Below are 144179 nucleotides of genomic sequence, written 5' to 3'. Positions count from 1 at the left end.
GCAGGCACAACATTCTCAGCCTGTACAGCTGGAGGTGATGGGGTCACAGGCAGAGGAAATTGGGATCAACTGGATTCTCTTAGAATTGCCTGAGTGGATGACTCTGGGGTCTCCTCCCTGTGGGTGCCCGAGGGCCCCTGCCTGATTCCCTGAGGAGAAGAAGCACCTGCTGGGAGGTGAAGGTATCCTGCACCCCTTGACTTTTGCCTTGCCACTGATGGATTCCATCAATGCATATAGAGATGGAGTGCAGGTCAGAGCACAAGTCCAGCTGGATCTGCTGGATTAAGGTCTGCAGGCTGGTTGCCACCCTTCCTGTGGAGACCTTGAGATGCTTGCATGTTGGAGGCACAACATCAGAAACAATGCAGACGGACTCCTTCATCTTTTGTTCTGCTCTGTTGAGTGCCTATCACAACTCTACCTGATTTTCTCCCACTTGTCGTTGCATCTCCAGCATGTTTGAAATGATCGTTTCCAGAGGTGCATCATTTGACTTAGACTCAGAAGGTGCCTGATCTCCAGCAGTCCTCTGAGTGCCAAAGGCCTGGGCTGACACTGCCTCTGATTGCTATGGAGGCATGTCAGTGAGATGTTCCCTAGACTGTGACCCTGAGCCTACTCTATAGCCAGGACCCACTGAGGTATGTGTCTCTGAGCTGGTGGAGGGTGCAGTTGAATGCATTCACAGGTCTTCTTCCAATGGATCCTCAGCTTCCTTGTCTGAGATGGCCTGGGGGCTGGGGCTTATGTTGGGTCTCGAGGTCTTTCCGGATCTGCTAGTGCCTGGAAGAGACAGCAGTTAGATTTAGTTCAGGAACAGACTGAATACAACATTGTATGCCACTCAATGAAAATGTCAAGATATGATCAACTCATAGAGGACCCATCAGCACTGGCTTGCTGGGAGAGACAAATCTCGCCTTCCCTACAGAAGTGCTCCCTGTCCTCCACTGCCATCTCAGCGGCAGGTCCAGACAGACCTCGATATCAGACCTCCCTCCTCCAGTCTGGGATCTCTCTTCTTGTTGTGCGCAAGCTTGGCCTGGATGAAGACAAATGGATGGAATATGATGAGAAGAGATGGAGGAGAGGTTGGGAAGCATGTCTGCCCACTGTGTATGCTAAGCCTTCCCAGAAAGGGGTGAGAATGGAATTTGTGCAGCATGATAGATGAGACACTTGAGATGTTTAAGTGCCTGTGAGGAAATCAGTGAATATCTCCCCCGTTAACATTGTGTGAGATCACTGAACGGTGTAACCTTTTGAGTGCATGATGCCATGATAAGATTGTGAGATTGGAGTGAGGAGAAGGTTGACTTAGCCAGGCAGAGGAGATGAGATCATTCCCTATCTTCCGACTTGTGGTGCCGTTTCTAGGGCAGTTACCTGCTGCACTGACCAGCCTCGCAATGGACTTCCAGGCAGGTGAGGTGAGGTTGGTGGGCTTCCTCGAGCCACAACGTTTCGTAAATAATACCCTGGTGTTGCTGCACACCATTGATGAACACCACCAGGGAAACATTGTTAAACTTTGGAGCAACTCCCTTCTTTGCCGCAGCCATTTTGAGATGTCTCCTTATCAAAGCTGGGCTGGAGTGAGGCGACGTTTAAATATGGAACGCGGACCTTCAAGCCTATTAGGTGACAGCTGTGTGTGGGGGTGGGGGGGGGGGGGGGGGGGGCCGGGGGTGGGGTGCAAATGAGTTCCCATGTAGTTGGTAGAGAAACTCACCTATGCCATAATTAATGAACTTTTGAATGCGATATCGAGTGCGATCCCACAATGCTACCTGGTGGGAATGCGCCATGAAACCCGCCTGCCACACCCTTAGGCTGGGATTTTCCAGCCCCACCTTGGCGGGATCCACTGCGAGTGATGCAGCAGGCCAGCCAAACGTCCATTGACTTTTGGTGGGACCGGATGATCCCGATGGCAGGTGGGGTCGGAAAACCCTGTCCTTAGTCTCAAAAATGGAAAATTCTGCCTGATGAATTTTTCCAGAATTTTCTGTTTTTATTTTATCATGTCGACTCTGCCTAATTGTGTAATGATTTTCTAAAGGTCCTGCTACTACTTCCTTAATAATGAATCTTCCTTAAAGTAATTTCCCAATGACAAATGTTAGGCTAACTGGCCTATAGATCCCTGCTTTCTGTTTCCCTCCTTTCTTGAATAGAGGTGTTACAATTGCAGTTTTCCAACCTGCTGGGCTCTTTCTAGAATCTAGGGAATTTTAGAAGATAACAACCAATGCATCCTCTATCTCTGCAGTCACTTCTTTTAAGACTTTAGGATGCAGGCCATCAGGTCCGGGGACCCTCTAGTCTCTCTAATAAACCGTTTGGATGACTTTCTGCCTTAAAGATTTTCTTTTATTAAGAATGGTTACTAATCATGCAAAAATCATTTTGACATTTTTTTTCTGTTCATCCAATTAAAAAATGTCATAAAAACAAAAAACTGTGGGTACTGGAAATCCAAAACAAAAACAGAATTACCTGGAAAAACTTAGCAGGTCTGGCAGCATCGGTGGAGAAGAAAAGAGTTGATGTTTCGAGTCCTCATGACCCTTCAACAGAATTAGGTGAATCCAAGGAAGGGGTGAAATATAAGCTGGTTTAAGGTGTGTGTGGTGGGGTGGGGGGGTGGGGGGGTGGAGAGAAGTGGAGGTGGATGGTGTGGTTGTAGGGACAAGCAAACAATGCAGCAAGCCAAGGACAGACATGTGGACAAGAGAGCAGGGTGGAGTGTTAAAATGGCAAGCGACAGGGAGGTTTGGGTGTCCACAAGAATGACCCAAACCTCCCAGTCGCTTGCCATTTTAACACTCCACCCTGCTCTCTTGACCACATATCTGTTCTTGGCTTGCTACATTGTTCCAGTGAAGCCCAACGCAAACTGGAGGAACAGCACCTCATCTTCTGACTAGGCACTTTACAGCCTTCCGGACTGAATATTGAATTCAACAACTTTAGGTCTTGAACTGCATCCTCCATCCCCACCCCCCTTCTGTTTCTTCCCCCTTCCTTTTGTTTTTTCCAATAAATTATATAGATTTATCTTTTCCCACCTATTTCCATTATTTTAAAATATTTTTAAATCTTTTATGCTCCCCCCCCCCCACTAGAGCTATACCTTGAGTGCCCTACCATCCATTCTTAATTAGCACATTCATTTAGATAATATCACCAACTTCAACACCTATGTCTTCTTTTGTTCTTTTGTCTGTGACATCTTTTGATGATCTGCTTCTATCACTGCTTGCTTGTCCCTACAACCGCACCACCCACTTCCACTTCTCTCCCCCAACCCAACCGCCACCCCCCCCCAACACACACACACTCACACACACACACACAACTTAAACCAGCTTATATTTCACCCCTTCCTTGGATTCACCTAGTTCTGTTGAAGGGTCATGAGGACTTGAAACGTCAACTCTTTTCTTCTCCGCCGATGCTGTCAGACCTGCTGAGTTTTTCCAGTTAATTCTGTTTTTGTTTTGTAAGAAATGTCATGTCTGGGTAACATAGGTCTTGTGACCTGAAGCATTCCTAAATTCTAAGTAAAAGAAACTTTTATGCCTTAGCCTTAATTTCAAACAAATGTGATCTTTAGCAATCCAACATTATCAGAAGATGGCCAATTGATGTGTTGTTCTGTGTCTTCTAGCCATTAGAGGAGCTTTTCAATCTCTCAAAGCCAAGAAGTAAAAGGACAGTATCTGATCCCTTGTGGCAACCTGTCAGTGTGCTAAATTAAAATCACGTTGCTATTATCTGGAGTGAACTTGGATTTTTAGGATATATTCCAACTTTCTTGATGACCATCCTTTTGTTTGGCATCTAAAGTTACAAATATTATTGCACTATTTTTAAAAGTGATATCTTTATTCTGTAAATGATATGAAAGTACTATTTGATGATGTGGTTCAATAAAATGTTTGAACTCTATTGGTTAAGTATCTACAAAGAATATAAAAATATTTACAGTCAAATTATTTTAGTCCACCTGACTTTCTAGTATTTAAGCAATTATGTTTTATTATTTTCAGTTAATTATAGACAATCTAAAACAAGGCAGATTCAAGAATTCCTTTCTTGCTCGACTTTTGGTTGGTATGTTTACATTTAGGCTATCCTATCTGGAGTTGTTTCCTGCTGCTTTGGGATTTATTTGCCAAATGAATCAACTGACAAGAAGCATTCCTGAGGAGACTATTTACCTTCAGTTTTCCTGTTTGATGTTAAGTTGCATTTCCGATTCAGGCAACTGGTCAAACTACCAGATGATACTAAATATGACCTACCCATAATTTTCTCAGTTTTTAGCACTGCTTATTCAGCTATCATGTCCATTCTACCTATTTCATAACCCCATTAAGTGGTCAGTTAGGTCCTTCTCCAAAACTCTGATGATCATGAATGTGAAGGATTCCTGTAATGGACAGCATCAATATCCATGCTATCCATGTCTCTCCGAGCCCAGCTCAGCCAAATTTATTGCTTCCTTGAGTTTTATGTTTGTATAGTATAATCCACTCTTAATTCTCCACATATGACATTTTTATTAATGTGGTGTCTTGCCAACAAGCTCTTGATGATGAAATTTACACAAAAGCAAGTTCTTAATATCATGCATTGCAGCATATTTCCCTTTTCATGAACAGTCTTGTGATCCTGACTCTTAATCATAAAGGATTGACAATTTAAGGGAGCCAGGCAGTTTATAGCATTTAATTCTGTACAAGTCACTGGTGTAAGTCTCTTTAATGTAAGCATTGATGAGAACATTTTGGTGTTATTGTGCTGCAACTAATTTTGCGAACTGTATTGAACTAGTTACTCTAGTCCTGTGTATCATCTGTACAGAGTCTATCAGGAATACTATCTGGCTCTTCTATTCTATTGCTCCATTCATGCTGCTAATTGCTGTAGATTAACGTGCCATTGTAACTGTTTGAGGTTCGACATGTTGATCTCCTGAATCCTACTGATACCATTCATTGGAAACCAATTGTGCTGCCAACCACACTAAAGTACATAAATTGCAGTTATATTTTTGCAAGGAATTATGTAAAAATTAAATGATGAACATTCAGTTACAGAAATTGTCGCAGCTACTCTTTTAGAGTAGTTTTTCCTAAATATGTTAGCTGCTCTTGGAACTATTTTGCTGCATTCTTTTGAGCAATCTGATAATATTCATCATCCATACATTTAACACATGACCATCCTCAATAAGAATGGAATGCTTTTCTTGAAGTGTATGTTAACAAGAGACAGTCTCTAAAGCTGTTTGAAGATGGAATGGAGGAGCTCGAAGTTCTTTAGAGTTAAAGCCTAGAATCTTCTGTACAATTTTCAGAAGACAGTCCAGCAAGGCCTGGAGTTCAACATGGGCTGAACTCTTAGGCTGAGAGAGATGAAAACATTGATAGATGCAACACTTACTATTACAATTGCATACTGTTAACGAAAAGGCGCACGGAAATTAAGCGGAGATTGAGAAACATGTTATTTACTTCTCAGTTAGGCAAGGTGTCACAGTGCAAGGATGCACGGGGACTTACATGCATTTATTCGAATATTTTCATGCAGCTCATATAAGTATGGTTTATCTTTCTGCTGCATTTATTTTTCATGACCCATCTCTAAAACCCTTTATCATTTAAAAACATTATTCATCTAAACTGTTCTTGTAGCTGCTCGACTAGCATGCAGTTAATGATAAAATAGCAGCTAATGCATAGGTACAGAAAAATACTTCAATGCAAATAATTAACTAGAGTAACTTACATAATTTAATGAAAAGTCAGGGCCTCATTTAAGTCAACATGTACTGAGCATTCTCTATATTAGGTCACTTATGGCTGATACAACGCTACTACCTAAAGCTTACACATCTGCTTTCAAATTGACAATGTCAGTGATATGAAATCTTTCACATTTCAATTTATCTTAAACAAATATTTTTAAAGGGCCCGATCTTTGTTTTCGCACTCTCTGGTTTCTGCTATCAAACTGACACATAATGAATGTCATTGCAGTGATGGTATTGTCATGATACTCAACTAAACACAGTAACCTGCTTTTATTTAATGATTTTAACATCGGAAACATCCCCAAGTTGCTTTGCAGAGTTGTAAAGGAAACACTGAGCCGAGGAAGGAGAGGCATAGGAGGAGAGATCAAAAGCTTAATCAAAGAGGTAAATTTTAAGATTTTAAAGGGCAAGAGGGAGTACAAAATGCAAAGATTTAGGGAGACAATTCAAGAGAATGGCACATATGTATGTCGAAGGGAGGGAAGGGAGGTGACATGGTGGACTGTGTCATGCACGTATGAAGACAGCATGCTAAGTAGAAAATGATAATGGAGTTTTTCCAGATATAACGCCTGACATTTTTCAATACAAAGCATGGGATTTTTACAAGGTTGTGTCATCGTATGGTGTGAACAGGTGTGAATAAAGGCTTTTTCACACGTTTGCTGCTTTAATGTGTTTTCATTTGGCATTTGAATCTGTTGTTTTTGTCATAGCCCACATTTCTAGGCATATTGGGTTACAGAGAGACACATTCATGTGGGTATGGGGCCTCCTTGATTATCACAAATCTCTGCTTGTGGGTGGATCTCCTGAGATTCAATTTATCTGGATTTTACTGTTTGGAGGGATTGAAATACAAGAATGAGAATTTTAAATTCAAGGTCTTAGAAAAATGTAAGTCAATGTATATCAGTGAGGGTAGGAGTTATGGATGAGCAGAATTGGAATGGAATAGAACATGGACCGCAGTGATTTGGGTAAGTTGGATTTTCAAGATTGGGGGAACACTGCAATAGTCATGTCCGGAGGTGACTAAGGCATGTATAAGGGATTGAGTAATAGATAGAATGAGGCACGGTTTCAGGTGGCTAATGTTGCACTGTTAAAGGAGACGTCCTTTATAAACAGAAAATGTTAAAAATACCCAAGCACTTCTGACACGGTCATCAATGACCTTTCATCAATTCTGGTGTTAATGAACTAAAGCTTTAAATCTGTTTCTCTCTCCACAGGTGCTGCCCAACCTGCAGAGTATTTCCAGCATTTTCTGTTTTTATTTCAGATATCCAGGCCAGAATTTTCTGGCCCCATTGGCGTCGGGTGTCAAGGCAGGCGGCGGGGTGGGGGGTGGTGAGGTTGGAAGGTCAGGGGCGATGTTGGAAAGGGATAGCAGGGAGTATGGGGGAGGAGGGAGTAAGGGTGTAGGAGGAAGTAAGGGGGGAATGTTCACATGAACGTGCGAGGGAGGGATATGTGACTGCTTCCTGTGGAGCAAACTGAGGGTGGGCGTGGTAGGAAGGAATAGTGAGTATGACAGGGGGCAGAATGAGCCAGGAGGGTGGGAGGATGAGGGTGTGCTGGTAGCTGTAGAAGGCGTGATGAGGGTGGTTGGTGGGGACTTGGAGGCAGACATGGATTCTTGGGTTGGGAAAGAGGAGGTTGGGGAGGTCACTGTCGACGTGGGTGAGAATCTCAGGAAGATAGGGAACATGCACATGGACATCTGGGAAAGAAAAGGGTTCAGGTTGGTAGGTGATGGTGGGGAAATGGAAGGTGATGCCAAGGGGGTCAGCAGTGATGGGGGAAAGGACATGGGCGACTCGGGGAGGGGAAAAGATGGGGAACTGATGAGAAACTTAATGACTACCATGGCTGTCGAAATCAAAAGTGAGCGGAGCCTCATATTGGATGGGCACAGGTGCTGCATGGGAGTGTGATCAGTGGGTGGGCGGAGATGCAGCTCAGCTCAGATGGACAACTGAAAGCCAACCCCAGCAGGCAGCATTGAAAATGCTCAGGACAAGGAAATGAGTGTGATTGATGAAGACTCCCCATGCGTGGGAGAGCGCTTGTACGAAGCTCTGAAAAGCCCTGCCACACACCCACTTCCCCCTCCAGAATCACTCGTGGTCCAGCTGCATGCAGCTGAACTGCTTGTGGGGGGTGGATGCGGGGGAGCATTCCCAAAGTCTGTAACTGAAACTGAAGGACAACATTATACATTATTCAGTGAAAGCAAATATATTTTCAGATTATAAAGTGATAAAATGCGTTCACCCTGCAACCACTTGTGATCAGAATTTCTTAACTTTTCTAGGCCTGCCATTTCTTTTAGGTGCTGCCCTGACATCCACAGCAGGAGCAGAGACATCTTGTGCAATGGTTGGCCCTGTTGCCTTTGATGACTTCAGTGTGGGTCCTCTGGAGAGCTGAGGCCTTGTGGGCCCAGCTTGCTTTGGCTTTCCTCCTGTGGGCCAGCTGCTCCCTCTGTGGTGACAGGGAATGAGGTTGACGGGGTCACAGGCAAAGTGAGCTCGTAGGGAGAGGACAGCCTCTGAGATTCCTGAGTGAATGACCCAGGGTTGTCCAGCTGCTGCTCCTCCTCCCCTCAGGTGCCCGAGGGTCCCAGCCTGGCTCCTTGAAGGGAAGGAGCACCTGGAGGGATGTTGAAGGGCCCCATTTCCCTCTCATATTACCAATGCAAGAACTCACACATGGCTACCACAATGGAGTGCAAGTCTGCGTACATCTCCGTGATTTGCTGGAACAGGGTCTCCAAGACATCTGTCATCCTTCCCATGGAGGCCTCTATATGCGCACATGTGGGTACCACTTCATTAGAAAGCAGGCGGGCGCACTCCCCAGACTTGCGTGCCACTCTGTTGAGGGCTTTCAACAGCTCTGCGTGATGTCCCCCCACCTTCTGCTGACTCTCGAGGATGAGTTGGAAGGCTGAATCCAAAGGCTCATCACCTGACTCAGACCTCACAGATGTCTCTTCCCCAGCAGTCCTCTGAGCGCCAGGGAGCTTGGCTGAACCTGCCTCCTCCTGGTGTGGACATGTGTCTGTGCATTGACCACAAGATTGTGAACTGAGCCTGTTCTAGATCTGGGTCCCACTGAGGTGTATGTCTCTGTGCTGGTGCAAGGTGTTGGTAAGCACTGTGACGGGTCTTCCAGGCTGCTTATTTCTAGCTCTTCAATGGAGGAGGAATCCTCTTGCCTGGAGGTGAGGACCTGGATGGAGCTGAGAGACAGGCTGGCTGAGGGCACCAGTCACTTGGCAGAACTCCCTGTGAACCAAAGCTGAGATAATTAGTACTTGGCAGCAGACTGAAAAGCAGGAGCAAGTGCATTCACATTTGTGTCGATAAGGATGATGTGGTGCAGGATCCTCACGTGGATTTTCGCTGCTGACCTCTCTGATGTCACAGGCAGGTTCAACGTCCTCACCAGTCAGCATGATGGCACACTCCTCAAAGTGAGTGAGGGTCCTTGAGCCAGCTTCTCCTCCTTGAAAACAGACGGAAAGAGTGTGAGCAGGACACATGGCACTGTGTGGAATGTTTGTTTGGAGAGTGGAGCCACAGATGGGATGAGAATGTGAGATCCAGAGGATATGAGCCTGATGGAGATGTGAGGGTGTGTGTGTGAGAGTTAGTGGTGTTGTCCCTTGAGGTGTGAGATCCCTGTGGATGTGTGATGGATTTGGGATTGTGTGAGTTGGGAGTGATGCGTTGGTTGACTTACCCTGGCAGAACAGATGAGAGCATTCATCCTCTTCCTGCACCGGATGGATGACCTCCTCTGTGCTCCATTGGTACTGACCGCTGCTGCCACCACCTCCCAGGCTGGACTGGTGACTCTGTGGACCTCCTATGGCCAGTGTGGGGTAGAAGAGATCCCAAGGGCCTTCCATTGCGTCCAGCAGGCGCCCCAGGGAGGCAGCACTAAATTTGTTGGCTGCTGTCTTTTTTGTTTTCAGGGCCATCTGTCACCTGGGGCGGTCCTGTTCTGAAGACATGAAGTAGGCATACGCTCTGGTGCACTTTAAATATGGCATCCGGGGTGAGGAAGCGCTGAGGTCACGGCGTGGCGGGCAAATCTGAACCCACCTGCCAGCAATCTGGCGTGTTTCCCATGAAGGCATTATTAATGAGGCGGGATTCTTCGGGAATGGGATGACATGGCGCGAAAATCCGCCATGGCGGCCGTCGGGTAAAATATCCTTTCTCCCGTCTGCTATCGCACTCTGTGCAAACCTGGGACGATTCTGCCCATTGTGCTTTGGTTTCGTAGGCTTTCATCATACGGGATGGTCAACAATATTGGCAAACAACAACATGAAACAACAATGGGAAACATAGAAAATGGTTTTCAATGCAGTGCAGGGATAATATATTCTGCTAAAAGGAAAGAACAAACAAAACACTAGTTTTTTAAAAATTTATTCATTCACAGGATGTGGGCGTCCCTGGCCAGGTCAGCATTTATTGCCCATGGATATTTGAGAAGGTGGTGGTGCGCCGCTTTCTTGAAATGCTGCAGTCCATGTGGTGCAGGTACACCCACAGTGCTGTAGGGAGTGAGTTCCAGGATTTTGACCCAACAGCAGTGAAGGCATGGTGTAAATTTCCAATTTAGGATAGTGGGTGGCCTGGAGGGGAACTTCCAGTTGGTGGTGTTCCCATTCATCTGCTGCCCTTTGTCCTTCTAGGTTTGGAAGATGCTGCCTAAGGAATCTTGGTGAGTTGCTGCAGTGCACCTTGTAAATGGTACACGTTGCTGCTACTGTGCATAGGTGGTGGAGGGAGTGAATGTTGAAGGATGGTGGACGGGGTGCCAATCAGGTGGGCTGCTTTGTCCTGGATGGTGTCAAGCTTCTTGAGTGTTGTTGGAGCTGCAGTCATCCAGGCAAGTGGGCAGTATTCCATCACATTCCTGACTTGTGCCATGTGGATGGTGGACAGGCAGGAGGTGAAGTACTTGACTCAGAATTCCCGGCCTCTGACCTGCTTTAGTAGCCACGGTATTTATACTGCTAGTCCAATTCAGTTTCTGGTCAATGGTAGCCTCCAGGATGTTGATAGTGGGGGATTCAGCAATGGTAATGCCATTGAATGTCAAGGGAAGATGGCTAGATTCTCTCTGTTGGAGGTGGTGATTGCCTGGCACTTGTGTGCCATGAATGTTGCCATTTGTCAGCCTAAGCCTGGGTATTGTTCAGGTTTTGCTGCATTTGGACATGGAATGTTTTGGTAACTGAGAAGTCTTGAATGGTGCTGAACATTGTGCAATCACCAGCACACATCGCACTTCTGACCTTATGATGGAGGGAGAGTCAATGATGAAGCAGCTGAAGATGACTGGGCCTATGCACTACCCTGCGGAACTCCTGCAGTGATGTCCTGGAACTGGGATGATTGACCTCCAATAACCACAACCATCTTCCTTTGTGCTAGGGATGACGCCAAGCAGTGGACATCTTTCCCCCTGATTTTCATTAATCTTCAGTTTTGCAAGAGCTCCTTGATGCCACACTCGGTCAAATGTTGCCTTAATTTCAAGTGCAATCACTCTCATCTCACCTCTTGAGTTAAACTCTTTTGTCTATGTTTGGACCACAGCTGTAATGAGGTCAGGAACTCTATGGCCCAAGTGGAACCCAAACTGAGCATTAGTGACCAGGTTATTTCTGAGTAAGTGCTGCCTGATAGCACTGTCAATGCCACACTTTCACTATTTTGCTGTTGATCAAGAGTAGATTGGTGGGTGGTAATTGGCTATGTTGGATTTGTCCTGCTTTTTGAGGACATGACATACCTGGGCACTTTTACATATTGTCAGGTAAATGCCAGTGTTGTAGCTGTACTGGAACAGCTTGGCTATGGCCATGGCTAGTTCTGGAGCACAAGTCTTCAGTACTATTGCTGGAATGTTGTTATGGCCCATGGCCTCTGCAGTATCCAGTGCCTTCAGCTGTTTCTTCATATCACGCGAAGTGAATCAACTTGGCTTGAAGACTGGCATATGTGAAGCTGGACATCTTATGAGGAGGCTAAGATGCATCTGGCAGTTCTGGCTGAAGATGGTTGCAAATGCTTCAGCCTTGTATTTTCACTGATGTGCTAGGGTCCCCCATCATTCAGAATGGGGATATTTGTGGAGCCTGCTCCTCCAGTGAGATGTTTAATTGTCCACCCCTATTCACGACTGAATGTGGCAGGACTGCAGGGCTTCAATCTGATCCATTTGTTGTGGAATTCCACATATGAATAAAGACATAAGAGAGCAAGTGAGGGTTAGGACAAAAGCATGCGTTAGGTACCTAGACAGCAGAGGAGTGCATGATAAGAAAGAATGTGAAGAGATTAGGAGAAAAGTAAAAAGAACAATTAAGAAGGCAAAGATGAAATATGAAATTAAATTATTAAGGAACATTATACAAAAGAGTAAAATATTTCACAGGTACATTAATAAAAATAAGGCTGGGATGGGAATAGGACCATTAAGAGATATACAGAATAAACAACAGGTAATGGTAGAGAAATAGCAGAAATGCCAAATAGTTATTTTGCTTCAATATTTACCCAGAAGATAGATCATAATGAGATAATGAGTCGAGCAATGAGATGTGTTTTTAAAGTAAAAAAGGATGTATTGAATAAACTAATCAAACTCAAAAAGGATAAAACCCCTGATCCAGATGGATTCATTAACGTATTTTTAAATAATTTGAGGGAGAACTAGCAAAGGTATTACTAAACACATTTGATAATTTGTTAGAACATGCACAGGGAATTATAAATCAGTTGGCTTTAAGTGTAGGAAAAATAATGGAATCCTTACTAAGGCAGAGAATAGAAGAACAGCTATGGAAAAAAAAAATACTATGATAGTGAATAATCAGCATGGATAGAAAAAAAGGACTTGCTTGACCAGCCATATTGAATTTTTTGAGGAGGTAACAGAGAGAGTAGGTAATGGTAACATAGTACATGTAATTTATCTGAGTTTTCCAAAGACTTTTGACAATGTGCCCCACGATAGCTTAATAAATAATGTCAGAGAATGAAGAGTCAGGGGACAAGTGGCAGAATGAATTTCCAGCTGGGTTCAAGACAGAAAGTAGAGAGTGGGGGTAAAGGATATTCATTCAGTATGGCAGAAGGAAAGCAGCATTCCACAAGCTGGATCAATGCTGGTACCACTGCTGTCCACAATCTACATTAATGATTTGGACATTGGAATAAAAAATAGAATTTCTAACTTGTGGATGATGCCAAATTGGGAAGTCAAAAATGAGGAGGGTTGCAACAAGTTACAGGAGAACATGAATAAACTTGCAAAATGAACAGAAAATTTACAAGTTCAGCTCAAATAAATGCGAGGTAATACATTTTGTTGTCGCAAAGGCTCAAGAATTCCAAAAAGTTCAATGCAATACTGGCTTTCACTGCCATGCTACAATAAATGGACCCAAAGGATCAAACTACCTATACCTCAGTGCTGAGTTCAAATACATGCTAAACCTCTACTAACTGAGTGGTCTTCTAACTCTGGTCTGTGTTTCTTTTGACTATCACTCTGCTGCCTTTCAGAATGTTTTGTCATTTCACCCACTACATACATCAAGCCTGCAAGTTTATAGTTCCTGGGTCATTCTTCTGTCTCTATTTCTAAATTAGCAGTATAGTCTCCACTTTTCCACTCAATGCCACAGAGAGTGGTTGAAGTGAACAGTATAGATGCATTTAAGGGAAAGCTCAACACTATATGAAGGAGAAGGGAATAGAGGGTTACAATGATAGATTTAGATGTGGAAAGATGGGAGGAGGCTTGAATGGCGCAGAAATGTCAGCACAAATTGGTTGGGTTGAATCGCCTGTATCTGTGCTGTAGATTCAATATAATGTTCCGTGGATGTCAGTTTTCTTTTTGGGATAGTAAAGCATTTACTGCTGCCACACAAAAGGAAAATAATTTTCTTTTGAGAGTTGTACGGCTGTCAACATATTCAGTCCTGTGGCAAAAGTATTGTGTCTGTCATTGGTGGGATTGGAGGGGTGGAGGTTGGAAACAAGCTAGTACTGCTGATCACTATTATTGTTGGCCAACCTATCCTTTCCCCTGAGTCATAGTAGTAGTTCTGTACAGTCAGTAGCATGTGATAGTGTTGAATGCAGATGATAGTAGCTAAATTTTCAGTAGGATGGTAATTTAATTATTACTGTTGCTGCCGGACCATTTTCTTTATGATCAGCAATTGGTAAGGAACAAAGCTCAATTTATTTCATACATTTAATATTGATAACACTATTATAGTAATGTGTCTAATTTAATTCAAGCTTCATTTTAAAATCTAACAGCAACATTTTCTAGAATTGCATTGTGACAGATACTGGCCAAATGAAAGCTCCCTGAATGTAGCTACAATGCACAACTGTTTGAACTTGTGTTTAAATGTAAAAGCCATACTCCAGGCTACAAATTACTGATGATAGCCAGATAAGAGGTTTTCTATGAAATATCAATGTATGTTTTGGGGGTTAAAGTCATTGTAAGCTCAAAAGTTTTTAATTACAGATTGAAGTCAGTTTTTCTGAACATTGCAGCCTAGGTCGGTTCCTTTGCAGACCTCTTTCCACATCAAAACTGAAACCTACTTTTTGCTCCTTATAATGTTTTTTACGAAGATAACCATATAATTTGCAGGCAAGTTGTTTTACTTTAGCATTGCATCACTAACATGAGAGCCTAAAAATTAATGCCAATGACGTTATTGTACAAATACTTCATGCATTCATAGCCTCTTGTCTCTGTTTTAATGGAGGTGTTAGCCTTGGCTTAGTGGTAGCGCACTCACCTTTAGTCTGAGTCTTGAACATATAGGGTAGAATTTTTTGCTCAGCGTGTGGGCACGTGCTCGACAGACTCGGGCTTGAAATAGCGTGCGATATTTCAGTCAGCGGGCGCGTGTGAGACTTGACAGCACACCTGCTGACAATTAAGAGGCCTACGAAGGCCATTAAAGTAGCAATTGACGGCGGCTTTTCACTGCCTGTGCAATGTTCCGGTTGGCGGGCGGGTGAATCGGCCAGGCAACCTTTGCTTTTTTGAGGAACCTCATTCAAGAGTGGGATTAAGGGCGGGATTCTGAAGCTCTCTGCCTTCAGGGAGCTTTCCTTCCGTGCTCCCCATGCCCTCCTGACTTCAGAGCTCACCCTCCTCCTGCCTCCTTCCCGGCAGCACTGAGCCTTTCAGAGCACCTCTCGGGCTGGCTGCCCGTTAATTGGCCAGCCACCGTGAAATCGTGGCCAGGGGCTGAATGGGATCGGCGGTCCGTTCCCTGTTTGCTCCTGGGCCTGTTGATCGCGGCTGCCCGCCAACCCGAAAGTTCTACCCATAATCTAAGCTGACACTTTAGTGTAGTGTTGAAGCAGTGTTGCGCTGTTGGAACTGCTGTCTTTTAAATGAGAGTTTATAAATAGACACCATCTGCCCCTCAGATTGATGTAAAAGATCCTATGATATTATGCCAAAAAAAGCTGGGGAACTATCCTAGGTTCTAGTCAATATTTATCCCTCAATCAATCCTACTAGATAATAGATTATCTGGTCATTTATCTCATTGTTGTTTGCGGGACCTTGCTTTACACAAATTGGATACTACCTTTACCTACATTGCAACAGTGATTACATTTACACAAAAAGTACTTAATTAACGATGAAGTACTTCGGTGTATCGTGAAGACATAAAATATACCATAAAAATACAGGTTCCTTTTTTTCTTTCCATTAATCCTTTTGAAATGAGTTAATACCTCATTTAAAAGAACAGAGAGAAATTTGATACAAATGTGCTAAGCTTTCATTCAATGATATTCAAATCATTTCCAAGCCTAGATACCAGTTTTACACCAGTGGTGTTACATGCCAGTAATTTTATTGATATAATTCATGCTGTGCAGCCAATATACATTATTTAAAAGTAAATTGTATATAGCAGCTATATTAATTAATAGGCATAGACAAATTAATAAGATGTGGATCTCCTTTATTCCCTAAATCACCCTGGATTGCATACACACCTGACCATCCACGATCCTGTTGGCGATATGGTGACTGCCTCCCAGAATTATAGCCAACCCCATTCTTAGAAAGTGAACTTCACTTCTTTCAACTATGTTTTTCTTGACCTCTGCTTATGATAGACATTTTAAAGAATGGCCGGAATTTTATGGCCCCTCCCACTGCCCGGATCTTCCGGTGCTGCCAAAGTCAATGAATGGCCCATTGCATTTTATGGCCCCACCAATTCCACCCAATTCTTCTATTTCTCACTAAATTTAAATTACATAATTCACATGATGCATATTGTCACTCTAGTGATTTGATTTTGTGGAGTAAATTCACATATGCTAGACGTAAATCAATCATTAATGTGGTTTCTAGAAATTTTATTTGATTCTTTATATATCCACATTCGCTGAAATTGTGACTTCTTTCCAACAACAGTCCCGAGAACCTATATTCCAATATTATGGTCACATCGGGCAGAATTCTTCCATCCCATCTGCAATAGGTTTTGTGGCGTGCAGGAGTGGAGAATCCAGCGGGAGGCAAAAAATTGGGAACCCGCTGTAGTAAAACTTAGCTTAGCAATAACCTGCTCACTGATGCCCAGTTTGGTTGCAAGAGGGTCACGCAGCTCCTGACCTCATTACAGCCTTGGTTCAAACATGGACAAAAGAGCTGAACTCCCAAGGTGAGGTGAGAGTGACTGCCCTTGAAATCAAGGCAGCATTTGACCAAGTGTGGCACCAAGGAGCCCTAGCAAAACTGCAGTCAATGGGAATCAGGGGGAAAACACTCTCCTGGTTGGAGTCACATCTAACACAAAGGAAGATGGTTGTGGTTGTTGGAATTCAGTCATCTCAGCTCCAGGACATCACTGCATGAGTTCCGCAGCGTAGCGTCCTAGGCCCAACCATCTTCAGCTGCTTCACCAATGGCCTACCTTCCATCATAAGGTCAGAAGTTCACTGATGTTCACTGATGATTGAACAATGTTCAGCACCATCTGCTACTCCTGAGATACTGAAGCAGTCCATGTCCAAATGCAGCAAGACCTGGACAGTACCCAGGCTTGGGCTGACAAGTGGCAAGCAACATTTGCACCACATAAGTGCCAGGCAATGACCATCTCTAACAAGAGAGAACCCAGCCATGTTCAATGGCATTACCATCACTGAATCCCCCACTATCAACATCCTGGGGGTTACCATTGACCAGAAACTGAACTGGACTAGCCATTTAAATACAGTGGCTACAAGAGCAGGTCAGAGGCTAGGATTTGTGCGAGAAGTAACTCACCTCCTGACTCCTCAAAACCTGTCCACCATCAACAAGGCACAAGTCAGGAATGTGATGGAATGCTCCCCATTTGCCTGGATGAGTGCAGCTCCTACAACACTGAAGAAACTGGACACCATCCAGGACAAAGCAGTCTGCTTGATTGGCACCAAATCCACAAACATTCACTCCCTCCACCACTGATGCACAATAGCAGCAGTATGTACCATCTACTAGATGCACTGCAGGAATTCACCAAGGCTCCTTTGACAGCACCTTCCAAACCCACAACCACTACCACCTAGAAGGACAAGGGCAGCAGATAAATGGGAACACCACCACCTGGAAGTTCCCCTCCAAGTCACTCACCATCCTGACTTGGAAATATATCACCGTTCCTTCACTGTCACTGGGCTAAAATCCTGGAACCCCCTTCCTAACAGCACTGTGGATGTACCTGCACCACGTGGACTGCAGCAGTTCAAGAAGGCAGCTCACCACCACCTTCTCAAGGGCAACTAGGGATGGGCAATTAATGCTGGCCCAGCCAGCGAAGCCCACATCCCGTGAATGAATCATAAAAAGCAAGGAGGGAAATGGGGTGGGAAGGCTGTGGAATGGCCGTTAGGGGGAAGGGCAAACAGGGAGACTTTCTGAGGTCACCCTCTAAACTCTTTTTGCCACCAGAGTGAGCAGGAGTCTGCTTAGAAAGAAAGGAAGAAGACCTCCTTGAAATGAAAGCCAGTTAAAGCCAATGGCTTCATTAGAGCTGGTAAAGGGCTACTCAGAACTCAGTGGCTTCATATCACAGTCACTGCATCTCAAGTGTAAGACATAGGAATGTAGAATTTGGAAATGCAGGCATTAGTGACAGAGACAGAGCTGTATTATATATGGCATTCCATCAATGAAGGCCTGTCACGTGTTCACCAGATGTGACGCTCCTGAAGGGACCATAAACAACTGATTAGTCATTAATATGCCACATCAGAGATTGGAGCACAGAGCTAGGTTGGGTCACTCCTCTCACTTAAACTTTAGCATCCCATGCAGGGCTCAAGATGTTACATATCTGCGATACTACTTTGGTCACCTCGATGTGTGTGCTAATGTCTCAGGGACAAGGCAGCATCAACCACCAAGCAAGTAGGGCAGGAAAAACTATGGACCCTTACAGTTTCCATGCGTTTCATCCTCTGAGCTTGGCTTTCTTACCCCTTGAATCATTAATGTCTTCAATGTTTCCTTTCAGAGAGAAGGCAATGGCAGATATGGATCCAGCGGTCAATGCTGCCTTTGTCAGGGTCCTAATGCAATAGAGGAGGTGAAGGAGGGAGAGGCAACTCTGTGTGCAGTTTCAGCAGAGGGATATGGCAAAACAGAGCCACAGCATGAACAGGAGGAGAGACCCAGACAATGGGACGACTCACCAGACCTAGGTCTTATCGTCCAAGAGTCTTCTATTTGCAAATGAGTGAGAGGCAAAGCCATGCAGGTCTGCACTTGTCCCGAGCTCTGGTACATCACATATATCATAATCTTCGTGAAGACCTGACACCATGTGGAGTTGGAGGGTATCCCCTGCCAGTGGCTTTGAAGGTGACTGCTGCTCTCAATTTCTTGGCTTCTGGTTCTTTCCGAGGATCAACAGGGAACCTGTGCGGCATCTATCAGTCCACAACACATCGATACATAAAGGAGGTCACAGACGCCTTTTACAGGAAGGTCCATCATTATGTCAGGTTTGTTCTGGGAGAAGATAGCCAGGCTGCGAGAGTCACTGGCTTCACCGCCATCTCAGGTTCCTCAAGAGTGCAGGGTGCTATAGGCTACACCCATGTGGCTATATGAGCTCCATGGTAGCAGGCCCTAATGTTTATAACCTGCAAGGGCTATCATTCCATCACCATACAACTGGTGTGTGATCCACAAAACACATACTGTGCCTTTCAGCACTGTACCCTGGGAGTTGCCATGACTCCTACATCCTGAACCACTCCCCGGTGCCTGAGATTTTCGAGGGACCATTATATCTGCAGTAATGGCTGCTTGGGGCTAAGGGGTACCCACTGAAGCGCTGGCTGGTGACACTGATGCATCACCCTCAGAGTTGTTCTGAGGAAAGGTACAACATTGCTCACAGCTCCACAGGCTCCCTTAGAGAGCAGATCATAGAGCTCCTGAAGATGCATTTCAGGTGCTTGGACCGCTCAGGTGACTCACTACACGACACTCCTGACAAGGCTTCCTGCATCATCACAGTGTGTTGTACCCTTCACAATCTGGCTGTGGAAAGAGGTGACCTCCAGCCAGAGGAAGACATGGAGGAGGATGAGAGCTCATTGGAGGATGAAGATCTGGAGGCCTAGGAACCTCAGGAGGCTGCAGAGGGTCAGCACAGAGGGAGGAAGACGTGGGAGATGTGCCCGAGATACGTTAATTGCTGACAGGTTCCGTGAAGAGTAAAGTTAAGTGAGGGAATATGGCCACATCTCTCCTAGCCCTCAATGCCATCTTCTTTCAACTCAGGGGTTGTCCACTCACTTGCAGCGAGAACGAGGCCCCCATTCACACTTGTGTGTTCTGACCTCATGAATTGTCAGGCCATGATTTTTGCTTAGGTCCATGGTACCCTGTGAGTGAGCTCACTCTAGGAACTGAGAGTCCACTTAGCGACAAGATCGATGCGAGAGAAGACTTGAAGCCTTCGCCGCCACCTAATGATGCAAACACTGCTGCGCCTGAGATGTGGACATGCCTAGGGATCTCCTCCTCCTGTGCATGTCTTTTCTTATGCCACTACCACTGAGCAGACACAAATGCTGCTAGATTATCAATGCTGATGAGCTGCCCTCAATAGTGTTCTTTGAGGAAGAAGGGTGAGAAACACTCACATCACACATTTCCAATAAAGATTTAAACACATCTCCCTGACATTACAAAAGGAGTGCAATTGTAGTTCAACTGAAGTTGACATCACAGGAATATGAATCTCACGGAGGGACACTATTACTGAGTGGGAGGATAGCTAAACCTCGAAATTAGAGGACTCCAAAGTGCAAGATCACAACGCCTTTAGTTGACAGGAACATTCACATAACCATCAAATGTTTTAACAGAAGTGCAATTTAGTTGCATGTCTAGCACACCTGTGACCCAGAAGTGACATCAGTTTTTCTTAACTTTCCTAACTCCAGCACCACGCCTGGGTGCAGCCCTGACATCCGCAGCAGAGGTGGAGGCTGCTACATCCTGATGTCTGTGATGACCTTGGCGAATGTCCTCTGGTGGCCTGAGGCCTGATTAGGGTCACCTGCTAAGGGGCAAAATTGACCTTGGTGGCTTGAAAAGCTGGAGTGGATGGGGTCATAGGCAAAGGGGGCTGTGAGCGGTTGCACACCCTTGGAGTGTCCTGAGAGGAGGCACCTAGGGTGTCCGGCTGACACTCATCTTCCCTGTGGATGCCCGAGGAGATGGTGCACCTGGAGGGAGGTCAAGGTGCCTCGTAGCCATGTTGCCTACATCCTGATGATGTCCATTGGTGTGTGACTACGGAGTGCAGGGCCAAGTGCAAATCCGGCAAGACCTGCTGGACCAAGGTCTCCATGGTGGTTCCCAGCCTTCCCATGGTGACCTTGAGGTGCTTGAATGTTGGAACCATGAGATTGGACATTACGCAGATGGATTCTCCCATTGTTCACTCTAGTCTGCAGAGTGACTGTCGAATCTCTGCCTGATGTTCCACTGCCTGTCGTTGCATCTCCAGCATAGATTTGGCGGCCGCATCCAGAGGCTTATCACCTGACATGGGCCTAGTGGGTGGCTGGCCTCCAGCAGCCCTCTGAGTGCCGGAAACCTGGGCTGACCCTGCCTCCAATTGCTACTGGGACGTGTCAGTGAGGTGTTCCCCAGAAAGTGAGCCCAAATCTAATCGACATCTGTGCCCCAGCGACTTTTGTGTCCCTGAGCTGGTGGAGGGTGTGTGTTAGCACCATAACAATCTTCTGGAGCTTTGTCCCTGGATGAGGTCGGGGGTCTCACACTGGTGGTGCTGCACTGGCTTGAGGGCCTCGATGAGCTTGTGCCTAGAAAATAAAAAAGAAAGTTTCAGTTAATGAGCATGAGCTTGATAAGACTGTATGTGACTCATTGTGATCATCAGGATTTGATGAGGTGTTGGAGCTGTGATCCATACTAGATTGCTGGGAGAAGCTGATCTCCCCTTCCCCACAGGACGATCCCTATCCTCCCCAGCCAGCTCGGCTGAAGCCTCCTCAAATTCACTGAGGGTGAGGATGTCTGCTGTCCCTCTCCAGGTCTGCAATCTCTCGTGCCTGTTTTGTGCCAGCTTTGCCTGTATGAAGAAGAAAGAAAGGGATGTGTTGAGAAGGGATGGAGCAGAGGGTGGGCGAGATGCATGTCTCCTGTGTGTGGTGAGCCCTCCCCAGAAGGGCAGTGAATGGAGTGTGAGCAACATAATAGTTGGGATGGTGGCAATGTGAACGGTGAGAGAGCGAGTGTTGACATGTGTCCCCTGCTAATGATTACATGAAACCCCTGAAGAGCTGCTGACCTGCTCCGCTACAGTGTCCCAGGCCTGAGAGGTGAGGCTGCTCTGCTCCCTGTAGCCATCCCTGGGGTAGAGCACGTGCCGTTGTCCCTGCACTCCCCTGACCAAGGCCTGGATTTCCTGGTGGGTGAAGTGGGGGTGCAGACTTCGTCCTGAGGCTCTCGGCCCTTCCCTTACGGGTTGCAGACATCTCAGGTGGGCTGGAGCAATTGAGATTGTGTGTTGGACTGGTGTTTAAATATGGCGCCCGGACCTTCGAACCTGCCAGCTGACAGCAGGCGGGTGAATCAGCTCCCAACCCGCCGGATGATTCAGAGCGAAACGCGCCTCTGCATAATTAATGAGGCTCCAAGCGCAGGATCGGGTGTGAGTTGCCACCATTACGGATGGTGGGCTGGGCGCTCCTGAAACTGCCTGCCATCGCACTTAGTTTCATTTTGGGAGAATTCCACCTGTCAGCTATTTCATTATTGTAAACATTGCGTAGCTCTGTTCATTCATAAATTTGATGAAAAACACACGAAAGAGACACATGCTGCCAAATGGCTAAAATATTTAATTGCTTGAAATAATCAAAAACAGGTCAGCTGTCTATTCAATCAAATTTCAGAAATAAGAAAAGGTTATATGTGTTATTAAGTTGTACATCAATTAGGGCTATGGAAAAATTTTGAAAGAAAGAAATTTTAAAATTTTCAACACTGAATACTTTTATTATGAAAATGAACAATAGCAACTTGTATTTATATAGCACCTTTAATGTAATAAAACATCTCAAGGCACTTCCCTGGGAGGTTAAAAAGTGAAATTTAACACCAAGCCACATAAGGAGATATATTATGGAAAAACACCAAAACCTTTGGTCAAAAAAATAGGGTTCAAGGAATGTCTTAATGGAGAAAACGGAGTTAGAGAGGTGGGGAGATTTAGCGAGGAATTCCAGAGATTATTTTCCAGGAATCTAAAAGCGCCCCCACCAATGGTGGAGCAATTAAATTCAGGAATGCTCAGAGTGCCAGAATGAGAGGAGTGCAGGTATCTTGGAGAGCTACGGGCTGGAGGTGATTCTCAAGATAGCAAGGGGAAAGGCCATTGAGAGATTTGAAATCAATGATGAGAATATTAAGATTGAGATGTTGCTGAACTGGGAAGCCAATATAAGCCAGTGAGTGATGGGCAAATGGGACTTGGTGTGAATAAGGACAGGGGCAGCAGATTTTTTGGATGTCTTCAAGTTTAGAGAGAGTAGAATGTGAGTGGTTGGCCATCTAAAGTATCATAGGCAATGTTGAGAGTTTCAGTAGCAGATGAACTGAGGCAGGGACAGAGTTAAGTGATGTCAATCACCTCTGTCCAGGGCTCCAGCGATGATCTTTATCCTTGGGCCTCCTGTAGTTCCAGCCCTGGTCACCGGTCCTGATAGCGCTGCCTATACTGTAGAGCCGCTGGCTTCTTATTGGCTGCCTAATTGGGATTTAATCCCCATAGGGCTCCCAGAAATGACTATGGAGTGGTTGCCACCAGCTCTCCAGCTGGTATACGGGCCCACCACTGTATCCGTTAAATACAGCCTGATAATTGTTAATGACTGCCAATCAAACCTTCTTTTCCAGAAAGTAAGCAATTAAAAGCTTGGAGGCATATTCTTGCAGAAAGTGACTTGTTTTCGGAGATATTAAAAATCTCAGATTTAAAATTTGAAAAAATTCTTAATTTTCATTGCTCTCTTTTTTTCTCTTTCTTAATCCAAACTTTCTACCTCTTTGCTTGTCTTTCTGTACCAGATTAGACATTGAATTCACCCAGTCTAAATAACCTTCCTTCTCAGTCCTGTCTCAGTTTATTTTTCAGTCCTTAAATCTCATTGGTTAAGGGGACACCCTGTCCTGTCATTCACCAAAGTCCCAGGTATCATATTGTCTCATTATGCCGATATAAGCTCACACTTGAACAACTTTGTTGGCAAAACCTTTTTAAGCTGTAATGTGCAGGAACAAAGATAGCAAACAGGGTATGGCGTGAGATGCCTCTCTCCAGCAAATCCTGGGACACTGTTTATACTTAGGTGTAAGATTTAGCCATTACTCATGACCAGAAAAAGTCAATTTGGGCTTCAGATTTCACTTTCCATGTAATTATCACTTTTCAAGCACTTTCAACGCTTTGGTTGATTCACCTGAAATGAGAGTTAGGATCAAATTTGTAATTTTTCTTCCAATATGACCACTGAGTTCTTAATTTGCTGTGTTGGTCTTCCATCCTTACTGTTTTATTTTACTAAAGGTGCATTCTTTTTCAGCTGTTATATCTGATAGATGTACAACTCTATTTTATCCTAAATGCAAGAAAATGGTTAGAAAGAAAGGTGTTGGAAGACTGTTGGTGAGCAGGTGAATAATTCCTAAATCTTATTCTCATCTACAATTTGTTAAGGATTTAGAATTGTAGTAGCTCTGTAAAACAGAACACTCCATCTGGTGATTTGGCTAAGAGTGAAGTAACAGACTGCCAACAGTGACAGGCAAACTCCAGTGACAAGTAGTTTTGGAGCCTAAAACTGTGACCATCTGGTTGGAAGGAAATGCTTTGCCATCTGGTCCATTCAGTGCAGCAAAATTGGTGGACACAAAATAGAGATGAACATTAGCTACATGCTGGTATGTTTTGACTTCAGATAAAATCGTTTGTAGATACGTAAGATACTAGCAGTGGCTCAGTGATGGAATTCTTGTCTTTGAGTCAGAAGTTTTGGGATCAAGTCCCACTTAGAAGCTTGAGAACAAAATCTAAGGATAACGGAATGCATTTAGTTTTTCCGATGGGGGTCCCACCCAACTATTGGAGAACCAATGGGACACCTGTGTCTCTTTGGTGGAGGAGGCGCAACAGGATTAAGTGCATGACAGGCACTTAAGTGGTCAAAGTCAGACTTCCCTGGAATTTAGGACCTTGGTAACGGAAATCCCACCCACCAAGAGCTGCTGTCCACTCTCTAGTAAAGACAATGCCACTGGGAGCTGTAGCTGCTGCCAGTACTTGAGTGAGACCATGACCAGAGATCATTTCAAAATGCCTTTGAAAGTGGCAACCCCTTGGAGGCTGCTGGCAAACCCAATAGGTTTGCTGGACTGCCTTTAAAAGGCAAGGGGATCCCATGCCAGTTTGGGGGAATCCCTGAGCAACCACTAAACTGAGCAACCTATGGGCTGAGGGATAATGACCTTTAAGTGGTTCATTAATGAGCCTAATTAGCAGGCATGTTCCCCTTGTTAGCCTATTCCTGCCACTGGTTCCAAACTTGGCCTAAATAGTCAAGTGGTTATGGTACTGGGTTTGTAACCCCAAGATCAAGAGTTCAAATCTCACAATGGCAGACTATGAAACAATGTAACTTCATCTGAAATGACAGATGGAAACATGTTTGTACTTGAAAGAGTTATTCCTGCCACTGACTCCAAGCTTAAAAGACCTGGTTTGGAGGGTGTTGCATGCAGCAGTCCCATATAATAAGAGGATGCATAGGTTCACGGATTCTCAGGACACGTGCCCTTTTTGCGGTCTTGTGGAGTCCGTGGACCATGTATATATAGGGTGTTGTAGGCTGCACTCCCTTTTCAGTTATTTGAAAAACCTTTTATTGATGTCTTGCTTGCACTTCAGCCCCACTCTCCTGATCTATGGGCACCCGGTGCAGAAGGGGGTCAGAAAGGAGGAGGACCTCCTCGTGAACCTGCTCCTGGGCCTGGCCAAGTTGGCCATTAACAGGTCCAGGCAGCGGGCGATCGATGGGGGAGTCCCGCCCGATTGTTTGTCCCTCTTCTGCGGCTACGTTCGCTGCCGGATGTCCCTGGAGAGGGAGCACGTGGTGTCTGCTGACACGCTCGAGGCCTTCCATGCTCGGTGGGCACTGCGGGGACTGGGGTGTTTTGTTGACCCCTTTAATCACATTTTGATTTAAAGTTTGTAAGGTTCCTTTAAATTTTTGTCCTTGGTTTTACAGCTGACCTGAATTAGGGGCTGTGCCTGATTTATCCCAATTTTGTTGATTTGGTTTAATTGTTTTCATTTAAAAGATTATCAAGAGTTCAAATCTCACAATGGCAAACTGTGAAATAATGTAACTTCATCTGAATAGGAACAGATGGAAACGTGTTTGTACTCGAAAGAGTTACATGCTGCTCCATAACAAAGGGAATGTATTCCTGCCACTGACTTAATGGGCGGGATGAGTTTTCCCACCGGTGGGAATGGGATGCTCAGTTTCTCCCACAGTTATACAGGCCTGTATAACCTAGCTCAATCTGACAGCCTACATTAGATCCAGCCAAACATTCTATTGCAGTGCTGCTCTGCTAAAGGTGCTATCTTTCAGATGAAATGTTAAACTAAACTCCTGTTTGCCTTTTCGGGTTGATGTGAAAGATCCCATGGTACTATTTTAGAAGAAAAGCACATGAGTTCACCCAATGTAATACTTATCCTTCAACCAACATGACTTATAAGCAAAACCCAATTTATCTGGTCATTATCAGATCGCTATTTATATAACCTTGCTGAATGCAAATTGGCCACCACGTTTCCTACATTGCTACACTTCAAAAGTACTTTGTTAACTGAGAAGCACTTTGGCATGTCCCAAGGTTGTGAAAGGTACTATATCAATGTAAAATCTTTCTTCACAATATAATCCTGCTCTGCTCTGTGTATAGTTTTGATATACCAAGCTATATTTAATGAAATCCACAGTCTAATTACATGGTTTTCCCTCCCATTGGTGGGTAAGCCGAAGAGCAGGAATATCACATGTCAAAGTGACTCGATTGCTAAAGGGCTGCAGATTCCTCCCATCTCCCATTTTTGCTGTGCAAAATGGGAAATTTGCTCATATGGGTTTGCAGGGGGAGAAAGTAATGCATTTGTTGGCACTGCTTTGCTGCATTACTCATTAACTGATTTGCTGAGATCTCTATGAAAACTTGTAATGTACCTGAGGAATAAAAGATCAGGGGTCTTTTAACCTTATTTGCCATTGGCAGTGCCATCTAGATGGTGGAGGTTATCTGTAATGTCAGCTTCAAGCAAATGTCACAGCTCCATTACTGATTTCTTGATGAAGCATAACCTGTAATGGTCATTCCTGATTAGGGTAGTCCTTGGGGCTATAGACATGCCTGCGTTGTTTTAGATGGACATGAGCAGCTTCAGGTGCAAGCAACGCTCCCGAACATCCTTTCTCAATTTTCTTCTCCTCCACACAGATGAAAAAGAGTAGATCCCTTTTATATCTTCACATGCAAAATTTTGCTTGTAGCAATGGTGAGTCTGGCAAAAATCTGTGGCAAAAACCTCTGAAAATGAACAAAATGCCAAAGGCTAAATATCCAACAATTCAGCTATCACAAACTCAAATTGCAAGTCTATTTTCATTTGGTCCAAATATGCTGCTTTCCCTTTGAAAAGATACTCAGCCCAAACTGTTCCTAATCATGAACACCCATTTTGTACAGATGATCTGAATACACAATGTATTCTCTTGAGAAAATTGGAGGCAGCTGCACAAATTTCAGAGCAATGAAACTTTCATCTGTATGCTTTCCTTTGAACAAAGATCCCCAAGTGAACAACAATGTTGTTACCTACCTTTTTTTATTCATTCACAGGATGTGGACATTGCTGGCTAGGCCAGTATTTATTGCCTACCCCTAATTGGCCTTGAGAAGGTGGTGGTGAACTGCCTTCTTGAATCAATGCACTCTATGTGGTGTAGGTACACCCACAGTGCTGTTAGGGAGGGAGGTCCAGGATTTTGACCCAGCGACAGTGAAGGAAGGGCGATATATTTCCAAGTCAGGATGGTGTGTGGCTTGAAGGGGAACTTCCAGGTGGTGGTGCTCCCATGTGCTTGTTGCATTTGTCCTTCTTGATGGTAGTGGTCTTGGGTTTGGAAGTGCTACTGAAGGAGATTTGGTGAGTTCCGCCAGTGCATCTTGTCGATGTTACACACTGCTGCTACTGTGGGTTAGTGGTGGAGGGAGTGAATGTTTGTGGATGTGGTGCCAATCAAGAGGGCTACTTCATCCTGGATGGTGTCAAACTTCTCTAGTGTTGCTGGAGATACACTCATCCAGGCAAGTGGGGAGTATTCCATCACACTCCTGACTTGTGTCTTATAGATGGTGAACAGGCTTTGGGGAGTCAGGAGGTGAGTTACTTGCTACAGGATTCCTAGCCTGGCCTGCTCTTATAGCCATAATGTTTGTATGGCTGGTCCAGTTCAGTTCCTGGTCAATGGTAACCTCCAGAGTGTTGATAGTGGGGGTTTCAGAGATAGTAATGCTATTGAATGTCAAGGGGCGATGGTTAGATTCTCTGGAGATGGGCATTGTGTGGCACAAACCTTTCATGTCACTGAAAGGTTTTGTATTGGTAATGAATTTAATCTTGAAGGACAGTTAGCTGTTTTTTCAACTGTTTATTTTTCTGTTCAGCCCTTGTCTTTTCACTCTGCACTTTAGTGCATTGCTTTGTTACTACTGATGGTTTCAATGCAGCTTTTTCTGAAGAAGTATTCAACTTCTTTTTTAACTCCTCATGCTTTCCCAGGGCACATATTGGTTCCTCAAAGAGTCTTTCAAGGCCGCAACTTCTTTGAATGCCTGCTATTGTACCTGGTTGTACATCAGCTTCAATTTCCCAACTCCCACTTTGTTTTTCCAACAATGGAATCAGAGTTCTTATGTCTTCCTTTGTGACGCCTCAGAGATATGTTTGTTTGGATCTGGATCAGTTTGGTTTATTGAAGACTTTAGTTTATTGTGTCTTTTCAAATCTATATACTTAGATTGAATTCTGTGTTTCAAATCTTCCAATTCAGCTATGATGTGAATGTTTTCACGTTATTTCATTTTCCTTTTGCAGGGTTTATGTGTTTTGGACTTCATCAGATAGCTTTCCTTCATTCACAGTCAGCTGCTTGCTCCGCACTGCCACTTACTGCTGCAGTTTGGGCAATGTATCAAGGTTTCTCAAAATATATAATTTTGGGCTTTTGGAAAGTTCTTTGCCTCTCTGACAACCTCATGTAGATTGTTCAGGTAATGTTTTTTCAATATTCATAGCTTTACTCGGGGTTTTCTATCATTTTTAAGGTCTGTGCATTCCAAAACTTGAAGATTAAAGATATTCATCAAAAGCTTTTAATATTTCATCAAAACTGGTTGAGGATTCATCAATGCCTCACATTAGGATTTCTTCATCCTTACGTTCACCAAACAAGTATAAAAATGTATTAACTTGTACTTTTCCTGATTTCTGACTTAATCCTGATGTACTCCTGGAATCTTAAAATGATCTTCTCCATGACACTCAATTTTGGGTTTGCTTTAGCTTAAATTGGTGTTGTAGTATTAGTTTCCTGCCTGTGGTGGCTTTACATAAAGGTGAGTACCTCTTCAAATTTTTTCCTTCCAAGGCAGCACTGCAATATCTGTTATTTTTCTCTTCCTGTGCTGGCCAGGTTTCAGTGGGCTCCCATTATGCTAACAGGCCAGCTTTTTAAATTTATTTTCTCTGCAGGAAACCTTTCAAATAAGAAGCTTGGGCAATCTAGTCGATTTGTAAATCAGAGAAAATATACCAGAAGGCGATTTTTAAGCTGTGCCTTCAGTTTTAAAATTTCTTTTTCTCGTTCAGTCACGCTTGGCCACCTTGTACTGGCTGTGGACCCATTGCCGCAACTTTCTGAATTTCACTTGGAGACAAAGGGAATTTCCTACATTTGCCAGTTTTGGTGGGCTCTGTCGCAATGGTGATTATGCTCAGGTTGACAAAAAAGGTTCTCAACAATGTGTCCCTGGAACGGATGCCTGCAGAGTTCACTAGCTCAGCATTTATGTTCAAAGTCATGAATTCATCAAATTCTGGCTTTTTCTTGCATTTAGCTGGGTTTAAAAAGTTGTGATTTGCCCAGTGTATTCAATTAATCATTTATCAATTTTTTCAGACCAAGCTCGGCTCCAACTCAGGGATCGGATTTTTAGCGACAACTTTTATCAAACTGCACTTCTGACTGAAACTTTTAAAGCTTTGCCAGGAGTTGCTGTAGCCTGGAATTTAAAAAGATTTAGGGTGGAATTTTCCGTGCCATTTGACCTTGGGCATGTTTGATGGCGTCAGTGGACAATATGGCAAGAAGGCCAAAAATCAGTTTCACAATGTCATCAAACCAGTTTGCAATCATCCACTTAGCCCATCAATGGCAGGCCGCATTTCCTGCTGTCAGACATCAGAAACTTCATTGTAATACTTCTACATATCCTTTTAAGCCTAGCTCGCCAGAATCATTGCCCCATGCTGGATCATCCTGGCACATCAGCAGATTGCACATAGTTTCACAGCTATACATAAGCGACATGCACCTGGCGGGCTGTGCTTCACTTGGGACTTCGAGGTTTGTTTGCCCATCTTGCTTCAGGCAGCACTCATGATTATCAGCGCCAGGCTTCGCAGGCAGCACCACATCAATTTTAGGGGGGTTTACATGCAGGTCTCTACCTACCTGACCAGTCAAAAGATGGCGGTGGGCGGGGGCAGGGGTGGCTTTTCACCAGTTGCAGGGCAAAGGCTTGCTTGGGGAAGGGGGAGAAGTGACCTCAGGCAAGGGAAGAGGCTTCAGGGCGAGGGCTGTACTGGTGAAGGGGGGGTATCCCAGGGTATGTGTGGGGGCACAAGTTGATCTGTGCAAGTGGCCTCAATATGGTGAGCACTAAGGAGGCTGTCTCCATAGGAGATGAGGCCAGATAGACATGTGAGGGTGTGTGTGAGAGAGTGAATGGTGATATTCCATGAGCTGGCAGTGAGTGAGATGCTAGTGAATGCGTGTAAGTTTAGAACGATGAGATGGTTCCTTACCCTGGCTGCACAGATGAGATCATTCATCCTTTTTCTGCATTGGATGGCCAACCTTTTCTGTGCAGCATTGACACTGATCACCAATGTCATCGCCTATCAAGCTGGAGTGGTGAGATGTCTGGACCTCTTGCAGTCAGGGCAGGGGTAGAGGACCTCAAGGCAGGCCTCCACAGTGTCCAAAAGGCATCCCAGGGATGCATCACTGAATTATGTGGGGGGCTACAGTCTTCTTGCCATTCAGGGCCATGTCTTCTGTGCAGCAGTTTTGGGCTGGAAGTACTGAGAGGTGTGCAAATATGACATTCGGCGTGAGGAAGCAGTGATGTGATGGCATCGCAGGCAAATGAGAGCCTGCCCGCCATCGAAATGGCATGTTTTCCCAGAACACATGATTAATGAGGCGGGATTAGGGATGATACGATGTGAAAAGCCGCCATTGCGGCCAGCAGGTAAAACTATTTCCCTCCTGCTATTATGCTTAATGCAAATCAGGGATGATTTCACCCTTAGGTCACCCTTGCTAGGTCTGCTGACTCAGCTCTGTGATTTGAAACTGGACTTCCAAAGGAGGTGTAATGAAGCCTTCTACTGCAGTAACAAATTTAAAATCTCTGCCTTCAGCTTTCAAGCCTTTCTTTGGAGGTTTTCCTCTGCATCTGTGCTTCTGGAGCTTCTTTTTAGGTCAAACTTTGCTGAATTTTTTCTCAGTCTTCCAATATTTTTGTTTTTCTCTGCATCTTCTGCAAGTTCTTTGGTTTTTCCACAAGCTGCCCCCATGTTACAGGGTGTTGGTTTGGTAGTTTTGTAGTCATACGTAGTTTAACTGTAAGTCTTTGTTGCTCTTAGAACTATTTACAAGTATACAGTAAAGGGCAAAAGCTAGGAGCTGTCTCCATGCTTGCTGATACACAAGGCTCTGTCTACCAAGCGACTGACCCTGGGTGTGGCTCATGTGCTCTCTTACATCACTGTATAGGCATTACTATACCCAGTCCCACATTAACCCTATTTGTGCTAGATCCTTATACTTTTCAAATCATGCCATATTGCATAAAGGCATAAACCAATCACCCTTGTGATTTCCTTAATGCCAGTCTTCTGTTTAATTTTGCCTGTCCTGGTGCACCTACGTATTGCTACCCCAGTGGCTGCAACATAGCTGGTGAAAGACTGATGATTATCAGTGAAGGAGACTGCAGATGGCCTTGGAGGATGACACTGAACAGCTCTGGGTCCAAAAGGCCTGGTTTTGGACTGCACTACCTTGGCATGGTGGCAGTAAGCTGGGCTGGCTGGTTGACAGGCAACACCCAGGACACTGGCAGAGTAGCATGTAAGTGTCTCATGACATGCAAAGCCTCTACACTCACCTCGAAATTATGCAACGTGTCAGCACCTGATCTATTCACTGCACATTTTGAGTCAAGTGACGGCGTTTCTTCATCATCAGTGATTTGTTACTCTTCCACTTGATGCTCCTTTACCACTGCCTGACTAGGTGACAGCTCTTGTTTAAAAAGATAAAAAATACTGGAAATACTCAGCTGGTTAGGCAGCATTTTTGAAGAGACTAAATGAGTTATGGTAACAATTCAGGGTGATGAGCTTTTTCCAGCATCTGCAGCAGTTTGATGGCAGTTATTGGGTATTGGTAATGAGAGGGGTACCAGAAGAAACGTATATATTCTGCAGTGCGGCTTTTCCTGAATCACCAATTCCAAATGGGTATTTAACAACTGGAGCAGTGCTTGGGTTCTTCAGCTATATATTTTGAACCTTGATGTGCCTTGCATGTAGCCTTGTTAGTATGTAGGCTTGATGTCGGCCTCTGGCATGATAATACAGCATCAAAAGCAGGACTATTGTCCCCACAGAAATTACTCTTTCAGTCAAGAAGGCGTAAAATTATTAATGTTATCATCACAACCTTGTTTACCTGCTTGTTTTGTTTTGTGCAGAATCCATTGAGCCTATAGAGCCTTATGAGATTTTACAACTTGGTGACAAACAGATCTGAGCTTTTCCAATTTAGGGTTTTTGAAAATATCTCCTGTTAGCTGTATATTATGTAATCAATATCAACCTATTGAATTGGACAGATCACTGGATTGTCAGTTTTGTCCTCCTATATCCAAGGCTTTAACTTCAAAGGGCAGTAGAACAATACACTCAGCCAACAAGCAAGCATAATATTTATATCCTATGGATGTCTATTTCCTACTCATCCCCCAATCCCTTTGTTCTGCCATTAATGGCCATGCCTTCAGTCGTTCAAGTTCCAAGCTCTGGAATTTCTTCCCTAAACCCCTCCATCTTTCTACCTCTCTGTCCTCCCTTAAGATCCTCCTTAAAAACATACCTATTTTAGCTAGCTTCTAGTCACCTCTTCTGATATCTTTTTCTTTTTCTTCAGTGTCACTTTTCATTGGATTAAAATCCTGTGCCGTGCCTTGTGAACATTTCCTACATTAAAGGTATCATGTTGTTGTTGTTTTTGTTGTTGAAAGAAGTGTGAGAGATGCGTATTGATTTATTTGGTGCCTTGTTTGACAAAATGTTTGGATTCTACACCTCACAGAGGGAACCTGGTTTCCAGGTGAAATAGCTAAGGTTTGTTGAGAGCTGAGTTTGGATGAAGTGGTGACACCAAGTGGACTGACATTATGCAGAAATCAGTGTCAACTCAGGGAGATGCCCAATTATGCAACACCCAACAACCTTATTGTAAGTAGAACATGTTCAAAGGTGAGATATGAACATAGCACTGTGGATGATCAGGGAATCAAGGGATATGGGGAATGTGAATAGGGGTGGGGCAGTGGATTTGAAGCCCGAGATCAACCATGATCTTTTCGATTGCTGGAGCAGATTTGATGGGCTCCTATTTCTTACGTTCTTGTGTCCTTGTGACACTTAACGGCTATACTGACAGAGTGCTGTGTTAAAGATGCCTCTTGTAAATGAAACATTAAACCAAGGCTCCATCTGCCGTCTCAGGTGAATTTTCAAGATCCTTAGGTGCTATTTTGAAGAAGAGTAGAGGAGTTTCCCTGATGGCTTTACACCTCAACCAACATCACTAAATAAAACAGACTATTTGGTTATTATTACCTTGCTATTTGTGGGACTTTTCTGTGTTCAAATTAGTTACTGCATTTTCTACATTATAACAGTGACTACACTTCACAAGCACTTAATTGCCTGTAAGGCTGGGACATCATGTGATAATAAAATGTGCAAGTTATTTCTTTCTTACATCCTGAAGGTGCCTCCTGATGGCGGGTTGGTTATCCCGCTGACTAGTGGTGTGAACGGCATTAGCTTTCATTAACATCTCATGAATGCTCATTAGAACAGCTGCTTGCTGAAATCTTGTCAAGCCTTCCAAACTTGCGTCACACCAATGGGAAATTACGTTAGCTCAAACCCATTTGCAAAGGGGGTGGCATGTACAATTCAGACCTCAGTACGCTCATAACTTCGAGATGAGTTCTATTAACATTTGCACTCTGTTGTGTGTCTATTGCTACTGCTTTCCTGTTACTTTTTATCAAGTTCATCCATACTTTCTGGACCAAAGCATGATCTGATGAAATGTTTATAGCTTTGCAAGGTATAGAAGGTCATGATATATACTGCAATCTAAACACAATATTCAGGTTTCTGTATGATTGCAAGTCTTGGTGTATTCCTGGATGTAACGCTCATAAGATCATATTTCAGATTGTTGGACATGGTCCCAAAAATTTACGGAACCATTTTGGGTCGTTAATGAATGACAGCTGCCCAATATTTTTATAAACTTCCCTTGCAATGTCCTGCCTTTTCTGCATGATGTGTTGTGCTCCTAGCTCAGTTTATGCACAGTAATGTTGGAGGGGGCTCCCTTTTTAATTAATTAATAAACTTCAATTTAAACAAATTTAATTTAATTTAAACGAAGTGCCTGAGCACATGGCAGGTCTTGCGCCTAGCCTGCCTCCGCACCTGGCAGCCTCTGCACTCGTTCCATGGTCGCCCACCCCGAATCCTATTTCAGCCCACCCCCCCCCACCCCTCCCAATCAAAAATCCGACTTGAGGGTGACCACGTTTAAAGGTTAGGATCACCGAGTCGGGAAATCTCCCAACTCTGCAAACCCAGCCTGGGACAAAAATCTGGGACCAATGTACCACAACCGGTCTTTATAGTTTAACTCTTTAAGTCTGAGCGTCATTCTGATGAAACTGCACGGCACTCCTTCAGTGGGAAACATATCTTTCCTAAGGTTGTGTCTAAAACTGAAAACTGTGCAAAAGGGCATAATTAACCAGTACTGGGTCCATCTTTGTTTTTGGTCTGTATAAATGATACTGACTTGCATTTAGGGAGCACAGTCTCAACTTACTGATGACTCATAAACATGCTAGTCCCTCTTCATCCAGATATTAGGAGGCCTAACCGTTAATTCTTAAAGGGACCTTGTGATGCCAATACAGTAGCTCGGGAGAAAAAAATAAATATGCAAATAGCTGTACCTTGCTGAAGACTCATGAAAGTTTAAAAGCGCGTTGGAAATAAGACTAAAACAAAAATTACTGCAAAAAGCCCCAATGAAAATGTATAGGCCCTTTAAATACTCTTCTGCATGTCGAGCTGCTGGAAGCCTTGCTCCCCATTAGGTTTTACCAGTGTGCTGGATATTTGGTGTCCAGCATGTCTGGGACTGAAAATGGTGCAGCCCTTTCTTGTCCCATTTTGCATATGTTAAAGCTTTCTCCTGTTTGTTCAGCCCAGAATCAAGCAGGGCCTTAACCAGGCAGGAATCTGCTGAACTAATTTTCACTTCTCCTTTGTGCTTCAATTGTCGCCCCACTGCTGGGGTGACAGCAAGATGAATAACATCTCCAGGACTATTTAAAGAGGAGCAAGGAAGTTTGAGGGAAATTAATCAAGATTTAAAAAAAAACAATTCTATTAGAGTAAATAGGGAGACATTATTTTCTCTTGTTAAGCAGTTGATGTTGAAGGAATCATCAATTTAAAAAAAAAGTGTGAGGAGCGAGGATAGGAGAAATTTCTTTACTCAGTTTTTGGAGCATGGAATGCTTTGCCACAGGGAATTGTTGAAGCAGATAATGTTGCTTCTTTTAAGGGAAAAAATAGATAAATAGTTTAAATAAAGAAAAGGGGAGAGCAGGGTAGTAGGGTTAGGTATGTATTGTTCTACTGAAGAATCAGATCAGACATGGCAGACTGAATGGCTTCATTCTGCTGTTCTATGGTTTTGATTCAGTTCAATTCATTTTCAATGCATTGCCAGCATTATAAATGATTTGTCATTATTCATCCAGTTAGGTAGCTCTGAATTAAATTGGATCATTATTCTGCAGTAAACTGTCACCAATAGACAGAGTTGTGTGATGTCTATTTATGGCTGCCAACATTAACATTTTGATGACTCCTTTTTATGGGGACACAGCAATAACATTGAGACCAGGCAGTTTCCAACAATTAATGTACGAGGTAATTGTCAAGATTTATCTTCCAAAGTCAATTGCTCAGTTGGCCTAAAAGGGTCATATGAGCCTCCTCCTGTCCTAAACTTTCATTGGCTTCAATAATTCTATGAACAACCAATATATTTATACGGCACCTTTAACATAATGAAATGTCCCAAGACCCTTCACAGGAGCATTATAAAACAAAGTATCACACCAAACCACATAGGGAGACATTAGGTCAAGTGATATCAAAGAAGTGTCTCAAAGGAGGAAAGCGAGGTAGAGAGGTGTAAAGGTATAGGGAGGGAATTCCAGGGCTTGGGGCCTATGCTAATAAAAGCAAGGCCACCAATGCTGGAGAAGTTATGATTGGGAATGCAGAAGAGACCAGAAAAGAAGCACAGGTATCTTGGAGGGTTGTGGGGTTGGAGGAGATGACAGAGATGACAGATGACAGATGACAGAGAAAGGGAAGGATTTGAAAACAAGGATGGGAATTTTAAAATCAAGATATTGTTTGACCAGGAGCCAATGTAGATCAGTGGGCACAAGGGTGATGGGGAAATGGGATTTTGGGTGACCTCAAGTTTACAGAGGATAGAATATGGGAGACCAGCCAGGCGTGCATTGGAATAGTAAAGGAAATTAAGGCATGAATGAAAGTTTCAGTGGCAGATGAGCTGAGACAGGGGCAAGGTTGAGCGATGTTATGGTGGTCTTAGTGATGGTGCAAATATGAGCGAGGCTGAAGGTGATCTTTGGATCAAAAGTGACACAAAGGTTGTGAACAGATTGACTTTACCTCAGTCTATTACCAAGGAGAGGGATGGAGTTGAAAGTTAGGGAACGGAGTTTGGAGGAGACCGAAAACAATGGCTTCAGTCTTGTCAATATTTAATTGGAGTTAATTCTTGCTCATCCAGTACTGGGCGTCAGATAACCAGTCTAATAATTTAGCAATAGTGGAGGAGTCGAGAGAGGTAGTGGTGAGGTAGAGCTGAGTGTCATTAATGAATATGTCAAAGCTAACAGTGTGCAATCAGATGATGTTGCCAAGGGGCACATGTAAATAAGAAATAGAAGGGGGCAAGGATAGGTCCTTGGCAGCCACCAGAGATAATGATGCAGAAGCAGGAAGATATCATAGTTTATAAGGGATTGAAATCAATTTTATTCAAGGATGAATGTTTCAGCATATCTTTAACAGGTTTGTTGCCATATCAATGCGTATTTAAAAACATCACTAAGCGAGAGGGAGGAGAAGCTCTTTTACATGCACGGCTATTAGATCATGGAATGCATTAACACAGGGAATGGCTGAGGCAGAGACTTGCTTATTTTAAGGGGAAATTGAATAAATACTTGAACCTGAATTGACAATGCAATTGATTAATTTTCAGTTGCATATTGTGAAATAGTTATGCTTGTGCTATGAGAATGTACATAAGACACAATGGGATCAAGTCAAATTTGCCACTGTTGAGCTTGCTACCTTGATCTTTGTGGATTAAGGGTTAAGTGAGTGAAAAATAGTGATTCACATGTAAAGCAAACACTTAAACAGAAATGTAGGATATATGCAATAAAATGATCGAAAAACCTATAACTATAACGTTCCAATGGTGCCAGGCTTGGGCTGACAAGTGGCAAGTAACATTCATGCCACAGAAGTGCCAGACAATGACACCTCCACAAGAGAGAATCTAACTATTCACCTCTTGACATTCAATGGCATTACCATTGCTGAATCCCCCCACTATTAATATCCATTGACCAGAAACTGAACTGGACGAGCCATATAAATACTGTGGCTACAAAAATAGGCTAGAGCTGTGAGTAACTCACCTCCTGACTCCCCAAATCCTGCCCACCATCTACAAGGCACAAATCAGGAATGTGATGGAATACTCTCCACTTGCCTGGATGAGCACAGCTCCAACAACACTCAAGAGGATTGACACCATCCAGGACAAAGCAGCCTGCTTGAATGGCACTCATTCCACAAATACTCATCCCCTCCACCACCGATGAACAATGGCAGCAGTGTGTACCATCTACAAGATGCACTGCAGAAACTCACCAAGGCTCCTTAGGCAGCACTTTCCAAACCCATGACCACTACCATTTAGAAGGACAAGGGCAGCAGATACATGGGAAGACCACCACCTGGAAGTTCTCCTCCAAGCCACTCACTTTCCTGGCTTGGAAATATTTCGATGTTCCTTCACTGTCTCTGGGTCAAGATCCTGGAACTCCCTTCCTAACAACACTGTGGGTGTACTTACACCACATGGACTGCAGTGGTTCAAGAAGGCAGTTCATCACCACCTTCTCAAGGCCAATTAGGGATGAGTAATAAATGATGGCATCCTGTAAATTAATTTAAAAAAATCTGTGATTTTCATGACACACAGGAAGAATCTCATTAAGAAAATATTGAAACTTCTTCTGATTTCATGGGGTCATCATCGTGGTCAGGGGAGTGAGAAACCTTGAAACAGTGTGAAGATACACCTCTGTGATGCTTATCAAATATTTGGAATGTTTGGAGCTCTTCTAACAGTCAGAAAATATATTTTCAAATAATTCATAGGGATTCTGTCCATGAGGGGTATCATCGCCTTTGACAACTCACATAGTTGATCATGCAGGGAGTAACTCATCTCTGATTGCCACAGCTTTTGAACACATGTACAGTGGGGTATAACAAAGATGCACCTTTCCTTTGTTCCTGACTGTATGTAGGCCAATACATCTGAAGTTATATCTTATCCCCTGGGCACCTGATCAGTGCTCCATGTGTGAACAGGAACTAGAATATTGTGAGTATTATTCAGGGAGCATGTAACCTTTAGTCTCCTGGTTGAGTTAAGAGCAGAAGGCCTGGATGAAAGAGACCAGTAGTTTTTCTCTGGGCTAAAGTAAAAAAGTAGAGATTGAGGGTCAAGGCTGGGGACTGTGTGAAAGCTTCATCCAGATAACTGGATGTGTAAACCTTTGATCTTATAGTTTAAAGTAAGACAGGGAGCTGGATGAAAGAGGCCAGTTGTCCTGTAATTTAAAAGGTAAAACATGAACTGGATTAGAAGGATTCACTTTCTGTGTGATATTTATAAAATGGACGCAATGGAACTGAAAGAGGTTGTTTATGAGTTTTCTTTTCATTGATAGGTCCTACTTGATGTTATTTGCCTGTTCATCAGCTATCCATGTGCTATTCATGTCTTTGTGATTTTGAAACATGGTTCAACAAAATTAGTTCCACAAGTCTGAATGCTCAGAACAGTTCAAGGGTTACACCATAGAAAGATCCAGTTATGAGGTGTTATGCAAAAGTCTTAATGCCTGAGGGAGAAGGCAAAATGTGTAAAGACCATACAAACACCTCAGGTGATTTGTTTCAATGTTTGATTGGCAGCTGTTTTGAATTTGAAAGATAATGGTTAGGAGAGACTTCAAATTTCTGCTAAAATTCACGTGCGTAATCACAAATGTAAAACTTACATGTAATCTGCGCAATCGGTCAGTCAAATGGAATACAATTGTTTCTATATTTTTTTCCATTAAAAGGTATTCCTGATGTATTTGTGAGTAGTAGCCTGATGCAGTTTTATAAATACCACTGAAAATGTGTTTATCGCCAAAAGACAACTTTTATTAAGGCATATTCCGCCTTTGGGTAATCTGATTTAAAGTCACAGTAAATGACTAAAAATACAATACTGAACCATTTAGTCGTTTCATAGGTGTATATTAGTCATTTTCATATTTTTTTCTATCCAAATACTTTTAAAATATGACCACTAGTGTCTGTGTGCCAAAAAAAAGTACAATTTGACGAATCTTCCCAAATCACAACAACCTCATAATTTTGACCTGGGGCTGTGGCCACTTTTCTGGGTGGAGCTTGATTTGGGCACATTGAATCTTGACCCAATGCAAAAGACATGGACAACATGAGAGTAAATGGTTTTGGGCATAACTCACTAAGGTTTGAAATTCCCCAATCTACATTGTGCCTTTAATGTAATAAAACTTCCCAAGGTACTTCACAGGAGTGTTATAAAACAAATGATGGAACCAAGTCACTGAAGGAGATGTTCATGAGGATGACCAAAACTTTGTCAAAAAGAGTTATGGAGGGAATTCCAGAGCTGAGGGCCTAGGAAGTTAAAGGTCCAATCACCAATGCTGGAGTGATTAATGTCGGAAATGGTCAAAAGGCCAGAATTAGAGTAGCACACATACCTTGGAGGGTTGAGGTCTGGAAGAGGTCAAAGAGATAGAGAGAGGCAAGGCCATGGAAAAATTTGAAAACAAGATGAAAATTTTGCAATCAAGGTGTTGCTTAACTGAGAGGTGTTGAGGGTCATTATGCGCGTTGATGATGGGCGAATTGGTCTTCATCTGGGTAAGGACATGGGCAACATGTTTGAGCTCAAAGCCCGCCCTCCATCCAATTAGGAGCTGACATGGGGCCAAGTCACAGGCTGTGACTGCCCCTTCCCCACACAATCGGTGGGAGGTTGGAACTGGAAAAGGTTCTAACATTGGATTCCCAACTTTAGAGGCGAAATCCTGCCATCAACATGGCAGGAGTTGGAGGAGGCATGTTGATGAATGTGTTTGCTACACTTCTGTCCACCAATTTTCCTACTCAATAGGGGTTGGGGTGGGATTGCATTGTGGCGCACTTCGGTCACTAATCTCACTTTACAGAAAGGATGGAGCACATTTTTCTTCATCAGTCTTTTTTAGTGGTTGGCTGAGCAGTTTTCTATGAGTGCAATAGTTTCAACCATCTCTTTTGCAAAAGACCAGGTAGCATGAACAATTGGAGGCCCATGGAGTTTCAAAGCTATCTGTTGCAAGTAGGAATATGACATTTATGAGATGGAGGCGAATGCTGTTTGGATGGCTTGTTCACAAAAGTTGATAGCACAGGGATGTGGGAGTGGATTTCTGAAATCAATGTCAAGAGAATGAGCAATTCTGGTTTTTAAGTAGGTTTTCTATCCAGGGTTTGCTTGAATAACTTATTGTCTAGAGAAGGTGCATGGACTTAATCTCATACTGATTTTGGAGGCTGAAAACATTTCCAATATGATTTATTATGGGGTGGTGAGTAGAGTATGGGCTGGGAGAAATGTTTGTGTTTGTTGGCCAGCTTGTAATGCCACTCAGCATTGGCACGTTGGTTTTCAAGTTCTGTTTTCAGAGAATCAGAACTTCTTTGAAGGAGATATTTGAATCTAAAGTTTAAGCTTTCTTAATTATTTATCCTCAATTGTAATGTTTTTTAATCATCCTGTGAGTTGTATTCAAAACTAGAAACCTTTTTGTGAAGAATACTTATAGTGAATGGTGTCAGCTTTAATGTCAACAAATAAATGATAACTGAGAAATTACAAGATAAATGCATGCTATTTCAGATTGGATAATAGGCTGAGTCATAGGCCTTCAGAACTACAAATCTAAACACATAGATATGGTAAAGCCACATTATAGCAGTGTATGAATCTGGCAGAGCCAGACAATACACAAACATTGGCTGTAAGATTCCCACGGCTTGCTTCTGCTCTTCACCAGGGCCTGAACTTTTCCCTCATCGGGCACGTGTGATTGCCGGGCCCAGGAGCGGTCAGGAAACGGGCCCCTGCCCTTGATTGGTCCCCGACCACGATTTCATGCTGGCTGACCAATTAAGGCCTGCCCAGCGTGAAACACGTCTTCTGAATGGTTGGGAAGGGCTGGCTGGGGGCGGGGATGTGTCGGGCACCATGTCCAATGGCGACCTGGTGGGTGCTTTAATATTGGCAGAGGCAGCTCCCTGAAGGTAGAGAGTGGACTAATCAATGCTCCTCTGTTCTTTCAGGAGCTCACCAGTGTCGGATTGGGAGGGCACCCCAAAGATGCATTGGGGAATCCCCTTCGGATGCCCACAGGTAAGATTTACAAGGCAATTGCCCAGAAATGCAAACTTCCTCTGGGCAATTACCCTGCACTTGGAACCATCTGAAGATGTGATTTAAATCGTAAACTTTGGATAGTTCTGACTGGGTTACACCAACAGTTACCCAGAAAAAGTTAGAAGAATTAAAACCTCTTCTAACTCTGGGTAACTATTGCACAGATCCAGACCCAGACCAACCCTCCCAGGGGACACCCCTCACATCCCCCGAACCCCCATGAAACTCCCCCAACCCCCAACTACCCCACCCATGGTACTTCCCCACCCCCCCACAACCCCTCAGGGGTCTCCACTACCACCCCCATGGCAATGCCCCTCAGCAGGCATAAAACACTCCCCCCAACTCTGCCGCAGGCCTGAGCTGACCTGACCCGGGTACTGACACCCCCACCCCTCCCGAGGCTCAACACCCTCTCCGAGGCCTGACACACCCCTGGCAACCAGCCCCCCCACCCCCCCCCCCCCCCCCCCCCCCAATCACCGGCACCCCCCAGCCTTGGCACCCTCCCCCCTGAGGCCCGAGAACCCCCCACTGAGGCTTGACACTCTACCCACAAAATCCTACACCCTACCCGACCTCTGATCTCCTGACTTCCAACCCCACTGACCTCCGACCTCCCGGAACTCTGGTTCCCCACAGGCTGACATTCAATCCCCCAAATCTTATTAATTACCATGGACACTTACCTTCTCCATGGCCTGTCATGGACCTTTAATTTTCAATGGACCTTTAAACTTACCTGGTTCACAGCAATTATTGTTGTGAAAAGGGGGCATGGTCTCCTTCCCTTCTACTCTCCTGGACTTCGACGTTGGGCCTTGAGGATGCACCACACTGCTTGGATCTCGCCCAGCTTGAGTCAGAAGGTTGGGCACGATAGGATAACAAAAATTTGACATAAGTAATTGGACATAGAGTGGCAATCCAATGCTGATTGCCTCTCTGAGGAAGTTCAGGACCATAATATATGTAACCAATCCCTTCAAGGATCAAATATCTTACTGGAATAAAGATTCTGGAAGCATAATTTAATCCTAAACAAGGGAGCCTGGAATGAGGCCAGTGGAGGGGGGTAGACGATGCATCGCACGGGAGTCACTGTGGCAGATCTCCAATGTCGGGAATCAAAGGTCTAAATTATCCCTGCGGTGGGGAGGAAGCGGCCATAGTACTGATGCCATGGAGTGGGAGGGCAATTTTACTGCTTTGGCATATCGTTATGACTTATTGGCATGAAACCTTTTGGGAACAAATGATACCTTTGAAATTAAGCGTGAGGCGCACAGGGAACATGGGCCTTCAGTTTCCTGGTGGTTTAAAGCTGATGGTGAGAATGTGAAGCAGTCTATGAGGGGAAGACGAGTCACTTGGAGCAGCCGGCCACAAATCAGAAATTTTCTTCGAAGAGGAAGCAGTTCATTGAGTGGAAGGACAGGTAATTGTCGGGAGATCAAGGGTCACAGTGGGGAGGTGAAGGGCTAGTTCACAGAGGTCAAGGGTCACTGCGGGATGGTGAAGGGCCATCTTAGAGAGGGACAATGGTGGATTTAACAGGCTGTAGGAGCTTGGTGACTGTGGACAAAGCGCTTCAAACATAGGGGTCAGGCATTTTCTGAAGCCCAGAGTCTCAGTGGAGGACATACCCTTGCCAGGGTCTTGTCATTTGTGGAGCTTTTGCCGACCTCATGTACTTGTCCAATCATTCGGGGGGAGGTGGTGGGCGTCTCGCCTGCTGGCTAGAGAGCCGACGAGACACCAGTTCAAGGACCCCGTGGATGAAACCCAAACAAAGACCAATCAATGGCCGGCAGCTCTTATGCTGACCAGCGTCACTGGGGAGGCGGTGGCAGCTGCCAGAACGACAGCGACCAGAAACTCAGATTGAGGAGCAACCCAGAGGTAAGTCATGGTGGGAGGGATGGGAGTTGGAAAGAAGGGCTTTGGGGTGGCTCTCAGCTATCCACCCCTTCCTAATACTCGGTCCCTTGATCAGGCACTAAGTGCTTTGGAATGACAGACCCACACCACCCCCTCTACTCGCCTGGGGGATCATTAGCAGCCTGCACAGGTTTGCTTGTCATACTCCCTGTGTTGCGAGAGGCTTGCCCACTGCTGGGGTAATACTAGCGGCAGCAGGATGAGGCCTTTAAGTGGTCATTAATTGTCTACCTAAAGGGCCTCAATTAGCCAAGAGAGAGGAAGCCCGACCATGGGTCTTCCCATATGAACTTAATTTTATTGGAGATGGGAAGGTGGTGGGGTGGTCCCATGCCTCCTTCCTGCCTAATTAAATGCCCTCCCTTACGTATGTTGTTGTGGTTGTCTGAAAAGGAGGTTCAAAAGAATAGGGCAGAATTGTCCCAGATTTGCACTAAGTACGGTAGCAAGCGGGAAAATTGATGTTTTACCCGCTGGCCGCAGTGGCGAATTTTCACAAAATATCGTCCCCTACCTGACCCGTACCACCTCATTAATAATGTATTCAGGGGGAACACACCAGATCGCTGGCAGAGCGGCCTCTGATTCACCCACCCGTGTCACCTCAGGCCTTCAGTAATCCGGGCACCATATTTAAAGGCTGTTGCTGCACCAAGGTAAAGTTCCTAAAAGCATCAGAAGCTGCTAGAAAGTCATGGCTGCCAAAGGGAGAAAACATGCTGCCCCCAAATTTACCGACGCCTCCCTTGAGTGCGAATTGGATGCAGCAGAGGCTCACTGTGAAATCCTCTACCTCTACTCTGGATGAAGACCACCAGCGCAGAGGCGCACACCTTGGTGGGGCCTAGTTCTAGAGTAGCCTTGGGGTCACAATCTGGTGAGCATATCACACTGTCTGATCCACAGCAGGTGGAGCCAGGGACTTCCCAGGTTTCCAGCATTTGGAGGACTTCTGGAGGGCAGAAATCTGCTGAGCCTGAGTCAGATGAGGAGCCTCTGGAATTGGTCATACCTCAGTTGCTGGAGCTGCAAAGGCAAGCTCGGGAACATCAGGAAGGGATGTCCGCTACACTCCTCAGATTGCAAGGTACAATGAAGGAGTCTGTCCGCCTTCGGTATGAGGTGATAGCCCCGGCATACCAATGCACTGAGGTTAACACTGGTAGGATGGCGGCCACCAGGACATTGGTCCTGGACTGCTGCAGGAGATGCACTCCATCGCTGAGGCATTTGCAGCCATCCATCAGTGCCAATGCGAGAGGGGTAGGCAGGACATCTGGAGCTCACTCCAGCTGCCCCTTCCTCTCAAGGAATTAGCCAGGGGCCCTTGAGTACTCATAGGGAGGTGGATCAGCAGGTGTATACCCTCAGGACCAGCCATCCAGGTGATTCCGGGAGTGTCTGGCCCATTCAAATCCGATCTTGCTGTGATCCCAGCAGCTCCAGATCCACAAACCAAGGGGGATGCCACTGCCACACAGCAGGATCCCGAAAGCAGGCCAAGGCCCCCCAGGTCTTGGCCCTCCAGAGGATGCCCGCAAATGTCATCACAGACAACAGGGCGTAGCAGTCAGCAGGCCACCTGCACCTCTGCTGTGGATGTCGGGGAGCACAAAGATGTAGTGGCAGGGTTAGAAAGGTTAAGAACATGTAGCTGCATGGCCTGGGCACAGGTGTTAATCACTTGAACATAATAGCACTGCAGACTTGTGCTCCAGAACTTGCTGTGTCCCTAGCCAAGCTGTTCCAGTACAGCTACGACACTGGCATCTACCCGGCTATGTGGAAAATTGCCCAGGTATGTCTTGTACACAAAAAGCATGACAAATCCAGCCCTGCCCCATCAGTCTACTCTCGATCATCAGTAAAGTAATGGCAGGGGTCATCAACAGTGCTATCAAGTGGCACTTTCTTAGTGATAACCTGCTCACTGGCGCCCAATTTTGGTTCTGCTAGGACTACTCAGCTCCTGATCTCATTGCAGCCTTGATTCAATCATAGACAAAAGAGCTGAACTTCTGAGGTGAGGGGAAATGACTGCCCTTGACATCAAGCCCGCATTTGACTGAGTGTGATATCAAGGAGCCCTGGCAAAACTGGTGTCAATGGGAAGCAGGGGAAAACTCTCCACTGGTTGGAGTCATACTGAGCACAAAGGAAGATAGTTGTGGTTGTTGAAGGTCAGTCATCTCCAGGACATCACTGCAGGAGTTCCTCAGAGTAGTGTCCTCAGCCCAACCATCTTCAGCTGCTTCATCAATGACCTTCCTTCCATCATAAGGTCAAAAATGGGGATTTCACAATGCTCAGCACCTTTCATGACTCCTCAGATACTGAAGTAGTCCTTGTGCAATTGCAGCAGGACTTGGACAATATCCAGGCTTGGGCTGACAAGTGGCAAGTAACATTTGTGCCACACAAGTGTCAATGACCATCTCCAACAAGAGAGAATCTAATCATCACTCCTTGACATTCAATGACTTTACTTTCACTGAATCCCCCACTATCAACATTCTGGGGGTTACCATTACCAACTAAAAGCTGAACTGGACTAGCCATATAAAGCAGATCAGAGGCTAGGAATCCTGTGGCAAGTAACACATTTCCCGACTCCCCAAAGCCTATACACCATTGACAAGGCACAAATCAGGAGTTTGATGGAATACTGTCACTTGCCTGGATGAGTGCAGCTCCCACAACACTCAAGAAGCTTGACACCATCCAGGAAAAAACAGCCCACTTGATTGGCACCACATCCACAAACATTCATTCCCTCCATCACCAATGCATAGTAGCAACAATGTATACCATCTACAAGATGCACTGCAGGAATTCACCAAGGCTCCTTTGACAGCACCTTCCAAACCCACGACCACTACCATCTAGAAGGACAAGGGCAGCAGTTAGATGGGAACACCACCACCTGGAAGTTCCCCTCCAAGCCACTTACCATTCTGACTTGGAAATATATTACTATTCCTTCACTGTTGCTGGGTCAAAATCCTGGAACTCCCTTTGTGACAGCACTGTGGGTATACCTACACCACATGGACTGCAGCAGTTCAAGAAGGCAGCTCACCACCACCTTCTCAAGGACAACTAGAGATGGGCAATAAATGCTGGCCCAGCCAGCGAAGCCCACATCCTATGAATGAATTTTTAAAAAGTTCACTATTGTAAATAAATTCCACAGAATATCTCCTTGCCTATGGCTCCTTGTTATGATGAGCAGTGTTCGTGTCATTCAGATATGAAACCTTGGTTCCTGCACAAGATAAAGGCAGGTGTCTCAGTCCAGAGCCTCTTCCTTGTGCCGTGTGTAACCTTCAGACCAAAGTGATGGTCCAGCTTCACACTCACTGAACTCATTAGTGATGCCTGCACCTTGACAGTGCTTGTCATTGTTGCCAGAATGTTGTGGGCAGGTGTCACCGAGTTCTGTCATTCTCTCCTTGCGCTCTTAGCATCTTTGAGGTGGGGCTGACCCCCATCTCTTCAGCATCTGTAACCGGTGACACTATGCTCCTGAAAGGTCAGGGTGCTGAGAGCTGACAAGGAATCAGGTACATTTAAAGCTTCACAATTGCGTCTCCATGATTATGACCCTGTTCACAAAGCACGAGCCAGCTGCCCTCAGCCAGACAGGGGTCAGACATGCACAGAGGCTATGTGAAGATCAATGGAGTGTCCTCATTGCATGACATCATTATCCTCCTGGAATCTAGTGACTATTAGGGCCTCTGCTGCATCTCCATAACATGAGCCTGAGCACTGAGGGTATGTGTGCTGCCATCAGCCAGACAGAAGTCAAACATGTTAGAGCTGTCCTCATTGCATCTTGTCATTATCTTCCACAAATCTTGCTACTATGAGGGCCTCCTGAGCGGGCCTGCCTTGTCTGGCCAGTGCGATGGCTTCATCGCTGGCATCCTCACCTTCGAGGACTTCATTATTGTTATCCCCTTCAACATCCTCCTCATTGGAGGAGATGCAGAGTCTTTGGCAACACTGGTTGTCAGTTACCTGCAGGAATGACAAGTGTCATCTATAGACCCTGTGTCTCACAAAGTGCTTAGGAGTGATGACTCCCTGTGGATTTTCAGCTGCGTGTGCACAGCAGGCCCTGCTGCCCCTTCATCTTGGGGATGGTGCTCCTCCCTTTGCCGAGCCAGGCCCCTCCACTGTATTTTTCCTCTTCTCCTCTGCTCCCTGTAACCATGAGGCATACGGCTTAATCACCAGGCTTCATGATCCAGATGTTCTTCTCCTCTAGGATCAAAGAGAGAGACGTGTGGGTTAGCATATGTGTCCTAAGGACCCCTTTTGGTTAAGTCTGAAGGCCCCTTCATGCATGCAGGAGAGTGCTGGCCACCACTTGGGGACCTCTCACAGGACACCACACAAGGAGACCCAGAGGACAGGAAGGCAGGAGTGTGAGCCTCTGCAATTGCCCGACAGGTTTGAGGTTCTCTAAACTTGTTTGGATGAGAATAGGGGCTACAGGCTGGATGTGCAAACTGACCACAGCACCATGGTACAGGAAGCCACCGAAGTGGGGGAGCGAAAAGGAATGCAATGGTGTAGGGGACAGTATAAGGAGGGGGATTGACACAGTCCAGACGGCTTTGTGGCCTGCCGGTGCAGGGCTTGGGACATCTGCTCAGGGCTGGACAGGAACTTGCAGTGGGAGGCATGGATCCAGTGGTCGTAGTCCATGTAGGTACCAATGACATAGGCAGGATGAGGAAGAAGGCTCTGCATAGTCATTATGAGGAGCTAGGCACCAAATTAAGAAGCAGAACCTCAGAACCAAACGACCATGACAGGAAGGGGCAGACAGTACAAATCTATGAGTAAATCAACAGATAAGGCTGGATGCTACAAAAATAATAAAAGGACAAAACTAATGGCTCTGCATCTACAAGCACATAGCAATCGAAACAAAACAGATGAACTGATAGCACAATTAGAAATAAATCTGTATGATCTGATAGCCATTACAGTGACATGGGTACAGGATGACATGGATTGGGACATGAATATTGAAGGGTACGTGACATTTAGGAAGGACAGGAAGTTAGGAAAAGGTGGAGGGGTGGGTCTGTTAATTAATGATGTATTAGCACATTAGAGAGGGATGACCTAAGTTCAGGAAATGGGATGTAGAGGCGGTTTGAGTTGAGATGAGGAATGATAAAGGCAAGAAGTCACTTGTGGGAATGGTATGCAGGCCCCCTAATTGTAACAACAGGGTAGGACAGAATATAAAAAAGGAGATAATGGGAGCTTGCCAGAAAGGTACAGCAATAATCATGGGGCATTTTAATCTATGTAGAGACTGGAAAAATCATATGGACAAAGGTAGCATAGATGAGGAGTTCATGGAATGTTTTCGGGATAGTTTCTTAGAACAGCATTTTCTGGAGCCCATCAGGGAGCAGGCTATAATTAGACCTGGTATTGAGCAACGAGATAGGATTAATTGATAATCTCTGAGTGAAGGTACCCCTAGGTAGCAGGGATCATGATATTGAATTTTGAGAGAGAAATGAGTGTGTCCAAGACTAGTATTTTAAACTTAATTAAGGGTAATTATGAGGCCATAAGAGCAGAGCTAGCTGAAGTGAACTGGCAAATGATGTTAAGGGATATGTCAATAAAAGTTCGGTGGCAGACATTTAAAGGGATATTTCAGAATGCACAGAATATATAATGAGAAAGAAATTTCCGGGGGAGGGTCCACCATCTGTGGTTAACTAAAAATATTAAAGACAGTATCAAACTTAAAGAAAAAACATATAATGACACAAAGACTGGTTGCAGATCAGAAGATTGGGAAGAACATAAAGAATAGCAAAGAATGACAAAAAGATTAATAAGGAGGGAAAAATTAGAGAACGAGAGAAAGCTAGCTAGTAATATAAAGATGGATAGTAAGAGTTTCTATAGATATTTAAATAAGAAAGGAGTTAACAAAGTGAGCATTGGTCCTATAGAGAATGCATCTGGGGAATTGATAATGGAAAGTAGGGAGATGGCGGATGAATTAAGGTATTTTGCTTCAGTCTTCACTATAGGGGACACAAGTAACATCCTGGAAATAGCTGTAAATCAGGAAATGGAAGGGAGAGAGGAACTCAGGAAAATTAGAATCACCAGAGAAGTGGAATTGAGCAAATTGTTGGGACTGCGGGCTGACAAATCCCCAGGTCCGGGTGGGCTTCACCCTAAGGTCTTGAAAGAAGTGGCTAGTTAGATAATTGATGCACTGGTTTTAATTTTACAAAATTCCCTAGGGCAGGATTTTCTGGTCGTCGGGGGGGCAGGCTCGGGAGCGGCTGCGAAACAGCCTGCCACCCGTGATCGGCCCCCAACCGTGATTTCACGCTGGCTGGCCAATTAACAGCCAGCCGGCCAGCCTGCGTGAAAGGCGCGCTAAGAAGCTCGGCGCTGCTGGGGTGGGGGCAGGAGGAGGGCGAGTGCGAAGTCTGTGCAAGCGCAGGGGAGTGCGCACCAAAAGCTTCCTAAAGGCAGGGAGCTGCCTCAGGGAGCTGAAGATTTGTTGAAACAGAAATGATGATTTTAAAAATGAGAGAAACCTGCCCCCATATGACTCAATCACATGAACAGGGACATATTAAAAATGATGTCTAAAAATTTTTATGTTTTTTTCTAAATTACTGTTGGAAACCCTATTGTGCCCATGGATGAGGTTTCATCAAAAATCCAAAATCCTCCTGGCTGATTCGCCCACCCGTCAACTCTTGTACGTGACCGCTGACTGAAATATCGCGCGAGTGCGTGATGACATCAGGACGCTCGCCCGACGCATCGACACAATTTTGTGCCCGATTGGGTTAGGCGTGTGCACGCCCGCAGAACATAAAATCCTGCCCCTAGATTCAGGGAAGGTTGCATTAGATTGGAAAATAACAAATATAACTCCTTTATTCAAAAAAGGAGGGAGACACAAAGCAGGAAACTATAGGCCAATTAGCCTAATGTCTGTCATAGGGACAATGTTAGAAGGTATTATTAAAGATGTTATACTAGGGCACTTAGAAAAACTCAAGGCTATCAGGCAGAGTTTTGTGTAAGGGAAATCATGTTTTAGCAATTTATTGGAGTTCTTTAAAGGGGTCACATGTGATGTGGATAAAGGGGAGCTGGTGGATGTATTGTACTTAGATTTCCATAAGGCATTTGATAAAGTGCCACACGAAAAGTTATTGCAGAAAATAAAATCTCGGTGTTGGGGATAACATATTGGTATGGATAGAAGATTGGCTAGCTAACAGGAAGCAGACAGTTGGCATAAATGGGTCTTTTTCTGGTTGGCAGGATATACCACAGTGGTGTGCCATAGGGATCAGTGCTGGGGCCTCAATTTTTTATAATTTGTATAAATGTTTGGATGAAGGGACCGAAGGAATGGTGGCTAAACTTGCTGACGACACAAAGATAGGTAGGAAAGTAAATTGTGAAGAGGACATAAAGAGGCTGCAAAGTGACATAAATAGTTTAAGTGAGTGGGCAAAGATCTGGCAAATGGAGTATATGGTCGGCAAATGTGAAATTGTTCATTTTGGCAGGAAGAATAAAAAATAAGCTAATTATCTAAATGGTGACAGACTGCAGAGCCCTGAGATTCAGAAGGGTTTGAGTGTCCTATTGCATGAATCATAAAAGGTTAGTGCGCAGGTAATTAGGTACAGCAGGTAATTAGGAAAGCTAAAAGAATGTTATCATTTATTGTGAGGGGAATTGATTACAAAAGGAGAGAGATGATGCTTCAGTTGTACAGGGCATTGATGAAACCACATCTGGAGTATTGTGTACAGTACTGGTCTCCTTATTTAAAGAAAGATATAGGGGAGAATTTTCTCCGTGTCAGGGGGGTTGGATGGGAGAGGGTGTGGGCGGGCATGCAGCCGATTGCCACGGTTGATCAGCTACGTGCCGCCATTTTACGTGGGTGGGCCGATTAAGTCCCACCCAGCGTGATGTGCATCCAGAGATGCTGTGCGCTCCCTGTGCGGGTGAGGGGAGTAGGCTGAGTCAGGGCCTGCGCTCTTTTGCACATGAGCGTGAAAGAGTACAGAAATCCCCCTGAGGCAAAGAGCTGCCTCAGGGAGATTAGTTTGATCTTTAAAAATTTTAATAAAGACAGAAAAAAACATTTAAGACATGTCCCCTCATATAACAGTGTCACATGAGCTGAGACATGTCAATGAATTTTATTGAAAAATTTTATTAAACTTTAAAAACCTTCATGAAACTTCATCCCACCCGTGGATGAGGATTCATGATAAATGTGAAGGCCACCTGGGCTCTTCACCTGCCCGCTAACCTTAAGTTTGGATGAACAGCTCAGTTAAGAATGTTAATTGATATTTAAATGGCCTTTGACAGTTCAGCGGGTGTGCAGCCGACTCTGGTGCGCGACCACCAAACTGAATATCTGAATGACACACGGTGATGTCGGGTCGCACGCCCGATGTCACCGCACATCATTTTATGCATCAGTGAGCGGGGCCCACCCCCACTCGCTGACCCAAAGATTCTGCCCATAAATGCATTAGAAGCAGTTCATATAATACATAATACTAATACCAGGAATGGGTGGGTTGTCTTATGGGGTAAGGCTGGGCAGGTTAGGCTTGTATTCACTGGAATTTAGAAGAATAAGAGGCAACTTAATTGAAACCTTTAAGATCCTGTGGAGAGGATGTTTCGTCCTGTGGGAGAATCTAGAACTAGGGGTCACTGTTTAAAAATGAGTAGTCGCACATTTAAGACAAAGATGAGGGGAAATTTTTTCTTTCAGAGGGTTGTGAGTCTTTAGAACTCTCTTCCTCAAAAGGTGATGGAAGCAGAGTCTTTGAATATTTTTAAGGCAGAGCTACATAGATTCTTGATTAACATGGGGGTGACAGGTTATCGGGGATAGGCAGGAATGTGAGGTTGCAATTATAATTAGATCAGCCATGATCTTATTGAATGGTGGAGCAGGCTCGAGGGGCCGAGTGTTTTTGTATAAGTGTTTGGCCACTTCCCTCACCCTCCACCCCCACTCCCCCACCCACAAGTGTGTGCTTGTGTACTTCCTTCAGTCTGTGCTGCCATGCCCCCCATTCCCCACCCCCCGGCCTGACCCACATTGGAGCCCTTGCCCTGGCACCGCATTGAAAGCCAGCCAGGAAAAAGTGACTTGCCTGCACCCCTAGCAAATGCACAGCACCTCTTCCTTGATGTCATACTTGTGATGCTCACAAGTGCTGCTCAAGTTTGTATGCACTCACCTCCGAATTCCCCTCGAAGTTCAGGTCGCCAAGTGCACGCCTTTTAAAGGCAGTCATGAATGTTGTTCTGAAGTCATACCTACGTAGGTGGTAAGTTTGATGTAGATGGATGATTCCGGTAAGCGGGGCTTATAATGAGATGCTAAAGTATTGAAATTAGGTTCCCGACATGCGGTGCTGGGAAATGCGGCCCACCATTGACAGGTGGAGCGGACAATTGCAAACAGGTTTCATGACAGCCTGCTCGCAATATTCTCCCCCACCAACCCCCCCCACCCGCCATGATGCCCGCTGCCAACAGGACCAGACAATTCCGCACATAGAGTCTGAACAGTAACTATTTTTTGTAGAATATAAGTATGTACAGATAAACAAGACAGTTGGCTTCTTCAGTGAGCTTTCACCATCTAGGCTACTAGTCACATGACTCCCTTTACATCATCATGTGGGCAGTACTGTTTCCCGAGTCCAACATTAAGCCTTTTCATCCTGAACACCCTAATCCAACACTCCCCACCTCCAATACATCATGGGAGAGAACATAAAATTCCTGCTCGTGTTCCAGGAGCCCTGGGTAGAGGAAGATTACCGAGCACTTTATCGCGCACTCATGTAATATTTCGCTTGGCTGGTGCGCACTAAAGTCAGAAGTGTGCCCACTGCCAATTCAGTGGGAAATTAAGACCATTAATGGGGAAACTGTCTCTGATTTTTCGTGGCCTGTCCAGCCTTATGGTTGGTGGATGGGTGAATTGGCCAGGCGGCCTTTACATTTTTCATCAAACCTCATCCTAGGGCGGGATGAAATCTCCGCTATGAAATAAAATAAAACTAAATATCTGTGGATGGTATTGCTATGAGGTATTATTTTGGGTGCTTGATTGTGCTGCATGGCCACTTTTTTTTGCAGCTTTTTAAACCTTTAGTTCATCATTTTCAGGTCTGCAGCTCCCTGAGATAGCCGTCTGCCTTCAGGAGCTCTCTCGCAGCACTCACCCATGCCCGTGGTGATGTCATTGCCTGCTGTCTTCCCCCCCAGCGTGAAATCGTGGTTGGGGTCTGATTGAGATCAGTGGTCTGTTCCCCGGCTACTCCCGGGCCTGCAGATCGTGTGCACCCACCAAAGGTAAAATTCAGGCCTGTGGCTGGTTCAAACACTGAGGGCAATCAAAAGGGAACCAAATAAGGGCCAGTCAGACAAATATTATTTCCACATCCCAGAGTATAAAGATGTGGCCTCAACTGCCTTCAAATGTTACAGAGACAATGTCAATGTGGATTGCGGATGTCTCAGGAGTCCATCGGGGACCTGTGTGCTCTGCTGGATGACATGCGGCCCCTGGGACTCAGAAGGAACACATTTGCCGTTGCTTTGAAAGTCACAGTGGCATTAAACTTCTATACCAGCGGCTCATTCCAGGGGTCAACTGGGGAAATGTGCGGCATTTCCCAGGCAGCCACTCATTGTTGCACCAAGAAAATGACAAATGCCTTGTTCGAGAGGATCAGAGAGTTTGTACAATACAGGATAGGCCCTAGAGCCAGGTCAAAAGATCTATGGGCTTTGGAGCCATTGCAGACTTCCCACAGTGTGGGGCTTTCAATTGCACACATGTGGTAATCAGGGTTCCCTGGTCCCAGCCTGCAGCATTTAACAACAGAAAGAGGTTTCCACTCCATTAATGTGCAATTGGTGTGCAACCACAGAAGATGTATCCTCCATGTGTGTGCTCAGGGAGTTCCCAGGGAGCTCTCATGATGCTTATATTTTATGCCACTCCCTGGATCCACAGCTCTTTGAGGCCCCCTCACACCTGCATGATTGGTCTCTGGATGACAGTGTTCTTTGGTCAAGACCTGGCTTGTGACACCGGTGAGGCACCCTCAAACTCCAGCGAAAGAGCGGTATAATCAATTCCATGGACCAAAAAGGCAGTCCATTGACTTGTTGAAAATGAGGTTCCACTGCCTGGACCTTTCTGGTGGAACTCTACATTATGTGCCTCATAAAGTCTCCCGAATAATAGTTGTCTGCTGTGCTTTGCACAACTTCACACAGCAAAATGGGGCCGCCTTGCTGGCTGCTGACCTGGAACAGCCACATTCCTCATTTGATGATGAGGAAGGGAAGGAGGGAGCAGAGCAGGCAGGTCAGCAGGTTGAAGCTCTTACACCAGATGCTAGAGCAATGGAGAGACAGGTGAAGGAGGTTCAAGAGTCTCTCATTCACACCAGGTTTCAGCAGGCTTGATGCCTTTGACAAGCCCGCTACTTTAGACCTTGCACCCACAGGATCTCTACATCTCCTCCCCAAAGCAACTCACCACTGTCCAACGATATGCCACTCCACTGCCAATAATCTGCCTTTGTCCATATAGGCTTGCGACTTATCCTGCAGGCATTTACACAGCTAACCAGGAGATGGTATAAAAAACAGGCAATGCAAGAACATTGCTAACATGACTCTTTAATTACACACTTCCATAAACTATCATATATACACTGATCACCCTTGACACCCAGTTATGCCTATGTGCTCTTTCTCATTCATTTCTTAACACTACAACATGCAATTCTGGCATCTGCAGCTGAGGTTTAGGCAGGCTGCTGAATGCAACGTCCCATTGCCTGAGATGATGTTGGCAGCCACCCTCTACTGCACAGCCTGGAGGCCTCCAGCATGCTGAGAGGCTACTGCATAGGTGTAGGTGTCTCCCCTGTGACCATGAGTGCTGGAGGTGGTTAGGTCAATTGCAGTGGGGTTGAGGAGCAGCTGCTCACCCTCACAGCACCCTGAGAGTGGCCCCCAGAAGTGACAGGCTGGCACTCCCCCTCCCTCGCAGTGTGCAATGGCACCTCCCTGGCTACCAGAGGAGGGACAGCATCTGGATTGATGTCCAGGCAGCTTGTCCCCTTCTCACCTGGCCACTGTTGCATAGAGCTCATGTCTAATGGGATGGTATGCAAGTCTGTACACATATTCTGTAGCCATTGAGTGGTAGACTGCATCTGGCTCTCTGATGGTTGCTAACCCCTTAATGGAGGAAGCCATGTATTCACACACTTGCAACATGGTAGAATACATAGCCTACTTGAACTTCTCCATCGTCCACACTTGGCTGTACGTAGCCTCCGGAAGATCTGCCAGATCTCTGCTGTCGCATCTCCAGAATGTTTCATGTGGTCATGAGTAGAGGTCATCAGCCTGGGGCTCAGCACGGGCTTGGACTCCAGCAGTCCTCCAACTGTCAGGGCCTTTGGCTGTCACAGCCTCCATAAGCTGCTCCGGTATATCTGTGATGTGCTGTGATCCCAATTCTAGATGCAATCGCATACCCACCAAGGTGACTGTGTCTATGCTGGTGGAGGGTATGTGTGAAAGATGTGATGGTGCAGCCTCTGAAGGTTTGATGCACTCCTCCTCAGAGGTGGACTTCAAGGTCCTGGATGATGGAGCACGCATTCTTTAGGAATACAAGGACCTGCATTGGGGAACACAGAGTTAGGTTCATATTATTCACAACCTCTCCTCCTACTCGTCTGTAATGTGCGTATCCTTTCTGTTCAGTTGTCAACTCTAAGCTCATGGTCTCCATACTTTCTTCTCTCACCACTTGTCCTTCACCATCCATGATTGCCTGGCCCCCCTGCTCTTAAGCCAGTTTCACCTCCTCCTTCTCTTCTGCTGTGAGTGGCTTAATGTTGAGCACTCTTTCACTCCTCTCTCTGCCCGTTCTTTGACATTGTGGGCCAATTTCTCCTGCTGTCAGAAGGGGGGGATGAGTGCCCTCTCATGGACAATGTACCCCTTATCAGCATGCAATTTTCTGACAGATAATGGGGTCTCCTGGTTGTTCTGTCAATATGTCCACTCATGACATTTATACAGCAATGGGAGCAAGAGCCTATAACTTCTCCCTCTCATGCACCTGCTGCTGGGCCTTACATTTCATTAACTTGCCTGCCTGGTCCCTCCCCTCTCTGAGATATATTGCATGTTGCCCTCATGACAGCCACAAAGTACCCACACTGGCAGTGTGGGAGTCGTCACTGACCCCCATCCTACAATGGACGCACGTGCGCCTGTGGACCGATGGCTGCAAACTTCCTCTGCAATCCCCATTTGGGCTTAGTTGGTCAGGCAGGAGGGCCAATAGGGAATAGCACCTCCCTGGGAGCCTGGTGAAGAACCTGAGAGAGGCATCGCTGAACCGGGCAACCACCCTTTGTCTGATCTAAGTCATATGCCAATTAGATGCTCCATACTTAACATCGATCACAGATCAGGACATACACTAATGAGACTGAAGTTCTGTAGAATGAGTTTGGTGTTCAGTTGGAGAACAGAAGGTTGAGGCTGGAGGTCTGTTCAGGAGTGGGATTCCTTTCTGCTTCTGCAATACTGATGCTGCTCGCTTATAGTCACTGTTGGCTGGTCAGGATGGCATTTAAAAATGGTGCCCTGACCTCTGACCCCATCTGCAGTTCAGAGACTTCCTTCCCGCCCTGCCATATAGTTGGCTGGGCCCCTCGTCCTAACTTCATTTATTGATCATCTGCCTTTTAATTGCAGTTGGCCAGCCATTCCCACCACTAATGGTGATGCTGCCCACTTCTGGGACCACTGGTGGGACCTGTACTGAGCTGACTAAATTCTGCCCTGAGCCGTTAGAAGCCTGACTGAAACTCAATATCCAGTGGTGTGAGTTCCATGGAAACATTTTGATTGTAAAGGTAGTAATTTACTAGGAATTCCAGGGAAATCCTTTGAGAAAGTTCTTAATATGTGGGTGATGGACTGGGTTTGGGGACCAGGGAGGCAAGGATTTGTGGCCTGCAAAATTCTAATGCTAGCATGTCTTCTTAATATGATAATTTAATTTCTTATAAAAATGGACAAATAAGATGTGATTATAATTCATTTGGAGGCGCAAGGAACTATTTGAGAACTGCACTTCTCTAAATCTCTGGCTAACTCTCATTGTCTTGAATTGATGAATTACTTACACATCTGTCAAGAGTGGAAATATGTTAGAACAATGAGAATTTTTTGATAAAGATTAAGCTTAGCTGCAAACCAAGTTACAATTTTTTAAATCATTGTGTTACTTAAAAAATAGCCTACTTTCTAAATCAAAGTGGATCTAAGTTTTGTATTTGTATTTGCCTTCACTTTATCAATTGCAGCGATCTGTCACTTCAGCCCACCAACATTTTCTCTCCGTATGTGGGTTGTCCTTTACCATTAACTTTCCACCACAAAAGAGCAACATACCTTCCTCTCATATGAATCTAAGTAAACATGAGCACATGGGAAATGTATTAATCTGCTGCTGGTTCAATTCCCGTCCGGAACAGCTGTTGGGCTTCCCAGAACAAAAATACAGTAAAAGCTGGGAAATAAGAATACTGGTCTGAACTGGTCTTTTATACCTTAAAATGGAATACCAGTAAAAACTGGGAAATAAGAGCATTGGTCCGAAGTGTTTTTTTCCTTCTGGGTTTGTAAGATCAGCCCACCAAGGGCCCCATTGATGGCACCCAGTTCGGTGTGGGGAAGAAGATTTCATGAGGATCATGTGTTAGGTTAATGGTGGGGAAGTCATAAGTCAAAATTTTTAGCTCGGTGGGCAGGTGCGCAACCAACCCGCTTGAGTGTAAAATGACACGCGTTGAAGGTGGGCGAGCGTCCCGATGTCAACGCATGGTCGAGCGATATTTCGTTCGGATGGTGCGCACCAGAGTCAGCAGCGCTCCCGCCGACAATTAAAAGGCCTGTTAAGGCCATTAAATTATCAATTAAATAGAATTTTTCACTGCCTGTCCAACCTTACAGTTGGCAGGCAGGCAAAAAGGCCAAGCAGCCTTTGCACTTATTAGGAAATCTCATCCACGGGCAGAATGAGGTTTCCTAAAGCAAATAAAAATAAAATAAACATTTTAAAACTTAATTAATAACATGTCCCTGCTCATGTGACAAAGTCACAATGAGGGGACATGGTTTATTACATTTTTAGTGTCTTTATTTTTTTTTATATCACCCTTCATCTCCATGAGGCAGCTCTGTGCGCACTCGCATGCATGCGCAAAATTCACGCTCTCCCTTCTCGCACTCCCCCCCACTCCACCCACAAAGGCAGCGCTGAGCGCTGTTGCTTGTGTTTCAGGCTGGGCGGGCTTTAATTGGCCAACCAGCATGAAATCGCCTTCCAGCCCTGATTGTGGGCAGGGATCAGCTTCCTGACCACCCCAGCTGAGCCCAACCAACAAGGGCAAGATTCTGCCCTTGAACAGGAGGACTAAATTTGGGCGGAATGTTCCAGACAGGAATTGAACAAGCAGCAGATTAATACATTTCTCATATGCTCATGTTTATTTAGATTCATTTGAGGGGAAGGTATGTTGCTCTGTTGTGGTGGAAAGTCAATGGTAAGGGACAACCTACATACTGAGAGAAAATGTTGGTAGGCTGAATTGGCAGATTGCTGTAATTGAAAAAGTGAAGGAAAATACAGATACAAAAGTTAGATCTGCTTCATTTTGATTTAGAAGTGGCCATTCTACAATAGCTCATTTTCCAGGAAAGCTGAAAGTGAAAATGTTGTAGGGTGGCTGAATTGTGCTATTAATGATAGAGTTGATCTGCAGACACTTTTTGGGTGGAAACTTGAAGTTTATTTACAATATACTCAGCAGCAACTACACATGTGCTTTCAACTCCAACTTTATCTCTGCACTGACCACTGACTTAGCCCGAGCTACTCTTCTATTGGATACTGCAGATTGTATGATTTTCCTTAACAAGTATTATTCTTAAAAGTATATTACACACTAAATAAAACCATAATTACTACATTCCTCCCCCTTTAACTCAGCTACACATATATTTATAAGCACCCATTTTTCAAGACAACATAATATTTACACTGGGTAAGAAATTTACAAGTTCAGTCTTTCAGGTGGTTTCCTGGTATGAGTGGAATGTCGCAGCTCCACAACTTCAGGTTCTTTGGTAGGAACCTCCTTTTCTGGAATTGCCTGAACATCAATTGAGAAACTACACCCGATCACTTGCAGTTCTGTATCCTCAAATCTTATAGGAACATCAGACATGCCAGTCCTGGGTTGAGTATCCTCAACAGGAAACGCAGACCCAGTCATGATCACAGGTGGAATCATACCTTGGTGATTTGTCTCTCTCTTTCTTAATTGGTCCACAAGGTTATGGATGATCTGGCCTTCCACCTCCATGTGGTAAGATGGAGGTCCAGTCACCGCATTTATTTCACCCGGTAACAACTTTGGACCTTCCTGAAATTTTTCATGTATACCGGCTCGCCTGTGGTAAAGTTCCTCTCGCGACTTTGCCAGTTATGTCTAGTTTTCTAGCTTCTCTGACTCCTTTCCAACTTCCCCTCTAAAGGCGACATGATAAAGCTCAATCTCATCCTGAGACAGTGTTTCAACAATAACTCCGCAGATGTGACACCTGTTGTTTTGTGAGGTTCAGCCTTGTAATGAAGAAACAAGCATGGTTGCCAAGGAATCACCAATTAGCTTTTTCATACCTGCCTTGAACATTTGAACCATCGTTTCTGGAACAGTTCCTACAGTTTGGAGGGTAGCTAATGTAACCCCACTATTTAAAAAGGGAGGTAGAGAAAAAAAAGGGAATTATAGACCAGTCAGCCTGATGTCAGTAGTGGGGAAAAATCTAGAGTCTATTATAAAAGATTTAATAGCTGTGCACTTGGAAAACAGTGGCAAAATCGGACAGAGTCAGCATGGGTTTACGAAAGGGAAATCATGCTTGACAAATCTATTGGAATTTTTCGAGAATGTAACCAGTAGAGTTAATGAGGGGGGTGGGGGGGGCAGTGGATGTGGTTTATTTGGACTTTCAGAAGGCTTTCGACAAAGTCTCACATAAAAGATTAGTGTGTAACATAAAAGCGCATGGGATTGGGGATAGTGTATTGAGATGGATAGAAAACTGGTTGGCAGACAGGAACAAAGAGTAGGAATAAACAGGTCTTTTTCCGAATGGCAGGCAGTGACTAGTGGGGTACCAGAGGGATCGGTGCTGGGACCCCAACTGTTCACAATATATATTAATGATTTAGATGAAGGAACTAAATATAATATCTCCAAATTTGCAGATGACACAAAGCTGGGTGGGAGGGTAAGCTGTGAGGAGGATGCAGAGATGCTTCAGTATGATTTGGACAAGCTGAGTGAGTGGGCAAATGCATGGCAGATGCAGTATAATGTGGATAAATGTGAGGTTATCCACTTTGGTAGCATAAACAGGAAGGCAGATTATTATCTGAATGGCTATAAATTGAGAGAGGGGAATGTGCAATGAGACCTGGGTGTCCTCGTACACCAGTCACTGAAGGTAACCATGTAGGTGCAACAGGCAGTAAAGAAGGCAAATGGTATATTGGCCTTCATAGCGAGAGGATTCGAGTACAGGAGCAGGGATGTCTTGCTGACGTTATACAGAGCTTTGGTGAGACCACACCTGGAATATTGCGTTGCAGTTTTGGTCTCCTATCTGAGGAAGGATGTTCTTGCGATAGAGGGAGTGCAGTGAAGGTTTACCAGGCTGATTCCTGATATGGCAGGACTGAGATAGGAGAAGAGAGAGTGAGTTGGTTAGGATTATATTCGCTGGAGTTCAGAAGAATGAGGGGGGATCTCATAGAAACCTATAAAATTCTAACAGGACTAGACAGGGTAGATGCAGGAAGGATGTTACTGATGGTGGGGGAGTCCAGAACCAGGTGTCACAGTGTGAGAATACGGGTAGACCATTTAGGACTGAGATGAGGAGAAATTTCTTCACCCAGAGAGTGGTGAGCCTGTGTAATTCGGTACCACAGAAAGTAGTTGAGGCCAAAACATTGTATGTTTTCATGAAGGAGTTAGATATAGCTCTTGGGGTGAAAGGGATCAAAGGATATGGGGAGAAAACAGGAGCAGGCTATTGAGTAGGATGATCAGCCATGAACATAATGAATGGCGGAGCAGGTTTGCCGGGCCGAATGGCCTACTCCTTCTCCTATTTTCTATGTTTCTATGTTTTCGGCCAGCCTGTTTGAGGAAGGGTGGTACAGTACAGTTTTCACACGAGTGATGCTGTTGAGGCTGATAAACTGTTGAAACTCAGCAATTGTAAATGCTGCACCATTATTGGAAATGACTACTCCTGGTAATCCATGAATGGCAAAACTCTGACATGGTTTCTCCATTGTAGCGGCTGACATGGGTGACCTTACCTCATATATGTTCAACCATTTTGAATGGGCGTCAGCAATGAGCAGAAGCATTGTTCCCATGAAAAATCCAACGTAGTCAATGTGTAACCACACCCAGGGTCTACCTGGCCACTCCCATGGGTGTAATGGAGCTGTCACTGGCAACTTTTGCAGCTGCTGACATTGCACACAGTGCTTTACTAAACTATTTCACCATCCATCCTAGGCCACTATAGATAGCTGTGTGCTATGGTCTTCATTCGGGAAATTCCTGGATGGGCACTGTATAGTTCAATTAAAAGTGGCTCCCTTCCCTTTGGAGGAACTATTACCCATGCTCCCCACAATAAGATGCCATCTGGCTGATTATTTCATGTCTCCTGTTGAAGTACGGTTTCATTTCATTGCATATAGGCTTCTGTGGCCAACCATGCAGCATTTGTTCTCGTACTTGAGATAGGACTGGGTGCCAATTTGTCCAGTCTCTGATCTGTAGAGTGCACACCAGCGATGTATGTAAGAAATTTAACAGTAAAACAAGTTCCTGTGGAACTGGGATGTGCTCATCATTTTCTTGTAAAGACAAATGACTAAGGGCATCGGCGTTTGTGATTTGATTGCCAGGCCTATGTACGAAAGTGTATTTGTATGCTGCCAGAATGAAAGCCCCATTAGTATTCTTGTATCTTCTTTCTATGTGTCTTCTTCTTTCTAGTGCAGGCTTTAATCCTGGCCTTCTTCTTGAATTCACTGTTGGCTAGACTTTGCTCAGATGCAAGCTCAACTTGTCTGAGCTCAGTGGTTGAGTCTCCCAAAATTTCACTATTTGTCTGCTTCCTGGAAAATTCTGCGACTTTTGCTTCCAAAGCCTCTTTGGCTTCATTTAGCTGATTCTTCTGCTCTTCCGTTTCTTTTTTGAAGTTGTTTGATGCCTCCTGGAAAATTGAACATTGTTGTGCCTTCTCTGCCAATTCATTCTTCAGTTTGTTCAGAAAGGTGCTGAATCCTTTCTGTTTCTCTTCATGCTTTTCCAAAGGTACAATCTCTGACTTGAGGGAATCCTACAACCTGTGAAGGTCTTTCAACAGGTTTTCTTATTCCTTTGGAAGATTGCTCACCTGATCTTGAACTCTGTCATCAAGCAGGATCTCTTTGAGTTTCTTCTGCTGTTCTTCCAGGTTTTGGTTTAAGACAGCATGCAATTCTTCAGGTTGTTGAGTCCTTACACACTCCTTTTTCAAATTAGGAACACTTCCAGCTTGATTTTGGAATCTCAGTGGCCAATTAAGGTTGATTTCCCTTAACCACTTTTGCCCTAGAAGGCTTGATCCTTTGCTCTCAATACCAACACTGGTAGCTTTGTTGATTGACTTCCATAATGGACAATTACTCTGCTTATGCCTTTTACGTGAATGTCTTCACCCATGTCTGTTTTTATCTTGGCTGCTGTTTCTTCTAAACTTAATTGATGTTCACCATTATTCAAATATCTGAAGGTATGTTCTCCAGTTACTGGAGTGGAAGCTCCCATGTCCACTTCCATTCTGCCAGGTTTGCCATTTACATTCACTGTAAAAAATATTGGTTTTGTCTTTCCAACTTTTAGATTAAACAAGTAAATGTCTGAATTTGTTGTTTCAGCCTCTTCTACACTGTAGATTTCATTGGGCTTCTTCTTTTGTTTATAAGCCTGCTTGAATCTTTCCTTGCGTTGCCTCATCATACGTCCATTTCTATGACAATAGTAGCATTCGGTTTCTTTAAACTGCCAATTGCTAAACGACTGCTTGATTTCAACTCTATAAAAATTATTCTTTGATTTTGATGCTGTTATTTTTCTTTATTCTTCAGCTAGTGCGGGTTGTTAGCCACTTCTTGGCGGAGTCTCGCTTTCTCGCACCACTTTTGGCTGAGGTTTTTGCCCGATGTGAAGGACAGCACCATTTTGTGCACTGTGTATTGCTTTTGAATCTCTCACTGTGCTTTCCATGGCCAACGCTATCTCTAGCGCCTTCTTGAAATCCAGATTCACTTTGGACAATAATCTTTTCTGAGTAGTGTCCTCTTTCACACCACACACTAAACAATCTCTGAGCATGTCATTCAGAGTCGTGCCAAACTCACAACGTTCTGTTACCTGATTAAAATTTGCCACGTAGCATGCAATTGTCTCACCTGGGGCTTTATTTCGTGAATTAAACTTGAATCTTTGCATTGTGATTGAAGGCTTGGGTTGAAAGTGACCCTTCAAGAGATCCACCATTTCATTGAAATTCCTCAAATCTGGGGCACTGGGTGCCATCAAACTTTGAATCAACCTGTAGGTTTGCTCCCGCAAGTACTCAAGAGGATCACTTGCCTCTTCTCTTCCCCAATAATCTTATTCGTTTGAAAAAAGAACGTGAGGCATTCTATGCATTGATGGCAATTATATGTGGCTGGTTCAATAGGATCAACTCTCCAAAATTGTGGCACCTTGAGAGAGGATAGCTTCTTCAATCCTAATGGAGCTTGCTATTTATAATCACTGGGCAAATTACAGTGCCAATTTCTTTCTAGCTTGATTTCTTCTGTTCAATCCTGTTTTATCCTCATTGCCAGTTTTTTGTAGGGTGGCCATGTTTTACTGTTAGCGATAGAGTTGATCTGCAGTCACTTCTTGGGTGGAAACTTTAACTTTATTTACAACATACTCAGTATCAACTACACATGTGCTTTCAACCCCAACTCTATCTCTGCACTGACTGCTGTGATAGCCTGAGCTACTCTCCTATTGGTTACTACAGATCATGTGATTTTCCTTAACAAGTATTATTCTTAAAGGTATATTACACACTAAATAAAACCATAATTACTACAGAAAATTACCCCCAGTTTCTGCTCTAAGTGTGGGCATGGGAAACCATAATGCAAAAGTTGATAGGGAATGCAGATGCAAAGGATTAAATAAATTGTAGGTATTAGCAAGTGCATGTCAACTTTCAGAATGTAAACACTCGCTTGGTGGAACAGAATTTGTGTATTGCTGAACAGGGAGACATGTTGTCAAATCTTTTCATCTTCGATTCATCAGGACAAACACAAGAATGCCAAATTTCAAACAATTATAACAATTTATACCATAAGAGAAAAAGGTGCTGATTGTTTGGCAAGTTGACTCTGATTGGCTGAAGGGTCACCATGGCGAAAGCAACAGGGAACTATAGGCTCCCATACTTCTGGATAATTCAAAATGGCACAAGGCTTGACCATTGTCCTTTTGTTTGTAGAGATTGGGACCCTGCCTATGTTGCTTCTAGCAAATGTGAATGAGCCACATTGCAAACTCAACCTTACTTTTCAGAATGTAATTTTAAAGCCATATAGTTTAAAAATTGCTAAGGTGACCAAATATTGCTTAAGCTTCTAATATTAGAGAGAATATTGTTGGCTTTTTCTCACATTAGAAATTTCAGTGGTAGTCAGAAAGTGGTGAGTAGAGCATGTTACAGGCATTTATGAAGCCTTGCTTTCCCTGATTTGACAGTATTAGGATAACCAGAGAAATGTGGGCTGCTTGCTCATACTGCATTCAAATTCTCTAGATACCGCAGCAGATGGTGTGGGCAAACTAATGTATAATTTAAGTCCAGAAAAATTAAGAGAATTTACACTGAAGACTATAGGATTGTCAACATTGTGAAAGAATCCGAGGAGCTCATGGCTTATGGCAGTGATCTGCAAATTTGATTCCAACTCAAGAGTAGATAATAAACAACATTTTCTCTCCAATATCTTTTATTAAGATATTACTCATAGTTTGATCAACTGATTATTTAGTTTACACCAGCAAAAGAAAAAGGCTTTACCCTTTTTTAGAACATTATTTTGCTCCCTTACTAACAGCAGGGAGTTAATCAAAGAAAGCTCCACACCTTCCATGTAGTTGGTTTGGCTGTAGCAAAATAGGATTCAGGGGCATTGCTATTACAGGGAGGTGGGGAGAGAGTGAGTGAGGGGTTTCTACTATCCAGGATACCCAGAAATGCATTGGATGGGGAGTTATCTGGGGAGTCAGTGGGTTCGGATTGCGGGTTTATGTGAATTTGTTAAAATTCAAACCTGAGTACTTGTTGGGTTTGTTGGCATGTCTTGAATTTTTTTGGAGTTGAAATGTGCTCTGACAATCCAAAATAACACTGTAAAGAAAGCATTACACTGCTGTCTAAAACTCATTTTGTTTTCTAGCAAAATTATAGAGAGGTCTCATTATATATATTTTGAATTGATATTGTGAGGGAACCTGTGTCTTTAAACTTTGTATTTTTTTGAGGCAGACCTTAATTGAAAACAGAAACAGAAAAAGGAAACATAGGCAGAATTTCACCCATGTTGGCGGGCTCGGCGGTGGTGGGTGGGGGCAGTCGGGAAGCTGACCGCCTCCTGCGTTCAGGGCCGGAAGGCAATTTCATGCTGGGCGGGCCAGTTAAGGCCCATCCAGCATGAAATGTGAGCGGCAGCGCTCAGCACTGCCTGTGCGGGCAGGGGGAGGAGTGTGAGCCAGGCAAACCCGACCTTCAAGCATACACGTGAGTGCATGCTTCATAATCTCCCTGAGGCACATAGCTGCCTCAGGAAGCTGAAGAGGTATGAAAAAAAATGTAATGAAACATGTCCCTGCTCATGTGACTCTGTCACATGACTCTGTCACATGAGCAGGGGCTTGTAATTAACGAAAAATTATTTTTAAATTTTATTTTAATTTGCTTTTGGAAACCTCTTCCTGCCTGTGGATGAGTTTTCCAAAAAAGTGCAAAGGCCGCTTGGCCTTTTCGCCTGCCCGCCAACTGTAAGGTTGGACAGGCAGTAAAAAATTTCTTTTAATTTTTAATGGCCTTAATAGGCCTTTTAATTGTCAGTGGGCACACTGCCAACTCTGGTGCCCGCTCACCGACCAAAATATCGTGCGAGTTCGCAATGATGTCAGGATGCTTGCCTGATGTCATCGCGTGTCATTTTACGCTCGGTCGGCTTTCTGAGCTAAAAATTTTATCCATAGAAAGCAAACTGACCCTTCCAGTTTCTAAGGAAACAAAAATAAACTGAGATTTGGAAAACAAAACTTCTGGGCAGACTGAACCTGGTTGAAAGATAAAAAGGACACTGATTAATCCAAACTGGGTAGCAGCAGTTGATGAGTCCAGTGGCACAGAGCAGGCAAACTAAAGAATTAAATAAAGAACTAAATAAGTTGCTGCAGCTGTTTCTGTTACTTGAAGATAAGACTGGTGGAACTACGCCATCCAGACTCAGTTAAGGAGATTCTGTAGACATGTGTCATTTTTGGTGAAGACTGTGCCCATGGAACGCTGGTTGGTTGTGCACTGTTGTCAGCTGGGATCAAACGAGCTCCTAGAAGGAGAGCTGAAGTTCTTCCTGAGGAAACCAGGGCTTTGAATAACTCTGTGACTGAGTTTTATTCCCATATGCTATGTGGAGTGTCAAGTCACTTTTTGGAAGATTTGTCTCAGTTGCATCGGCCATTTAATATGTAATTTATTATTTATAATTGACTGCAATTTGCCTGTTAATTCATGTTCAACATATATTGTTTCCGGATGTTAGAGTATAGGAGATTATCTAAGGTAGCATTTAGTGTTTCATTTGTTTAGTATTGTAAAAATCCTTCTGTTTTAAACCGTGAAACCTTGTGGCTTCATTCTTTTAGTAAACAACTGGGGTTTTGTATTTCTTCTCTTTAAAAAAAAAATTACTGGCCTCTACCAATATCATAACAAATTAATATTATGTACTTTAAATGAGCAATTGGTTCAGGATACCTGCCCACTGAACAGTTTTCTTAACTTTGTAAACTTGAACTATTTTACAATGTCAATGACCAATTCTTTATAATGTGAATTAGAAACCATACAAAACCATATGTCGGCAGAATACTAACAAGTAGTACATTTTGGAATACAGTGCCTGAATTGTTGTCATGTTATTAAATGTCCTGAAGTTGTGCATAACGTCAAAAGGTCTTTCAAGATTAATTTACAGAATCTATGACTAACACTCAATTTACTAACTAATCAGAATATCTCTGATCACAAGCTCCTTCAACAGACCATTTACATGTCATTATATGTAAACTCATTCTCTTGTGTAACAAATCAATGCAGTGTTTCATCCTGCACCAATGAAATTATTGTATAGGTGGGACAAACTAATCCATATGTGGTGTTAAATTCAGATTGGTAATACCTATTGGTTGCACATTACAGGTACTGTTTGGCATCCATAATGTCTCCCACAGTGGGTGGGTGCGATTTTAGGGTGTGTTGCACCAAATGCCATATTGGTTAGCTTGTTAGCCTGTGCCCAGTGAATGACCAATGGAAATGCAGAGCAGGCTGATTATGATGGGAAATGCATGTAATGCCTTACATGTATGTAACGCAGAATTGATGCCAGCATTACCATTTTGGAACTTAGCACTCTAGCTAATGCCCTTTCTTAACATTGCATCACTGAACTTGCAATCAATAGTAGGAAGGACCTCCAACCCCAGCAATGCTATTGAAAAGGGGTCATCAACTATTTACAGTTCAGTTGCTGTTGATTTCTTTTGGCTGGTGCTACAATTCTTCAAATGTTTGGTGCTTTCTATTGTTGTTTAACATTGTCAAAGTCTATAGGAATGGGTGTAGCAAATGCGGAGTGACATTTTTCTCACTTCAAGGCTGCAACACAAACCAAGTGCTCCCAGGCACAGGTGCAGAAGTAGCCACCCACCTTGGAATACAGCATAGGGCATGGAATACAAAGGGCATGGAAGGTGGGGCATCTGCTGGAAGAGATCAAGAGATGCTGTAACCTCAGAGTAGGGCAAGGACAACATTTCAAATGGCTGTGAAGGTGACCATAATGATGAACCCCTATGTAACTGGCTCCTTCTAGGCTTGAGCTGCAGATATTTACAACATCCCACAATTTGTTCTCCACTGTTGCATGAGGGATGTCGCTGTTGACCCATTGAGTGTTAACTACATTTCATTCTCGCTTGTCAGAAAGGAGTAGGCAGTGTAAGCACACAGCTCCACTAGCATGGTGACCCTCCCCATGGTGCAAAGTGCCATTGACTGCACGCACATTACATTATGGCGACCACTTATCAACTCTACTCTATACCACAACTGAAGGAGACCATAGGCAGGGAATCATGCAATCTCCTGGTATCCTGGTAGCAGGAATGATGCCTTCATTCTTTGCCAGTCCACTGTGCCAGATGTATTTCAGCTTTCGTTGGCAGACTGAAGGGTGGCTGCTGGATGACCTGAGACACACGTGGGCAAAATGCATATAATGAATCCATGCTACCATATTAAATGTAATAATAGAGCAGACCACTGGCATGCTGGAACAATGCTTTCACTGCTTGGAACACTTTGGAAGAGCCCTGCAGTACTTGGCAAGGCAGGTGTCATGATTCATGGTGGTTGCAAAACATTGCTATCATGAGAGCACAGCCCTTGCCACCAGCTATATGGCAAGCAGCTGATAAGAGGGAGCACAAGTAGGTGGAGCAGAAGGAGGAGGAAGAGAGGAGGTAATCTGTTATGTCTTCTGCTTCCCACAAGTTAGGAATAATCACACTTTAGACTCAAAATACTAGAACTTTATCGAGTGTATTTCTTACAGTTCTCCACGTGGCTGGTATACTGATAGACTGATACGTTGTTACTCAGCACATGACTGCAGTCCGTCAGTGAATGTGGCACCCCAGGATATATATTCACAGAACAATTATTTTCAGCACTTTATGAATCATATAACAATATCATATGCCTCTTCCTTTAAAATAAAATATAGTGCCTCTACTGTTCCAATCATTAAATTTTTTTCTAAACTAAAGAAGATTAACAATTGAATTTTATAAATAAACTGAAACCCTTGAGTTTTTTATAGCTTGTTTTCTTTTCTCATAAAAATATTATTCACAGGATCACTTAAGTGGTAAGATGTTGTGCCTCCATCTTGTGGATTTGGCATTCATTGATCTCTGTAGTGAGTTGGCATGTTGCACAGGCGATGTTGTGGGTGTTGCTCCTGGTGTTGTTGGAGTTGTGCTCGATGTTCCTAATGTTGTATAATTTGCTGGTGACGTAGTTGATATTATGCTGCTTGTTAGTGATGCAGCTGATGTTGTCTCACTGGTTAATGATGTTGCTGGTGTTGTTGATGATCTTTTCTGCTTTTCCAGCTCAGGTGTAGGCTGAATATGGACTCTGTTCCTTCTCATTTGCTTACTGGTTTCAGTCTCAATGATGTACATGACCTGGAAGTCTCAGCTTCACCAACAACTTCCATAATTAGATCCCTTAGATGTACAGCTTGCCCTTTGAGCAACTCAGGCAGAGATTTAGCATGCTTGTGAAGTGTTGACCTCCTTCCACCTGTGCATCAATGAGTGTTGTCTTACTTCCTCCTGGTCACTTGGAGGGAGTATCTTGCTGGCCAAAGTTGTCTTATATTTTCTTCCATTCAACAGCTGTGCAGGTAATTTAATGTCAGCCTTGAGAGACATAGATCAGAGTGACAATAGGGCAAGGTTTGGGTCTTCCTTTGTCTCTTGGCATTTCGTGGGGGTTCCCTTGACTTGTCTTTTTATAAACCCATGTCCCCTTGGGTAATGTGGTGATGATGTTGAACCCACACTATTCAGCGAATTCCTTAAATTCTCTGGAGGTGAATTGAGTTCCATTGCCACATATTATTCTTTCAGGAAACCCTTGCTCAGTGAACAGAAATCATACTGCTGAGATGATTGCAATAGCTCTCAAATCTTTCACCTTTAGGAAAAAAGGGAACTTTGAGTAGTAGTCTGCATCAATGAGATACCATTCTTGATTGTGTGTGAAAAATTTGGCTCCCACAGTGTGCCGTGGCCTGGGTGGTACTTCCAAAGATATGATCTCCACTTTTTGTTATGTATTTCTGTACTTTTGGCATGAACGACATTCTTTTGATGCCTTTGTATATACCTAGCCGGTACACAGCTGATCTAGCTCTGAGCTAACGCTTCTCTATTCCCATGTGTCCTTCATGTATCTTCTGCAGAAGTGCTTCCTGTATTGTTTTGGATATGATTATTCTGGATGCGGCGAGCAGAACACCATCTTCTAGTGAGGTGTCATTCCTGATATGCCAGTACTGTGCTTGCTGTATCTTATCAAGCCATCCCTGGTGCACTTGTTGAGAGAGCATCTGTAACTCTTCATCTTTGCTGGTCTCATCTCTAACTTGACCCAGTTTTGGTGGGTGTTACATTTCCTAGATGATAAACCTTTATACCTAGATCTCATATCCCATATTTTTCATGTAGTAACAGCTGAAATAGGGCAGCTTCTAGTGCCATTCCTCTTCCTCCCATGTATTTCAGAGTGAAATCGTAACTTTGAACCATCAAGAGTAATCTCTGCAGTCCTGCTGGAACTCTCCACAGATTTTTCTTGTGGATTTGTTCCAGTGGATAATGATCACTCTCCGCTATGGCTTTCTCTCACAAAGAGGAAAAACTAAAATCAACTGAGACCAGATATTCCAACATAGAAAGACAGGCTTTGGCAGTCATGTATGGACGTGAGAAATGTATGGAATTTCTCACATCCATACACAAATGCCAAAAACTCTCTTTCTATGTTGGAATATCTGGTCTTAGTTGACTTCAGAGATTTGAATGTGAATGCCATCAGTTTTTCCTCTTTTACTAGATCTGCTCCCAGTCTTTTTGTATCTACTTGCAGAATGATAGGTTTCTTTCTGTTGTCTTATGTCTCCTTGCATACTACTTTTTTGAATTTGTTGAAATGCCTCTTGTGACTCTGATCCCTGGTACTCAACATGTTCTCTCATCAGCCCTCATAGAATTGCAGTGCGTTCTGAAATGTGAAGTATGAAACAATTCATGTACTGGGTAAAGCCAAGGAAACTTCTCAACTCTTTTTTGTTTTTTGTAACTTCCATCTCAGAGATGGCAGTGAGTTTTTCAGGACTCAGCTTGACTCTGTCAGGTGTGGACACAGTTCCAAAAACTGGCATTCTGTCACTTCACAATCCAATTGTCTGTGTTTATCTTGATCCCAGCTTTCCTGGCTCTCTTCATGGTGTCATGTAGATGGTGGTCATGATCATTTCCATCTTCACCATAGATCTGGACATCATCAGCTTTGTTGACTGTTCCTTTACATCCTTGGTATGTCTGGTCTGCTTTCTGCTGGACACATCTTGGCTCAATTTAAGTCCAAAAGCATGGTTTAGTACCAGCTAAAGGGTGTTTTGTTGTGTTGATTGTTGTCAATAGCGAAGATTCTTCATCAAGCTTCAAGTTCCAGCAGCCATTTCTGGCATCAAGTTTGCTGAAAGCTTCCAACTGGCTCATCAAAATGCTTTGGGTACACTTATACCAAACCTTCCTTGCTTCTGATTGGAGGTCACTTTTCAATGGGTGCACTACCTTCAACCCTCAGTGTTGCCTCATTCATCTAATGGTTTACTGAGGTAACCTGCAGCTCTTCACAACTGCTAAAGCTCAGGATAGCTGGACCATTTGTTTCAGTGATGTAGAACATACAGTTAACATCTTTTCCTTTGTGTGCCCCTCATTCTTGGATTGCCCTGGCTATTGAATCTCAGTTACCCCATATGTTATTAACACAATGTTGCTTGATTTCAGAGCATCTTTCCTTGGGTAGCCATTTTTATCTTTAAATTTTCAGGAAAGATCCTCTGGTATAGTCTGAGTGGGATGATGTCTCTGTCCTCTGGTATCAAACTTCAGCTTCAGACATAAAAACAAAAAAACTGCGGATGCTGGAAATCCAAAACAAAAACAGAATTACCTGGAAAAACTCAGCAGGTCTGGCAGCATCGGCGGAGAAGAAAAGAGTTGATGTTTCGAGTCCTCATGACCTTTCGAAGTTCTGTCGAAGGGTCATGAGGACTCGAAACGTCAACTCTTTTCTTCTCCGCCGATGCTGCCAGACCTGCTGAGTTTTTCCAGGTAATTCTGTTTTTGTTTCAGCTTCAGACTTATGGTTTTGAGATTATTTCTCACTCTCTCTCTGATCTGAATGGATGTGTGAATTTCTTTTCTCTGGTAATAGTTGCATCCAGCCATTTCATGCAGTTGTATGGTTCCTAAGCCTATTGTGTTCTCACCATCACCAGGGTATGGATAGTTTTCTTTATTTGACTTCTCATTTGTCCTGTTGCTCTGTGTCTGATAACTCATTTACCATCTTTTTGTTCTGCACATCTTTTCCCAGTGATTGGGTCTTCCACAATTCTGCAGTTTGATCCATATGCAGGACGTTTGCTTCTGTCCATAAGCTCATATGGTTGCCCACAATTCTTGCACATCTTTCTCTCTGTCTGGCATGCATTCTTTGTTGTTGTTTCACTGCAGCAATCCTATTACTTTTCTCTCGACTCAACTGAAAGCTGGACTGGCCAACATGTGACCCTGGATCCATACCAATGTGGTTGACTCTTAGCTGCTCTCTGAAACGATCTAGCAAGCCACCCAGTTGTGAGCAGCTCACTGTCAAGGGCAGTTAGGGATGGGCAACACATGCTGGCCATGCCAGTGTCATTCATATCCCAAGAACAAATTCTCAAGTGTTTTGCAGGTGCCTTTGCCTATCGTTGTGCTCTTATGCAGTGCTATTGCAGTATTGCAGCATGGTTCATGGAAGGCTGCTGACTTTCAGTAAGTGAAAGAGCAGATAGCCTTGGGGGACATTCTTGAGTAGCTTTGGGCCTAGAATACCCAGCTGAGAGTGCACCACCTCAGTATGGGGCGGCTGATTGACAGGCAACAGCAAGGGCATTGGCAGACTGGCAGCAGTTGGAGGACAAATATTGTCTTCCTGAGAGAGGACAGCATGTTTGTGTTCCACGGAATCACTGGCACTCAACACTGGAGTGTTGCTACAGTAGTCCTAGTAATCTGTTGGAGGACAGCTAGCTGGACTGCTTGGATACCTTGCAAGCTGCTTCTTTGAACACTAAAATCCACAGGCTGAACTTGCATGACAATTAACTGACCTTGCATGACTTCAGGCTGAGCTTCCATTGCAGTATCCAGATGTTGGATGGCTTCTGCTCAAGTTGCAGTGAAAATTGAGACATTGACCATCGGACACTGCTTCATAGTTGGGTCCACAAGTATGCTGATGGAGTTGGCCACTACTTTCATGCAGCATGATGGGTTCCACACTCCATACAAAGCCCTGTGCCAAGTTGGCGCTGGACTCCTTCATACTCCTTGACATTGACTGCAGGCTTTCTGGCAGGTTTCCCAATGCGCCAGGGATTTAGTTGTACATACTTGTCAGTCTTCTTCTGTACATTGCCCTATCAAGGTGCTTTTCTGAGTCCTCTGCAACAGAATTTGTGTACAATCTTGGCATCTGGCAAACTGGCTGCTATACTATCCTTTCCTGCTGCCCTGACTGCCTAGTATCTTACTACACGCTGATTTTGCCTCTAATCTATCTTCTAAATAATGCGCAATGTCAGAATTGGAGTTGTTGGCTGTGAATATGAAATCAAATTAAGGTCTTCATCATCACTGCCTTCTTGCTGTTCTGCCACTGCCTGGCCATATTACATTTCTTTGGTGTCTGCAATGAGAAAGGCACAAGGTTAAGGTTGTGGGGCTGTGAAAGGGGTGGGGAGGAGAGCTCGGAGGGGAAGGGGGTTGGGGTTGTGGTTATTGCATGCTTATGCCATATGAAACTTGTAAAGAGTTTGATGGGGAAGGTGGGATGCAAGAAGGAGATTAGATATGAGAATGCCCGCATCTTTGATTTGCTCAGCACCTCTTCTAGCCACCACCTCTGCAATAGACATCCTAATAAGGGCTGACAGTATCTCCTCCATGTGGGATTAGAACATGCAGGCACACCTGTCCCTCTTGGGTTAGCTCCTGCTGCCTCTGCTTGCGTGTCACCTCGTCCTGCTAGAGAGAATGAAGTGTGTAGGTGAGTGTTGTGCAATCTGGTTGGCTATGCAGCTGTCAAGGTTGAATAGTTGGCTGTGTGTGGAAGCTATAAGATGCAAGTGTAAGGCTTGCAGCAGTGCTACGTGTGTGAGGGTACAGCGTAGCATATGAATTTGAGGAGCTGATTGATAGAGTTTGTTGGTAGATGACTGATGGGACTGTGGTGAATTAGATTGTTTCTGAGGCTACTGATGCAATTGGATATGATATTTGAAGATACATTCACTGACCTTGACCACTCATGTGAGCTCATTGAATTTCTTGTGGCACTACATTCAGGTCTTCATAGCTTGATGCCTGGCACTGATCTCCACAGCTACCTGTTCTCATTGTCTTCTGAGTGTTTGTCTACAGGGCCTTCTGATCCCCTGTGGATACAGGACATCCCTCCTCTTTTGCACCTCTTCCGCCAAGGCTTCTAGTGCAGTGTCTGAAAACCTTGGGAGGTCGCTCCCTATCATGTGCCATTCTTCTCTCTTATTCATGTCAGATTCAGGTCCCACAGGACTGACAGCACTTACCCAGTCAGGGCCTCATGGAACATCCTGCCACCTGTGCCCAAAGATCTGTGGGTCAAGAATCAGCCTGTTCACTTACATGAAGACCCATGGCAGAAACTTGCAATGCTGAGCAGATGTCATCCTCGAATTGAGGGACAGCAGGCGACAACTCCTGTCATAAGCAATTCCACTTTAAGAGGTGCAGGCTAGTTTTAACTAACACAGAGTAGTTTTAGCTGGTGCTAGCTACTCACAATATTGGTCCCCTGGCCAAATGTCTAGCCAGTGGACTGCACATTAGAGGTGGCTCAATACTGAAATAATTGAAAACAGCAGGCAGCATGAAGTCTGTATTCTGCCTCCATTGCAGTAAATGGGCCTAGTTAATCATGTGTTGTAATCCTCGTTTTGGGGGTTAGAAAATTTAGGGGTACAAAGGCCTTTCTGAACATAGACTGATGTGTTATTTTTCTCTGCTTATATGAAAGAAAAAATCTTTTAAAATATTGGGCAGGATTTTCCCCCCATCATGGGCAAAGTTGAAATGCGGGCATGTGGAGGCGCGCCTCCGATCAGTGCCCCCAATCAGGGGCGCAGTGCCATTTTATGTGGTGGGCCAATTAAGGCCTGCCCAGTGTGATGTCCGCATGGAAGCGCTATGCGCGCCCTGTACAGGCGGTGGGGGGGGGGAATCCCTAAACCTGAGAGTGCGAAAGAGCGCACTCATCTCCCTGAGGCAGCACTTAGCCTCAGGGAGATCGGCTCTACTGTCAAAAATATTAAAAATAGAAAAACAAAATTCCCTGACATGTCCCCTCATGTGACACTGTCACATAAGTTGGGACATGTCCATAATTTAAAAAAAAAACTAGTTAAATTTTTTAAAACCTGCATGAAACCTAATCCCGCCCTGGATGAGGTTTCATGCTTTTTCTAATTCCCACCAGGGCTCCTGGCCTGCCCGCCAACCTTAAGGTAGGACGGGCAGGTCCATTAATTACTTTTATGACTCTGTCAATGGCCTCAGTTGGCTATTGACAGGTCGGTGGGCGCACAGCTGATTTTGCTGATCTCCCACCTACCTGAAAATTTAAATGGGGCGCGGTGATGTTGGGAGTTCTGCTTGACATCACCATGCGTCATTTTACGCCCGGTCGGAGACGGAAAAAGCCTGCCCATTGTACCCCTATCTAATCTCTTATAAGCTTCAATTTGTATCACAGTCCCTGCCACTTATACTACACATACTCATGGTAAGCAATGATATAATACCAGTCAATCAACAATCATCATTTTCAAAAACATGGCCTACTCTGTATGATGTGGGCAGATTATCTTGGGCAGTTCAAGAAGCATTTTGACTCTTTGTTGAAGATAGAGAGTATTTGAAATCCTTTAAAAACTCTGATATTTTAGTGGAAAAATGAACAAGATAAAAGAAACTGTATTTACTAATTTCCCACAAAATCTAGAGAAAAGAAGTAGAAGTTGCTGTTGTCACAGAGCAAATGGCAGCAGCGGTCTCTGCCTATGACCTGCCCTCATGAGTGACACTTGAATGGTGGGAGAAGAGGGAATGGGAGGGGAAGAGTTAGCAGGAGATGGCAAGGGAGAGAGAGGAAGAATACGGGAGAGAAATTCATCTCAATGGATATTTTCCAATAAGCCTTGAATCATTTTCTTCAAAGAAATCATGTTACTTATTCCCTGCCCCTTTAATGTGAGCTAACCAATTTCTGAACTGTTGCTGCTACTTTTGTGAATACCTTTCAATTATTAACGCAGAAGTTTCAAACAAAAGTTAGTAAGCTACATTAATATCAACTTGAAGCTCAGCACTGTTTTTTGTAGTTTATTTGATACAGGCTCTAGCATCCATCATATGCTGTTACTTTTAGCAAATATGGTTTACTAAAGATATTAATTTTTAATGCATTCTGAATCCTCTGGAGGTTCTGATTGTATGGTTTTACTGTCCAATGCTTATTATTGGTGAATTACATTAACACTGTGGCCGCTATAAGATGGTATGGGATATCTGCTCATCTTTGAGTCAGATCACTGTGAGTTCAAGGCCCATTCTAGGATTTGAGCATGTAATCTAGGCTGACATTTATGTCCAGCAATAATAAATTACTGTGTTGTCTGAGATAATGAGGTAGAAATTCATCTTAGGCAGTTGTGCAAAACCGGTGGTATTGGATTGGCCATCTGTTATCATCTTGAGTTCAGGGTCGAGATGGGGTTTCTTTAGGTTTTGCCTAATACCCTAAGAATGCTACCATATACTGTTATTTGTAAGAATCATTCTTGTTTATTTTCACATCTGTATAAACCTCGTAATCTAGGTAAGGTTGTACTTCTGCTTCCCACTAGATCTTTGTCTCTTAGCCATGTGACATTGCATCATAGTTACATCAATAGTTATATTAGTATCAAATGCTTCTGGTATCTTCCCCCACGTCTTTCTCCCAACTATATACATCCTCCTGCAGTGATATAGTGAGTCTGTACTCAGTTCCATTAACTAAAATAGAACTGAATATCAGACACAGTGAACAATCAGCAGCCAATCCAAGACCACTTATTTTGCTCCACTGCCTGAGATGATTTTCCATGTTGTCCTTTAGATGAGATAATAAACCTGTCTGTCTGCTGGTTCAACTTGGCATACAAGACTCCAAAGCTTTACTTTAAAAAATAAGTTCATTCTCCTTGCATCCAGGCCAATGTTCTTCTTTAACCAACACCAGAGATAAATTAGGCTTTATCAAATTTGCTATTTGTTGAATTTTGCTTTGCATAGGTTGGCTGCTCTATTTGTTTGTGTAATACCAGTCACTGCACCTCATGAATAATTCATTGGCTGTTAACCATTTTGTGGTGTTAAGGAATTTAATAAAGTCCAGTCCTTCACTCAATTGATGAAGAACTTGAATCTTGGCCAAGAGCAGGGAGAGCAAAGTGACAAACAATTAGACACAAAAAGTAGAAAAAGGTAAAAATAATGTAGCTGTCCTTGAGACTGGTTGCTGTGAGCCAAAAAATCTTGAGATTGGTTACTGCAATCTGGAAAAATGCTTGCAAGACAGACTGATTGATCCTCAAGAATTCTGAGAGAATAGGGTCCTAAGAGAAACTAAAAACATGATAAAATATAGAATCAGGCAAGAAACTCTCTTCAAATATGGCCTTTAAATAAGCTCCAGTGTCAGATCTTTCTATCCTGACCAACAGTAAATAGGGATCTTAGATAGATCTCTGCATGCTTTGCTGAGACAAGACAAAGCTATGCTTTATCCTTTGACTGTGAGTATAAACCAAGAATACTCTTTGTTTATGATATCCTGCATTTATTCTTTAGGTGGTTTTGATCCTGCATTTATTCTTTAGGTGGGCTTGGTTATGTTAATTATTTTATATTTTGTAATGCTGTGACCATTACTATAATGTAATTTAGGATTTATTCTTATAATAAAATATTATTATATTATTAAGTAATCATTATAACAGTTGTAGACTCACTCTTTATATCTCAGGATCCCAACTTCTCTAGAATTCTTACATAGGGAATTCTATGTACTGAGATAGATTAGCTCGGGGGAGCTAATTCTACTATAATATACCTATTAATATCCTGAGGTATCTTTGTTTAGCCTAAATACTCCCAGAAGGGAGGACATTTTATTTTAAGACTAAATCTATAGCTAATATAGCTGACAAAGCTCTTATAATGAGTTAAAATCACTCCTCATAGAGGATTAAGACTAACAATAAGTTTGACTGAATAAGTTTGTCCCACCAGGAAGGTGAAGACAGTAGAACAAAAACAAAAATACCTGGAAAAACTCAGCAAGTCTGGCAGCATCTGCAGAGAGGAACACAGTTAATGTTTCGAGTCCGAATGACCCTTCAACAGAACTAAGTAAAAATAGAAGAGAGGTGAAATATAAACTGGTTTAAGGGGGGGGTGGAGCCAGTGAAAGGTGGAAATAACCAAAAGATGTCACAGACAAAAGGACAAGGAGGTGTTGAAGGTGGTGATATTATCTAAGGAATGTGCTAATTAAGGGTAGAAAGCAAGACAAGCAAGGTACAGATAGCCCTAGTGGGGGTGGGATGGGGTGAAGGAATCAAAAAAAGCTAAAAGGTAGAGATAAAACAATGGATGGAAATACATTTAAAAATAATGGAAATAGGTGGGAAAAGAAAAATCTATATAAATTATTGGAAAAAAAGGGGGGGTCGGAAACAGGGTCGGGATGGAGGAGAGAGTTCATGATCTAAAATTGTTGAACTCAATATTCAGTCCGGAAGGCTGTAAAGTGCCTAGTCGGAAGATGAGGTGCTGTACCTCTAGTTTGCGTTGAGCTTCACTGGAACAATGCAGCAAGCCAAGGACCGACAGGTGTGAGGGCGGATGCGCGGGAGATGGGCTGGACACGGTTGAGGGCCCTGTCAACCACTATGGGTGGAAAACCTCGGTTAAGGAAGAAGAAGGACATGTCAGAGGAACTGTTTTTGAAAGTGGCATCATCAGAACATATGCGACAGAGGCAAAGTAACTGAGAGAATGGGATGGAGTTCTTACAGGAAGCGGGGTGTGAGGAATTGTAGTCGAGGTAGCTTTGGGAGTTGGTAGGCTTGTAATAGATATTTGTGGACAGTCTATCACCAGAAATTGAGACAGAGAGGTCAAGGAAGGGGAGGGAAGTGTCAGAGATGGACCATGTGAAAATGATGGAAGGGTGGAAATTGGAGCCAAGATTAATAAACTTTTCCAGGTCCAGACGAGAGCATGAAGCAGCACCGAAGTAATTCCTTTGCCTCCGTCGCATTTGTTCTGATGATGCCACTTTCAAAAACAGTTCCTCTGACATGTCTTGTTCTTCCTTAACCGAGGTTTTCCACTCATGGTTGTTGACAGGGCCCTCAACCATGTCTGGCCCATCTCCCACTCATCCACCCTCACACCTTCCTATACCTCCCAGAAACATAATAGGGTCCCCCTTGTCCTCACTTATCACCCCATCAGCCTCCACATTCAAAGAATCATCTTCCGCCATTTCCACCAACTCCAGCATGATGCCACCACCAAACACATCTTCCCTTCACCCACCTTGGTGGCTTTCTGCAGGGATCGTTCCCTCCAGGACACCCTGGTCCACTCCTCCTTCACCCCCTACACTCAACCCTCTCCCATAGCACCTTCCCATGCAACCACAGAAGGTGCAACACCTGCCCCTTCACTTCCCCTCTCCACATCGTCCAAGGGCCCAAACACTCCCTTCAAGTGAAGCAGCATTTCACTTGCACTTCCCTCAATTTAGTCTACTGCATTCATTGCTCCCAATGCGGTTTCCTCTACATTGGAGAGACCAAACGCAGACTGGGTGACCGCTTTGCAGAATATCTTTGGTCTGTCCACAAGCATTACCCGGACCTCCATGTCGCTTGCCATTTCAACAGTCCACCCTGCTCTTATGCCCACATGTCCATCCTTGGCCTGCTGCATTGTTCCAGTGAAGCTCAACGCAAACTGGAGGAACAGCACCTCATCTTCCGACTAGGCACTTTACAGCCTTCCGGACTGAATATTGAGTTCAGCAATTTTAGATCATGAACTCTCTCCTCCATCCCCACCCCCTTTCCAATCCCCCCCTTTTTTCCCAATAATTTATATAGATTTTTCTTTTCCCACCTATTTCCATTATTTTTAAATATATTTCCATCCATCGTTTTATCTCTACCTTTTAGCCTTTTTTGATTCCTTCACCCCATCCCAAACCCTCTGGGGCTATTTGTACCTTGCTTGTCCTGCTTTCTACCCTTAATTAGCACATTTCTTAGGTAATTTCACCACCTTCAATACTCTTTGTCCTTTTGTCTGTGACGTCTTTTGGTTATCTCCACCTATCACTGGCTCTACCTGTCCCACTCCCCCTTAAACCAGCTTATATTTCACCTCTCTTCTATTTTTACTTGGTTATGTTGAAGGGTCATTCAGACTTGAAATGTTCACTGTGTTCCTCTCCGCAGATGCTGCCAGACTTGCTGAGTTTTTCCAGGTATTTTTGTTTTTCTTTTGGATTTCCAGCATCCACAGTTTTTTGCTTTTATTTTAAAGACATTAGAACCATCACAAGGATGTCCTGAGAGCATGATATCATGTTATACAAATGCAAGTTTGTTCTTTTGCATCATTCACCATAGGCAGCTTTATTCACTTGCAGTTAAAATGGAGACCTGATAGACTTGGTTGTTAATGGTTCAGATTTGCCTCAGAGATTCGTTTTATGGCAGTAAAGTCTGGAGTGAAATATTTGACACTCCAAGAAATCTTGAAGATATTTCCTCAGACTGCACAGAATCCATCAAGTTAATCTCTTGTACTCGCTCGTTTGAATTGTCTGCTTTCAAACTTTCAATTAATTATCTTCTAAAAAAAACAGTCCTTTGTTAGCCACCAGAGATCATTGTATCTACATTTCAATGTATTACCTTGGTTAGATAAGCTTTCAATGTGTTTCTGTCTTTGTTGCTATGGTTTCCATCCAACTGTACAACATGACTCAATGTTTTCAGACATTTTCAAGGATATAGTTCCAAAATACTTCTGTCATACCTTAGTGTTGCAATATTAATTAGATATGTTCTTATTGTGGCAAAACTATACACACTGCTGTATTTTGACAGTATAAATGTTTTTCAAGTAATCAGCAATTTATTAAATAGCTTTGCCTTTAGATTAAAGTTATTTAATATTATTATAAATATTGGAAATTTAGATAACCAATGAATTAAACATATAATTTTCTCTTTCATTGCTCTATTTAAAGTGTGAAATCAATTGCAGAATTTCATATTTAGATGTTGCCTTCAATTTGATATTACGTAAATATATAATGATTACATGAAACATTTTGCTGATGAAATATGATATCACATTGATAATCCAATTAATAACTTCTTATCCCAAAGCATTTTAGGATGCTACTAATATTTATCTCAGAAGTTCAATTTTCTTTTGAATTTTATGCGGTTCATGTTTCAACATAGGAAAAAGTTATAAAAGCAAGGCATAGACATTGCCCCAAGTGTGGCAACAAAATCTGAGGCAGGAACTATGGGCAGAATTTTCCCCCATCGGTGGGGGGGCGGGAGTTCAGGAACGGATGCGCCTCCAATCAGTGCCCTCGATCAGAGGTGCGCCGCCATTTTACGTGGACAGGCCAATTAAGGCCTGCCCAGCGTGACGCCAGTAAGGAAGCAATATGCGCTCCCTGTGCGGACGGGGGGAGGGGCTTCCCTGAGCCGCATGCGCACGAAAGAGCATATTCATTCCCCTGAGGCTAAGTGCTGCCTCAGGGAAATTGGCTCCACAATAAAAAATGTTAAACACAGAAAAAAAAATTCCCTGCTCTGTCCCCTCATGTGACACTGTCACATGAGTTGGAACATGTCCATCACTTTTAAATACACTTTTATTAAATTTTTAAAAACCTACATGAAACATCATCCTGCCCGTGGATGAGGTTTCATGCTTTTTCCAATGCCCGCCAGGGCTCCCGGCCTGCCTGCCAACCTGAAGGCCGTTGACAGGTCGGTGGGCACACAGCTGATTTGGCTGAGTCCCTGCTGACTTGAAAATTGAAATGAGGTAGGGTGACATCGGGAGTTCCGCCCGACATTATCCCGTGTCATCTTACGTGTCGGTGAGCGGGCCCTGCAACCCGGCTCAACAACCGGGAGTTTCAATAACTGTGTTAAAACATCATTATATGTTGGTTAATTATTGCTGGTCTATTGTTTATGTAATACAATTTTAACATAAATATTTCAATTCTTGGATCCTCCACCATATGCATACATTACATATGTGAAAAGGAGTGAGCTGTTCTTCAGTTCATCCAGGCATCCAAATTAGCTTGTGACATCCTTGAATGCTTACAAATATCTTTTTACTTCAGGGTCCTTCTTCAGCCACACATCCTTTGCAATCCTGATGTTCGCCATGAATCTATTATATTTAACTTTTAATAAACCACAACTTATTAACTCCACACCCAAGAATTCATCATTGGCATAAGTAAACTAATAGTATTCCAAATATGCATTATTAACACTCCATATTTTATACATTTAATTGTCTTATTAGTTCTAATTCCCATATTAGAAAAAAAACCTGATGGTGCTGTTATAGCCCCAGATTTTTTTATTTAGCTTTTTGTGGTGTGTTGGGAAGATAAGATGCAGCTCCTTATCTGAGAGGTGTATTCGTTTCTCATTTCCTATGAAGAAAATAGATTTTATTAAGCACCAGTCCACTCTGAAGTAATCTAAGAAAAAGTAGGGTCCTGGGAATCTGGTGATGAACCAACTGTTGAATTCAACTTCTTTTTCTATTACGTTTGAGTTTAATCAACTGAGAAATAACAGTACCTTTTAAATATGCCATTTAAAAAAAATCTCTCTGATGCAATTATATGCAAAATGATGAAGGAGGGAGCATCAAAATATTCAACATGGCAAATACACACATTTGCCTAAGGCAGTTATGAAACAATACAAATGTATCATGTCAACATCTTCAGCTAACTCCTCCACCACGAGATGAGATGTCAGTGACCAGCAACCAACTCAAAACTATATTTTTAATTAAAATTTGACATTATTATGGCACAGAGCATTGGACAAGGTTCAAACACATTAGTTCATGAGTTCTCAAAATCAGGTTTGCTGATGTGAATGCATTCAATGCAGGTGTGACACCTCTTGATGGTGGAAGGAAGGTTATTGAGAAGCCGCTTGAAGTGGTGGGCTTTGTGTGAGGAATACTAGCACATGCTCAAGAGTTAATCAAAGACTCATACTCTGGCTGTATTTGGTTGCCAGAGATGCATGATAGGAATTAAAATTCTTTTATTCTCTCATGAGATGTGCACATCACCGGCAAGGCTAACATTTGTTGCCCATCCCTAATTGCACTTGAGCTGAATGGCTTGCTTGGCCATATCAGAAGGCAGTTAAGAGTCACATGTAGACCAGACCAGGTAAGAATTGCAGATCTTCTTCCATAAAGAACATTTATGAACCAGATGGGTTTTTACATCAACCAATGATGGTTTCATGGTCACCATTACTGAGATTAGCTTTATATTCTAGTTTTATTTATGAATTAAAATCTCACCAGCTGCCATGGCAGGATTTAACCCGTTTCCCCAGAAAAATCACCTGGGCCTCTGCATTACTCATCCAGTGACATTACCACTACAGCACCATTTCCCCCAGAAGATGAAGCTAAAAAATTTGAACTTCTACAAGGACCCTAGAATTAGACAAAATACTCATCACTCAACATGGAAGTATTTCCCTCCTAAGAAGGATTACGGTCTCTTTCCTCGGGTCGTCCACCTTCAAAAGTCCCAATTGGTCAACACTCATTATATCTCCTAGTCTCATGCAGCTGCCCCAGGCTTGACTTCCGCTGAAATAATTCAACAGCTTCTCTCTGCACTTCTCTTTGCAGCCTCCAAAAGGGCCACTGAGACTTTCTTCGCTACATCCTAATGAACAGCAATCCAATTGCACTATTCTATTCTTTCCTGGCCCTTCCCAAACTGCATAGCTGCCAGGGGCTAATATCATCCACCTCCTTCCCACTTGGCTCATTAATCCTAGCTCTGACTCTATGAACTCTGTCAGTAGAACAGCTATCACCACTTCTGTCCACATCTCCCTCCAGAATATATGTTCACTTGTGAATAAAACCTTTGCCATCCATAAGTTAATTGTGTCCAATCACATTGATATCATAGCTTTGACGTAGACATGGCTAAGGGATGATGGCAACTTTCACTATAACTTACACCACTTGCCCTGCTCAAACAGTCGCAGTGGTGATGTAACACCTGTCTCTAAATCACTCCTTGGTTTGTCTCTCTAATCCTCTGGCAATTACTCCTCCATTGAGCATATCACTTTGTTCCATCATAATGCCTCTTATTTAAAACTATTGTTTTGTACGCTTCAACCAAAGGTCATTCCCAATTTCTCACTGAGACATCTTTTTGCTTTCCTCCCTCAGTCTCTGCACTGATCCTGTGTGATTTCAACTTCTATCATAGCTCTTTTCAGTCTCTGTCCTCTGAGTTTACTGTCATCCTTTCCTTTCTAAATCTTCCCCTCCATTTAAACCCTCCTAACTATATTTACAGCCATCTTCTTGATTTTGTCTTCTCATATGTCTTTGCACTTCTATTGTTATTATCATTGACAAGATATTCTCTGTAATTTGCTTGCACCGTACTTTATCCCTATCCACTTCCTCTCCACCCCACCAATACCACTACTTTCTTTTCTGTCCCTGGAAAAATCTCTCCCTCCAGCCCCTTAATTGAAAACCCCTGTGCTTTCAAATTCCTGACAAACTAACTTTTGACCTACAATTCATCATGACATTTCTACAGCTACTATTTTGTTAAACCACACCATCTCCACAACCTTTTATGCCCTTGTCCCCAGTAGAATTATTATTCTCTCTCACCCTAATCATTTCTCCAGTGCTCTCATTGTGCAGGACTTTTACCTCATCGGGCGGGCATGGCGGGCGGGCCCGGGAGCTGTTGCAAAGCTAACCAGCACCCACGATGGAGCCCCGGCTACAACTTTGAGCCCTGCCAGGGTGGGGATGGGAAGAGGGCGAGCATGGAAGTTTGAGCATGCACACGGGTGCGCACAATGACAGTTCCCTGAGGTACAGGGCTGCCTCAGGGAGCTGAAGATTTTTAAAAACAAAAATAAAAAAATTTACAAATGTTGAAAACATATCCCCACTCATGTGACTCTGTCACATGAGCAGGGACATGTTATAAATGACAGGTCAACATTTTTAAAAATTTTAAGTTCCTGTTGGAAACCTCATCCTAGCCGTGGATGAGGTTTCATAAAAAATCCAAAGGCCACCTGGCCAATTTGCCTGCCCGCCAACTGTAAGATAAAAACAAAAAACTGCGGATGCAGGAAATCCAAAACAAAAACAGAATTACCTGGAAAAACTCAGCAGGTCTGGCAGCATCGGCGGAGAAGAAAAGAGTTGACGTTTCGAGTCCTCATGACCCTTCAACAGAACAGACTGTAAGGTTGGACAGGCAGCACAAAATTTAATTCAATTAATATCTTAATGGCCGCCGATTGAAATATTGCTTGTTATTTTATGCTTAAGCAATATGCAATAAATGATAACATTTCTGCCTGCCTGCGCCCGCTCCTGCACTTCACCCCCGACAGAGGAAAAATTTCTCCCCATGTGTTACTTCTTCAAAGAACTCTAATGTATTCACTATTTTCCAATCTAATGGAATCTTCCCTGAATCTAGGGAATTTTGGAAAATTAAAACAACACGCCAACTACTTCACTAGCCATTTCTATTAACACCTTAGGATGACGTCCATCAGGACTCAGCAACTTGTCAGCTCGCAGCTCCAACAATTTTCTTAGTGCTATTTCCCTGGTAATTGTAATTTTCCTGATTTCCTCCTTCCCTTACATTTCCTGATTTACAGCTATTTTCTGGATGTTACTTGTATCCTCTATAGTGAAGACCAATGTAAAATATTGGTTTGATTCATCTGTCATCTCCTTATTTTTCCATTATTAATTCCCCAGACTCACTTTCTATAGGACCAATGGTCACTTTATTAACTCTTTTAAGTATATATGGAAACTCTCACTATCTAGTTTTACGTTTCTAGTTAGCTTTCTCTCGCACTCTAATTTTTTCCTTCCTTATCAATCTTTTGGTCATTCTTTATTGTTTTTTTATATTCTGTCTTGCCACCAATCTTTGCGCAATTATATGCTTTTCTTTAAGTTTGATACTATCTTTAAATTTTTAGTTGACTATGGAAGATGGGTCCCTCCCCTTGGAATTTTTCTTTCTCGTTGGAATGTATATATTGTGTGTAATCTAAAATATCCCCTTAAATGTTTGCTATTGCACCTCTATTGACCTATCCTTTAACCTAATACTACTTTAGCTAACTGTGCTTTCATGCCCTCATAATTGCCCTTATTTAAGTTTAAAATATTAGTCTTGGACGCACTTTCCTCCCCCTCAAACTGAATGTAAAATTCAATCATATTATGTTATCATTGTTTACTAAATGTGTTATCAATATGTTATGAAGCTATTTATGTATATAATATTTTGCAAAATATTTTTCTTTTAAACTAGAGGTTTAGTCTGTGGTTATGTCTTAATTGGATTAAAGCCAGCTAGTCTGGGTGTTTTGATATGTACTAGTTTTGATAAGAAAAAGAGATAGTGTGCATTTGCATTTTTTGAATAGAGCATTCAAGAAGTGGGGTGAAAACTTGACACCATTCTAGCAGTTACCAAGCAATATGTTTATATTACTAATAAAAATGGTACTATGAAAGGGATTCATTGTTAAAAGATGAAGTTCAAAGAGGCTGGTGAGGCAATGAGAATTTGAATTCAATCAGGTATAACTTCAGCAGATTTTGGGTGTGCAGGCAGAGGCAATGTAAGATCAAAAGGCAGCTGCAAGTCTCCAACTGGCTCCACAGTGAGAAGAACCTTATTTTGAATTTGTAAGGTGAAAATGCTTTGCCTGGTGTTTGGTTAAGGTTATGGGTTGCTGTTGCCTTAATAGAGATTAGTTTGAGAATTTGTATACATATGGCTACAAATTACTACAATCAAGTTATGATTGTAGTAATTTGTAGCCATATGTATACATATTTTAACCTGTGTAAATTAATAAAATGTTTCCTTTAGTTTAATGTAAAACCTCAAGAACTAGTGGCCTGATTCCTGAGTTTAGAGTCGCATCTCAAACATAACACTTAAAATTATTGGTTATGACAGTTGTATAAAGTTTCCCTCTGGGATTTTTAAAATAACTCTGCTTTACCAACTGCATCAGTCATAACAAATGCAATTCAAAAAATGGTGAGAGGAAACATTTAGCTCAGTCAGGTGATATAGCTTAGAAATTCTGTAACATCAAATCACTAAACTAGAACAATATATATTTTGAAGACATGAGAAGCTGGAATTGTTCTCCTTAGAGTAGAGAAGATTAAAGGAAGACATGGTAGAGATATTCAAAATGATGAGAGATTTTGATAGAATAAATGGGAAAATTTGTTCTCTGATTAGCGTCCCTCCTGCCAATGAAAGTAGAGATTTAAGATAATTGGCAAGAGAACCAGGCAGAAGATGAAGAGATGTTCTTTTTTATGCAGTGAGTTGTTATGATCTGGAGTGCACTGGTTTAAAGGATGGTGGAAGCAAATCCAATAGTAACTTTCACAAGGGAATTGCACGTGTAGTCAAAAAAGAAAAAAAAAACAATGTAGAGCTATGGGGAATGTGCAAGGGAGTGCACTAATTGGATAACTTTTTCAAAGAGCTAGCACAAACACTAATGGGTCAAACAACCTCCTCCTGTGGTGTAAGATTCTATGATTTTATAATTCCACGTCTTGTTCTACGTAAAGATGTATATGGAATCTATACCGTAGCATTAAAATGCTTTGTCACTGAAGCAGGTATGAGAGCAGAAAAAAGAAAAAAAAACCCTATTGTTCAACCTTGGATCCGTGTGGATATTTAAATTAGAAGTTTTAATGAATAAAACAATGAACTATTTTTACACTTCTACTTAATGTTCACAGTGAACCCTAAGGATAAGTGAATTATTAGAGAATACTTGAAAAGCATTGTCCTGAGTTAATTAAAACTGAAGAAATAGCAATTTTAAAAGAAATTACGAGTAGTTTAAAATAAAGAAATTGTCAAGTGGATATGATTATCCTCTCAGGATAAAGCATGGAGTTCATATTGAGTAATGTCATGCTCAAGTATTCTGATGGAGTGTGAAAATTATTCAAATTAAAAATGATAATTGAATCAGGGATTAATTGCTGTTGTTAAAAATGGAAGTTGGAAACCTATAGAATTTACGGCTCCAAATTGCTTTTGTGACAGTGTAATCCTCAGTTGTGAGGTCTGAAGTGTCAATTTTAGCTCAGTGTTAGTACGCTGGCCTCCAAATCAGAAAGGTGGGGGTTCAAGCTCCACTATAGGAGCATGTATTCTTGGTTAACGCTCTAGAGCAGTATTGACAGATTCCTGCACAATTAGTGTTATAGTGTATTCACAGAATATAATCAGAGCATTTGAACCAAGTCGATGCCCCTATTTACACTCCATGCAAGCTACCTCCCACACTTCTTGCTCTAACCCCTATCAACATATCCTTGTGTTCCTTTCTGTCTCCTGTCTATCTCGCTTCCTCTTAAATATATCAGTGTTAGTCACCTCAACTACTCCTTCTGCAGTGAATTTCACATTCTTACCACTCTCTGGGCAAAGAAGTTGCTCCTGAATTCCCTGCTGGATTTATTCGTGATTATTTTATATTTATGGACCCTATTTCTGATCTTGCTTGTGAGTAGAAAACATCTTCTTGATATTTACTCTATCAAACATTTCCATAATCCGAAACACTTCTATCAGGTTACTGTTTTCTAGGGAAAAGAACCACAGCCTGTTTAATTGTTCCCGATGGCTATAATCTTCCGGTTTTGGTATCATCCCAGTAAACCTTTTTTGCATCTACTTCAATGCTTCTATATCCTTTTTAAATTTGGAAACCAGAACTATTGACAGTACTCTAAGTATGGTTGCTCCAATGTTCTGTATAAGTTTAACATAAATAACTGCTTTTCAAGTCTTAAGAATTAACCCAACATCTTTGTTTTTTTGTGGCCTTAGTAACCTGTGTTGCTACATTTAGTAATCTGTGTATCTGTACCTGCAGATCCCTACGCTCCTAACTGCATTTAGACACTTAGGGGGTAGTTTTAATGGGCAAGGGGAGGCAGGAGGTGAAATCCCTGATAAGTTGTGTTGGGTTAGGAAACTGATGTCACCTTGCCACTTCCGGGTTTGACCTGGGTGGGTTCAGAAGTGAGCAGAAAATCCCCATATAGCTGTATGCAAAATAATTAAAATATTCAAAGATCATAAATTGTGGTTTTAACCTTGCATTCTGGCTTTAACAGCAGCACATGGGTTCCAAGGTACAAGGGGCAAGTCCAGAATGAGAATTGATTGCTGAAATTGACATGCTGGGAAAGTTTCAGGCTTGAATTTTCAGCTCGGTTGGTGAGCGCGATTGACGGGCCCAGGATCAGCCGAGAAACGGACCGCCTACCATGATCGGCCCCCAACCGGGATTTTACGTTGGCTGATGAATTAACATCCAGCCAGCGTGAAACGAGCGCTGAAAAGTTCAGCACTGCCGGGGTGGGGGCAAGAAGAGGGCAGGTGATGACGTCAATGCAGGTGCGATCCAATGCTGACAGGAAGCTCCCTGAAGGCAGAGAGCTGCCTCAGGGAGCTGAAGACCAGAAGCAGCAAAAATAAAGGTGTCAAAAGCTGAAAAAGGGTGCCCATGCATCACAATCAGTCACCTGAAAATTTAGCTAATGAAAATGCTGTCCACAGAAATTTATTTATATTTAATTTCATCATGGAACTCTCGCCCCGCCTGTGGATGAGGTTTGATGAAAAATGCAAAGGCTGTCTGGCCAATTTGCCCGCTCGTCAACCATAAGGTTGGATGGGCTATGTAAAATGACAGACAATTGCACTGTTAATGGGCTTAATTGCCCTCTTAATTGTTCGCACACGTGCTCGGAAATCAGAAGCGCGCCAGCCGACTGATATATTGTGCGAGACCAATGCCATCTTGTGTGATTTCATGCCTGTTCGGGTCATTCACGTGCCCACCCAATCAGCATAAAATTCAGCCCTTAAAGACTGAAATTGGCAAGCTTGTGCTTGGCCACAGTGAGGCTTTTTTTATATGATTACCTCTATCAGCCTGAAATCACTACTTTGAGCATAACTAGCAAATGTTGGACTTACCTTCAAATGTCTTGGAATTTACTCAGCTGCATCTCAACTTCTTTGCTGTCAGCCTTCACTGCTGCATGGGAGCAAACTATATAACAGTTGCTTAGATCTCTTATGAGGAGCAAAGGCTCAGCCATACCTGCAGCAGCAGCACTAGCAGAAACAGCAACAACTTCCTCCTCCGCAACTTGCTTGGGCTGACAAGTGGCAAGTAACAATTACACCACACAAGTGTCAGGCAATGACCATCTGTCCTTGACATTCAAAGGCATTACCATCACTGAATCCTCCACTATGAACATCCATGGAGCTACCATTGACCAGAAACTGAACTGGAGCAGCCATATAAATACTGTGGCTACAAGAGCCTGTCAGAGGCTGAGAATTATTTTTCTTTATTTATCCATGCGATGTGCCTAACAAATTTGATTGAATTTTTTGAGGAGGTGACCAGGTGTGTAGATGAGGGTAGTGCAGTTGATGTAGTTTATATGGATTTCAGCAAAGCCTTTGACAATGTCCCCCATGGGACACTTATAAAGAAGGCAAAGGCACATGGGATACAGGGTAATTTGATAAGGTAGATTCAAATTGGCTTGATTGTAGGAGGCAGAGGGTGATGACAGAAGGATCTTTAGTAATTGGAAACCAGTGCCCATCTGTGCTGGGTCCCCTATTATTTGTCATTTATATAAACGACATAGATGGCTATGTGGGGGGCAGGATTAGTAAGTTTGCAGATGACGCAAAGATTGGCCAGTGGTTAACAGTGAGGTTGAGTGTCTTGGGCTACAGGAAGATATAGACGGGATGGTCAAATGGGCAGATGAGTGGCAGATGGAATTTAACCCTGAAAAGTGTGAGGTGATACACTTTGGAAGGAGTAATTTGACAAGGAAGTATTCAATGAATGGCATGGCACTAGGAAGATCTGAGGAACAAAGGGACTTTGGCGTATGTGTCCATAGATCTCTGAAGGCGGCGAGGCATTTTAATAGGTGCAGAAAAAGGCATATGGGACACTTGCCTTTATCAATCGAGGCATAAATTATAAAAGTAGGGAGATCATGTTGGAGTTGTATAGAACCTTGGTGAGGCCACAGCTGGAGTACTGTGTGCAGTTCTGGTCGCCACATTATAGGAGGGATGGGATTGCACTGGAGGGGGTGCAGAGGAGATTCACCAGGATTTTGCCTGGGATGAAACATTCAAGTTATGAAGAGAGGTTGGATAGACTTGGGTTGTTTTTGTTGGAGCAGAGAAGACTGAGGGGCAACCTGATCGAGGTGTACAAGATTAGGAGGGGCATGGACAAGGTGGATAGGGAGCAGATGTTCCCCTTAATTGAAGAGTCAGTCACAAGGGGGCATAAGTTCAAGGTGAGGGCCAGGAGGCTTAGGGGGGATGTGAGGAAAAACTTTTTTACCCAGAGGTTGGTGACGGTCTGGAATGCGCTGCCTGGGAGGGTGGTGGAGGCGGGTTGTCTCACATCCTTTAAAAAGTACCTGGATGAGCACTTGGCACATCATAACATTCAAGGTTATGGGCCAAGTGCTGGTAAATGGGATTAGGTAGGTAGATCAGGTGTTTCTCACATGTTGGTGCAGACTCGATGGGCTGAAGGGCCCCTTCTGCACTGTGATTCTGTGATTCTGTGATGTGGTTGTCACTGGCAGGGTCAGCATTTGTTGCACATCCCTAATTGCCCCTTGAGCCGAATGACTTGCTCGGCCGTTTCAGAGGATCGTTAAGGGTCAACCACGTTGTTGTGGGCCTGGAGTCACATGTAGGCCAGACCAGGTAAGGATGGCAGATTTCCTTCTCCAAATGACATTATTGAACCAGATGGCTTTTTATGACAATCAATAATAGTTTCATGGTCAGCATTTAATTCCATGTTTTGTTAATTGAATTCAAATTCCACCAGCTGCCATGGTGGGTTTTAAACCCATGCCCCTGGGGCATTAGCCTTGGTCCACAACTTTCATTTAATTTTTCTTTCTCAACTCATTTTTGTGGCTTGTTGACAAACCAATCCAAGCACTCAAATTACCTTTTCAAAGTAAAAAAAAGTATTTTTTCCTCAGTACCTGAGGCCTCTCTTTAGCTTTAGGTGTATATGAAGCACTTAAATAAAAAGAACATATTTCACATTTGAAGCTTGTCTTCCAGGTGGTAGAGGCTGTGGCTTCAAAGGCAGCCAAGGTGTTTGATAGCATTTCAAGTTGCACATGTTGCACACTGCACTCCTGAAACTGGACACCCATGTTGGATGGATAATGTGGAAGATAGTCGAAGAATTTGTTCAAACACATGTGTGGCATCACCCTGCTCAATGTGCAGTAGCTGCCATATTGTTAGCACATACAATCATATCTGAAGGACATAGGTGTAAAGCCCTGCTTCTTACTGGCACTCTCGGCATAGTGGGCATGGTTTGAGTAGGCACAGGGTGCGTTTTCACCAGTTCATTGACAGCCCCTAACATACATGTACACAGTCCAGTTTGTGAAGGACTTCTCAAGGTGCATTTGTGAATTCTGTTGAGGCCAACAGTTATGATGGTCATGATTTCAGCCATGTTGTTGGTGCTGACTTTCAGTATGTGCTGTTGGTTTTCCCTCTTGTTGGGGATTGGCATTTTCCGAAGGAAGTGTGGCTTCCATGTTAAGGGTTAATTATGTGGAAGCTGCTCACCAAGGACTAGCTGATGTTATTTGTGAGCATAGGAGAATCTACACTGAATTGGCAGGCTTCTGGCAATGACACCCCCTTGTAAAGGAGATCAACCATGACTACATGGGCCTGCCCCTCAGCTGGTTTCCCATTGCCCTCTTCCTCTTCCTCTGTGTCAGATTCATGGGACTGGACAAGGGCCTCCTCCTTCTGCTCCTTATGTTCCTCATCATCCACCCCCTCAGATGTTAGGGCTATAAGATTTGCTTCTGCCCACTTTGGTTGTAGGCCCCATCAGTGCACCATATTATGTAGCATGCAGCACTCGGCTACTGTTCTGGAGACCTTTGCAGGGGAATATCGTAGAGCTCCTCCAGAATGGTCAAAGTACCTAAAACACATCTTCAAAATGCCAATGGCCTACTCTATTGTATTGCAGGTCAGCACTTGGCAGTTGTTGCATTCAGGCTCTGTTTGCAGACACCTAAAGGGAGTCATCTGCCACCTCCTTAAGGGGGTACCCCTTGTCTTCCAGAAGACAATTATGGACCTGTATTGGTGTCTGAACAAGCTAAGGCAGTTGTGAATTCCTCAGGATAAATGTGTCATGGCACCTTCCAGGATACCATACACAGAGGTGCAGAAACACTGGGGTGTAGTCACACAACACCTGTATATTTAGTGTACGAAAGGATTTCCTGTTTACATAGGTGTCAGGTGTAGAGTAAAGGGTTAACATCAGAAGTATACATGATGCTGAAGTAATAATGATGCCAGATCACATGACCAAGAAGTGAGAGAGATCTGAAAGGAGGAGAACCTCCAACCTCATGTAGAGGTCCAAATGTGTAAATACTTTCTGTCTATAAAGAGTAATGGTTTTGAGAAACTACAGACTCAAGCAGCTTACTTTTGGAGAATAGACAATCCCCAAAACCCCGCTTTAGACCCCAACCACAAAATGAAACATGGTGGCATTGAGTAAAAGACCGAGCAGACCTTACAGGGCTGGCAAGAGAAGAAATCCTCAAAGGAAGGACAAAAAAAAATAGATTCATCCAAACATCATTGGAGCAGTATATACAAGCTGAGACACAGGCATGGAGAGTCCAGATGGCCATGAGCACAGGGCCAAAGCAGCAAGCAGTAGCACAGAAGCAGGAACAATTTCAGGGCTCAGCAGAAGTATGGAATCCACACTACTAGGAGCATAGATAAAAGCTCACCAGGTACAAGTCTGCTTCAGAAAGTTCAAAAGGATCAGGTCGGTACACTATTTTGTGCAGTAGGATGATGTGATAGCAAGGCACGGGGTTGATAAGACTTCAACTTCTTATGACAAAGTCCTGCATACTTTCAATGCTTATTTCAGCACCTGTCACAATTTAATATTTGAGAGGGCTAAATTTAATAAAAGGAAGCAACGACCAGGTGAAAGCATGGATTCATTCATCAGCAATCTCTATAGACTGTCCAATTAACAGCCAGCCAGTATGAAACCATAAGACCATAAGACCATAAGACATAGGAGCAGAAATCAGGCCATTCGGCCCATCGAGTCTGCTCCACCATTCAATCATGGCTGTTAAGTTTCTCAACCCCATTGTCCCGCCTTCTCCCCGTAACCTTTGATCTCCTTACCAATCAAGAACCTATCTAACTTGGTCTTAAATACACTCAATGACCTGGCCTCCACAGCCTTCAGTGGCAATGAATTCCATAGATTCACCACTCTCTGGCTAAAGAAGTTTCTCTTCATCTCTGTTCTAAAAGGTCTTCCCTTTACTCTGAGGCTGTGCCCTCATTCCTAGTCTCTCCTACTAATGGAAACATCTTCCCCACGTCCACTCTATCCAGGACTTTCAGTATTCTGTAAGTTTCAATCAGATCCCTCCCTCATCCTTCTAAACTTCATCGAGTATAGACCCAGAGTCCTCAAACGTTCCTCATATGTTGAGCTTTTCATTCCTGGGATCATTCTAGTGAACCTCCTCTGGACCCTCTCCTGACACATCCTTCCTGACATACGGGGCTCAAAATTGCTCACAATATTCTAAATGTGGTCTGACCAGAGCCTTATAAAGCCTCAGCAGCACATCCCTGCTTTTATAATCTAGTCCTCTTGAAATAAATGCCAACATTGCATTTGCCTTCCTAACTACCGATTCAACATTAAGAGAATCCTGGACTAGGACTCCCAAGTCCCTTTGCACTCCAGACTTCTGAATTCTCTCCCCATTTAGAAAATAGTCTATGCCTCTATTCTTCCTACCAAAGTGCATGTCCTCACACTTCCACATGTTGTATTCCATCTGCCACTTCTTTGCCCATTCTCCTAACCTGTCCAAATCCTTCTGTAGCCTTCCCTCCTCCTCAATAGTACCTGTCCCTCCACCTATCTTTGTATCACCTGCAAACTTAGCCAGGATGCCCTCAGTTCCTTCATCTAGATCATTAATGTATAAAGTGAAAAGTTGTGGTCTCAACACTGACCCCTGCGGAACTCCACTAGTCACCGGCCGCCATCCTGAGAAGGACCCCCTTATTCCCACTCTCTGCCTCCTGCCAGACAGCCAATCTTCTATCCATGCTAATACCTTGCCTCTAACACCATGGGCTCTTATCTTACTGAGCAGCCTCCTGTGCAGCACCTTGTCAAAGGCCTTCTGGAAGCCCAAGTAGATAACATCCATTGGCTCTCCTTTGTCTAATCTACTCATTACCTCCTCAAAGAATTCTAACAGATTTGTCAGGCATGACCTCCCCTTGATGAAACCATGCTGACTTTGCCCGATTTTACCATGCACTTCCAAGTATTCTGAAATCTCATCCTTAATAATGGACTCTAAAATCTTACCAATGACCGAGGTCAGGCTAATCAGCTTGTAATTTCCCATCTTTTGCCTCAGTCCCTTCTTAAACAGGGGGGTTACATTAACGATTTTCCAGTCCTCTGGAACCCTCCCTGACTCCAGTGATTCCTGAAAGATCGCCATTAATTCCTCCACTATCTCTTCAGCTATCTCCTTCAGAACTCTGGGGTGTAATCCATCTGGTCCAGGTGATTTATCCACCTACAGACCTTTCAGTTTTCCTAGCACCTTCTCCTTGGTAATGGCCACCATACTCACCTCTGCCCCCCGACTCTCTTGAACTTTGGGGATGTAACTCGTGTCTTCCACTGTGAAGACTGACGCAAAGTATCTATTCAGCTCCTCCGCCATTGCTTTGTTCCCCACTACTACTTCTCCAGCGTCATTTTCCAGCGGCCACTTTTGCCTCTCTCTTACCCTTTATATTTCTAAAAAAATTCTTGCAATCTTCTTTTATATTACTGGCTAGTTTACCCTCATATTTAATCTTCTCCCTCCTTATTTCTTGTTTAGTTTTCCTCTGTTGGTCTTTGTAGGCTTCCTAATGCCCTGGTTTCCCATTGCTCTTAGCCGCATTGTATGCTTTCTCTTTAGCTTTTATGCTGACCCTGACTTCCCTTGTCAGCCATGGTTGCCTCTTCCTCCCTTTAGTATCCTTCTTCTTCCTAGGGATGAATTTTTGCTGTGTCTCCCAAATTACCCCCAGAAACTCCTGCCATTGCTGTTCCACTGTTTTTCCTGCTAGGCTCATCTCCCAGTCAATTCTGGCCAGCTCCTCCCTCATGCCTTTGTAGTTGCCTTTATTCAACTGTAATACTGTTACATCTGATTCCAGCTTTTTCCTCTCAAATTGAGGGTAAATTCTATCATATTATGGTTACTTCTTTCTAAGGGTTCCTTCACCTTAAGCTCCCTTATCAAATCTGCCTCATCACTAAATCTAGAATTGCCTGTTCCCTAGTGGGCTCCACCACAAGCTGCTCCAAAAAGCCATCTCGTAGACATTCCACAAATTCCTTTTCTTGGGATCCACTACCAACCTGATTTTCCCAGTCTACCTGCATATTGAAATCCCCCATGATCACTGTAATCTTGCCTTTCTTACACACCTTTTCTATCTCCTGGTATATCTTGTGCCCCGCATCCTGACTACTGTTCGGAGGCCTGTACATAACTTCCATTATGTTTTTTTTCACCTTTGCGGTTCCTCAACTCTACCCACACAGATTCTACATCATCTGACCCTACATCATTTCTTGCTATTGATTTAATTTCATTTCTTACTAACAAAGAAACCCCACCCCCTCTGCCAACCTGCCTATCTTTTTGATAGGACGTATATCTTTGGATATTTCGCTTCCAATCATGATCCCCTTACAGCCATGTCTCCGTTAAGCCCTCCACATCATACCTGCCAATTTCAATCTGCGCCACAAGCTCATTTACCTTATTTCATATACTGTGTGCATTCAGATACAACACCTTCAGTCCTATATTTCCCGTCCCCTTTCTCATTGTCGTCCCTTTTTCTGATGTGCTTGAAGTTAGATTCCTTGCCCTTTCCAAACACTCTGTCCTATTTTGTGTTCTGGAGATTAAATAACGTCTCCTGGGCTCTCCTTTCTTTTCAGTTTTTTCATAATTTTCCATGAAATTGAATCCACCCCCCCTCCCCCCACACTTTCTAGTTTAAAGTCCTGTTGACCACCCTATATACCCTTTTCGCTAGAACATTGGTCCCAGATTGGTTCAGGTGGAGACCGTCCCAACTGTACAGATCCCTCCTGTTCCAATACTGATGCCAGTGCCCCACAAAATGGAACCCCTCTTTTCCGCACCACTCCTTTAGCCACATGTTTACTTCCCTTATTCTTGCGTCCCTATGCCAATTTGCACGGGCACTGAAAAGCTCAGCCAGCATAAAATTGCGGGGGCTGATTAGTCAGGGGCCCATTTCACAACTGCTCCAGGGCCCGCCAATTGCATGTACCTGACAAAGGTAAAAATCAGGCAACAGTGCTGTTAGGAAGGGAGTTCCAGATTTTGACCCAGTGACAATGAAAGAATGATGATATAGTTCCAAGTCAGTGTGGTGTGTGGCTTGGAGGGGAACTTGCAGTTGGTGTTGTTCCCATACATCTGCTGCCCTTGTCCTTCTAGGTGGTAGAGGTTGGGGATTTGGAAGGTGCTGTTGAAGGAGCCGTGGCAAGTTGCTGCAGTGCACCTTGTAGATGGTACACGCTGCTGCCACTGTGCATTGGTGGTGGAGGGAGTGAATGTTGAAGATGGTGGATTGGGTGCCAATCAAGTGGGCTGCTTTGTCCTGCATGATGTCCAGCTTCTTGAGTTTTGTTGCAGCTGCACTCATCCAGGTAAATGGACAGTATTCCATCACACTCCTGACTATTGCCCTGTAGATGGTGGACAGGCTTCAGGAGTCAGGAGGTGAGTTACTTGCTGCTGAATTCCCAGCCTCTGACCTGCCCTTGTGGCCACAGTATTCATGTAGCTGGCCCAGTTCAGTTTCTGGTCAATGGTAACCCCCAGAGTGTTGACAGTGGGGGATTCAGTCATGGTAATGCCATTGAATATCACGGAGCAATGCCAATGTCAATGCCTCTGTGGTGCCAATGTGTAAAGGTGCCGTTCCCATTTTGCAGTTTTCTAGCCATGGTGTGCAATCTTCCTTCTCTGGAACACTCTTTTTCCTCCCGCCTAGGTTCCCAAGTCACAAGGGGAAAATATATCTGCCCTTTTATGGGCCCCACCCAGGGTGGGACCTCCAGATTTAGTGCTCTGGCACCATTATGACTAAAGTGCAGAGCCCTTGCATCTCCATGAAAATTTGGGCTAATATGTTTGGGTCAAATGCCTTAGCCTGTCTCAGAACTCTGGTGTTTAACTGGGTATTTTTACCAGACAACTATTAAGAGAGGTTTCAATTATATGCTGATCACTGAATTCTCAGCATTCAACCTGTGCTGATTTGATGGTTTCTTTGCTTTTTCTTAAACAACTAGAGATTGAATAGTCAAAGCTTTTATTTCAAGCAAGACTGGCATTTATTCATACTTATTAGTGATTGTTGATGTTTGAACAGAAAATTTTTGAATAAAAATCATTACTTTGTTGGAATTTATCAACAAAAACAATAGTTTCTGGAGAATTGATTATGGCTTGTTATTGTTAATGTATTATTTAGGAAATCTGTAATTTTTTAACATTTATACAAACTTGGATATTGAGCAAATGAACTTTTGAGCTATTTTCAAGATATGTGGTTAGCTTAAAGCATGGACAAGTTGTCATCTCAGGTGATCCTGGACATAAGCATCCTGTGCCAATGAATGACAGATTTAGTTAGGTACTGGAACACTTAGATTGCACCAGGCCCCTGCCAGGCATATAGTTAGGGAGCCAAGGACCAAGAGAAAATAGAGCAGGATAGAAGATGGAGGTGGAAGATGAAGTGAGGGATGGCTGAGCCAGGATTAGAGTGGGGGAAAGGAGGGGCAATAAAGAGCAAAGTTAGGAAAGAGAATCAAAGAGCACTGAAGGACAGCGGAGTGGAACCGAGGCCCACATCTGGAATGAAAGCACAGTAAAAACTGGGAAATAAGAATACTGGTTCTAACTGGTCTTGTATACCTTAAAATGGAACATTAGTAAAAACTGGGAAATAAGAATATTGGTCCTAAATGGTCTTGTATACCTTAAAATGGAACACCAGTAAAAACTCTGGGCAGGAAGTAACTATACTGGTGGAATCAGTCCGGCTTGAAAAGCAAGCATCAGAATGGTGACCTGACAAGGTATATAGGGTAGTTAAGAGTTTAGTCAAGGTAAGGCTGGAGCAGTGCTTTAAACTCAATTGAAAAAGTATGACATGAAAACAAAGATTCAAGACAAATTTGAAACAAAATTAAGAACGTATTTACATAGCAATTTCTTTAAGCCTCAGGAAATCACTATGTCTTGCACAACCAATGAATCACTTTGAGATCAGCATGGTAATCTAGCTGGAGTGAGTGTAGGAGGCTGGAAGGGTGGAGTGGAAAGAGGTGCATAAAGGAGGGGGGAATAAGTGAGTGAGGAAGAGGGAGAGGAGTAGGATGGAAGAGTGTAAATATACTTCTAATGCTTATGGAACTTACCTAAAGGGGAAGAATTTTGGCATGTGCAGGCTTCCTTACCTAGAAGACTGAAATATTTGGCCACAAGCTCATTCTTATGAATTAAGCAGGTGGGAAATTTGAAATACGGAATAGTGCCAGCGGAGAAATGGCACCAAAACAAAGCCACCAGGGTATTGGAGTTTTGGGGAACTAAAGCATTGTGATAATGTTGCGGGACTAGTAATCCAGAGACCTGGGCTAATGATCAGGAGACATGAATTCAAATCCCACCATGTCAAGTGGGGAATTTAAATTCAGTTTATGAAATAAACCTGGAATAAAAAACTGATAGTGACCACAATCAACTGGATTGCTGTTAAAACCCATCTAGTTCACTAATTCCCTTTAGGCAAGGAAATCTGCTATCCCTACCTGGCCTGGCCTTTAAGCGATTCAAGACTCACAGCAATGTGGCTGACTTTTAACTTCCCTAGTAGTCACTCAGTTGTCTTCAGGAAGGTAATTCAACACCAGCTTCTCAAAGACAGTTAGAATAGGGCATTGAATGCTGGCCTTGCCAGTGATGCCTACATCCCATAAGCTAATTAAACAAAATAGAAGAAGCCATTGGGAGAATGAAATAGGGCATCTGGGAGCCTAGGTAAAGTTGGAAGAAGCAGAATAACTTAAGTTATTAGAAAAGTAAATTGTAATTACTTTCAGGAGGAGAATATAAACATGGGCCTGAATTTTTAGGGGTCGTGTTTCTCTTCATCCGAAGATTCGGTGGGAAACACATCTCTGCTGACTCCCACTGCCCCGCAGCCTGCTTGTGCTCCAGCATGTGTTAATTGACTGCAGGCGAGACCTCCATCCCTCACTCGGGAGGAAGCCCCGCCTTAGAGATCTGATTGGCTAGCAGCTCTCTAGTCCCTGCAGCGACAGTGGACAGAAAAGAAAGTTGAAGAAAACGTCAGAGACTAAGGGCGGAACCATCCCAGATTTGTACTAGGTGCGGTAGTGGGCATTAAAAAGAACATTTTATCTGCTGGCCACAATGGTGGCTTTTCACGCCGTACTGTCTAAAACCAGCCTCATTAATTATGCATTCTTGGGAAACAAGCTGTTTTGATGAAGGGCGGGCTTTCATTCACCTGCCAAGCTGTCACCTCACCGCTTCCTCATGCCGAGCACCATATTTAAAGTGCAGCCACGCACACATCTCTCAGTGCTTCCAGCTCAGGACTGCTGCACGGAACACTGGTCTTGAAAGGCAAGAGGACTGCAGCCCCCTGACTTAGTGACGCATCCCTGGGACAACTTCTGGGCATCATTGGTTTCCACTGCGATGTCCTCTACTCCCACTTTGGCCGCAGGAGGCCCATCAGTGTCACCACTCTGGCTTGGGGGACGGTGGCAGAGATTGTCGGTGCCAACACTACACAAAAGAGGTTTGCCATCCAGTGCAGAAGGAGGGTGAATGATCTCATTCATGCTGCCAGTGTAAGGCAACCATCTCATCACTCTAAACCCACACACTCCCTACGCCATCACATATTAAATTCACTGCCAGCTCAAGGGACGTCATCATTCACTCTCTCACACAGACTCTCACATCTCCATCTGGCCCCATCTCCTCAGCCCTCAGCCTCTTGAGGCCACTTATACACATCAACTTTTGGCCCCACACACACCATGAGATACCCCCCTTCCCCAGTAATGCCCTAGCTCTGCAGTCTCTCCTCTTGCCTGAGGCCAATTTTCCCCCTTCCCCGAGCAAGCCCTAGCCCTACAGCTGGTGAAAAGCCACCCCTGCCTTATGGTTGGTCTTGTAAGTAGAGACCTGCCTGTGAGACCCCCTAAAAGCTGTGCGGTGCTGCCTGCGAAGCCTGGCACTGATGATTGTGAGTGCTGCCCAGAGCACAATAGGCAAACAAGCCTCAAAGTCCCGAGTTAAGTGCAGCTCGCCAAGTACATGTCGCTTATGTTCAGTTGTGAAACACGTTGGCGCGCAATCATGGATGGTCCAGTGTGGGAGGGTGATTCCGGCGACCTGGGCTTATAATGATATGCAGATATATTACAATAAAGTTCCTGACATATGGCGGCAGGAATCACAGCTGTCCACTCACAGCCACCATGATGCCCAACACCAGTGGGCAAGGAAAGTTCTGCCTTAAGTCTGGGAACTAGAGGCTCAGGTAAGTTCAGGGGGCCCCAGGGCAGGGAGGGTAAGGAAAGGCCTTGGGGTTGGTGAAAGTGGGAGGTGGCAATTGGGGTCTCGGAGGAGAGGTCGGGGTGGGAGGGAGGTCCAGAGGCCACCAGATTATAAGTGGGGGTGGGGGAGGGGGGTGGCCGACTTCAGAATGGGGCCTCTGACGGCGCGCACCCCCCACCCACCCTGCCCCCACTCCATCCTGCCTGCCCTAGATGTAATTTTGATGTATTTGAGGCTTCCCCCATGGAGATTCAATCTTGCTGCTAGCCTAACAATTGAGGCTGGGCGGGCAACAGCCCTTAAGTGGCCATTAGTTGGCTACTTAAGGGCCACAATTGCTGCAAAGGTGGGCTTCCCATCCGAGGCTTTGCCCGCCCCAGCGTTAAATCACTGCATGGTCAAGGTGGGTGGGAACCCGGAGAAAATCCCATCTCTTCAATTTCACGCTCCCCTTCCCCACCCCGCCAAAAAACCTGCCGGTCAGTAAGCTTAAAATTCAGGCCATGGTTTTCTATTTACAAGTGGAGAAATTTGAACAGTTGGAATGCATCATCCTGTAGCTAGATTCTTAAATGTGCAAATATATAGATTGTCATCGACAATCTGTCTGTCATATAATGTTCAAAAGTCCTACTGAGCTAGCTTTAGCATCATGAGAGGCAGCTTGGCAGACAATTTACAAACTTGGACCACACAGGCCCACTCAGCCTCTTCACTTGTCACTCACCAAAGAACATGTGTACAGCTGCAAGACAGACATCAGCTTTATTTAAAGGACCGGACACCCAATTTGTGGTTAAGGTGCTTTGGGTTAATATCTGCTATTGCAATGTTTTTGGAAGTGCTGTGGAGTCTTTTTTCAGATTTTGTGGTGAGCTGCTGGATTTGGTAGGTGTTAATTATTTGTTCCTTTTTTGTATGACTGATGTAGGAGTCACAGGAACACAAATAATAAATGATGAATACACAGGTTATTTACTGTAACTTGAACTGGGAACATATTGTTGCACCACAAGCACAAAAGCATGTTAATGCACCTCTTACTTGGTCGGCTTACACCCACAGTTTCTGGGTCATGTGCAGATGTGACATCACTTACTTCAATGATTGTTTCTTAAAGCGATCCTATAATTGTAGGGAGCATTGTGCATCCTCACAGAGCGGGTGGAGGATTTTGTTACCCACCCATACAAAGATTGCAACAAGTGGGCTACAATGTATCTGTAATACAATAGGGAAATTGAGCAGAAGATAAGGAAAGTGAAGCTCTGTGCGATATCCTGTGCCAAGTTATAGCCAGACTTCTCCATCCTCTTCCTGACCATCCAATGCACTCGGTATCTCAGTGTGAATCCTCATCGGCATTCTCCTGTTTGCTGCCCCTCCAGACCCTCATCTGAGTCCCCTATAGCAGAACTCATCTTCGATCACGCCCGTTGGTGAATTAACACACAAACTATTCTTTCCCCATGTCGTCTGCAGCCCACTCCTGCCTGATAACTCACCATGTGAAGATTCCCAACTCTATAATAGCCTCTAAGCTTTGTGCAGTGCCAGTATCTAAGCTGGTGGCCATGAGTGTCAGATCAAATGGTGACAATTCTTCATCAGTGCTGTGGTATTGTCCTTTATCTTCCCCCTAGGACTGCTGCAATTGGGCATGAGGCAGTTCTTGGATATCAGAAATCAGAAAATCAGAAGGGGAAGTTTGGGGTGAGGGAAAGGAATGGGATGGGAAGCAAGGGGTCCAATGTCATACCATCAGCAGCTTGCACATCATGCCAGGTAGCAAGATGAAGGTGAGGTGGGAGTTGAGAAGCACCACAAGGCACAAATATATCAGCATCCTCAATGTTCTCAGTAACACTGTGTACCATGGGCTTTCACAGAATCACAGAATCACACAGTGCAGAAGAGTCTGCACCGACACGTGAGAAACACCTGACCTACCTATCTAATCCCATTTACCAGCATTTTGCATATAGCATTGAATGTTATGATGTGCCAAGTGCTCATCCAGGTACTTTTTAAAGGATGTAAGGCAACCTACCTCCACCAACCTCCCACCTCGATCAGGTTGCCCCTCAGTCTTCTCTGCTCCAATGAAAACAACCCAAGTCTATCCAACCTCTCTTCATAACTTAAATGTTTCATCCCAGTCAACATCCTGGTGAATCTCCTCTGCACCCCCTCCAGTGCAATCACATTCTTCCTATAATGTGGCGAACAGAACTGCACATAGTACTCCAGCTGTGGCCTCACCAAGGCTCTATGCAACTCCGACATGATCTCACTACTTTTATAATCTATGGCTCGATTGATAAAGGCAAGTGCCCCATATGCCTTTTTCACCACCCCAGTAACATGCCCCTCCGCCTTCAGAGATCTATGGACACACACGCCAAGGTCCCTTTGTTGCTCAGTACTTCCTAGTGTCATGCCATTCATTGAATACTTCCTTGTCAAATTACTCCTTCCAAAATGTATCACCTCACACTTTTCAGGGTTAAATTCCATCTGCCACTTATCTGCCCATTTGACCATCCCGTCTATATCTTCCTGTAACCCAAGACACTCAATCTCACTGTTAACCACTGGCCAATCTTTGTGTCATCCACAAACGTACTAATCCTACCCCCCACATAGTCATCCATGTCGTTTATATCAATGATGAATAATGGGGACCCAGCACAGATCCCTGTGGTATGCCACTGGACACTGGTTTCCAGTCACTAAAGCATCCTTCTGTCATCACCCTCTGCCTCCTACAACTAAGCCAATTTTGAATCTACCTTATCAAATTACCCTGTATCCCATGTGCATTTGCCTTCTTTATAAGTCTCCCATGTGGGATCTTGTCAAAGGCTTTTCTGAAATCCATATAAACTACATCAACTGCACTACCCTCATTTACAAACCTGGTCATCTCCTCAAAAAAATCAATCAAAGTTGTTAGGCATGACCTCCCTCTAACAAAGCCATGTTGACTATCCCTGATCAAACCTTGCCTCTCCAAGTGGAGATAGATTCTCTCCTTCAGAATTTTCTCCACTAGTTTCCCTACCACTGACATGAGATTCACTGGCCTGTAGTTCCCTGGCTTATCTCCACAACCCTTCTTAAATAGCGGAACCACATTAGCTGTTCTCCAGTCCTCTGGCACCTCCCCCGTGGCCAGAGAGGAATTAAAAATTTGGGCCAGAGCCCTTATGATCTCCTCCCTCACTTCCTTCAGCAGTCTCGGACACAAATCACCTGGACCTGGGATTTGTCCACTTTTGAGCCTGCCAACACCTCCACTACCTTGTCATTCCCTATATGAATTTGCTCAAGAACCTCTCAGTCTCTCTGTCCAAGTTCGATACCTTCATCCTCATTCTCTTGGGTGAAGACAGATGTGAAGTATTCGTTCAACACTCTACCTTTGGCTCTATCCATGAATTGCTCCCTTGGTCCCTAATGGACCCTACTCTTTCCCTGGTTATCCTCTTCCCTTTAATATACTTAAAGAATATCTTGGGATTTTCCCTACTTTTACCAGCCAGAGCTTTCTCATATCCTCTATTTGCTCTCCTAATTGCTTTCTTAAGCTCCACCTTGCACTTTCTGTACTCCACTAATGCCTCCGCTGATTTGCTTCCCTTGTACCTGCTAAAAGCCTCTCTTTTCCTTCTCATTGTATCCTGAATATCTCTGGTCATCCATAGTTCTCTGGGCTTGTTACTCCTTCCTATCAACCCTAGAGGGAACATGTTGAGACTGTACCCTCCCCATTTCCTTTTTGAACGCCCCCCCACTGCTCCTCTATAGACTTCCCCACAAGTAGCTGTTCCCAGTCTACCTTGGCCAGATCCTACCTTATTTTACTAAAATACGCTCTCCCCCAATCCAAAACATTTTTTGCAATTTGTCTATTTCTTTGTCTATAACAAACGTTGTTGCAGCCAACCCCATGATTCAGAGAACCATTTCCTTTGAAGGGCTCAGGAAATGCAGGCGTCCTTTTTCCCCACTGATTTTGCTCTTCTGGCAGTTATGGACACCATTGTCCTGCAAGGGAGATTGTGTCAGTGATTGTCTTACACTTTAGTTTGACTGATGTGCTTGTCACAGTTGAATCATAGAATCATAGAATGTTACAGCACAGGAGGAGGCTATTCAGCCCATCATCTTTGTGCTGGCTTTCTGTAAAAGCAACTCACCTTGTCCCACTTTATCTACCCTTTCCCCAATTTTTTTTCTCTTTGGTTATTTATCCAATTGCATTTTGAAATCCATGTATGGGCTTCCACCAGGCAATGGTCAAGCTGTTGGGCTTTTACATGAATAACTATGTATAACTATATACAGGAAACTCACTTTGCACACAGATGGTGCATACACTGTGGGACATTTTCAATGTGAGTTTTGGAAGCAATTATTTTCCACTAACTGTTGTCTAAGCATTTACTTTTCCTGGGCTTCATAATGAGTGGGGTTCACAATTCATCCATGGGAGGTAAGGCAGATGAGCAGGAGAACCTCTGCAGAAAGTCAATCTCAGTATCCTATTTCAAAATGAACCAAAGGCTACTGGATAAAATGACGTATTTGATTGAGCAGTACTGTGCAAGGGTTTGATAATAATTTCTCATTCCAAGTGCATTCCTTAACTTCTTAGGAATTGTGTTGGCTCTAAATCACATTAGTATTTCAGATCAAGTGACAGCCAAAGATTACTGGCCATTTTGAAATTATTATCTGCCTTACCTCCACCCTACCCCAACTCCCTGGGAAAAAAAGGCACAAATGCCATTTATCCAGGGCTTCCACAGCTCAGTTGTTAAAGGGGTAAAGCATAGCATTCACAGGAGCAGCAGAAAAATCCTTGTTGAAGCTACCTCTATTTGTAGACAATTCCTAAACTTAAACTTCGATTCACTAAAATGAATCCTTTCTATTTTTCATTGGCATAACTTATTTTCACAGCTGTACAGGTATTTGTGTAAAATGTGGAAATTTGTTGTTTTTATGCTATTTCTAAGAAATAATTACATTTTTCCTATCAGGGAACTTGAAACAAATTTCAAGAAATTACGAACCTTTTTTGTAAAAATACCACAGATTAAATGCTGCGCCCATGCTGCCATCATTGCCTTTGAGCCGGCTCTTTACTTTTCTGGTATTGTTCAGGGTTACAGTCTAAATAAATGCTCGCTGCTTCTTCAGCTGCTTGTTCCGGGCCTGCAGCTTGACCAACTCTTTTACCTTCTGCTCAGTTTGCCGCCTCCTGGCATGGAAGTGTAAACCTTCTGGATCCAGGACATGGCTGGTATGCACAAGATGGTATGAAGCGGCACACAGCTTGCTCTTGGATACAGCAAATATCATTGTGATGAAGGCTTCACAGCGAGACACCTCTGAAATAATTTTTACCTCTCTTCATCATTTAACCCTTGACACCCAGAAGAATAGAAAAGCGGCATTATTTAAATGGAGAGTGACTGCAGAATGTTGCACTACAGAGGGAACTGGGTGACCAGCAGCACAAATCACAAAAACGTCAGCACGCAGGCACAGCAGCAACCAGGGAGGCAAATGGAATGTCGACCTCTGCAGTGAGAGCTGGGAGTAAGGCTCGCAGTATTGAAATGTGTATAAGGGTGGGGTGGAGTTCTGAGTACAGATGATTGAGTGATATGGCTGCTAGTGCATTGAGCAATGTGAGGGTTTGGTGAGGTGATGGGAATGAAGTCTTTTGAAGATGCATTTGTTGACTTTGCTTGCCTGTGTGAGGTCAATAAATTTCTTGTTGCACAGTTGCCACATGAAGGCGAGTATCCTTGCCACATATTTCTTACAGGGCCCATCAAGTATGCCATAAGTTTAGAATTGTTGCATGCTATGGGAGGACCTATTTTAGAAAATATATCTGGTACTGCCTCTGAGTCAGAAGATCAGGCATTTCAGCCACCCTCCAGGGAGTTAAGTGAATAACTAATGGTGGCATTTCTCAGAGGGGTAAGGTGGAGGAGTGGGGTTCACAATTCATCCATGGGAGGTAAGGCAGATGAGCAGGAGAACCTTTGCAGAAATTCAATCCCAGTATCCTACTTCGAAGTGAACCAAGGGGTACTGGATAAAATGACGTCTTTGATTCAGCAGTAATGTGCAAGCTTTCTATAATAATTTCAAAATGACCAGTAATCTTTGGCTGTCTCTTGATCTGAAATACTAATGTGATTTAGAGCCAACACAATTCCTAAAAAGTTAAGGAATACACTTGGAATGAGAAATGAACATTTAAGACTACTAAGAATGAATTACATGAACACTGTGAAAACTGGTGACCTTTTGGTCAGCTTCATAAATAAAATCCCAAAGGATGTTTGAATAAAACTTTATTGCATTGCTGTTTAAAAGAAGCAGTGCAGCTTCACAGTGATCAATACATTTTGTGTTTACAAATAAAACATTCTGGCCAGGCGGCTGCTTGCAGTATTCATTAAGAGAGGTTACCATAGCAACCTAGTTGTGAGGGCCTGAGGCATATAGTGTGCTCAGCAGTTGGTAAGACTGTTGAAACTTGCAAAGTGATTGTATAGAGGCATATGTGGCCATATGATTTTCAAATCAAAAATCTTAAACCTGTTTTTGTCTTTGCAGATGTACAAGGCAATAATTGTACAACTATCCCCAAAAATATTATCACATCTCTTCTGCATAATAGTCTTCTTACCGCTAAATTCAAAAGGTTTGTCATTAAATCATGAAATTATAGAATGGCTGCAGCACAGAAGGAGGCTATTCAGCCTGTTTGTCTGTGCTAGTTCTCTGCAAGAACAACTCAGCCCAATTTATTTTTGTCTACCTAATATCATGATGGTTCCTTTTTATAATTGGGTTGGAGATGTAAGTACATGTGAATAATTAATAATTATGATTATATTTTAACTACATGTGTATGTTTGAAAGCTCCATGGGGACAAAAGCTTACGCTGCAATTCCTTATTTAATTTTCCTTGGTGTGGAGTCTGCCATTGTATAAAATCTAAATGTGAGTAAACTATATGCTTTACCTATTTGGGGGAAAGTTCTTGGCTATAAGTTTGGATATAATCATGCTTTAGTAAGTCAGAAGGTTGAGTCAGTAAGGCTTACTCACTGGAATGCCGGAGAACCGGGTGAAGGAGGGGGAGCACAAACACCTCTAGCCGGAGAGGCAGTTTACCTCTCAATGCTTTTGTGACCTGTTCAGTTCACTTACATGAAAAGTGACAAAAAGCCCTCTGCATTAACACTCCTAATTATTTCTTTCACCACTACCAGAGGCTTGATGACCGGCATGGACACGATGGGCCAAAGGGCCTCTTTCCGTGCTGTAAAACTCTATGTGCAGAATTTTACATCCCATGTGTGGGCGCGCTCCCGACCCGATCAGGCATAAAATTGCACAAGATGACGTTGCACGAGCAACCCTATGCCATCGTGCACCTGCGCGATATTTCGATCGACGGGTGTGTATGGGTGCCGGAGCAGTGCCTGCTATTAACTAACAGGCCAATAAAAGCCCTTAACAGTCCAATGGACAGTGATTTTTCCTTGCCCGTGCGATTTTGCATTCGTCGCATGGGCAAAACGGGCAGGCGGCTAGCCGACATTTTCAAAAACCTTATCCAAGGGCAGGATAAAAAGGGTCAGCAGCATTGCCAGTGTGAGCAGTGAGGATTTTGGAGATAGTTTGCTGCTGATTGCTTATTGGTATTTGGCAGCCTGATCTCTGTTTGGGGCTTGATTCTTAGCATTCCCAGGCTTCATTTCACGACTTAGTGGTGTCTGCAAGGCCCCCGGAGGAATCCGTCCATGTGGACCCTTCCAGGTATCGGACAGCCTTCTGTTACTCTGGTAATGGGGATTGTGGTCTCCACTGGTGGCATCTCCTCTGAGGAGGAAGAGAGGGGGCAGAAGGGAGAGGAGGCTAGGAGTCCCTATGCAGCTTCCAGGGGAGGGACTTGTGGGAGGAGAGACGCAGGCACAAGAGGCCAGCAGGAAGCCCAAGGTGGGAGAGGTGGCAGAAGACATCACTACCCTGTTGCTAGGGTTTACAGGCACCGATGCAACTACCTCAATATGTCTGAGGTGCAATGCCGAAGGAGGCTCCGTCTCTCAAGGGAGACCATCATCTGCATTTGCCAGGTGATTGGGCCTGAGATCAGCTCTGACTGTGTGGGTGGACACCCTATGCCAGTGACACTGAAGGTCATGGTGGCCCTCAACTTCCATGCCTCCGGCTCTTTCCAGGGGTCAGTTGGGGATCGGTTTGGAATCTCCAAAACAGCTGTCCACAGTTGCATCAAGCTGGTGACAGAAGATCTGTTCAGGCAGGTCCTGACCTTTATTCTTTACCGTATGGATGAGGCCAGCCAGGCTGAGCGAGCCAGAGGCTTTGCAGTGATTGCTGGCTTCCCCCGTGTCCAGGGTGCTATAGACTGTACACATGTGGCCATCAAGGCACCAGGAGGTGAGCCCGGTGCCTTCGTCAACAGGAAGGGCTTCCACTCCATGAACATGCAGATAGTGTGTGATCACAGGATGCTGATTCTACAAGTCTGTGCAAGATACCCACGCAACTCCCATGACGCCTACATCCTCAGAAATTCCCAGGTGCCGAGGCTCTTCAGTGCTGCAGCCCGACTGGATGGATGGCTGCTGGGTGACAAGGGCTATCCCTTGAAGAGGTGGCTCATGATGCCTCTCCGCCATCCAAGAAAAGAGGCAGAGAAGCATTACAATACGAGTTATGCCTCCACAAGAGCAGTGGTAGAGGACCATAGGTCTCCTCAAGATGCACTTCCGATGCCTGGACTGTGAACACTGCAATACCCCCAAGAGCAGGTGTCACTGAAAGTGGTTGCATGCTGCGCTCTCCACAATATGGCACTGGCAAGGGGGGATCCACTGGAGGAAGAGGATCTTGACGCTGCTGCACAGGCCACAGATGATGAGTTCAGTAGTGAATCTGAAGATGAGCACTGTGAGGAGAATGCTGAGGGCATGGAGCCAGACCTTGATAACCTGCAAGGAGGTAGGGAGACCAGGGATGCCTTGATCCAATGCACCTTCAGCTAGGCTACCAAAGATCAGCTTCAACCACATGCCAGGGCTACCGCCTCAATCCCGGATGTCTGAAAGGACCTTTTCATTTGAACACAAAGAATACTCAGTGTACGTGCAACTAGGTTCAGAATCACCTACATCTAGCATGACATACTGACATACCCTGCACCAATGAACTAAAAAGGTGAAGCATACTGAGACTATGAAGACAAAAACAAAATTTATCTAATTCTGACAGTTCAATAATATTTACATAAATGTTCCTGGTCTTCATTCCCAGACCATTTTACATAAAAGCAACATAAATGAACATAAAATCAGTCATGACCTGTCCCTCTTGTGCTCATGGTGCCTTTAACTTATGCTTGTGAGTGCTATGTCTTGGTGCTCCCCCCTCGCTGGCACCAGCTTTGCGACAGCTTACTGGCTCTGCTGTCTTGTTGGCCTTGATGACCTTGGCGGTCATCCTCTGGCCAGTGGAGCCTGTGCTGGCTCCAGCTGGGATGAAGTTGCCAGTGCCAGGGCTGGCATCTCCCCAGTCGCTGCAGCCTCATCAGATACCACAGTCAGTGGGAGAAGGGCGGACGAGCTGCTGCCATCATCCAGAGCGCCCTGAGAGGAGCCCACAGAGTTGAGAAACAGCTTGTGCACCAACGTGAGGCTGCTCACTATTAATGAATGGGCACCCAGCTGGGATACTGGATGCCTCATCCATCTCCCACATGGGTACTGATCTCCTGAGGTCAGTGCCTGTGCAAGGACTTACAGACCCGAGCACAACCCCAGGAACCCCTGATTCTGTTCCTGGAGCTGCCTCTCCATGAGAGTCACCACTCTCTCAATGCAGGAGGCAGTGCGCTCCGCCATAATGGTCAAAGTAGTGCTGATGCTCCACATGGAGTCCTCCATCATGGAGACTATGGAACACAGGCCCTCTTGGATCTCTGCCAGATCCTCTCACATATCTCACTGGACATCCAGCATTTGCCACCTAATGGACGACTCCAGAGCCTCTTCATCAGCCTTTGACTCAGCATCGTACTGTTGGTGTGCTGGGCACTGCCTTCGCCTGCACCTCTAGCGAGCGTGAAGTGCTCCCACCAATGTGCACCGTGATACTAGCTGCTGATCTAATGCCCACCGAGGTGCTGGTATCTCTGCTGGTGCCTGCTTCAGAGAGCGGGTGTGACGCAGGTGCAACAGAAGCTCAGTGGTCCTCTGGTGTCAGGGGTGGCCCTTCAGGGTCTGCAGAGTGCACATTTGCTGGCAAAAATAAAAGGGAGAAGTAGTTAAAGTCATTACACTGTCACCGTGCATGCCAGGTATCCTGGCGAGACAATGGAGATCTGCATCATGGTGCCATCATCTTTCAATGATCAATGAGGACTCCAGGTTCTTGGCTCAAATTAATGAAGAGACTGCACTAGAATGGTTGCACACATCAAAAGTCTTGCCTCTGTGCATTGCACTCTTATCTTCGTCTGATACCCCAGCCTCTCCACACCCGGTTGTACGGGGCACATGCCATCTTTCAAGCTCCAGGGCATCTTGCTGTTATGTGGACAGGATTAGGAAGCTAGCAGGGCCTTTGCCAGTCTGCAACCTTTCAATTTTGTTGTGGGCTGTGTTCTCCTGAAATAACAGCAGAGCATTGATTAATCCACTCTTTACCTGCAGCACCACTGCAACCTGGCCAACCCCAGCTGAGGAGCACCTGGCAGGGCACATTCAAGTCGTATTCCTCGAGCCACAAGGCATTCATTCCAAGCAGCCAGGGCTCACCTCCTTGGCCAGCTCTGGTGTCATTGACAGTTGCCATTCAAACTCTAAAACCCCTGAGGTCCACAGAGAGGGGGGTGGCCACACCTTAACACTTCTACACATTCACCCTTCCTGAGCGTAGCAGGTCATTGATATGCTTCCAGCTCTGGGCCCAGGCGCGCCCTATCACATCACGGCTGCTCACCATGGCTGCAACCTCCTCACAGGCCCTCTTGGTGCGGTGGCCTCCTCCTCCCCTCCCTGGGGACAAGGGTGTCCCTCCTGGCAGCCCCCTCCTCCAGGAGGACAGTGAAGCATTCATCAGAAATGCAGGGAGCCGAGTACCCATCCGACCTGCCTTCCCATCTGCCTTGTCCAGCCACACTCGAATCCATAGCAAACGTACAGGAGGCATCCTTCTGTGGCAGGCTTCCAGGAGCTGCCTGGGCCACTTTTAAACCAGCTATGGGTCATCAATAGATCCCACCCCAGCTCGGCCCTTCCTGGCCAGTGAGGAGGAGTGTAAAATCACGGTCGGAGCCCGATTGTGGGCGGTGGTCAGTTTCACAGCCACACCTGAACCCGCCCACCACACCTGCCCAATGACCTCAAAATTCTAGCCTATGACTCTACGGCCAGGATTTTTCATTCGCCGGCACATAAAATGACCCGCGAGGATGTCGGGTGTGCATCCTGACGTCATTGACTCACTATGTTTCATTCAGCGGGTGTGCGCTGGAGTCAGCTGCACGCCTGCTGATGTTTAAAAGGCCTATTAAGGCCATTAAGGAAGTAGTTAAGGTCAACTTTATACTGCCCGTCCAACATTATGGTTGGCGGGCAGGCGAAAAGGCCAAGCGGCCTTTACGTTTTTTAGGAAACCTCATCCATGAATTAAATGAAATTTTGTTCTGAAATATAAAAACATGTTCCATCTCATGTGACACAGTCACATGAGGTGACATGTTTAATTAAATTTTGAATCCATTTATTTATTTATTTCAAAAGTGCTTTGGAGCTGCCTCAGGGAGATTGAAGCACTCTTTTGCGTGCATGCGCGACAGAGTGCTGGCCCCGGCTCTCCCTCCTCCCCCTGCCCACACAGGTGGTGCTGATGCTACTGCTCACATCCTATGCTTGGCGGGCCTTAATTGGCCCACCCGCGTAAAATGGTGGCGCGCTATGATTATTCAGTTTTAAAGAACAGTGTCAGTGTACAACCACCCTTATGGCATTCTGGCAATTTAGACAAACTAGATGCAATGGAAGGAGGCCAGACACTGAACTAGCAAACATGAATAAGGTGATAATTCTATTTATAAATAGAAGAGTGCACAAAATCTCCTGACATTCAAGTGTTCAACTATATGTGTTCTTTCCTAACAAGTTTCCTCGTTTGACTAGCCCAGAAGAAACCAGTTTAAGAACATCCAAAATTAGTCCTTGTGCTCTATCTTAATTATTCGGGCATGTTGTTGGCACTAGGAATACTGCTAGAGGCAGCTTGCTGCTTCGGTACCCTCCAATTTGGATTAGCTATCTCACCAGTAGTGGCCTCAAGCTGAATCATGGACAGGGAAGAAAACCGGGTAACAGGCCAAGCACAGGTTGACAGTGGCCGATAGTAGTGCGAAAGAGCCAGGAGAAGCAATCCTGCTCCTTCTGGCTTCACATTAGGAGAAGTACATTAATAAAACCTAACTTTTTAATTGAGGCTTTCAGTGGCCTCTTTAAGGACTGCTGATTAGGACACATGTATAATATCCTGTCTAGAGTTGGCCTGCCATCTCAGGGTAGGTGAATTTCAGAAATGGGTCCTAAAGCAGGTGTTAGGTCACTCATTAACTTATGGAAGAAACCTAACACTTGTTTCAGGTGGCTGCCAGGGATACCTGAAAAAAACTACAGCAGCAGTGTAGTAGCTGGTACAGTATGTGAGAATATAACGGCCCAATTCAATTTGGGGTCATATATCTTTCAGGCGTCCTTGGGACCATGGACTATAGACCCACGAAATTGCTTTTTCTAACCCCACTTGGAAAACAGCAGCAACAAGGTCCAATTTTTTTCTCCAGGATGCCTTTAATTGATTAAAATTTTGACTAAAATGGATATTTTGCAAAATACTCAGAACACTTTTAAATTAGGTCACTTCTTCAGCTTTGTAATTCGATTCGAGACTCATTGCTACCAAGCCTGAGGCAGACACTAAAAAGCTGAATGAGCTTGAAACATATGGTTGGCTATTTGAAGACATATCAAATGTAATAGCTGGTTCGGTATGTGTGAATATAATGGCTTAAATAGCACAAAATGATGAAACTGGTCTGGCCCTTTATTGGGCCTGACTGCACATAGTTCTTTCACTTGGAGAACAAGGAATAGCAAATACTGTAAAATTCAGTATTGAATTGAACTAAAAGCCATCATCAGACACTTGTTTTGCTTTATTGCAGGTCATTTGAGAGGTAAATACCACTAACCCCCGATATTAAATATTATAAGTGCGAGTGGTTGCCCTGAAGCTGAAGTCAACACACAATGGTTTCAACAGCTTCATTGCACCAACTATATGCGCTGTTTTAATTCTGTACAAATTACAAATTGTACTTTCTATAAAATGTAAAATATGTAGAGGATTGCACTTGAAAAATGGATAATGAGGATAAACATACTAATGAGATGACTTTGAGGGCCCTTCAGTTTGCACTTGTAGAAGGAAAATATTACAGTATGTGTTAAAAGAAAATTGCTTCCAATCCTTATTAGACTGTACCTTTGATTACTTTATGGTCTGCTCTGGTATTCGTCAGTAAATTAATTGGCTAGATAGAAAAATGGTGATTGCTGCAGCATTTCCTTTCTGGTTCTTCAAATAAAACTAATCAACAAGGCATCAGTGCACAAAGCAGCATGAGGACATCCATGTAGAAAAGCTTTAATTAGCGATACAAAATACAAAAAGAGAGCTGTTGAACCAACAAACTGTATCCTCAAGGATTCCAACACATTCTTATTTTGAACCTTGATTTATTTTCTTTGTTCATTCCAGGAGCCATTGTAGCACACTTTTTAGATAAGATTTTCTACATAGCAGTTTTAATCATTATTGCTGTGCATCAGGAATCATTGTAAATACTAAACTGCACATTCTATGCTCAAGAATAAAGTGACTATTCTCAAAAGGTCACATACTCTCAGATGATGTTTAAGCTGACAGGCCATGTACAACGAAGTGTATCACAGTTTGATTAGCTTTGTATAATTTGTGTATAATTAATAGAATGCTGTTGACTGGTGCCCTGCTATATATGAGAAAAATAGTAGAATGATACCCAATAAGATCACAGGTAATTCATCCTTTATCCCTCAATATTTCATCTGCCAGCACTGACCAAATGGAAAATGTATGAAAATGCCCTTGCAGAAACAAACTGACAGACTTATTGGTGAATATGCTGTTTTCTTAAGTTCTTGTGAAGACCCACGTACTGGGAACAGAAATACAACCGTCATTAATGATTTATGGTGTTCAAAAACTTGGATGAGACCTGTGAACTAGCTATATCTTACAATTGGCTGTTCTTCTATACCTGTCAAGTTCAGTGAAAATGGGACATGCAATCAAGTGTCCTTTATTCACTAATGAATGGAGTTCATTGCCATTGTCAATACCTTGAAGCAAAGATGACATCTACCAATCTTTATGATTTGTGTGTCTTCAGGCGAATCAGCAGGCCAATCCTGAAGCCACAGGTCCTTGGGCAGAGAGGACAAAAGTTGCCCTGAGTTGGAGGGGGGTTGGGATTCTGAAGCCAGGGTTTTACTCTCTTTTCTTTGCTTTCGAATGGAACTATACAATTATTAACCATGAAGGTGACACAAATGAAGCTCTGTAAATCATATGTCCCTGACATGTTGCTTGAAGAGTACAGATCTTAAAGAGTACAGATAGTCATGGATTTCTGTGTATCACTTAATGTATTTGACATATTTTCGGCTTTTAGCATTTCAAAAGACTTGTTTGACATCACGGGAGATGGCAGGACTTTATCTTCAACAAGGTTATTCCCTAGTATGAAATCAACACCGTTAATAGACAATGGAACACAATTCCCACAGTTACAATACCAGAAATCAAACCACATTTTAAATTAACTTTATGTAAAGGTGCGCTTAAACAACTTCCATTAATACCCTTCATCATACATTCCTAAACAGCATGCATTGTAGAGTGAGCTTTGCATCTCCTATGACCATGAATGATTGAGCTGACCTTATTTCCCTTAGAATATTTACTTGTTTGCCTGCTTTACTGAAGAAAGAAATGGAGAACCCACCTGTGAATATCAAATCCTTATAATTCTCTATGTTTTGATTTTTTGCCAATAGCAGCTACATTCAATGTTTTGGATTTGTTCCTAGTGCTACCTACAGATGCAACATTTTCTGTAGTCAGGCCATGGATGCTTACGAATGCTACCATTTTGAGTTTTAGGGCTGGATTTTCATGGAGTTGAGGAAACTCTTTGGAGGTGTGAAAATGGCACCTGGGACCCAATTCTGAGATTCCTGACCGTATTCCCAAGGTTTCCGATTTTCACCAGTGCCATTTAAGGGTGCGTGGTTCAGGTCCTGAGCCCGCACTTTGCACTCCCAACCTGACCAGCTCCTTAGTGGGTTTAGGCATGTTCTAGTCCTCTACAATTTTCATGGAATCTGGCCAGCTTGCTAAGGAATCATGGTCCATGGTACCACAGGTTGTTGTGAACCACAGTCTGGAGTTCAAAAGTTTTTACCCATGCCAACTATGCCAAGCTACGTCCCCCAGCTACCCATCATGGCCCCTCATATCCTCCATGCCAAGCTATGCCCCTTCAAACCTCATGGTCTGTCAGAACCCTCATGCCAAACATTGGCAATTCCATGCATATTTACCGACTATTCACTCTTTAGAGAGCCAAAGAACCCTACAGTGACAATAGAATGCATTTTAAAAAGCTTTAAAAAGTAATTCATTCATAAAAATAGCTTTTACTATAACCCAATAAAAGTGTTTATCATCCATACCCTTTAAAGTGTCAATAACTGAAACAGCAAGTAATTGAAACTTCTTTATCTTGTATAAATATTGTGTAATTGACAGAATAGATCAGAGAGCTAGAGCTGTCAATTAAGCAATGTTTCCCCTGGGGCGCAACTGTTTCAACACTCTGAGTCAAGTTTCATTATGTATTCTTTGCTTCATTTGCAACCGAATCCTGGCTAACTCAACCTGTGTTTTATCTGGATTGATCTTTTCTTCCTCAAAGTTCAGATATTGAGTCAATAATTTAAACTATCTGATTTTTTAGCACCTGATTTTCAACCTATTTCCTACTTTTCTGCTATCATCTTCAAATGAACCTTTGTTAACTGTTGCAAGGCACTCAAAGACAGGTCCTCTCTTTCGAAGAATGCTTCAATAGTAGGTGTAGCCGTGTTAATTTTTCAATGAGTACAACAAAGTGGCTATGAAATCTTATTCATTTAAACTCTGGCAAATCCCATTGTATTTGTTTATCTTTGCTCTGCTCTCTCTTTCTCTTTCCCCACTCTCTCTGTCTCTCTGCCAGATTTTTTCAGATTGATGTGTCTATGAACTTCAGTTATATGTTAGGAAAACCTATAACTCATCCTACAATGGTTTCCTATAGACTCTTCCCCTCTCAAAGCCCCTCTCCATTGCAACATGAATCACATGAGTCTTGTATCCAGGTAGAAATGTTAAATAGATACTGTCTAGCCCCACCCCCCCTCCCCCCACCACTCCATTCTATCTCAGAATTTAATAGTTTAAAGTATAGTTGTTTACAAAACCTGACATTCGTAACACCTCCCTGGGACTTGAAGACTAAGGCCTGGGTTTTCATGGAATCAGGATGACTTTGGAGTCCTTTAAAAATAGCAAGCTGGTCCAGATTCTGGGATTCCGGACCCTATTCCTGGGCTTTCCAATTTTCACCAGTGCCATTTAAGGGTGTGGGCTGGTTCGGGTTGTGAATACACACTCAGCACTCCCAACCTGGCCAGCTCCATTGCACGGATAGGCATGTCCTACTCCTCAACATTTTTCATGGGTTTGGGCCAATATTTTAAAGAGTTGAGACTCATGGCACCTCGGAGATGTTGTGAACCATACTCTGCATGAGGGAACATTTTGAAAAGTATGTTCAAAAAGCCCTTCTCATGCCCCCTATGTCAGGCTATGACATTCCGCCCCTCCGCCCCCCAGGTACCCTTATATACCCTATGTCAGGCTATGCCTCCATACACACCCCATGGCCCCTTATGCCCCCTACGCCAGGCTATGCTTCTCCAACCACACCCCCAAGGCACATCATGTCCCCCATGCCAAACTATATCACTTTCATTTCCATTAACTCACTACACACTGTATAGAATCAATGAATCATATAGTGTCAAGAGGATGTGTAAAAATGGTTTAATACAGTCATTCATTCATGTCTTTCCACTATGTTAGAAAAAAGTCCTCTTACTACAGGAGCAATAAAGCTGTCAATCATCCAGGTCCTTTAAAATATCAACAACCACCTAGAAAGGCGGGAGAAAAGAGGACCCGGTGATAGTAACCACCACCTAGATGAGCGAGAGGACCCGGAGACAGTAACCATCACCTAGAAGAGCGAGAAGGACTGGAAGCAGTACCCATCACCTAGAAGAGTGAGAGGACCCGGAGACTATAACCATCACCAGAAGAGCAAGAGGACCCGGAGACAGTAATGATCACCTAGAAGAGCAAGAGGACCTGGAGGTAGTAACAATCACCTAGAAGAGTGAGAGGACCTGGAGACTATAACCATCACCAGAAGAGCGAGAGGACCTGGAGACTATAACCATCACCAGAAGAGCGAGAGGACCCGGAGACAGTAATGATCACCTGGAAGAGCAAGAGGACCTGGAGGTAGTAACAATCACCTAGAAGAGCGAGAGGACCCGGAGACAGTAACCATCACCTAGAAGAGAGAGAGGACTCAGATACACTAATCACCACGTAGAAGAGCAGATGAAAAGAGGACCCAGGGATTGTAACCCCCACCAAGTTGTGGGAGTGAAAAGAGGATGCAGAGACTCAGCTGGTCTGTTTGTTCAGAACATATAACTTCAGAAATTCTTTGTGCAACAAGCACTGATTGTGCGACCTCAACAGAGTGTGGGAGTTTGGTGAGCTGAAGAAGTTTGCTGAGGAGGTGGAGGGAGACGTGATCCTTTGCTTTTTCTAACTCTTTCACCTTGTAGGAACTGGTTCTTGCTCTGCTACAGGGGAAGAAGCTAGCTGTTTGGTGCATATCTGGTAAGTGGTCAAGGTCTATTCTATTCCTAAGGTTTAAAATAGTACAGGAATTTGTGATAAGATTAATAAATATACTAAAGAAAATAAATAATTGAATAAAATAATTAGGTGATTAATTAAAGCACATAAGCATGGCAGCACAGGTGATGTGTCATGGCTGCAACATGTGGGAGCTCCTGAATACCAGTTTATCCAGGGCAAACACATCTGTAGTAAGTGTCTATGGCTTGAGGAGCTTCAGCTAAGAGTCATTGAGCTGGAGGCTGAGCTGCAGACACTGCAGCACACCAGAGAGGGAGAAAGTTACTTGGATGCTTTGTACCAGGAGGCAGTCACATCCATTAGGATAGGATCTTCTGATTTGGAAGGTGATCAGGGGTAGGAAGCTGTGACTGTAGCTGAGGTAGGTAAGGGGTCCCAGAAGACAGGAGAGCAGGCGTGTCAGCACCTGCAATTGTTCAACAGGGTTGAGGTTCTTTCAGCTTGTTTGGGTGAGAGTGTGAGCTGCAGGGTTGATGAGCTGACTGACCATGACACTGTGGTACAGGAAGCCATTCAAGTTGGGGAAGCAAAAAGGTATGTAGTGGTACTAGGAGGCAGTATAGTGAGAAGGATTGACACTGTTCTCTGTAGCAAGGAGTGAGAGTCCAGATGGCTATGTTACCTGCCCAGTGTCAGGATTCAAGAAATTTGCTCAGGGCTGGAGAGGAAGTGGGAAGGGGAGGATCCAGTAGTCATGGTCTATGTAAGTACCAATGTCATAGGCAGGATGAGGAAGGAGGCTCTGCATAGTTGGTGTGAGGAGCGCGGCACCAAATTAAGAAGCAGAAGCTCAAATGTAATAATTCCTGGATTATTACCTGAGTGATGTGAAACTGGCAAAGGCCAAAAAAGATTAGAGAAATTAACGTGTGACTCAAAGACTGGTGTAGGAGAATTGGGTTCTGGTTTGTGGGGCTCTGGCACCAGTATTGGGGAAAGTGAGATCTGTGCAGTTGGGACAGTCTACACATGAACTATAATAATAAAAACAAAAAAACTGCGGATGCTGGAAATCCAAAACAAAAACAGAATTACCTGGAAAAACTCAGCAGGTCTGGCAGCATCGGCGGAGAAGAAAAGAGTTGACGTTTCGAGTCCTCATGACCCTTCGACAGAACTTGAGTTCGAGTCCAGGAAAGAGCTGAAATATAAGCTGGTTTAAGGTGTGTGTGTGGGGGGCGGAGAGATAGAGAGACAGAGAGGTGGAGGGGGTTGGTGTGGTTGTAGCGACAAACAAGCAGTGATAGAAGCAGATCATCAAAAGATGTCAACAACAATAGTACAATAGAACACATAGGTGTTAAAGTTAAAGTTGGTGATATTATCTAAACGAATGTGCTAATTAAGAATGGATGGTAGGGCACTCAAGGTATAGCTCTAGTGGGTTTTTTTTTTATATAATGGAAATAGGTGGGAAAAGGAAAATCTTTATAATTTATTGGGAAAAAAAAAGAAGGGGGAAACAGAAAGGGGGTGGGGATGGGGGAGGGGACTCACGACCTAAAGTTGTTGAATTCAATATTCAGTCAATATAAAGCCTTTACAGCCTTCCGGACTGAATATTGAATTCAACAACTTTAGGTCGTGAGTCCCCTCCCCCATCCCCACCCCCTTTCTGTTTCCCCCTTCTTTTTTTTCCCAATAAATTATAAAGATTTTCCTTTTCCCACCTATTTCCATTATATAAAAAAAACCCACTAGAGCTATACCTTGAGTGCCCTACCATCCATTCTTAATTAGCACATTCGTTTAGATAATATCACCAACTTTAACTTTAACACCTATGTGTTCTATTGTACTATTGTTGTTGACATCTTTTGATGATCTGCTTCTATCACTGCTTGTTTGTCGCTACAACCACACCAACCCCCTCCACCTCTCTGTCTCTCTATCTCTCCGCCCCCCACACACACACCTTAAACCAGCTTATATTTCAGCTCTTTCCTGGACTCGAACTCAAGTTCTGTCGAAGGGTCATGAGGACTCGAAACGTCAACTCTTTTCTTCTCCGCCGATGCTACCAGACCTGCTGAGTTTTTCCAGGTAATTCTGTTTTTGTTTTACACATGAACTATGCTGGGGCTGGTGTCCTCACAAGCCACATAACTAGGGAAGTAGAGAGAGTTTTAAACTGAATAATGGGGGCAGGGGGTCAAAGTTGGGAGGATGTGGTAAACCAAAGAGTAGAGACAAGACAAGAGAGAAAGGTATTAATATGGGAAACGATAAACAGGTAGTGACAGGAAATGACAGAGAGTACGAATCTAAGAGTAAAAGAGCAGATATGGCTAGGTGCTAAAAATAATACAATACAAAAATAAGGACAAAATTAAAGGCTCTGTATCTAAATGCACATAGCATTTGAAACAAAATAGATGAACTGATGGAGCAAATAGAAATAATTATGTATGATCTAATAGCCATTACAGAGAAATGGCTACAGGATGACATAAATTGGGACCTGGATATTAAAGGATACATGATATTAAGGAAGGACAGGAAATCAGGAAAAGTTGGAGGGGTGGCTTTGTTAATTAATGTTGGTATTAGCACATTATAAAGAAATGACCTAAATTCTGGAAAACAGGTATAGAAGTGGTTTGGGTTGAGTTGAAAAATGATAAAGGCAAGAAGTCACTTGTGGGAGTGGTGTACAGGCCCCTATTTGTACCTACATAGTAGGACAGAGTTTAAAAGAAGAGATAATGGGAGCTTGTCAGAAAAGTACAGCAATAATCATGGGGGATTTTAATCTACATATAGACTGGAAAAATCAGGTGGGCAAAGGTAGCCTAGATGAAGAGTTCATAGATTGTTTTTGGGATAGTTTCTTAGAACAGCATGTTCTGCAGCCAATCAGAGAGCAGGCTATACTAGTTCTGGTATTGAGCAACGAGATAGGATTAATTTACATTCATTTTGAGGGAGAAATGAATGTGTCCAAGACTAGTATTTTCAACTTAAATAAGGGCAATTATGAGGGAATTAAAGCAGAGCTAGCTAACATGAACTGGCAAAGAGGTTAAGGGATATGTCAATACAGGTTCAGTGGCAGACATGTAAAGAGATATTTCAGAATACACAGAATAGATAAATTCCAATGAGAAAGTAAAATTCCAAGGGGAGGGCCCACCATCCATGGTTAAGTAAAAAAGTTAAAAACAGTATCAAACTTAAAGAAAAGGCATGTAAATATGCAAAGATGGGTAGAAGGTCAAAAGATTAGAAAAAAATATAAGAACAGCAAAGAATGACGAAAAAGATAAAAAAGAGAGAAAAATTAGAGTACAAGAGAAAGCTAACTAATAATATAAAGGTGGATAGTAAGAGTTTATATAGATATTTAAATAAGAAAAGAGTTAACAAAGTTAGTTTTGGTCCTTTAGAAAGTGCATCTGGGGAATTAATAAGGGAAAGTAAGGAGACTGTGGATGAATTAAACAGGTATTTTGCTTCGGCCTTCACTATAGAGGATACAAGTAACACCCCGGAAATAGCTATAAATCAGGAAATGGAAGAGACGGAGGAACTTGGGAAAATTACAATCATCAGCAAAGTGGTGCTGAACAAATTGTTGGGGCTGCTGGCTGACATAACCTCAGGACCCAATGGTCTTCACCCTAAGGTCTTGAAAGAAGTGGCCAGTGATTTAGTTGATGCACTGGGTTTAATTTTCCAAAATTCCCTAGATTTGGGGAAAGTACCATTAGATTGGAAAATAGCAAATGTAACACCTTTATTCAAAAAGGGAGGGTGACAGAAAGCAGGAAACCAGAGGTCAATTAGCTTAACATCTGTCATAGGGAAAATGTTAGAAGCTATTATTAAAGATGCTATAGCAGGGCACTTTGAAAAATTCAAGACAATCAGGCAGAGCCAACAGGTTTTGTACAAGGGAAATCATTTTTAACCAATTTATTGGAGTTCTTTGAAGGAGTCACATGTGCTGTGGTTAAAGGGGAACCAGTGGATACATTTGATAAAGTGCCACATCAAAGGTTATTGCGAAAAATAAAAGCTCATGTTATAGGGGGTAACAATTTGGCACAGATAGAAGATTGGCTAGCTAACAGTCGGCATAAATGGGTCCTTTTCTATTTGGCAGGATGTGTTGAGTGGTGTGCCACATGGATCAGTGCTGGGGCCTCAACTTTTTACAATTTATATAAATAACTCGGATGAAGGGATCGAAGGTGTGGTTGCTAAATTTGCCGACAGCACAAAGATAGTAGGAGAGTAAATTGTGAAGAGGACATAAAGATGCTACAAAGGGACATAGATAGGTTAAGCGAGTGGACAAAGATCTGGCGAATGGAACATAATGTGGGTAAATGTGAAATTGTTCATTTTGGCAGGAGGAATATAAAATAAGCTTATTATCTAAATGGTGAGATGTTGCAGGGCTCTGAGATTCAGAAGGATCTGGGTGTCCTAGTGCATGAATCACATAAAGCTTGTATGCAGATACAGCAAGTAATTAGGAAAGCCAATAGAATGTTATCATTTATTGTGAGGGGAATTGATTACAAAAGAAGGGAGGTTATGCATCAATTATACAGAGCACGAGTGTGACCACATCTGGAGTATTGTGTACAGTACTGGTCTCCTTATTTAAGGAAAGATGTAAATGCATTAGAAACAGTTCAGGGAAGGTTTAATAGGCTAATACCAGGGAATTGGCGGGTTGTCTTTTGAGGAAAGGTTGGACAGGTTAGGCTTGTATGGACTGGAGTTTAAAAGTGTAAGAGGTGACTTGATTGAAACCTTTAAGATCCTGAGGGATCTTGACAGAGTGGATGTGGAGAGAATGTTTCTTCTTGTGGGAGAATCTAGAACTAGGGGGTCACTGTTTAAAAACAAGGGATTGCTCATTTAACTCAGAGGTTAGAAGAATTTTTTTCTCTCTGAAGGTCATGAGTCTCTGGAACTCTCTTCCTCAAAAGGCGGTGAAACAGAGTTTAAAATATTTTTCAGGCAGAGCTAGATAGATTCTTGGTCAACAAGGGGTGAAACGTTATTAGGGGTAGGCAGGAATGTGGGGTTGAGATTACAATTAGATCAGGCATGATTTTATTGAATGGCAGAGCAGGCCTGAGGGGCCGAGTGACCTACTCCTGCTCCTAATTCGTATGCTTGTATGCACTCCTCAGGCTGCTGAACCTACATCATTGCAGGGCCTATCACTGTCACAGGGCCTTGTGGAATGGATAGATCCTGAGTCAGCCGGGCTGAGGTGGCCAGAGACGACACTGCTGTCACATGAGGGGACATGCCCTTATCAGCCTCTTCGAATGTCTCAACCCTTTCATGGTGTTCTTGCATGCTGTATGAAGCCACCGGCTAGGATGCAGCTGGCATCTACTTCAAGCACCTCTGCCTTTAGGGACATTGAGCGGTCCATATTACAGAGAGTGTCACTCTTTCTGTGCACTTCAACACACTGCTCCTGCATCCACTCAGAGTGATGCTGCAAATGGCTCACCCGGAGATTTTTGTTTTCATTTTTTTCATGTGATATGAGTGTTGCTAGCAGGGCCTGCTTTTATTACTCATCCCTAATTACTCTTCAGAAAGTGATTGTGAACCTCATTGAACTGATGCAGCTCATGTGGTATAGATTCATCAACAGTGCTGTTAGGAAGGGAGTTGTGGGATTTTGGTCCCGTGACAGTGAAGGAATGGCAAAATAGTTCCAAGTCAGGATCGTGTGAGACTTGAAAGGGAGCTTCCAGCTGGTGGTGCTTCCATACCTTGCTGTTCTTGTCCTTCTGGTCAAGCTTGTGGCTTTGGAAGATGTTGTCATAGGAGCCATGGTGAATTGGACACTCTCTCCATACAGGAGTTCCTGCAGTCAGATCCTTGAGTCATCACAGGGTACATACACTGCCTGGTTGCCTCTGTTGTCTGCCCATGGCTCCGCAATGCCTCACGCATCTGCGATATTCGGGAACTCACCTGTCTCTGCTCCAGAAACACCCTCCTTGCTTGTGACACCAAGGCCGAGCACCAGCGGAACATGGCTATGTCTGTCTTCTTTCCTCTGAGGGAGATAATCCACAGCTGACTCTCTCATTCTCTGCCTCCTGCTCACTTGTGATGTGTTGATCATTCTGTGTTCCCCATTCCCACCTTGATTTAGGCCCAACCGAGTTAGTGTGTCTGCGTTGGTGGATGGTGCAGAGGTAGGATGTAATGGTGCAGATCTCTAGAATCTCCTCACTCTCAGAAGGCCCGTGATGACTGTGGTGGGTCACTGCTTCCCTGCCAATGCAGGCCCTGTGGGAAACACAATAAGGTACTCAGCAGGTACATCATCACAAACACCCCCATAGTAGTTGACACCGACTATATAATCGCAGCACGCATCAGGCAGGAGTTTCCTCCATGCCCTCCACCTAAAGATAGAGTTATGAAGTGATCCTGCTCTTCATGGTCTCCAATCTCACCATCATTGATCGCCTGCCACAATCACACTCTCATTATTTCCAGTGCTGACTCCTCTATCAGTTTCAGGTTGTGCAGTCCATCACTCCATCAGCCATTTGAGGCATCTTATGATTCTTGTGAACATTTTTTTTTCTGCAGGGTGAGGAGAGAGTAATATATAAGTAGGCTGGCCTCCCTCACCTATTCCAGCATGACATTGACAAGAGCTTCTTAGTGATACCCCTTCCGACAGCCCTTCACTCCCAACTCCTCCTTCCTCTTTCAGAAACTTGTCCATCTCTATGTTGCCTCTACTCATTCTCCCCATCACACTACAGGATAAGGGATTGCAACACCCATGAATTGGAATAAATGGTCTGAATGGAATCCCTTAAGTCAGAACCAAGGCCTTCACTATGGACCACACTACCCACTGTAGATTTCATCAACTTTAGCAGTAAAAACCACCAAATACTTCTATAATTCAGCAACAGCCAGTAGAAGTCAGTCAGCAACTAACTTGAAGATAATTGATGATTCCTTTAAGCAATGTTAATGGGGTGCTTCCTACTGCTGCAGAACACATGTTCAGCTATGCAAAATTAAGAGAGGACATTAGATGTAGCTTTGAGGTCAAAATGGTGCTGCTACAGTCAAATAAACATTAAATGTTGACTGATATCTCGTCTGTTCCCTCTCAGAATGCAACAGGTGAGAAGGCTGTGAGGAGGAGGCCATGCCAGCACATGGGCTCCTCAGGTCAAGAGTCACTTTCTAGGATCTAACCAAAGAGCAGTGCAGGAGGAGGCAATGTTTCTCCATACAGGATGTCATAAACCTCTATAACAGTGGAGAAAGTGCATACAACACCAGTGTTCCTCAAAATCATCACATTTCTGAACTTTTAAGACAAGAGCCTCTTTCAGGCCACAATAGGTGACATCAGCCACATTTCACAGACGTTAAACAGATAACTGCCATCCTCAGTGCCAGGGCCCAGCAATACATCACCATCCCCACTGGCTTCAGCAGTCAACAAAACAGTTGGTAGCTTCCCGTGCATGCATACTGAAAGGCTCAGTAGTGTATGGTTGCTGAGGCTTCTGTTATTGTTCCTCCTTCAAGTCTTGCTCCATTCAGAAGAGGAAGCAAGAGTGGGTCCCTTGGTGTATAGAGAAAGCTGACTAAAAGATTACAAAGCAAAAACAAGTGTAGAATTTGCAATTCAGGAGCCAGAAGCACTCCTGGCAATCCAGTAAGGAAAGGATCTTGTGATCCAGCTAACGGTACACCTGTCAAGAATTCTTAGTCACTGAACATGCGAGGTTTTTCTGGTGGGTCTGGCACTGAACAGGACATCGATTATTTTGAGTAAAATGCAGCCAGAAACAGGTCAATTAAAATTGTGGGGATTGGGAAGGGTGTGGATAGGCCCCAGACATGAGTTTAACCAACTCCCCCCGCCCCCACTCCAGCTGTGTAAAAATCAGTTGTTTGTACAGCAGAACATCTCACTAGTCTGACAGGAAATTTAGCAAGAAAATTTATGAAGCAAGCCTTAAATATTGGCAAAAAGCTCAGAACCACGGGGTTTATCTAGCATCTCAGTTGGACTTCAGCTACAATTTGTTTTTATCATTCTGATCTCAGAACTTTCAAACTGACAGCATGTTTTATTATTCCTTTCAGAACAGGATGTTCTCCAGTCTGACTAATAGATAACTAATAATTTTCCAACTAGAATTAAAAAAAATGATTGCAAGAATATGTTGATGCAAGGACACAGTCAAACAAATAATACTACTTGTAAAAAAAAAATCAACTATCATCCATACATTGCTGCAAATAACGTTAATTTAACCTTTAATTATTCTAACTTTCAAAACAGATTAAGGCTGGAATTTTCCGACCCAATTGGCATCAGGCATCTTGACGGACATCAACAGACAATATGGCGAGAAGGCCAAAAGTCGGTATTATGCCATTGTAAAGCCAGTTTGCGACCGTCTGCTCCGCCTATCAATGGCGGGCTGTGTTGCCCACCACTGGAATGTTGGGAACATCATTTTAATTCATTTATTTCCTGCTTGCCAGAAATATCCCCCCATACCAGATCATCCAGGCACATTGGCAGTGTTTCACAACTGTAAATCAGCGATGCGCACCTGGCAAGCTGCACTTCACTCGGGACTTCGAGATTTCTTTGCCTACCTTTCAGGCAGCACACGCAGTCATCATTGCTAAGCAACATCACATCACTTTTAGGGGGGTGTGTATGGATAGGTCTCTACCTACCAGACCAGCCATAAGGCAGGGGTGGCCTTTCAATGGCTGCAGGGCTTGGGGAAGGGGGAGAAGTGGCTTCAGTCAAGGTGCAAGGTAAGGGATGTGGGAAGGGGGGTATCCCAGGGTGTGTGTGGCAGCACATGTTGATCTGTGTAAATGGCCTCAGGATGTTGAAGGCTGAGGAGGCAGTCTCCAGAGGAGATGAGGACAGATGCGAGAGTGTGTGAGAGAGTGAGTGGTGATGTCACTTGAGCTGGTATGGAATGTGTAATGACCTTGTGAGTGTGTGAGTTTAGAGCAATGAGATGGTTGCCTTACCCTGGAGGCACAGATGAGACATTCATCTTTTTTCTGCATTGCCAACCTCTTGTGTGCAGCATTGGCACTGACCACTTCTGCCACTGCCTCCCAAGCAGGAGTGGTGAGACTGATGGGCCTCCTGCCACCAGAGGGGGACATAGTGGATATTGCAGCAGGTCTCCATGGTGCCCAGAAGGCATCCCGGGGATGCATCACTGGATCTGGGGGGGGCTGCACTCTTCTTGGCTTTTGGGGCCATGTCTTCACTGGTGCCCTCCTGGGCTGTAAGCATCGAGAAGTGTGCACGCAGCTGCAGTTTAAATATGGTGTTTCTTGAGGAAGTAGTGAGGTAACGGCATGGCGGGCAAATCAGAGGCCTCCCCAATGAGGCAGGATAGGGACGATACGGTGTGAAAAGCTGCCGTTGTGGCCAGGGTGTAAAACATCCTTTTCCCGCCTGCTACCACACTATGTGCAAATCTGGGACGATTCCGCCCTAAGTTCTATGTTGTTATGTAAATATTAGGATAATGAAACATGTTCCCAAATGCCTATGAATTTGTGCATTTGTTTGTGCCTACATATGTGCTATATACTATATGTATTTTGGTCGGCACATTGGTGCTGATCAATAGGAAGAATTTTCCTCTGCTATCATGTCCAAAATCAAACAAAATAGTGGCAGAAAAGGCAGAAAACTTAGCTGGTGAGCCTTCTTATTGCCCCATTGCATTGAATTTCTCTCCATGTACACTGGCAGAGACCTCCTTCCCAGCCTGTAATATGCAAGTGCCAACAGGACATGCCTTTCACCTTGTTCCTTCTGATCCCCAGGACCATCATGTAAACCATGGCAATTCACCTGGGCTACTGCTCAGAATGGCCCCAAACTGAACCAGTCCTGGATGGTGTCAAGCTTCTTGAGTGTTGTGGGAGCTGCACTCATCCAGGCAATTGGGTAGTATTCCATCACACTCTTGACTTGTGCCTTGTAGATGATGGACAGGCTTTGGGGAGTCAGTAGGTGAGTTACCATTCACAGTATTCTCAGCATCTCACCTACTCTTGTAACCACAGTAGTTTGATGGCTAGCCCAGTTCAGTTTCTGGTCAATGGTAACACCCAAGATGTTAGTAGTGGGAGATTTAGTGATGGTAATGCCACTGAATGTCAAAGGATGATGGTTGGATTCTCTCTTGTTGGAGATGGTCTTGCCTGGCACTTGTATGGCATGAATGTTACTTGCCACTTATCAGCCCAAGCCTGGGTATTGCCATGGACATGGGCCGCTTCTATATCTGAGGAGTTGTGAATGGTGCTGAGCATTGTGCAATCATCAGCGAACATCCCTATTTCTGACCTTATGATGTAAGGAAGGTCATTGATAAAGCGGCTGGAGATGGTTGGGCCTAGGACACTATCCTGAGGAACTCCTGCAGTGATTTTCTGGGACTGAAATGATTGACCTCCAACAACTACAACCCTTTGTGCTAGGTGCTTACCTGCTGAAATCATTGGGCTCTGGCTCGACCAAAGCCGTCAATCAATGACCTGATCCAGTCTGGGGCCCTATGGTTCTCTTTAGGATGTACTTGACCCTTTTCTAGTATTGCAGTTGTGATCCAGCCACAGCAATTCCTTTATCTTCTTTTGAGCTTTTGCTGTTACGATGGACAATGCTCAAGGATTCTTCTTACCCTAAGGAAGCTTGAAAACTAGGAGGAATTTCAGAGGAATGATTATAAAGAAGTCCATCTGCATTTAAGATAACTGCATGGATCCATCAGTTTCAAAATCAATGGACCCCGCACTCCCCCCACCCCCACCCCCCCGCCACCCCCCCCAATGCCCACCCCACCCACCCCCCGCCCAACAATTCCCAAAACAGCTAATTGGGTATATGAGGAGAAATATTTGTTTACCAGAGAATCAATTTTTCCAAGTTGAGATTATATCCTTTAACTGTGTGTCCACATATTTTAAAAGCAGATAATTAGTCTTGAGCTGCTTGAAGTTAAAGAAGCACATCTTAGCGATTGGGAACCTGCTCAATATGCATGCCAAGCAAATGTCAATAAATGGCCGTGCACCATTTTGCTATGGTGTGTCACAAGGATTTGAGATGTGAAGCCTTTGGAAGATATGAGTTTAGCAGGACTTTTGAATTGTGTGTTGTATCTGGCTGGTTGACGTGTGGGGAGACACAAAAAAGCAAATGATGAACTTATAAGATTGTATGAGGCCTTGATATTGATGAACAGCAAATGTGGGACAGGTTGACAAGCAACTTCCTTACAGCATGTGATCTTAGGCTGCCCACCATGATTTTGCAGCTTTCCAATAGGTTACCTGCAGAAGCAACAGTGAATAAATTGGCCTAGGCCAAAAATATCAGCCCTATAATTCATTAGTAACTCATAATTGGTAATGTAAAAATCCTTAATTTTAAATATACTGTTTCATTTTTTCAAACCAACATAAAACTAACTAAAGCAGTATTCAAGCATGGAGCAATATCTGTCTTCTAAATATTATGGAAATCTTCTGAGTTTACTCCATCCTCTGTCATGTGTTATTTGACAAACAGCCAAAATTGAAATATATTCCATATCAAATATGAAACAGAATAACGTATTGCCAATGTATACTCTAATGTAATAGTTGCATAACTATTGGCTTAATTTTGCAATTTGCAATATTTCTTTCATCAACTAATAGTAAACGTAAAATTTAGTAAATGAAAAGTGCAAACAATTGCTTACATCTGAACAAAGAGCAGTAGTAATTTTCAAATAAGGGAAATATCACTAACTGACAATATTGCAGTCTTACAAGTAAAGTCCAACTACATGAGGAACAACTAATCTGCTAAAAATGTGCTTTTATTGCATGAAAACTATTGCCAGGATTTTAAGGCCCTGCCACAGCATGTCTCCACCGCCCCCCCCCCCCCCCCCCCCCCCCCCCAGTGGATGCGGCGAGCCATTTAAATCTCCATTCAGTTTGACAGGACCGTAATATCCCGCAGGGCAGGAGGGGGCTGTAAAATCCTGGCTTATATTCAAGTTGGTGATCATTATAAGTATTACCTTTAACAGGTAGGGGGTTTTGGAATTTTTGCCAATAGTGTTTGCAAATAGAATCTGAAATATTCTAGTCAAATAGCTATTTTTTCAGGAGAAATCTTTGCTTTTGCTTCTAGTCACATCAAAGAGAAGTTATTGGAATCGAGTCATAATTATAAATCTACTCTGGTGATTTAGAATTCTGTTGCTGATCATTTGAACCTTTCCAATTGCCAAGATAAATAGAACTGTAATTAGAAGCTACTTAAATTTGATTTTAAATCATATAATTAAATATGTTGCTGGATTTTACCATATCTTTTTGAAAACCAAACGTGCATGTTACATTTTATCTTTTAACTGTAATTAAAATTTATGCTACATTACCATTCATTGCAGAGGATATTTATCAAAACTTTATTTTCACATTGGTGATTTTACAAGTGGACACAAGTACAAGAATGCTATCGTAACCCAAGCGAAAAGTTTCTATTAAAATTACACAGCCTCAATTAGGGCCTTATTATGGGCGTTTTGGATCTGTGGACCCACACAATTTCACACAATTGAGCACAAATATGTATATTTGTTTACTATATTTTGTATTTTGATTTTCTTTGATAATTATTCTTCCCAAATGAGAACAGGGAGATAACAAACCGTCAGGTTTTTTGTAGCTTATAGCAACTGGGTACAAATTGTTTCACATGAAAATTAGTGTTTTTGGTTCTTCCTATTTCTCTATTTTGTTGTTTTTTTTGGACTCATCAGTGGTGAAGAATATTTGTGTCTGAGAATGAACATATTTATACACTTATGATCCTATTTGTTTTTTAGGCATTCAGAGGGCAGATATATCATAAGCGTAAAGCCCCCTCTTCTCTGTCCCCAAAACATACTTTAATCTGAATTTTAGAAGAGAATTCCGAGTGCACCAAGATTTTTCTTTTCCATTTCTTACTTCAGTCATCTTCATGGTGTCAATGACTGAGTCTAGCTATTTGTACTCAATTCTGTGAAATGTGAATTCTCCCATAATGTAGTACTAATTGAACTGGTATAATTTTAATTGAAACCTTCCACTTAGCTTGTTGTAACATTCTTGTTTTCTTTCAATCAACTGGAAAAAAGATAACTGGCAAACCCCACAACTAGATTAAGCCAAGTACATTAATATCAGTTTAATATTGTATCAAGGGGCACAAGGTTGACTCTATTTTGACAGCATTGTGAGCATGGAGCTGGGTTTTCACTTTCTGCTCACTCCATTGTTAAGTTGCAGACAGGAAAGCTCCAGACATACATATAAGATGATCAGTCCTTTCCCATTGTTTAAATATGAAGAGATGCCATTTATTCTTTACTTTAAAAGTTTTTGCTAGGAAATTACTCTGGAGTTCTCCAGATTGGTTGCTGCAACTTTGGTAGAAGATCAGTGGAAAGCCAAATGTTACAGAGATCCCCTATAAGTACCTTACGTGTAAATAGATTGCTGCTGATCTTCTGCCGAAGTTACAATAACCAATTGAGGTCACCTTAAAATAAATTCCTGGTATTTATTTTTTGAATTGACTACTGTTGTACGGCCTGTTCAAAGATCATCTCTTCCAAGCCTTCATTAATAATGCATTAATGTGCATTTGCCAGTGGATCACTGCCCAAGAGGATGCTCCATCAATGCCAAGAGCACTGCGTAAAAGCAAAATAACTGGCATAATACAATAATCTGATTGTTTTGCAGAGCTATGAGATTAGAAAATAGACAATATGTTTCACAGATATCCATAAGTCAAGGGAGGACTATGTACAATTAAAACAAATGGCCATTGTGCAATGACAGCCTTTCAAATAAAGCAAGCCTGTGGAGAAATATCTCTAAAATATCCAGGCAAGTACAGTAGTGTGACATGCCTCAAGCGTTTGGTATCAAGCTCATCAAAACAATAGAGCACTGTAGGTTCCTAATGTCTTTCCCACTTTCAGCATTTTTCTTGCTTTCAATTATAGCAGCAACTGTGATATTGGAACAAAGTCTTGTGAAAAAGAATATCAGTATGACCGATATTGCCCTTCACAGCTACAGAAATGGATGCAGGAAGCAAGATGCAAATAAACAGAAATAATTCTTCAGGAAAGAACCACAAACTTAGGCCTGAATTTTCAGGGAGTTAGAAGGGCTCTCCACCTTAGCCAGAGTGGCACCTGAACCTTGATTCATGAAGTCCTGTGCCCCAACCTGGCACCCACTATTTTCACTGGGGAGAGAGGTGGGGTAACGGGGGTGGGTTGTAGTTTGCACTTTCATGATTCATGGAGGCAACTGCATGTATAAAAGTGCAGCTGCCTTTGAATAGATGCAATTTCCATAACTGAGATGTCCAAAACACCACTTGTGGGCTTTAGACATTTGAGGAAAAGGTTTAAAGCTGCCAAATTATTTGAAGAGGTGGGGTACCCCTTTGGGAGGGGTAAGGTATCCCTTTGGAGGAGGTTAGTTGCCCTTTGAGAGGGAAGGTACTTTTCTGGATTGTTAAGAATAGCCATGAATATGTGTAAAAAGTGGGTAAGCTCTGTGGAACTGTTAAGCTGTCAAGTCATTTAAATCCCAAGTGTTTTTAAAAAAAAACCCAAAAAACCTGTTGTGATCGCTTACAATTTCACTAGCTGTCTGTTGACATAAGCCAGAGAGTCATCATTATAGGATTAGTGCTGCATTACTGAATCCACAACCTATTATTATTACAGTGGGTGGGGTGTCTATAAGTTGATAGTTTGATTGACAGATCCAAGTGATTATAAGGTCTTTGATATGGGGCTATGCATGCAAATATTTGTTTTGATAAAGGATTAAGTACTTGAAGGAAATTATTATTTCCGTTTGGGATTAAGTATTTGAAGGAACTTAAATGTATTGAATGAGTTTTTTCTGAATGAGAGTTTCTTTAAAAAAGCAGTGAACTTTATTTTACTTCATCTCACCATGGCTCCTGTGGTCTGCCCATGGTGGGTATTGAGTGAGTTGACATGGAGGGTGTACGGGCAAAGAGCATTGTTGGGGAGGTCATGGGTTGGCATGATTTAGCATTAAATTTGTAAATGCACTAAAAAGGGCCTTGGGGATCGGTGAGAGTTTATGGGTTGCCATGCGTGGGCACCAAGTTATCATAGGGACCATAAAGGCCATATGTGTAGATGGGCATAAGTTGGCATGGAAGGTATGTGGGATGATGGGGGCTGTGTTGGGAGCAATAGCTTTGCATTGAGGGTACCAGGGGTTATAAGGGGTGAATAGAAGGGCATAAGTTGCCATGGAGTGTATGAGGGACCATGGGAGATGGGTGGGGACATGAGGTGCCATGGATTGACATGGATGGAGCTTGGGGAGTGTTTGGGAGGTGAGTGGATGTAAATGGTCACGGATGGAAGGCTGTTTTTTGTTTTCTTAATGTTATTGTAACTGGGACAAAGTCTCGTGGCACCAACGTGGGCCTTTTATACATCTCACCTTGGCACCCAACAGTACCCGTGGCTTTCTCCACACTGTTTCCGGGGGAGGTGGGCCCAACTCCCATTAACACCCACCCCCTGGAGTGAAAATTCAAAAATTTGAGGCACTTTCTCCTGAGTTGTGTTTGCAGAGGCAGGGGGTGAAAATTCGGCCTTCAGTGTTAATATTTCTAACAGAAGCCAAGCTTTAAGAATCCAACTACAGTAGCAGATTAACCATATTCCCACTTTATATGGCCAAGGTGATTAACATGGGTGGGGCCCACTTAAAATTCCTGGCTACCATAATTAATATGTGACAATGTGGCTGACATTGTAACTTCTCTTTTTCCAGCAAATTTTCACCATGGAATGGAATGTAACAGCTGTAAATCAAGTTGTTTTTTTGGATCCCAAGGAAATCAAGGCCAGAAGTTTTAGCTCATTGGGCAGACGAACACCTGACCCGAACAAGCATAAAATGACACACAATATTTTGGTTGGCGGGCTTACGCCAGAGTCGGCAGCATGCCTGCTGACAATTAAAAGGCCTATTAAGGCCATTAAAGTTATAATTGAAAGAAATTTTTTGCTGCCTGTCTAACCTTATGGTTGGCGGGCAGGCAAAAAGGCCAAGGGGCCTTTGCATTTTTTTGGAATCCTCCTTCACAGCGGGATGAGGTTTCCAACAGCAAATAAAAATAAAATTAAAGATTTAACATTTAATTTATAACATGTCCCTTTAAACTCTTCATCTCCCTGAGGCAGCTTTGTGCCTCAGGGAGCTTTTCCAGCACATACCTGCACGCATATACAAAGTTCCCCGCCTGCCCTCCTCCCCATGCTGAGCACTGCTGCACTTGTTTCACACTGAATGGGCCTTAATTAGCCCGCCAGCATGAAACTGCAGTCTGGCCCCAATCGCAGGCGGCTATCTGCTTCCCAACTGCCCCTGTCCGCCCCCACCAAGCCTGCCCAATGAGGGAAAAATCCTCTCCCAAGGAAATAGGGTAGGGTAGGAAAATGGAGTTGATGTTGAAGTTCAGCCATGATCTTATTGAGTAGCAGAAAGGACTTGAGGGGCCTACTCTGCTCATATCTTTTATGTTCTTATGTTTCTGCATTCCCAATCTTCTCACCAGTATTCATCCTGCCTGTATAACATTGCAAAATCAAGGCTATCATTTATTTACGATAGTGTGGATATGGAGTCCTTAGTAGACTTGTAGGAACTAATTATTTTCTATTATGGCAAGATTACAGGTGTCATTATGTGAAGCTTCAGGGCATGGACAAATTTCATAATCTGCATGGACCTATTATCCACTCACTTCATTCACTATCTTTTCCTGTTAACTCAATGAATAAAGTCTGAAACTTGGCTGCTTTTAAAGAGTTTAATTTTCACTGTTTGGAACAGGTTGTAGGTTTTCCATTACTGTGCTGTCAGCTTAGCTCTGGAGATCGTAAAGCTAAGAGCGGGAGGATAATTGATAATTAAATTCTTTTTTACAGTCAGCTCTTTTGAAGCTTGTATCTTCCCAAAAGGAGGTTATTTTCAGAAACAGGCACATGTGTTGTATTGAAATATGTCAAGGCGCAACTTGTTGTGTCCTAATGCAACATTCAATTTCATTGGCACACGATTTATCTCCAGCAGGCATTGTATCACCACGTTGGTGTTGATAAGAAACTGTTTCGTCTTAGCAGTGATACAGAATTGGCAGTATAATTCCAGTCTCATATCAGAAGATCATAACTGAGTGGCTGGGAAACTAATTGAATACATGTTACATTAATCATCAAGCGAAACAATACTGGAAAAGGACTTAGGAATAATTGGAGCCATTTTTGAATAAAGTTCACAGCTTGACACAAAGTATGTTGTGTCTATTTTGAAGTGAGAATAATATGCATTGATACGGAAAATATTACAGCTTAATCTCATAATTTGAAGCCAATAAGCTTGTCTTTTCAGGTTTTGCCTTTTTACTTCAGCTACTCTGGGCCCTGCATGCTGAGTTCACAGAGTGGAAAATAACTCAATCAGGAGTGGAAAAGTAAAGGGCACAGGTGGTGTTTAAAACAGAGGTCGAGAAATTTGCATGCGGCTTTCAGAATTATTTCAGTGGTTAGTCACAGCAAGTAACTTCTTTAATAGTAAAATGAGGTGCAAGCTGCTTATGTTAATTTCCATCTGAGAATTAATCCCCCTTCAAGCTTTTGAGTTCTTCCTGTGATCACCCACCATCTAGTGCTGAGTGAGCTCATTATTATACGTTATAATGGGGACCAGTGATGCTGCAGTTTCAAGTTTCCCGCATTTACACTCAATATTCATTAAGGAGAACTCCGACTGAGAATTATAAGATGCAGCTGTTGCAAGGAACAGCTGAGACAGGTGGAAATGAGTAGTTTCTGAGTGTGTCTATAGGAACACAGAAACAGGAATAAGCTATTCAGTCCCTTCTTCCATTCAATTAGATCATGGCTATTCCCTCAACTCAATTTACTCACCTTTGTTCTATGTCCTTTGAAAGACTTACTTAACAAAAACCTATCAATCTCATTCTTGAAAATGTCACTTGATGCCAGAAACCGCAGTTTTTTGAGGGAAAGTATTAACCATTTCAGTAGCCATTTCTGCAGTTGGGAATCACTTTTTGCATTTTATTTATTTATTTGTTTGACTTTCCACTTACATGTAATTTTGATGCACCTGATGGACTGAGACCAGCAGTAGATTTTTACTGCCACTGCTCCTCATCGCGAGATATTCTCAGCAGAAACAGAAACAGACATAGATAGGAAATCTAACGCATAAAAGGAAGATACTCTGGCCATTATGTTTGTATCCTCTGAAAAAGCTATCCAGTCTAACCTCACTTGCCAGCTCTTGGTTCATAGGCTTGTAGGTCAAAATCCTGGAACTCCCTTCCAAACCACATGGACTGCAGCGGTTCAAGAAGGCAGCTCTCCACCACCTTCTCAAGGGCAACTAGGGATGGGCAATAAATGTTGACTTAGCCAGAGAAGCCCACATCCTGTGAATGAATTTAAAAAAGGTATGGCGTTCAGGTATTGCATATCCAAGTATTTTTTAAAATGTGATGAGGGTTTCTGCTTCTGTCGCCCTTTCAGGTAGTGAGTTCCAGACTCTTACTACCCTCTGGGTGAAAAGGTTTCTCCACAACTCCCCTCTAGTCTTTCTGTGAATTACCATGCATCCTGGTTATTGACCTCTCTGCTTAGAGAATTAGGTACTTCCTATCCTTCTAGCCAGGCACATTATAATTTTATACAACTCAACTAAACATCCCTTCATCCTCCACTGTTCCAAGAAAAAAATCAATCCCAGCCTATCCAATATTTCCTCCAAGTTAAAGTTCTCCGTTCCGGTAACATCCGCGTAAATCTCCTTTGTACCCTATCTAGTAAGATCACATTCTCCCTGTAATGTGGAGACCAAAACTATACAAGTACTCTGGAAATGGAGTAGTTTTATACAATTCTAACATAACTTGCTTGCTGTTATGTTACATGCATAGGCTAATAAATGAAGTATTCCATATGCTTTCTTAACCACCTTATCTACCTGTCTTGTTATCTTCAAGGATCTGTGGATTTTTTTGATATCCTGCTACAGTCTACTGCTTTCTTCCTCACTATCAACCACATAACCAATTTTTTTATCATCTGCAAACTTCTTTTAATCACATTCCCTGCATTTAAGTTTACATTTTCGAGATATGTCATGAATAGCAAGGGGCTTAATACTAAGCCCTGTGGAACCCCAGTGGAAGCAACCTTCTAGTCACAGAAGTAACTGTCAACTATTGTTGTTTGCTTCCTGAGACTAAGCCAATTTTGGATCCAACTTGCCACTTTCCTTTTGATCCCTTTGGCTTGCCTTCCTGACCAGTCTACCAACTTGACACCCCATCCAAAGCCTTGCTAATATTCATGTAAACAACATCTAATGTCCCAGCCTCATTTAGCCCATCAAAAAAATTCTATCAACTTAGTCAGACACGACCTTCCCTGAACAAGTCTAAACCGACAGTCCTTGAATAATTTGTGCCTTTCTGAATGATGACTTATGTCACCCTTAGGATTTTTTTCTAATTAATTGCCCACCATTCAGGTTAGGCTGACTGACTTGTAATGACTTTGTCTATCTCCTCCTCCCTTTTTAAACAATGGTATAACATAGCAGTCTCCAGTCTTCCAACATCATATCTGTAGCCAGAGAGAACTGGAAAATGATGGCCAGACACTCCATTATTTCCTTCTGTGCTTCTCTTAGCAGCTTGGAATACATTTCATCTAGGCCTGGTGATTTATCCACTTTCAATGATGCTGAACCCCTTAATATTTCCTCTCTTGCTATGTTTATCCCATCCAATATTTCAGAATCCTTCTCCTCTTTGCAGACTAAAATTCCTGCATTATCCTTCTCTTTTGTGAAGACAGGCACAAATATTTATTAAGAACCATGGCCACATCTTACACCTCCGCAGACAATTACCTTGTTGGACTCTAATTGGCCCTACAATTTCCTTTGTTAACCCCTTGTTTTTTATGTACTTCTAAAACATCTTTAGGTCCCTATGGCAAACCATTGTATATCATTCTCATGGAGGAGAAGAAGGAACAGCACAGGAAGGAGCAACAGTGTATTAGACAGCATTTAAGGAGGTTGGACCCCACCAGGTATTCCTCCCCCCACCACCCCAAGCCCCACCATAGAATTTATTGCAACTATAGGTTATTTGAGGTTGTAGTAAGGAGATATGTAAAAGAAACATGCAATTCACCAAAGAGGCAATAGGGTGTCACAACTATCTATTGCGTGAGGACCTGCAGCCACATTCATCCCCCTCACTGCTGTCTATGTGGCTATGAAGGTGGTAACCATACTCAACTTTTATGACACTGGCTCATTTTAGATAATTTTAGGAGATCTCTGTGATTTCAGCCAAGGAACAAAATGGGCTTACATTTGCAGGTGATTGGCATACTTTACAGGATAGCTTGGGGAATTCATCACCTTTGACATCGCAGCACTGAGAGCTAGTTTTATGAGGTTGTTGGCTTTCCCATAGACCATAGTGCTTCATGAGTTGCTACAGAAAATCCCCTTAATTTCCTGAATGGAGAGCATTTCCACTCCCTGCACATACCAATCTGAGTTCCTTTTCTCGGAGTAATAAGAGGGTGGAATGGAGGAAGCAACACAGAAATAACAAAAATGTCTTGCGTGTATCTTCTGTTGCCAGTGTTACCAGAGGCAAAAAACAAACTATTGTATTGATCAGCACATTAACAGCAGACACCTAACGCTGTGTTCAAGGACACCATACAATAGAGCTTTCAAATTTATAAATGTTCTATTTTATAAGGTCTTCTTTCTGTACTTTGTTTTAATTCACTGAGCAGAGATATCTTTAATCTTGAAACAATACTTTGACATATTTAATTCAAAAAATGACTGGAAATTTCAAGAAAAGTAATGGTCATTTAGTATTTATACTTAGATCTCTAAATTTATTTCTGACTTACTTGTAATGGTTTCAATAAATCTATTTTCATGCTTGGCGTTATTTGTTCTTCGAGATCTGTGTGTTCTCACCCTGGATATGGGTCTGCAGGTGCTGGAAACAGGAGCTTCTCCACCAGGAGCTCAGAGAAGCTTCTGAAAACTTGGGGCAGCATTGCAACTTTTTTTATGCCAGCAGAATTCTGTCCAACAGTGTTCGAACAAAAGCCCAAAGCAGGAAATGCAAATTACCTCCAAGAGGTGCATTCCCAATTTAATAAGTCTGGAATTGCATTGCAAAGATTGACAGGTTGCTTATTTGCTTATGATTGGGTTAAGCCCAGGATTTAAATTTAGACGGGCTTTGTGCTATCAGTATCATAGGGGCTTGCCACCTGTTTTACTCCCCATCTGCCAGTTCCTGCCCTGAGCTAAAATGGGGGCTAACATATCAATAATAATATTAGTAAAGTAGAAATTAAGATAATGCCTCTGAGCAATAACTTCATGTTCATTAACTTATTTTAACAGAGAATATAACATTTCACTTGATTCATATCACAAACTTAGACAGAGAGCCTCTGGTTTTCAACATCTGGATGTCTGTTTTTAACCTGGAAAACTGTCACAATTGGAAATGGAGGGACTGAAGCAGCTCAGCCATTCCATTGAAACCTTGACCTGCCCGTTGCTCCTGCTGAACCTGCCAAGGAATTACTTTAATATACAAGTCATTGAGTTATTTTAGTTTAGAGACAGCTAAATGTGCAGGACAACAGTCGAAGCAAATCCCACTTACTCTATTCCATCTCACTTCTCTC

Source organism: Carcharodon carcharias, chromosome 12, assembly GCF_017639515.1.
Source record: "Carcharodon carcharias isolate sCarCar2 chromosome 12, sCarCar2.pri, whole genome shotgun sequence".
Classification (NCBI taxonomy): Eukaryota; Metazoa; Chordata; class Chondrichthyes; order Lamniformes; family Lamnidae; genus Carcharodon; species Carcharodon carcharias.
The sequence above is the reverse complement of the archived record's forward strand: the minus strand, read 5'-3'. Positions refer to the sequence as shown.